Source organism: Lagopus leucura, unplaced genomic scaffold (assembly GCF_019238085.1).
Source record: "Lagopus leucura isolate 7727_CA_CO unplaced genomic scaffold, USGS_WTPT01 Super-Scaffold_100026, whole genome shotgun sequence".
NCBI classification, from domain to species: Eukaryota; Metazoa; Chordata; class Aves; order Galliformes; family Phasianidae; genus Lagopus; species Lagopus leucura.
Genome location: NW_024962277.1, coordinates 3,089,577 through 3,218,494, shown reverse-complemented (window position 1 = coordinate 3,218,494; position 128,918 = coordinate 3,089,577). Strand labels below are relative to the sequence as shown.

General features: G+C 37.9%; 4 protein-coding genes across 10 annotated transcripts in view; 1 reads left to right on the top strand and 3 right to left on the bottom strand.

Annotated features, from left to right (window-relative positions):
* The window catches only part of LOC122185055 (ERC protein 2), a 158,047-nt gene extending 156,890 nt beyond the window's left edge, over positions 1-1,157 (bottom strand). Inside the window, exon 1 of the mRNA XM_042880533.1 lies at positions 1,018-1,157. The gene's annotated coding sequence lies outside the window, so the exon portion shown is untranslated. The remainder of the gene's footprint in view (positions 1-1,017) is intronic.
* A 23,457-nt stretch (positions 1,158-24,614) lies between these two features.
* CCDC66 (coiled-coil domain containing 66) lies at positions 24,615-44,776 on the top strand. Its single transcript, XM_042880449.1, has 19 exons — positions 24,615-24,700; positions 24,995-25,059; positions 26,132-26,154; positions 27,514-27,931; positions 28,990-29,125; positions 29,276-29,379; positions 30,382-30,506; positions 32,169-32,300; positions 34,787-35,040; positions 35,404-35,488; positions 36,132-36,293; positions 36,727-36,874; positions 37,313-37,426; positions 38,026-38,498; positions 39,020-39,057; positions 39,241-39,521; positions 39,936-40,063; positions 40,787-40,873; positions 43,372-44,776. Exons 1-18 carry the CDS (start codon positions 24,690-24,692, stop codon positions 40,868-40,870), a joined length of 2,781 nt encoding a protein of 926 aa, XP_042736383.1. The 5' UTR covers positions 24,615-24,689; the 3' UTR covers positions 40,871-40,873; positions 43,372-44,776.
* TASOR (transcription activation suppressor) lies at positions 42,905-70,641 on the bottom strand. 4 transcript variants are annotated; one of them, XM_042880445.1, is made up of 24 exons: positions 70,199-70,640; positions 64,414-64,559; positions 63,224-63,316; positions 62,340-62,412; positions 61,646-61,737; positions 61,122-61,280; positions 60,507-60,634; positions 59,855-59,886; positions 59,056-59,161; positions 58,530-58,633; positions 58,328-58,431; positions 58,013-58,085; positions 57,746-57,820; positions 56,576-57,289; positions 54,568-55,007; positions 52,020-52,161; positions 50,769-50,825; positions 47,084-48,027; positions 46,224-46,346; positions 45,559-45,718; positions 44,864-44,972; positions 44,526-44,704; positions 44,287-44,442; positions 42,905-43,644 (listed from the first exon to the last, which is right to left on the bottom strand). In XM_042880445.1, exons 1-24 carry the CDS (start codon positions 70,563-70,565, stop codon positions 43,091-43,093), a joined length of 5,130 nt encoding a protein of 1,709 aa, XP_042736379.1. In that variant the 5' UTR covers positions 70,566-70,640; the 3' UTR covers positions 42,905-43,090. The 4 variants fall into 4 exon arrangements, 3 of the variants coding, with proteins under 3 accessions (XP_042736379.1, XP_042736381.1, XP_042736382.1); XR_006180693.1 differs by having other exon boundaries at positions 43,556-43,644; positions 43,722-44,442; XM_042880448.1 differs by having other exon boundaries at positions 43,629-43,914; positions 70,199-70,641.
* A 4,595-nt stretch (positions 70,642-75,236) lies between these two features.
* The window catches only part of ARHGEF3 (Rho guanine nucleotide exchange factor 3), a 115,130-nt gene continuing 61,448 nt past the window's right edge, over positions 75,237-128,918 (bottom strand). For 2 of the 4 annotated variants that reach the window (XM_042880387.1, XM_042880388.1), the window contains 9 exons: positions 92,486-92,593; positions 85,908-86,078; positions 84,107-84,169; positions 83,678-83,774; positions 83,496-83,572; positions 81,469-81,726; positions 80,258-80,428; positions 78,538-78,724; positions 75,237-77,551 (listed from right to left, as the gene is read on the bottom strand). In XM_042880387.1, coding sequence (XP_042736321.1) covers positions 77,205-77,551; positions 78,538-78,724; positions 80,258-80,428; positions 81,469-81,726; positions 83,496-83,572; positions 83,678-83,774; positions 84,107-84,169; positions 85,908-86,078; positions 92,486-92,593 — 1,479 coding nt within the window. In that variant the 3' untranslated portion in view covers positions 75,237-77,204. Of the gene's footprint in view, positions 77,552-77,591; positions 77,723-78,537; positions 78,725-80,257; positions 80,429-81,468; positions 81,727-83,495; positions 83,573-83,677; positions 83,775-84,106; positions 84,170-85,907; positions 86,079-92,485; positions 92,594-107,463; positions 107,689-128,918 lie in introns of those variants that run through there. The other 2 variants (XM_042880389.1, XM_042880390.1) reach the window with 2 other exon arrangements.

The following is a 128,918-nucleotide window of genomic DNA, read 5'->3' as shown; positions in this document are numbered from 1 at the left end:
ACCACAAATCTCGAACAAATAGTTCAGCGAAAGCACTGATTTAAAAAGCCGACCAGAAAACTAACCCTGACAAGTGGGATCTGCCCTCCTCTTGGCTGCAGTTATTGGCTGTGCCAATTTGCAACGAGCTTCTATCTGCCAGCGCAAGTGGCCGGCCTGGCTGTCCATCAAACGGGAAATAATCAATTCGCCGCTAAGGGAGTAGATTCCCATCCATCCATCACGGGCTTAGCAGGTAGCCGCCTAGAAATCAATCACACGCTAATAATATATCCATATGTATATGTGCAGCACCTCTGTCATATCGCTATCCAGTGCTCTCAGCAAAATACATGTGTACCCTCGGTGAATATGTGCGTGGAATGAATCGTTTGCATCGCTCTTGTCCTACCTAAAATGATCTTAGGAAACAAAAATCACACAGCATCACAAAAGATCAACCACTGGAAGTATTCATTAATTATATAACTACAAAATAATATCCTGTTTATTTCTGCTTTCCCTTCACTGAAAGAGAACAGAAATCTCTCTTTTTTTTTTTCCTGACACAATTTTAAATCAAACATTACCCAGCATTCACAGATAAAGCCAGGAATTTCCAAAGCCTAGCAATTATATTCTAGAAAACTTTAATAGCAATAGTATTGTTAAATGGAGAGCAGGCACACACCACCACCACCACCACCACCAACAAATAAATAAAAACAAGCAAGGAAAAAAAAAAAAAAAAAAAAAAAAAAAGCAAGCAAGAAAAAGAGACTCCTATGGTTGCTTTTAGGAAAAATTGCAAGAAGGGTTTCTGGCTGACGATTCTGTAGGGAGAGGCACTTTCTTACCAGAAGATGTGCACTTGGTCCCATTTATTACCGTGTATTTCTGAGGCAATATAAAAAATCTCTGCAATTTCATTTCCAGTTTCAACTATAGACAGTTGCAGAAAGCAATACTAGCAATTGCCTTAATCACAATATATCCACAGCAATGCATTACAGCCATATTCTCCCTCAAGGTTCTCACCTTTCAAATCGTTGCATCTGTCTTTCGTCCTCACATGGATTTTACAACATCACGTTCAGCTGACATCTCTCTCGCGCGGAGGAAGGAGGCAGCAGGGAGAGCCGGGGCCGCCGAGCAGCCACGGGGCGAGGCAGAGGGACCTCGCTGTTGCCTTGGGGGGGCTGCGCGCTCCCGGCCCTCGTCTTTCTGTCCCCCAGCGAGTGTCCCTCAGTCAGCTCCGAGCCTGGCAGGCTGGGCTGCCAGTCCCTGACTCAACATTCCCAGCATTCCCGAGGAGCCGGGCTTCAGCAGCGCCGGGCGGCCTGCCGCCGGGGGCAGCAGCAAGCGAGCTGGGTCGGCAGCGGCACACGTACCGCAGCTTTCTCCGAGCGTTCTTCGTCCATTCACCGCACAGCCCTGGGTTCCAGTCCCCACCCTGTACATGTCTGCTGCAAGGAAAGTGCGTTACTCATTGTGAGATGGCCTAAAAATACACCTCTGTCTGCGTAAAGCTGCAGAGGACAAATTGCTTCCTTGTCACTGTTTGCCGAAGGCCAGAAATGCTCAAAGCCAGGTGCTTGAGAACATGAGATCTAAAGTCCATTTGCTGTGGGTGCATACGTATACAGGAAAAAGAAATCTAAACCCAAATTCTGGCTTATATGCAAAAGTAATTAAGAAGACATCCATATTAGCTTCTATACTAAAAAAGCACGGAGAGATTAGTGCTATATAAAGCTTTTTTAATTAGAAAACCACAAATTACATTAAAAATTATTCCTGAGATTGTGTTTCATTTTTGTATTAAGAGGAGCAAAGGAAACATTTGTAAAGGTTTGAGCTCTCATCATAGGAATTGCTTTATTCCCCCCTCTGTTTTCCCTTTTTCATATTGCATTTTCTGTGAGTTTAGTTGCTCTTGGTGCTATTATAAGTGATCATTCTCAGTCCTGAGTTTCAATGGAACTCCATATCTTTCCCTATGAAGAATGTCAGTGTGTTTTACCTGCCTTTTCTTCACCTCACTGCTGTGACAGTGTTTTTAAAGAGCGAGTCAAAGCCATTATCTTACTATAATCTTACTCCTCTCTTGCCCACGTTACTGAGAAAAAACAACTTTTGTGAAATTTCGGTTTAAAACTTTGTCTAATGAAATTGATTTCAACAGATCACATGTAGAACTAACCATCACTTCATTGCTGTATCTGCATTAACCAAGACTAGTTTAAATGCTTTGCAGTTGTGAATACTTATTCAGAGATGCAACTGTTCAAAACAATGCTAGAATGCAAATCACAGTAAAAGTACAGTAGTTTTGTGTTCGTTTTCTCAAGGAAGAGATGTAGTCTTACTTTATCTACATACTGCTTTAACAACTGCAATCCAGGACAAGTACTTTTTGTGAGCTGAAAGTAAGTTTAAATAAAATGCAAACTTCAGCTGCTTTTCAAAGTGACATATTTACCTGAAGAAAGTTCTGTTAAAGACATGGAAACAGTGGATAGAAGAACAGTCCTTGGAGACACTTGACAAGAAAAAACATGGTTTTGTGTACAAATAATTTAACTTGATCTAAAAAGCAAACAGAAAATGCTTCTTTTTGCTCCTGAACAGCTAGCAAGTCTGTATCTGGAAGAAAATGCATAAACACTATTAAATGTGGCTCATCACACTGAATGCTTCAACACACAAGTGTCCATTTTCAAAATCGATTGCTTAATTTTGATTCCGTGTATGATAAGAGTATCTTACAGAGATGTCTCTGTATTGCTATGCCAGTTCTTTCAGTCCTGTAACGATGAGAGGACTTTTGGTAGAAGTAGTGTCAGTTTCTGGTGGTTTTTTAAATGCCATGTCATTCCATCACTCTCTGTATGAAAAGACAAGAACATCAGGTTCCAATTTCTCTTTTTGTGACTCATTCACTAGCAGAGGCTGCAGGCCTCGTGATAGCCTGCAAGAACCAAAATAATTTTGACAAAAGACCAGTAGCCTTGAATCCCCTTTCCAAGGAATAATCACGGATTTACGTTAGGGCTGCAACAATATTGTAATGATTTCGGCTTGCAATAAAATTTGTAGCAGAATTAATCAAAGCCTGCCTTAGAGTAGTAGACCATCTGCAGGGACCTATTACTAATGCCAAAGAACAGAATATACTCAGCATGGACAACACCATTTGGTGTAGAGCTCTGAAAAGAAATATTTTGCCAAATTATATTGGAAAATATAATGTGCAGTTCAAGTAAAGGAGAAAAAAATAAGCTAAACCATTTATTGTAATAACAAAAGCAAGATCCATACAACATCACAGTCACATAATCCAAACTCTCTGATAATATTAATTCCCTACACCAAGGACAATACTGGAATCCAAACACGAAGTGCAGGATAATAACACAGGATAATATACACTTAAGACAGACTTCTTTGCAGCTGATGAAAGGTATCATTTGAATTTGATTACAGGAACATCTGTGTTGTCTCTGGTGTCATGATACAGGTGGATGTTATTAAGCATAAAAAGAAGCAAGCCAGATCAGGTGAGCTAGCTAGCTAACAGACATAGCATTGTTAGAAGCAACGTGTTGTAAAGTTTAAATAAGAGGTTATGCTACATGTTGCTATAGTTAAGGCTTCAAAAGTTTCTACTTTCAGATATATTTTTGGATGATCTACTTTTGTTTGTTTTATGAAAAGTTTTCTGCCTTTAAAACACAGTATTTGTAAATCTTTGTGAGCATACCATACATCAGGGCCTGTGAAAAGCTCAGGCTTTTTCTTTGTTTCAAGAACAATAAGTTATACCCTAATCAAAGTAAATGCAAAATAGAAATTTTGCAGTCTGCTAGTTTCCTTAGCCAATAAAGTACTGATGTGGAAAACACAAGAAGTAAAACATATGCACTTTTTTGGTGTTATTAAGTTATTCTAAATTTAAGAAATTCAAAATAATATTAGAAAACATATAACATTACTTATTGTCTTTTATTCCAGTGCCTTCCTTTATTCCTTCCAGATCTCTCTTTTCTTAACTGTGGAAATAACACTCCAGCAGCACCTATGTCTCTCATAGTTTGGTGAAAATTCACATTGTTTAGTGCCTCATTTTAAAAAAATCAAAAAAACAAGCAAACGTAAATAGAAATGGAGTTCAGTCACTTCTGCTGCATAACTGGGAGCAAGCACCTCCATGTGTGTGCTTTAAGATTTGAGGAAAATGCATTTTAAAATGCATTTTAGCTGTATTCCACCGAGCCTGGTCCTGATGTATTCATTTGTTCTTCCTCAGTGGCAGACTTGTTTTCAGCTTTCACCTCTTACTACAAAAGCCAAGTCAAGAGCATATTATAACAGTCTACTTATCTAACTAACAACAGTTTTAAAGAATTGAAATTGTGCCAAATACTACCACTATATTCATTTGAAAAACTGGATTATTTTCTCACCAAAAAAAAAAAAAAAAGCAGCATGGATAGAAAAAAAATGGAAGGACATGAGAACAATTAGAAGCATGGAGTTCCTGAAGCAGAAATAAGTGATATTCAGTCATCAGCCTGTATGTTCATATAGTAAAAAATGGGAATACATAACGTAATGCTAGATTAGACACTAGAATAGATTAGATTAGGAAGTGTAAACAGTTCTGTTTACCCTATATTGCATTACAGAAGAGATAAATGGGATAGTAATCAACTTGATAAAATTTAGCCACTCATCAGGGTCACAAGAAACTGTTAAAGTTGCAATTGACCAGTAAAACTTATCATCACAAGATATAACAAAGATATGTTCTTTAAATAACATTCAAACAAAGGGAATTAAGGAATGTATTTATTTGAAGGAAAAGAGAATAAGTCATGAAAGATTTGTTCATATTAAAAGCCAATTCCCTACATTTTTACCTTTGTTATCTTGAGTTACCTTCGTAATGCAAGTACTTCCCAACTGGTAAGAACTAGAGAAAAGAAAATTAACTGAATTAAGCAAGAAAACTACTCTCACATGGGGTAAACTGATAACTCTGGAAGAAAAACAAAATCTGTTCTTCAATTTACAATGAAAGTTACAGGTGTTGCATTTTACCATGATGTGGTAATCAGAGCTGGGGTAAGCACCTGACCAGTTGCCCTGTCCTTCCCCTCCACCCAGCCCAACAACAAACAGAAACGAGTGAAAAAAAGTTAAGGTTTCTGTTGGTTTCAAGATGAGGTCCTCTTACCCAAGAGAGTGTTAGTCAATACTTTAGAGGACTGCTGTTTTAACTTCATCATTTCAGATATCCAGCTATCGATATCTACCAAAATGAATTGTAGTTTTCACCAGTTGTTGATTTCCTTCTATTCTCATGGCAGACCACCAAAGTCTTTTATGTTGGTTTTCAAAATCATTAGTACAGTCTACTTGTTTCTATCTAACAGTGACACATGCTTTACAGAGGATGGAAAATCTAAGGCACATCATCTGATGCTAATTGATGACCCCCTTAATTCCCCATTTGCAGGAAATGGAGAATTCCTTCCCCATATATGATCTTGACTACAATGAAGTTGTACAAACAAAATCAGAGTCGTGGGATTGTCTACTCTCAACACTTCATCTTTTCTCAGCAGAATTACTGGCAAGATCATTTCTTGCAGTTTTAAAGAGCTGGTTTCTGAAGACTGAGACACTGCCTGTATCACATTCTCACGGTGCAAAAACATGGTCAGGAGCCAAATGGCTGAAGTTTGGTAAAGATTAAAACTTTACCAAGGAAACAAGAGTAGCCTCAACATGAGATCAAATTTCTATAGCTTCCCACTAGATCAAGTAAATTAAGGAAAAAAGTGAACAAAAAACAGTAGCCGATATTTTTTAATGTAATTTTATGTGTATTTGTTACACACAGATACCATTTAGCTAACACAAGATTGCAATGTCCTCAGACACTGCAGATATATGAGCAATTGAAATTGACTCAGATACATGAGCAATTGAAATCCTTTATTGCAGGTTCTGACATCCCTTATATACATCTCTAAACTCCCTCCTGTAACTTTCCACCCCCCTAAATGTCAACAGAACACTTAAGTCTCCTTGTCCAGGCACTAACTGCCCAACCAGGCGCTCATCCGATCAGAGCTGTGAGTTGCTTCTATTCTCTCACTTCTCCAGTCAGGGTGGTCATCACGCAGAGATCACATGTTCCATTTGACTTCTGCTCTTGTCTCCTGGGACAGCCTTTGTTCTCAGTTCTCTTCCGCACCTGTCAAAGTTGTTGTACAACCTCTATTCTGCATGTTGCCTTGAGCCCCCACACAGGATTGTAGTTATCTATCTATCCTCCACTTCACTGACTGGACAATTGTAGTTTTCATTGAAGAAGTTGTAAATTCATTGCCCAATTTTCTTATTATTGTAATCAGAACATACAAAAGCATCTCATGTCAGAGTTGTAACACAGAAAAGCTAATGGCCCGTGCCGTTCTGACTACTTCATTTGTGTTCTGCTCTTTGAAAACTCAAGGGAAGTTAGATATCGAATTAAAGGTATCATTTTCGTTGCTATAATTAAATATCTATCTTTATTTCTATGACAATGATTTATTACACTGACTTTATGAAATATGGCCACTACTTGAGGATCTAACTTCAGGTGATTATGTACACTTATCTTACCAATTCTAAACTAAAAATACAGACGCTTTTCTTTTTTTTTTTTTTCCTCACTATTATCTCTTAGAACCAGCTCTGTAATTTACATGTATGCTAACACAGTTAAGTCTATCTAGGACCACTCTGACATCCAGTGGAAATGACTTAGACTGGATTCATGCTGCTAGAATCTCTCAGCTCCCAAAGTAGAGTACTCCCATGTAGATTTGCTCTTGGGATCATGCTAAACTGTGCCAACTTCCTTAACATACCTAGGAAACTGGGAGAAGGGGAGTTTGTCTAATCCAAAACATGATAGGCACTATTTTAAAAGTACAGGTGTATAACCAAGATGCTATAATCACAATATAATTATGTATAATCAATAGATATCAAGATGTTATAATTGCAATATAATCAAGAGAGTAAGGCAAAGCAGACAACGATCACAAAAAGAGAATAAGTGAAAGAGCTTACCCTTGGGTTGAGCTCACCAGAAGATACCAAAAGAGGGGATCTCCAGAAGAGATCCTTCCCCTCTGGTAGCCAGCTCTTAAATAGGTCCAGGAGGGGTGCAGCCTGGCTCCACCCCTTCCGGCAGCACAGGTGAATTGCCTTCAGCTGTGCTCCTCTAGCTGACTCAAGGCTCACCTCAGGTGATTAATCAGAGGTTCAGGCCGTGACTCAGTAGTTCCCATACAACAGGCAATTAAGATCCAGTGCCAAGAAGTGCCTCCGGATCCTGTTTAATTGACTAGCATAGATGTAATTGTCAGTGAAATTTGGTTGATTCTGAAGGCATTCTTTTCTTTTGCCTGAAGATGCATCTAGTGAATAAGTCATCCTCATAATCTTAAATGTGCCTTAAAAAACATTACTTTAATATTGATGATTTCATATGAAGTGCCTTTCTTTATTTAAGAGGGGCTTATAGGTCCATGGTTTCACTCGATATTGTCTGGTTTTGCACTCCTTCTCTAAGAGTTTCTACTTTCTTTATTGCTTTATATCCACACTTTTACATCCTATTCCACTTATTTGATTTGTTAAGTATCGTTTTTTACTAAGAGCAATTTGTGACTTCAGTAATGGAAACACAACCATGTATCATGATAAAAGAATTGGTACATACAACAATGAAGGTCTATGTTAAGTTAAATGCATTGTTATTTCTTTATTAAACTATATCTTGAATTGGTGTAACATGATAGAGGCTGTTTATGTTATTGTAGAATTTTACAGAAGTGTTTTTGACAGCTGTTTTTTGTGATCTATACCAAAATGAAGTTCACACCACAGCACAGCCTGAAGAGAAGAGTCATTGCCTTTCTTAGCTTATGTACAGACTTGGGTGAGCCAGTGCCCAGCTGGTTAATGGTGTTCATTTGGTAAAGTGTTTGCTGTAACTGAACACTTCTGTAGTTGCAGTGCATAAGTTAGCACTGTTAGCAAAGATTAAAATCACATTTTTTGTTCAAAAAAAAAAAAAAAAAAAAAGAGAACAAGTATTTGCAAGTTAAAATAAATAGGGAGAAATGATTTCTAATTGTCAGCTTGGTATTAGATAACATTTCCTTACAAAAAGTACAAAATGGCTGCTTTCTTCTAGTCAGTCTGGCACATCTATTTCTAGTGGATTGCAAATCTAAGCATATGCATTTTTCAAGAATGAATATGTCTGAGGTACCACTGCAGTGACAGAGAACATAGCAAATCTTGCAAATTCAAGGAGTCTGTTCTTTCTGTTGCTGTTACCACTCAATAAGGCATTGTTCAGAGAAAAAAAATCCGTGAGTGTGACTATGCCTCATCTCCATTGCCCATTTTGTAGGCATTCTCACTGTTTAATTGATTCTGCTGGGGGGAGTCAATTTAAAAGCCCAAGAAAAAAGAGGAAAAAAGAAACCAGGAAGAAGTATTAAACTTTAAAGCTTAATGAAATCGCCAATAACTTTGATTTTTCCAAGAAACTTAGGTTGCATATGAAATACACAGTGAAAGTAATTTTAATTTCAACATAGCTTTTCTTTATCTTAGGAACAAAAATTATACAAATCTGCTGAAAAATGACAGAAATCTCAAAACAGAGAGGTCAAACAGTGGAGCCTATAAACAGGTGTTGCTCTACCCTTCCTTCACCTTTAAGAATGAAGGAGCATATGCACTACTGTCAGTCCATTAGCACCAAGTAGAGCAGTACAAGTGTGGGGAAAAAAAAGAAAAAAAAATCCAGGAGAAAACCATGATCAGTACTGAAACTCCACAAAATGTTGAGGAGCAGATTCAGAACACCCAGAAAAATCAGGTGACAGACACAGACAGAAGTACAAACACCTTAGTGAAAATACTAGGTAGGGGAGGAAATGTCTAAACAAAGTTTCTATAGATTTATCAGCCAAAGAAGAGTTAAGAGAACAGCAGTGGTAAACCTTACAAACAATGCTTAATTCAATTGTATTAAAACTACTACTTGCTCCTTTAGAATGTATACAAGTGAAACCATTAACTATAAATCACAAGTGATTTCCTCTTGGGAAAAGGGAGTAGCCTGCCATATAGCGCTGATTTACTCAGAAATCTTCAGGGCAATTGGAAAGCAGATATGTATAGGAAAAAGCTGACATGGAAACCATGTGTTACAGAAGCAGGAACTGCAGTAAAGGAGAAGATAAATGCATTTATCACTGAAGTACGGCTCAATTAAAATATTTTTTATAAGCCATGAAAGCTCAGGCTACAGTACAGAGCACAGCTTCTTGATCCCTCTATAAACTGTACTGCTAGTGCTATATTGCAATAGAATATAGCCATCTTCAATATGAACAGTGGAACTGGAGAGATACTGGGATAAAATGAGGTAGTAGTTATAACAGGAGTATTTTTAATAATGTCTCTGTTCCTTATTTAAATTTACTCAGGATTTTCCAAAATATACTTTTCCTTCCTGCCTTTACCTTTTAATACCTTATTTAAGACTTTTTAATATCTTGATCAGGCAACTATGAAGAGTAGTACGTCTGGAAATGAGTAGAAATATTTTTCAGCTGCAGCAATTTGTCTGAGAGAAAGGATTACCTCCCTGCAAAAAATTATCTCACTGCAAATATTTTTCCTGCTTTCTTTCATGCAGCTAATGGATTCATGCTTTTGGCATTTAAGTGCAGTTGTAGTTTTAGGATTCTAAACAGCACTACAGCCTCTGCTTTACAGACAGAGGAAACTAAGCAAACCTACTTTGATGTCTGTAGGGAGAGAAAAAGACAGGAATGCACACAAAACAAAGAATTCTGGGTGCTGTCAATTATTTGATTTATTATAGTTTACAAAGATTAGTTACAGAAATACCTGGTATCTAAACATTAAAATAATAATAATAGCTTAAAAATATATAGGAGGTAAATTTCTTTTTTTCTAAAAGAATTAAAAATGGCTTTATTAAAATGTCTTGGAAGCCAACATTGTGTAATTTCACTTCTCCTGCATTAGGACAGCACATTCATATAAAAAAATACGAAAGAAGTGTAGTCTCTCTAGCTTTGGAACTGTGTAGCCTGCTGATTTTATTATAGCCACTGAGTTTATTAGTGTTGTACAAACGGTCTCCAGTTTTGCAGATTCAGACAAATGGTCAGAAAAGCTATTATAATATTTGAATCTTTCAATGATATCGAAGGATGAAATATATTTAATCCATCCAATTTTTAAGCACATGAAGCAAATTGATATTTTCCAGATCCCACTGGAAAACAATTTCTTACCTGGTGTTACTGTATCATATTTCCCCTGTCAGGAACTTAGCTTTTCTTTCTTGTAGATTCGTTCATCACCCTTCTTTGTATAGCAAAAGGGCATTTATGTGTATGCACAGAAAAGTGTCCTGTTGGTGTTAGTTTCAGTTCAGCTCTTTTTAGCCTTGTGGGTGCTACTTTTTTGTTTTTGTTTTTCTGCATTTCTCTGCACTGAGTGACATTTAATGAGATATTCTCGAAGGGAGAGCAAATCTACTTTGAATAACAACTACCACAGAGAGTTTTTCTTCCATGCAGGCACTCAAATAAGAACACGGTTTTAGAAGGCAGCAGGATACTGACTGTTCTGAATGTATGTCTCCAATTGTAGAGCATCTCATCCTTTTGATGGGATTTTGTAAGCTGTGTTCAGGTAGCACACTGTGCACTTTGTCAAATTTAATAGCAGAATTTGGCTATCTGGACAAAGAAAAATAAAACTTCTAAAATAAAAGTTCTTTGGGTTTCATAAAGAATTTCAATTCCTTATACGCATTTGTTCAGTACTACTGGAAGTGATTAAATACTGTAATTGAAGCCTATGATTTAATTAGTCCAAATGCTTCACATAAACACTTGGCTAAAGTAGATGATGATGTATATTTTCAAATTCCCTTTCAGAAGGTCGCACATATGGCCTTTAGTTTTACCGTTACTTTAATTATACTCAAATTAGAACACTTCAAATCCAGAACGTTACACTGGATCTGAATGTAGGGAAAAAAACAGTTTTTATACGAAAAGCTATAGATTTTATTAACTTGATCTTAATCCCTGCATAAGAATCCGTGCTAAATATTAATTCCAGTTACACTAGGTCTTCAAGACCTCTAATCTTTGCTCATTTTTTAATTTTCTTATCATAAGCCTACCACTACAAAAAGTAAGAAAAAATGCCTACTAGCAGACATGCTGATTATATTCTTATTTTCAGGGCTCCTATCTGTATTTGATATTTCACAAGTTCTCTGTAAACCAGGACTTCAGGGTACGAAAGGCTATGAATCTTTCTTTCAGGTCCTTTCCAAAAACTGTTCCCATCTCATTGGACATATAAACCATTCTGGTTGCACTATAGTACAGGTTTTCCTTTTGTTGCCAACCTATATTCTTTGCTCTAGAGTAGACATTTTGTGAGGTGATTGTTGGTTAATTTTCTTGAGACGCTGCAGGTAGTTGATTTTTAGTAGTTCTCTTCCTCTTCCCAATTTGTTTGATAAATATAATGCAGCAGCAACAGCAGCCATGGAATCAAATGATGCTATTTGTCAGTTACCTCCTGGTGCGATTAAGTCAGCAGGCGTATAAAAGTATAAAAGAACGCCTTTAAAAGAAGAATAATTTACTTAAATATTGAGTGATTCTCTTATGATAATACTTGCAATCAGCACTCAGCATGTGCAACAGCCACATTCTGGAAGATAAAATTGGCTGCTTCAAAGAGTTCAGCATAAAGCAGACGGTTGGGGTACTGTAGTTCTCCTACACTAAGTTATTAAAAGACAAATCACGTATGCTACTGAAACTCAAACTGAGGTGTTCCAAAATCACAAAGATAGTTTATAGATTGGAAAATAGTGAAGACCTGCATGCTGCAATTTGAGATTTAAGCCATGGTCACATCTGCATCCAGATGTGGGATCTTCAGTACAGGAGAGACATTGATCTGTTGGAGCGTGTCCAGAGAAGGGCCTCAAAAAATGATCCATGGAATGGAGCACCTCTCCTATGAGGACAGGCTAAGAAAGCTGGGGCTGTGCAGCCTGGAGAATAGAAAGCTCCAAGGTGAACAGGTAGCAGCCTTTCAGTATCTGAAGGGGATCTACAGGAAAGAAGGGAACAGACTCTTTAGCAGAGTCTGTGGTGATAGAATAAGGGAAAATGGTTTCAAGCTCAAAAAGGTAAGGTTTAGGTTAGGTGTAAGGAAAGAATCTTTTACAGCGGGGGTGGCAAGGCACTGGAACATGTTGCCTAGTAATGTGATGGATGCCCTGTCCCTGGAGACTTTCAAGGCAAGGCTGGATTAAGGCCTTAGGCAACCTGATCTAGCTGTGGTTTCACTGTTCACAGGGGAGTTAAACTAGATAGACCTCAGAGGTGCCTTCCAACTCTAAGGATTCTATAATTCTATGAAAATCCATCCATATTTCTTAGTTGCATCTTAGGCTTTTTTGGAGATCAACTTGAAAACTAGGGCACTTTCAGCAGCATGAAAAGAAGACACATATGTGTAAGTAGAACAAATTAAAGTAAGGAAGAAATGAATGTACTGCAATAATTAGAATTTTTACTTGTAGAAAAAAAGTACTTATTGCAATGAAATTATAGTAGTGATTATGAAACAGATATTGGAAGAACACGTGAAAGCTATCAGTGATTAAGTACTTCTTTTTAGCCCAATTCCTGCAACGGTCAGCACTTAAAGTACAGAGATGATTCCTACACCTACCACCTCTGGCTGTCAGTTTTTAATAGAATTTAGGGTATAATATGATCCCTGAAATTGCTGTTTACTTCTTAGAATTGAAACCAAAGGCTGCACATTTCCTGTACTCAGAAACAAGATTGACTATTTCTAGCTACTCTCAGTGTTATTTGCTATTGCAGAAACATAAGTTGATTATTCAGTTGTTTAAAATGCTACATTTTCCATTGTTCTTCCCTCCTCTCTTCAAAAAACATTATTTTTGTGTACTAAATTTGAAGGGAAGTTATCCAAAAATTTTTAATTATCTGAAACTTATTTCATTTTTATACTGTTGTACATTTTTGTTACCTAAGAAAAGTGTAAACAAAGTGGATCTCAGCCACTGATGTAATGAAAGATGTTAATTTTGGTGGAATCAATGAGCTGAATGAAGATCGTTGTGGGGAAATAAATGTGCTTCACATCCAGTCCATTAGGAATTAAATTCCATGCCATTCAGATTGGGTGAATAGTGTGGCTAGAGATTGCATATTTTGTCATGGTGAAATTAATATAAAATTTTAAATAAATAAAGATTATGCTCTGGAATTAATATGACAGTTCTATTACTGCTCAAATGAACTGAGCAGTACATTGACACTTCATTTGCTAAACACAAATTGCATTTTTTTTCTAGTAAGTGGAGTTCTTTTTAGAAAATAATCTTCATTGTGTCAGTGAACAGAAATAATTTCATTTATTTATAAATAAATAGATAAGTATGCATCTTTTTTCTAAGTTATTCTCTTTTTTCCATTTATTTATCTTTTTACTGTTCAGACCATATTCTTCTGTTATCTGATGATAGGGGCAACTTCTTCAGATGAAGTGTAGTGTTGCTGCTGCACAGGTTTTGATCTTTTTCCTCTCCTAGAAATGTCATTAGTGGGTATTTGGTCTATAGTTTAAGTCCTGCTTTATAGGGTATTTACCAAGATCATCTCATCTCCCTTTAAAAAAAAAAAATCACAATGACAGAAATGAAGGCATTAATCTGATATGTATTAATTTAGGAGCAGGTTTAGCATTCCTTATTATCAATCTATTCACTATCCTACCAATTCATATATGGTGCTCCATCACAGTTCTTTCCATTATGACAGCACAGCTACTTGTATAGTTCCATGGTGAAAATCAGTGAAGTGATCCTCTGAAAATTACCCCCATTTATCTTCCCTGTTTCTCTCCACAAAAATTTTAGTCAGATCAGTTCTTGGTCCAGTTCATCCTATGACTGCATAAAACACTTGTACTGGCATGTAGAAGAGAATTGCAGTGAATAAAGGTATAAGAGTTCCATTGAATCTTTTTGTCATTGCCAAGGAACTTCTTTCTTTCAGCAAGGTGAAAAATGTGGACTTAGTTGTATAAGAAAGCTTCTCATGACCAATTATAACTGGGTGCAACCCTTTTAATTGAAAGTTCAGATACTGGAACCCAGAATATTTTTTATTTATTTAAAAAAAAAAAAAAGCCATTTCAGGGAGCAGATTCATGTAATAAGCCTGATACCCCCTGCTACTCTACTGGTATAATCGTAGTATTTTCACAAATCCAATAAAGACATTTCTGAGCTATTTTGAAACTGCCTGTTTTCCTTTCCAACCTGTTCATGAGTCACAATTCATGTGAGAATATATCCAAATTATTGTTTATATTAAATATATCTCTCAAGGAAAAAGGAACATTTACAATCTAGGAAGTGTTGTCATACAGTTAATAGGGTAAGTTAACAGTGCACTCTAAAACAACAGTGTTAAATCTAAAGATCAATGAGTAATTATAGTAAAATATTCTTAAATATGCGGAGAAAAAGTCCTCTCTCACAGAAGTAAAACCATTGTTCTTACCTGATATCTGTGATAATATTCAAGATGGTACTGAATAAAAAATTTCAAATGGGAACTTTTAAATCATTTCCACTTTTTTTCTTCCTTCTGTATTATACAACTGTCATTAATTAAAGACTCGGCAAAAACTATAGATCTAGTACATCAAGCAACAAATAGGCATTTGGTTTCATCATCTGAGAAAAAAAAAAAAACAACTTTATTGATAAGCTTAAGGCTTGCATTTTAGGCAATACTGCCAGTCTGTTCGTTCAGATGCCAGTTCCAAGCCATCCTTTGGATGATCCATTATTATTCAGAAGTGCTGCATCCTAAGAGCAGTAGACTGCAATCATGTTTTTTCTTTACCCACAATGTGATGAGCATATGTCAGAATTTAGCGACTCCAATAACAAAAATGGCCCGTAGCAGAGCTCCTACCTATAGCAGGGTTCCTATTGCCAAGTGATTGTATCAGTAGGACTCACAGCTTCTGTTGCATTCACCCTATTGGTTGGTTCATTTCTAAACAAACACTGCCACAAATCCAGAACATTTTCAATCTAAATAAGGATAAATATGACAGATGGATGTAGAACACAGATGGAAGGAGGAAGTAGAAAGCCTCATTTCCAGAATCCATATTGTACTCATTATATGAAGGAAAATAGCTGAATTTCTATAAAACTATTCAATACAATATTTTTTGAGCTCGGAACTCTCATAAATGAGTGGCTGATTTTCTGCTCAGCAGCTTCTGTCTTCTAGACAGCAAACTTTCCTATTGTCCCTATTTTTCTCTTTTTTAATTATCACTCATGTCAACCAGTTCTACGAGTCATGGATATGATTTTCTTATTCACCAAATCAAGATTAAAATGTATAAGCATTTTATGATCACTCCCACCTTTCAAGTGGCTTTAAAAGTTGTTAATTTTTTTAGCATAGAAGAAGAAAACACAATAGTGAGGAAAAATGTAAGTAACTCCCTTTTTTAGGAAAGAAGAAATGGAATTGAAAACTATACTAGGTGTTAATTCCCTCTATATGTAGCTATCAATACTACATGCATAATAGAGATCACCTTTCCAAGATGCCAATTAGTAAACTAATTTATGAAATATATGCTGTATACACAAATAACCATGGAACCTTTCTCACATCATTATTTTCAGTATTTTTGGCTTCCCCGAGAATGAACAGAAATATTTATCTAATTCAATAAAATGAAATGAACAACTCTTCTTCCAACTTTCTAAAAGTCACATTGTGTAAAACCATAGATGAGTTGAGACTGCATTTTTCTATGTAACTGGAAAAAGAGCAACATATATGCTGTGAAAGTGAGATGCCACTTAGAACACAATCTAACATATTTGAAGAAAAATTCAATTAAATGTTTTAGTAACATTGCACTATTCTGCAAATGGAAAACCAAAGTACAGAGGGAAGAGGTATTACACCCATATTATTCTGGGACAGCAATTAATATGTTTCAGCTCCTGGCCATATGGCCGTTTCACAGACTATCTTTGGACAGTCTCTGTGGGCATTTCTGGCAGTGCAATAGTAATACACCATCTATCTAGCTCTGTATTTTAAATCCCGACATCAGAGAAAAAAAGCACATACACATCACTCAGAATAATCACAAAAAATTCGGCAATAATATTTTCAGTTACTGATAAAAACCAGCATGGTTATCACCGTGTTGGTGTTGCAGCCTTTTCCTTTGCAGTTTTACTGATACTCCTTAGAAACTTCCACTGCTCTGAAAATTCCACTAAAATCAAGTTACTTTCTTTCTAGTGTGAATAGGAGTGGCAGAATTTGGCTCATTCTTACTACAGTGATTTAATAATGTATGCTCTTTAATTCACTCTTATTGTAAAAGCATACACATTTGAAAACATTAGGAATGATAATATTGTAGAACATGCTTTCAGAAAGTGACAATTTTTTATAACCCTTAAAGACTTGCACAAGTATGAAGCAATTTCTCATAGACACTGGAATAACTTCCGGCAGATTTCATGTCTTCCAGAATATAATATAACAAAACTCTCAGATATACATTTGCATTGCAGTAGCATAGAAAAAGTGTTGCAGAAAGAAGACTACACTGATCTGAGCCACAGCAAGCAAGCAACATGGTGATTTATTGTCATGCTTGTCATCACAAGTTCAGTCTCATCTTGTAATAGCCAGATAAGTGTATTTTCCTTTGAAGCACCAAACATTTCTGAAAGCTGTGGCACAACATTTTTATCTCCTTTTCTTAATAAAGCTCCTTTGCCTGTTCAAACGAAATATCCAGAATTACTAGTGCCCTAATGTGTCTCTATTCAAGCTTATCTAATTCAACAGAATGAAGCTTTCAGAATCAACTAGAAATAAATACCATGCAAACTTACATATGCTTTTGCATACATATACTACACAATCTCATATGTGTATATTTAATATGAGTGGGTATATTTATACAGACACCCATATATCTAAAACTCTCATGGTAGCAACTGGAAACAAAGCAGCTGGCAATGCTCACTCATGAAGTAGGATTGAATCATAAACCATTCAGGAGATTCAGGCTAGTTTCCCAATTTTTTCCAAAACAACTATTGCCAAATATAATAAACACTCTTCACAGAGGCAATAAGGATTACTTCAAAATGAATTTGCATCTTTAGAAATTCTAAAGCCCATATGAAAATGGCAATGAAGAAAGCAGCAGTTGTTGAGATCTGTTGAAATTATTTTTAAATATAACCAAGTTCAACCTAAACAAGCAACTTATGATTCTCTCTGCTCTGACAACTTGACAAAAGGAGAGACTTATATCAAAGGTGAGAGAAAGCATTGCATCAGCATAGCCCATTATTTTCTTCTTTGTTTAATCTTCTTCCATTTTGCTGCTAGCCATTTTAAGTCTTTTCCTTCATATTCTCCTTGCACTAGGTAGCACAGAACTAAAATTTGCAAACAGTGCATAACTTTCCCTTAAATATAAGCATGAATCCAATCAGGTACAGTTCAAGGGCGAAGGAGAAGAAAATATGCTGCAATTTTGGGAAGGCACAAAATATAAATGAAGGGAAGGACAAGAGAATATGGAAATACCTAAAGAAAATGGCATTGTTACAGCGTGGAAAGAAAAGGGCAGATGAGGGAATTTCTTAGAAAATCCTACTCCCTTATCTTTCAGCTCAAATACATTTATATCGGTCTGTTGATCTACTCAGATTTTCCTAATCAGATTAGCAAAAATACAACAGCATCTTGGAAACGGTTGTAAAGATGCAGCATACTCTGCTTTTTCATACCTGCTTCTGGCCAGGGAATGTGCTTCTCTTCTCTCTTCACACAAAAGCACTGTGATTTAGATTATTCATCTTAAAAAAATTCCAAATGCACAGTAATAGACCACACACTCCCAATATAACACAGTGGTGTATTATGTGTTTCTAAGCCACGTTACAATGAATTGTAACATTTTCATTTATTAACTTCCACATGTGCAGCCACAACACCTCCCACCTCCCAGTCAGTAACAACTGGAAAAAATGTACAAGACCCGAACAGTTTTGAAGATAAAACGAGTTTGTAACATGCTGTCATATTGTAATAACGTCATGTCACAAAAGAAGGCATAGTCTCCTTTACTAACACATCTTAGTGTAAATTAAATAGATATACAGGCCATCCAACTCCATAAATGAATATATTTATATTAAAGCACAACAAATGATGACCGTCTCCTCTGTTGTTTATACTTTAATTTCATTTTAAGGTAAAAAATCATCTCAGAGCTGATTTCTCAAAGAAATGCAGTTTCTAATAATGCTGTTACTCAGGATTTGTTGTATACATTACTGTTTCATTGATTATTTTTCTGATACTACAGAGCTCTGCTTATTTCTGGGAAAAAAATAAGCACCTTGCACCTTCCTTCCACTCCCAAGCTAAGGAAGCTATGCAATCCAGTATTAAGTTTATTCTAAAATCCCTGAAGATCTGTTTAAATACTGAACAAAAGCAGCCCCAGGAGCTTGAAACATACCTTTCACTTTTCAGATATGATCCATTACAACATGCACACATGCTTTTTCTTTCCTTCAAGGATTTTTCTGAAAAGTCCCTGAACAGTCCCTAGAAATCAGAATGGTTAAGATTCTGAGTGAATTAAATCTCATCCTGAGAAGACGAACAATATAATAGAAAGTGAAAAAAATATAATTACTAGATAAATCTGTCATTTTCTTTTGTATTTAAGCAGCTGTTTTAAGTTTGATTGTTTCAATTTTGGGTACAGCTGAACATTTTACTTTCTTCCTTTTTTCTCTACCGGTTTCTTTTGGGTTTGTTTTTGTTTTTGTTTTTTTTTTGCTGCTTCACTGTGAGTTGAAGATGACATTTTGAATTTTTACAATATAATATAAATATAATAAATATAATATAAATTTACTAGTGTTAGATTTACTGTTTTACCTTAGTTTACAAAAATCATTCATTGTTAATAACAAATACAAATAAATAGCACCACTGTTTCAATTATTTGTTTGGTTTTTTTCCTGCTATTTCTTGCTAAGGTTTTGTCTGTTTTTTAACTTAGATTTCATTTCTGTCCGTTCAAATACACGTTGATCAATTTCTTTGGGGGATATTTTCTGTTGTCCTCATATCAGATATTAATTTTATACCTGCCATGAGATTAATTGTAATACACATGACATAAGTAGTAAAACCTAATCAGTTCATGAGTCAGTTACCTTGAATGAAGTTGATGAACACATCCATGCTAAGGTAATGATATCCATACAAGAGAAGGCTTCTTCAAGAAAAATATTCAAAAAAAGATTTGACAGCCTATTGGATTTTTACAAGGGGCAAGAAAGGAAGAGAGAAGAAAAACAAAAAATCAGACTAATTAACTGCAAATATGTTACACCTGGAGCAAAATTTCTTAGCCATCAAGGGAAAATACAGTGATGCTTCCCATATCTTAATTAAACACAACATGGGCTCATACAGTACAAAGAATCAAAGAAATTAGAACCTTCCTTAGAACCTTCCTTTTCTAAGTGAATTTCAGCCTAGACATGGAAGACTATTTTAAATTCTCTGCAGCTTGCAAATTGTGCTGAGCAGTTGTCAGATTTCTGCTTAATGCATTTCAGTCAAGAGTTGAGAAGGGGCTCATTTGTAAGTGTTTTGCAGGAAATGCTTTCCTGACAAGCATGAAATGTTAAGTAGTAATCTTTGCTTTTACGCTGTTTTATTATAAGCCATATCAAAACATACTTTTAGGAAATAAGATGACATAGTTTCAGAAGAAAGACTGGCCCTCACTTAATATACTGATTATTAATGGTTTTACTCTATAAAATATCCAGACCTGATGCTACATATTAACCTTATGTACTAACATTCTAACGCTATTAGAAAATCCTGCTGTTTTGATGCAAGTTTTAGTCTTTCCAGAGAGCTGATGAGAAATATACCTCTGAGAAACAGGACTCATCTCTTTTTTGTGTTTTGACAATCAATGTGTTACAGCAGAATACTCTGAGTTTTTGTTTCTTTGCTACTATGAATTTAGAAAGAAAATCTGGTAAAAGCAGCAGCTTCTCTGGTATAATTATTCTTTTTTCTTTCTTTCTTTTTTTTTTTTAATATTCTTTTGCCTTCTTACACAACATTTTCTGTTTCTACACTTTATCCCAATTCTTTGATAAGTGTAACAGTACACATGGGTCCTTTTTAGTCATATAAACATTGAAATAAAGTTTGCAATGGACCTGAATTTTTTTCAGTTAAGATTGCCATATGAGGAAATAGGGCTGTGATAAGAATCTTGTGTAAGTGATGTACAGTTTTGAAGAACGTGTCCTTTACTGACAATAAGTATCAAGAACAGTTAGCTTTATGAACATTCACTTCAAAAAATATTGGTTTTTTTTTTTCCCCTAGAGAGGCTGTTGTTCAGTTAAAAATGCAATCTCTTAACAATACCTACAATTATGCATGCAAAGTTAAATATTCATAGTTGTCCATGAAGTACCTGAAAACAGTGAATGCTTGACAAATACTTCAGGCAAATGCTGTAAAGACCAGAAACATAACTTAAGAGTCTGTTTCAGTAGAAAAGTAAGGTTCACTGTTGTTCTGTTGTTTGTGTTCTGAAACTGGAGGAACAGCTTTTTTGCTACCAGCGAATTTTGCCACTACCCAATCAAATTGATGGAATTGAAGGTTATAAAAGGTAAAGATTACTGCAGACTGAGGCTTGTATAAATTCAGTTGGTTTGCTCCTGACTCTGTCTGCCCACTTCAGTGTTTTTTAGTTACACATGTCGAATAAAAACATAGTTTCCTTACATTCTTAATATGCTTCCTGGTGGCCTACACTGTGTGTATAAATTTCTTCAAGATCGTACTCATTCCAAGATAACTTATAAGAAGGCAATGCCTACAAAGACCATTTAAAATGTAACTATCATTTAAATACATAAATGTGAACAGAAGATGTGTAACACCCCACATAAAGAAGTATGGTGAGAATGACAATAAAGGTGTGGTGCAGGTTTTGGGAATTGTATTCCTCTGCTACATAGGAACAATTTTTAGAAATATTCCATTGTAAAACTTGTTAGTTCTTTGTACATGCTAAGCCGATTATATTAGGTATCAACAATTAATTTATGGCAGTGATGCACACTCCTGTTAGGACACTGTTTTACAATCAGAACATGCAGTCCTGCTATCAGTTGCTGTACCAGAAAGTAACAGATTTTCTTGAAAGAAATATTTTCTTTGATTTCAGCAACCAGTTTATTCAGCATGCAGTTCATACATTCACATCATTAATTGTCAAGTGTGCTAGCTAAAGATTAACACCATCTGGCATTTGATTGCAGAAAATTGATAGTTACTCTTTATCTTTTTTGGCTTTGCAGGAATCAGTTAAGAGAAGAAGTCTAGAAATGAGCATTTGTGTTCCCTAAACTTCACTGGAATTGAAATCAAAACTGTTGCTATTTTCCACTTAAATTCTAATGACCTGAAAACTCAGCATGAACTCAGACCTGTCCAGTAGCAAGTGAGACATTATGCCTTGAGGGATGCTGTTCTTCAGCAGTGATCTTAGTTTTAATGCTGGGCTGTAAAGAACTTGACAGGGATTTGCTGTTCGCTCACATGTGCATACAGCTTTTAAATAGTTCACAGAATCACAGAATAGAATTCAAATTGCTAGATGTAATGATGAATATTTAAAATGCCTTAAGAACATTTCTAATTTCCTGAATCAGCAACAGCTGACTATCCCAGAGAAACTACATATAAGTATTAAGAAAAAGGATTACAATCTCTATTGGTCACTGTAGAGTAAAAGGACATGCTTGCTCTCTATGAATGTCACAGTTCACATTCTGAGAAGTTTTGAGACTCCCTTCTCCCCAAAGTAAAAAAAAAAAAAACAAAAAAACCCACAGGTTAGTGGATTCAATCCACATTGTAGTATATTTTACTATTTAAAAAGTCTTCTCCCATGCACTAACAATGCCAAATACAAATGTGGCAGCATTCTATATGCAAGTTCTAATGAAATGAATTCTTGGAGCACCATCTCATCTTTATTTGTACTGTAACTGCATTTACTATCCTAATCCAAGGCCAACACTTCATTTTTCTATTTTCCAAAACCTAGCACTAATGATGCTGAATTTAATCATTGTTCCAACCCATTTATCCACCTAGAAAATGAGAGTGGGGTTTTCCTGAGTTTGTAAGTGACTGAAAAACCTCTGGGTCACTTAAGACCAGATATTAATGGTATTTATGTGTAAGGATCAAGACAGACACTTGATGGGATTTCCACAACACCTACCTCCCACTGAAACCTCATCCTCTTACCTTGCTTATACAGGCTATTAGAAAGTTTAATCAACATGTGATTGAAGTACTTTGTGTAGTGTTTTGTCCTTCAGAAAGACACATTTAGCCCAAGAACATTTTTATTCAAACCTCCTGAATGAGTCAAGAAGTTGGGAATGCTGGTGATTAATTTATCAGATATGAAAGAGGCTGGTAACTCTTTTCCCACAAGCATCCCAACAGTCCTTGAATTATACAAACTATATTATCTCCCACATTCTCCTTTCCAAAAACATATGCACCATAAATAATGTTCTGGGACAAGTGGTAATAGGAAACATTATTTATTCTTCAAATATTTCACATCAATTTCTATCATGCCCAGTATGATTGATTCTAATAGTCATGCAATTTTGCAGATAAGGATCAATAAAAAAATACAAAAGTAAATCATACTGTTTTACTTTTTTTTTTTTTTTCCATTTGAGTATTACAGAACAGTGTATGTGCTCAAGTTCCATGAAATAAGGAAAAAAAATTAGAACACAGTTTTTGTCTCATGGTGCACATAGACACATTTGTTAATGAAATGTGTATCCAAGGGCAAAATGTAAACACAAGGGATGTCAGGGATATAGTTTTGGTGATTCAAGAGGCCATTGGGTAAATTTATTTCCCCTAAAATACAACCATATCCATGGTATTTTTCCTTTTAAGCTAGTAAATGGATGATAAGTTTCTTCATTTAGACTAACCAAGGTTTATTATTTTTTGTGCAATATACATACAAACATATATTCAGGCAAGAAAATGGTTTCAAAGAGTTTTGATTTCTCCATGTGTATCAGAAAAAATAAAAATCTCCATCAATAAAAGTAATGCAGATGAACCCATGTATGAAGGCAAGAGTTCTGAAAACCAGGAATATTTTAGCATGCCATCAGAGTAATTGGGAAAGTGGGATGAACTCAGGCAGGGTTCAAAAGTGACTTTGTTCCAGCTTCTGTTTCTCTGTTTCACTTTTTGGTAATGTCAACAAAAATAAGTAAATGAGCTTTTTGCTGAAGGTTAGTATATTATTAACTCTGGACTTTGTATATTTACTGTAAAAGTGATATATCCTAAACAAAAGTCGCTCATATTTACTGTCTTCTGCAGCTACCAGAACTGCAGCTATGCAGTAGTCAGTATTCACACTGCTGTGTTACATTCATCTACTGTACTGTATGAATTCTTTGTAGCAGTTTGTGTACATTCTCTCACAGTCAGCATTAAATACAGAACTTAGAGGAGATGTTTTTTACTTTCAAAGCATTTCCCTGCACCATAACACTGCCACTAAGGGGATCTGAAGAGCTGGGTTTAGAGTAGATTTGTAGCTACGTCATTTAAGAACTAGTTTTAGTTACAGCTTCAAATGGCAGCATTTGATAACTATGTACGGAGGTGTGAACTGCATACTTTTAGAAAGAATTTGTTTTCACGCTTGTCTAGCAAACCACTAATACTTAATTTATAAAATATGATAAAAATCTTAGCAGATCGAAACTCATTGTTTCAGGAGCAAAAATAAAAGCCGTTTTGAACCCTTGGTAAGATGGTTTCTTTAGGGCAGTTAAACTTCTGCAGATATGTTTGAAACTATATTGCCACCTGCTGTCTCGAGCTGAAATCAGGAGGCAATTCTTTTGCCCCCCCAAAAAAAAAGATTAAAAGATTTTCACTGGAGGGTTAGGAACATGAATGTTGACTCTATTGTCCGGAAGAAAGAAAGAAAAAGAGGGCTAGTAATAAAATAAAATAGTAAGTTGCAATGTGGAACGCTTCAGAAATTGCTATGCTACAGCAGTACACAAGCAGACAGCAAGCTCTGCCTCTCTCTCTCTCTCTCTCCCTCCCCAGCCGCTCCCCGCCGCAGACTCCATCCCCCACAAGGCGCCGCTCGGCCCGGCCCCGCAGTGTGCTGGCAGCCCGTTGGCGAAGCGGGGCCCGGCGGAAGCCTATCGCCTCCCGACTCCTTGTGCGGGGCCGGCAACCGCTGTACACACAGCGCGAGCCCGGCGGCCTCTCGGGCTCCGTCGGCGGCTCGGTCGGGCCATGAACCTGGGGTAAGGAGGGAGGGACCCGGCGGCCGGGAGCGCCGCTCTGTGCGGGGCGGGACCCAGTCCCCCCCCCGCCTTAGCTCGGCGCCTCGAGGCCCGCTGGTGCCGGGGGGGGCGTGGAGCCCGTCTGGAGTGGGGGCGGGAAAGGGCCGGAGGAGCGTGAGGTGACCGCAGCGCTGCGGGCGGCGTCGGGGGAGCGCGTGCGGCGTTAGCATGAAGTGCGGGTTGTTGAAGTGCACGGATCGCACCGCTGCCTCTTCTCTGCACGGTTCCAGTCTCTTTCTTTCTCCCATTTTGCAGAGATGGGCTGAAGCTTGAAACTGAAGTGCTGGACGGGAAGCCGAGGCTGATTTTAGCCGCTTCTGGTATTTTTTGATTATTTACCTGAAGTAACCTTTCAAGCTCCGACTGATGTAATGCGAGAATTTCTGCAATTTAGTACATCTTATTGCCAGGGAAAAAGAAGCCCAGTAGCTCCGTGCTTGATTTACACAGAACTGTATTATTTCACACTTAGATATTTACAGTACTTCAGTAGCTGGTGGCTGAGGTTTATCATTTTCACTAAGCAGTTTATTTAGACCAGATCTCAGTGCTGCCACACTAGAAAAGACCATCTCATTAAAGCTTAATGATGAGCCTGTCTGAACTCTAGTTTTTTATTTATGAGGCGTGTTTATGTACAAGCACAGAACCACTTTCCCTAATTGTTCTACAGAGGCCTATGGCACCCTGGCTTGCATCAGCTGTGGTGCAGCCAGCAGGGCAGGGAACTCATTGTCCCCTTTGTCAGCCGTGGTGAGGCTGCAATTTTTTGCATTTAACAGAGGGCTGACCAGTGAGATATTACGGAATGCTTTGAGTCAAGAAGAAATGGCAGACCACTGGAGACAAAGCCTCACAACACCTCTGGAATGGCAGTGCTCTGAAAGTGCTTTCACTTAGTTCAGATGTAGCTGGCATCATTTGTTGGAATGTTCACTGGCCCTATTCATAGCACATATCATTGCCACTCACTGAGCCAGGATTTAACGCCTGCCTTTAAGAGTGACAACTTAGCATACTCTCAAATTTTAATACTTTCATCTGAATTGTAAAATATTATTAATAAGGTGTTTTGCAGACAGTCAGAACTGTTAGCATTTCTGGTGTCTAATAGGTAGTGCAAAGAAGGCATGGTACTTTTCTGTACAACTGGGAATAGGTGTCTCAAATATAGCTAGGTAGCTTTTTATTTGTGTTCCAACATATATTTGAATTTTTTATACCAAAAGAAAAACATACACATATACTGGGTAGATTTACAGGAAGGTACTTCCCCCTTCCTTACAAGATGTCTGATAACTATAATAGCTCATGAGTTTCTTAAGATTTATTTTTCAGGAAGAAGTTGCTATTAAATACTGTTCTCATATGTTTGTGTTTGCTTCCCAAAAGATAAAGCAAAGCCTGCAATGAAGGTAAGTGAAAAGAACTACATTTTATTTAGAGCACACATTATACCATTCAGTTTGTTGGCAGATAATTTTGAGAACGCATTTGAAATGTCTCAATATTTGTAATCAGTCATGTTTATGAAAAAAAAAAAAAAGGGGTATTTCTCAGGTTCATTATAGCTATGAAAAAGAATCACAGAGTATCCTCTGTTGATAGGGACCCATAAGGATCATTGAGTCCAACTCCTAGCTCCACACAGGACTACCTAAAAACCAAGGTCAGTATCTAAGAGCATTGTCCAAATGTTTCTTGGATGTCTGCAGACTTGGGGCTGTGACCACTGCCCTGAGAAGCTTCCAGTACCTGGCCACTCCCTGGTGAACAACCTGCTCCTAATATCCAATCTGAACTTCAAAAAATTCAGTAAAATATTCAACAAGTTTGAATTAAAAGTTCGGTGACAACTTCTGCCATCACAAAGTGGTTTTGTTTAGTTCCCCAGAAAGTTACAACAGTGTAGGAAATCATCTCAGTTGGAACTTTCAGAGATCTTAAAGGGATGCTGGTAAAATTTGTCTGAAATGTGTTTTACTGTCCATATAATCACATGGGCTGTGCCTGTCTGAGTAAACTGGAATGCAGTGAGCTGGAGGGACAAAGTAGATGAAAGTTTCAGTATCTGTGAGATAGTGACAAATGTACAACAAAGACCCTGGAAAGAGTAACTGTTACAGAATGGAAAAAATCAAGACTGAAATATTAGTGACTGTATGATGAACCACACTTGAAGCCATACTTCAGAAATGCCAAAGAAAATAAGAATGTTTATGACTTCTTTTAAATGTTATGCTATATAAAATTATTTTTGTGTCTTCTAAATATTCAGATTTAGGCGTTGTGTTTTCCCTTAAGGTATTTCAGGACAAGGGAAAATGATTTTAAGTTGGAGGGAGGGAAGGAAGAAGGAGGGAAGATTTAGGTTGGATGTCAAGGGGAAGTTCTTTACTGTGAGAGTGGTGAGGTGCTGGAACAGGCTGCCCAGAGAGGTTGTGGTTGCCCTGTCCCTGGAGGAGTTCAAAGCCAGATTGGATGGAGCCCTGGGCACCCTGGTCTAGTAGTAAATGTGGAGGTTGGTGGCCCAGCCTGTGGCAGGGGGGTTGGAGATTCATGATTCAACCAGGGCCATTCTGTGATGTCTAGTGCTGGTGAAGATACGTTACTGTTTTCTTATGGAGTTAGATTGTATTGATGGAAGGAAGAAGAAACGAAACACTGTTACCTGCTGCTCATAGTCCTGTTTTTGTTTGTTACTTACGAGAATTTCTCTCCTTAATGTAATATATACTGAATTTTTTCTTTTTCTTTTTTTTTTTTTTTAACAGATGGGAAATAAAGCCAAAGGGTCTAAACAGACTTTGAGAATAAGGCATACTGAGCATATGCTGAGGTCAACACGAAATGCTTGCATCAATCAGGAAAACTTAGCAAAATCAAGGAGTGGATCGAGCTTATCAGTGTCAAAAGGTGAAAGAGTGCAAGTAACTAAACCTTCCTCACGTGAAGCTACAACTAAAGATCACTCTTTGATTTTCCAAAGAGACACCACAAATAGGAAACCTGATTCTGAGAATCTTAATGTTCGAGAAAGTAAACACGAAGCTCAAAATGCACATATATCAGCTGAAGACCTAAGAAGTTTGGTGTGTTTAACACAAGAACAGCTTCAGCAGATTTTGATGATTGTAAAAGGAGAAACTAGGCACATCTCTGAGACTCCCAGTGAAAAGCAAGAGGAAATAGGTAAGATACAGTGCAGTGAAGTTTTCATACAGTTAACTGATGTTAGTTTCATGGAAACAAAGCAAAACATGAGGCTTAATTTTGAGTTGAATTCATAATTTATGTTTATTTGCAGACAGAGATACTACTCTCTAATGGTCTCAACACCACTGCTTGCTATTACAGATGTGAAATTGCCTGTGTTAGGAACCAAGCAGCTGTTAATTTTAACAGTAAGAACTAGAAATGGTTTGATAATATTCTAGTACTTTGCAGAGTAAAAAAGCAAGCAACTCTTGTCAACGTTTCATACTAAAATTGGGGGAAAAAAAAATAGTGGAAGGGCACTGAACCATTAACATCAGAATTTTGAGAACATAACCAGAATCTGAGCAACCTGCTTGAGCTGTAGATGTCCCTATGCATTGCAGGGGAGTTGGACTAGATGACCTTTAAAAGGCCTGTCCAAATCAAATGATTCCATGATTCTGTGGAAATAACTGTCATCAGCACACTCAAAAAGCCTCAGAAATGCAGGCTTTTCTGGTTGATCAAAGAGTTCAGATATTGCTGTGTATCTCAAGAGCACTCTTCAGATTTCCTTCTGACCTCAAGATGTTCATGCATCTTTCTGCTTAACTGTAATACTACTACTGAGTAGGGTTCATTCTGCAGTTTTTATGCTGACAAACATGACAACTATTATGTATCTTCCTGTATCCTTACTCTTATTTTTGGACCCATGGAAGAGGTCGACTCTGTCACCACAATCATGGCACATTGAAAGTAAGTAGGGTACAAATGTCTGAGCTCCCTGGCAAGCGTTTTTACTGTCAGTCTAGCATTCTAAGAATATCTTTGAAGTTGTAACTTGCATGTCTCAGCTGTACAAGCAGGGCAGAAAACAGGTTTGTTAAATAGTTGTGAGTTTGCAAGTCTCCTCTGTTCCTTAAGTAGTAAGGATTGAAAAATGTTTAGTGGGCACTGATGTTTTGTTTGCTTTTTGTGTGTGTATATGCATATATGTATAAATGTACAAATACGTATACATTTAGGCATGTACATTTATTCTACTACAGGCACTAGTGAGGCATCAGAGGAAACCGTTGTAGCATTGCTCCAAAACACTTGTGAAATTCCATCTGTTCCAGATGAGCCTAACTCTAATTCAAGCAGGAAAGAAGAGTCATATCCACAACCAAGAGAGAAAGTTATGTACGTAAATCTGTTATTGTCCATGAAAATTTTCTCCAATAATGAATTGCAGTTCTTAATCACAGTAAGAATTGATATAAATACTAATCAAAAAGTTATGTTTAAAATCAACAGATTTTCAAGTAATTTTTTTCTCTCCCTCACCTATAGAAAGGAGTCCTGGAAACCCGCTGACATGTTTAGTACCTTGGGTGAAAGAGAAGGAGAGAAAGCCTTATTAGAATCAAGAAAGAGCCAGTGGAAGAAGGAATTAGGTACTTACCATACACACCACTTATATTTTTATGAGTTTATGACACTAAAGACGACAACAAACTTTGCATTACTTATGCTTCTGTAAGTTCACTTATATCAGTGCAATTGCTACAGATTTGGAAGTTATCTGCTGTAAATCTCTAGAACAGATCAATTCCTAAGCCTCAAAAAAAAAAAAAAAAAAAAAAAAAAAAAAAATCTATATAAAGAAAATCTATAACTTCTTGAAAAAATACTGCTAAACAAAAGAAATATTTTCCCAAATAAGGCTGTGGGGTTTTTGTTTTGTTTGGGCTTTTTTTTTTTTTAATGCTTCATACTGTAGGAGTTGTTGGCTCCTGTTGGTTTGGTCACCCCTTCGCTCCTTGATGGCCATTGTCCTTAACAAATCACTTTGTTTCTTCTAAGGGAAAAGTGTCACCTGGTCTACAGGTATGACTGAGTACAAATTGCAGTTTGACTTTGGAACAGTTTGCAGCCCTGTCCCATCACCAGCCACAGGGAATCACTGTAGAAAGTTAAAACTGTTTAAGACAGTGCTAAAGACTCCATGACAAATGAAGCTATTTATGATTGATATACAGGAGTGTTGTTTCTACAACTTGTATGTAGATGATCTGATTACAGGGTTTGATGTTTGCAGTGTCCATTGGTTTGGCAATATTAGCATATTCTAATCTCATTAATCTTAACAAAGTGGAGATAATTGATATGCTGTGTTTCTCATTGATAGTTGTTAAGCCTTCAGGGTTTTGTAGTCTTCTCAGACAGATTACCCTGTTACCCCTACACCTCTGGACAGAGGCTCAGTGGCCATCATCTTAAGAGCAAAGTCACGTTTGAACTGGTAGGTCACACAGTGGTGACTATCGTGTAGTCCATTTGACAATCACAATTGTAGGGATGACAGGCCTATCTTATTTTAATAAATGCATCTACATGTCTGTATTAGGAATTTTTACTAAAGTTTCGTGCATTTTCCCACACTTCCTTTCCTGAAGATGAACAGGTAGCACTGAAGAAGAAACTGAAAGAAACCTTGGAAGGAGATGTGATTTATTTAGGGGCAAAATCTGGCAATGATAAAAACCATACAGAAAAAATGGAAACAGCTGACCCAGATAAGGTAAGGCTATCTATAAACACTGAAAAACAGAGTTTTGACAGCACCGTCACAGAACTCTTGAGCTCTTAATTCATACAAGATTTTCTTTTCTGTACAGATCCAATGTTAACAGGAAGCAGAATCAGATTTCAGTGGTTAGTTTAAGCTCTTTGATGGCATGATGTGATGCAGCTCCCTATATCAAACTTAGCTTTTGCTCCAATTTTAGTTTTATCAGTTATATGAAGTATCACTACCAACCTCTTCCTTTCCTTGCGTGTTGATTACTATGAGGTATGAATCTATTCCAATTATGATTTGAAGCATAATGAAGTGGTTATATAATAATAAATATATAATTATTTACATTGTTCATTAGCTCTCTAGTATACCTAATGGCTTACATAATATTAAGCATAGCATTTTGATTTTAACTTGCCTTTCACGTAGTCAGGTGTAACTGTGAAAATGGCATGTCAGATAAAACATGACTTTGAGGAGGCTGCTGTCAAACAGGTGGTTTTTATCCACTGTCAGTTGTAAAAATAAATGGCATCTTTTGGCATAATTCAGTATTCCTAGAAAAAAAATTATCACCCTTCCCCGATAAGAGTTTGTTTCGTTTTGCACATAAGTAAAAACTACTGCATATGACATGCTTAATTACAGGTGTTGACTGAGGTTCTAATGGGTAGCAGCTTCTAGAAAATTGGTTTATTTGTTTTGCATACATTAAAGGCTATTTAATTCAAAACAAAAAGAAAAGCAACAAAAAAACTAAATAAATCAATAAGTGGTCACTTTGCGGACACTGTTCTCAGCTCACCAGTTGTCAGTTGCGCAGCATTTGTTTTAGGGGTAAGATTTTAACTTGCATGCAGTTACGGGTTGTTGTTTTTTTCCTTATTTATTGATAACAGATGTATAACTGCTGTAGTTCTTTTAGACCAAAATAATTCAGTAGATCATTGTGCTCTAGCTAGAGCATTGTGTCTGAATGCCTATCAAAATATGGGTAGTTCAAAGACTTGAGTATAATTAAAGGCTGAAATGAAGAACACTACTTGGTGTTAACTGAATTTTTATTTAGCTTTTAGGCATATGTTAAAGAAATAGATTAAGTGGGAACGTATCAAAAACAGAACCACAAGAAAAAAAAAAAAAAGTTTTGGTGCAAAAAAGCTTAAGAAATTGGGTTTGAAAAGACAGTGACAGAATGTTTTTTCTCAGATAGCATTGAAAATTCTCAGTGTCACTGGAGTCTCTGATATTATATGGATATCCATTAATAATTGAGAAGACAGAAGGTGCTATGTAGAATTTACTTGAATCAGCTAATGATGTAATGATCATGGGGTGAATCTACCTGAAACACAGGCTGAGAAGTGTCTACAGCAATAAGGAAGAAGGATTTTTGTTCACGTTGTCTGGATCAAGAGGCTGATGGTTCAAGTTAGAATAAGGTTGAATGACTTAGCATCTTTGTAACAATTGAAGCATTTTTATGGAACAGGCAAGCACTTAGTAAAGTTACAAGCTTACATTCATTGCTTGTGCAAGAGAACAGCCTAATTCTGCCTGAAGTAACTGAAGGCACAGTTTCCTGACACGTCTTTGTTATGTGGCTGGACAATGTAGTGAATTTTGGCTACAAGTAATAGACAAGCATATATCTTATTACAGGAAGTTGTGCTACAGGAGCGACCTTTGAGTGCTTTGAAGCATGAGCAACAGAAGAAGTGGCTTGAAGAGCTGGACAAACAGAAGGAAGAAGCTAAGCTACGAAAAATAGAAGAAAAAATGAATTTATCAAAGGTAAGTGGCTTAGAGAGACTTAGAACTGTGGCTTAGAATAAGAAGAACTTGCTGTTTCTATTTTTGTTCTTCTAAGAAATAAAAATTGAAGTCTTAGACTTAAGAACTAGTTGCAAAGATATAATGAAATGTTCTATGTCCAGTTTTTCATCATAAGATCACAGGACAGTCACTGAACGCTCAGGCAGTAGGTGTTGCAGCATTTGCCTGGCAGAGGACAACATGCCTAGTTTGGTGTGTTAAAGTACTTGCTGTGGAGATGAAAATAGTGGTATTATTATAACCCCCATGGTTTGAAAGGAACAGGGGATGTAAGGTCTTGCAGAGACACTAGTGAGACACCTTGTAAAAAATAAACTTCCTGTAAGTTACTGAAGGAGATGAGAAGAAATTGTTAAGAGACACCCACTGTGCATCACAGAGGTATTCAGATCCTGTTTCTGGAAATACTATTTTGATACATGCTTCTGAAGCTTTTTAAACAATTGTTCACCCAGAAGGATTAAAGAAAACAGCCCTACCTTTTGTAACCTTCAGTTTTTCCAGGCTGTTGAATGTAGATCTTTTACACTGGATCTCAAAGGAAACTTGCCCATATGATTTGTTTGAAGTTCAGTTAAGTGAAGAGACTTCTAATACTGTCACTGTTGGCTGATCTGGGCAATGTATCTCATACACCTTCAGGTTCTTATTATGGAAAAGTGAGATACTTCCTTTGTTACTATTTCTACCTTATTTCTGATCTTAAGGTTAGTGAAGTATTCTACATTCTTATACAGACCAACATAGTCTTCCAAAGTCTCTTCATCTATCTCTTGAAATGAAGAAACACACAGCAAGACTGTAGTGTTGTTAGAACCCTGATTTCCAAATTACTGTAAGAAGGTTTAAGCCGGGTCGTATCTGTTACCATGTATGATAAATGTTCACCACGCTCCGTGTTGGCAGCTAACAGGAACCTCTGTTACCACAACTCACCTCATAGGAGTGTTTGTAATCTGTGGCCTTTATCAGTACGCAATAGTTTTTACTCTGAGCTGAAGTATTTATTGCAGCAGTCACACAATTCCTATACAGAAAAGCATTATCTCAATTCTATGGCTCACAATAATAGAAACTTTCTACCCATCCTCTAAAATAAAACAAAAAATAATTAAAAAAAGAAACACCAACAACACAAACCCCAAAAACCAAACCAGCAAAACAAACCAACCCCACCTTGTTGCTAAGGTCAGTTACATACTTACAGCATAAATCTTCTCTTTTCCTGGGCCGCTGAGGGAACTGAATTTCCTTTGCAAATGGGACGTTTTGTAGCTCTGAAGATAACGCAGCTGTAAAAGATTCCTGCCTTGGCTGCCATGTTTTTTAATTTGCTGGGTGTGGCACAAGGAGATGGCTGCAGTTACCAACTTGACAGTAAGCTACTTCCAGCCTCTTGAAAGAAAACTGCACATATTTAATCTTTTTTTTTCTTCATCTTCCTGTTTGCATCTCATGTTACAATCTGAACCTTTCTGTACTGCAGACTCACATAACACAGATATTTAACTTCTCTGATACGTTTGCACATCAACGTGTTTAAAGGGAAGGCAAAATTTACTTTGGAATGGGAGAAAGATTCATTTGGATGCTTATTAAGATTATGTTATTGCTTCTTTTAAAATAGGCATAAAACTTCTCTTCAAGAAGGGATTCTTTCTGGTTTAAAGAATGTAGTCCTGGAAAGCTTTAAATAGAGAATGTTAAGTGCATTCTGCCAAAAAGAAATGTAGAAGTATTCATCTTACAGTCTTCTCAGACAAACAATTATACTGCTCAGAAGAAAAAATGTTCTCAGTACCTATAGCAAAAACAAAGGTGCTTTATGTAAAACGTCCAGCTGCAAAAATGGAGCTGTAAAGACAAGGCCCTGTGATATGGAAGGGAGTCTTAAAAAGTCACCTCTACAGAAGTCTCGGGTGCTTTGTTAGGATTGGATTCTTAAAAGAATGAAAGAGATTCTGGGAGAGTGTTTATTTTATAATAGGCCTGTCAGGAAAACAAGAAGGTGTAAAGTAGTATCTCTACCCAAAGCACAGTAATTCTGCTGCTGTCCATGTTTGAAGTGGTGTGGGTAAATGTGAGTGAGTGTAAAACCGTTCATGTTATCAACTTATTCTTTGACTTTTTTTTTTTTTACTTTTTTTTTTCTTCACTTTCTACTTTCTGGTTTGTTTGTATTTACTGAAAATATATTAGAAGCACTTTACTGCTGACCAGGTGTATTGATCCACAGCATAATTTCTGCTCCGATTTGCATTTTAAGCAACAGAAACACTTTGGTTTTCCATCTAAGGAATGAACTGTTCTGTGTGTTGTAACTCCGTAACAAAGATTTTCAACTGTTGGTGTTGTACAAAATGTGTTGTCTCTTTTGTTAACCGTGCTTTGTAGAAAATGTAATTGAGCACATTTCCGTTTTTTGTTGCTTCATATTTATTTAGGCTGAAGAGCATGACAGATGGGCAATGCATTTTGATTCTTTAAAGAACCACCTTAATACTAACGCACAACACCCCTTAAATGGAATGTACAAAAAGCAGCCTGAAAGTCTTTGCCTGTCACCTGACCCTAAGGAGCTGACTGCTTTTGTTCACCCTTTCTCACCTGCAGCTTTAGGCAACTTCATGCCCTCAAAAGTGGAAAATGCAGAAAGAGGTGCTAAAAACAGTGCTTTGGATCACAGTCAGAAAACCAGGTGAGTGAACTTTGTAAGGACAATCATCTTCCCATCCTGTTCACTTCTGGTACTCCTTAGAAACTAAATAAATATTTGAATAAGATGCCTTAAATCTGATCTTTAGATCTTATTCATTTGGCTTCTGCTTTTTTCAGAATTGCACATGGTTTCACTTTTGAAATATGCATATGCTTCCATTATTCATTAATAAAATTTACTGCGAGTAACCTTATTTATTTCCCTTAATAAATTTAATAATTAATACAATGCAGTTTCATCAATATGAAAAAATTACTTGTAATCTAGGAATTCTAATTAAAGAAGGCATTTGGATTTATTCTTTATGATAAGAAAGCCACATACGTGTTTCTTTCTTTGTAGTTTCCTTCGTTCAATGACAGCTCTCCTGGATCCTGCACAGATTGAAGAGAGAGACAGACGGCGGCAGAAGCAGTTAGAACATCAGGTGGGTTTCTGTTTTAAGGTCTAGAGCTATTTTAGTGAGAAAATGGAAAAAAAAGTGAATAAAGCATGATAATTTAATAACAGACTTCAGATATAGAAATAGACTTCATATTACGTCTACACATGATTAGTAGTGTTCCACTCAGCCTCTATGTTTTTTTAATATTTATATTCGTTGATTGTATTTCTGTTACTGAATTCTTGGCTCAGAATGATGCAGTGTAGCCTTTAGAACTCCAGTAAGATTTGTGTGTTTTTTTTCAGTCTCTGCTACCATCAAGAGGACTGATATTTGCATACACCTGTTCTGTGAACTTTACAATGAAAACATAAAAAGAGACTTTTGTTTATCTCTGAGTATTTTGTCTTCAGACTGCTTTGCTGGGCTGATGGTTCTAAAAAACAGTGGGAAGGCAACTAGCCATATTTTGAGAAATTGTAAGAAAAAAAGCATTTGAAGTACTTTCTAGTTAATAGCATGATCTGTTAGACTGCTATTTTCCCTGCTACTGTCACATATATTAATACATTGTCTTCATTTTTTTATCTTTCCAAATTCAAGTATCATGGCTGTACACAGAAGAATACAAGTAACCTGCTTCTAATGCCTTTACTTTCATTCTACTTTCTTATGATACCACTAGAAAGCAATAATGGCTCAGGTAGAAGAAAAGCGGAAGAAGAAACAACTGGAAGAAGAGAAGAGAAAATTGGAGGAACAAGAGGAAGAACAGCGCCTAGCACGAGAAAAAGAACTGATGCAGAAACAGTTTGAAGAAGATCTGCTTAAACAAAAACAGAAGGAGGTGGGCTTTTGTGTTTTGCTCAGTGCAGAGGGATGGAAATCTTTTACTGACTTGTCTGAATGTAGTGAAGTTAAATATTGCAGGTAGTGGGAAGACCTGTGAGGTAAAAAATGCAGGTGTAATTTCAATTAAAGCAGAAATATGCATTTTAAATGCAGATTTTAAATACAAAAAATACATGTGTAGCTCTTTCAGGCTAGGATTGAACAGCTTCGTTAGTACAGCAGAGCTTCTGACTTTACCATTTAAAAGTTACATGTAAGGTATTGCATCCAACTCAGCTAGTTTTTGGTTTGTTTCTGTTTGTTTAAGACGCTTCACTCAAAGCAAGAAGATATTTTGACATTATTTATGTAAACATTTGGGATGATACGGAGATGACACGATCATATTCTCAAAATAAATTCCCACATTTACTTTTTTTTTTTTTAAGGAACTTGTGGTTCTGAAAACAAATGAGCTCTATCAGACAATGCAGAAAGCTCAAGAATTAGCCCAGAGATTAAAACAGGAACAGCGCATCCAGGATTTGGCTCAGAGGGGACATGACATTTCAAAACTTCAGAAGAGTCTTGGTGGGGGTGAGTTCTGCCATTCTGCTGGTCAGTTTGCCTCTCCCTTTGGTGTGGGTGTGCAAACTGTGAGTGGGTTTTTTTTCCCATTTTTGTAGTAGGCCTGAAATTGCTCCTTTGCTTCAGAAACCAAATTTAATTTTAGCTTATTTAAAGAATCTTTCCAATAATATCAATGTTCTAATGCAGTGAATGCCATATCTTAGTAATCTTCAAATGCTACGTTACATAAAGGAAGAAATACAAGGCTGTTATCAGGAATGCATGTGGAATATTCAGACCTACAAAGGATTGGCTTGATTTTCAGTGAAACAGGCAGTATTTTAGGATCTGAATCACAATTCTCAATCTTTGCTTTGAGCTCTAAGCTAGAATAGTCTGATAACATGATAGCATAGCTTAAATAAAATATATGCTGCTACATGAAAAAAATTTGATTGTTTTCAGGTGGCAGTGAATTTGAAAACTGTAATACTGATGCTTCACATCAAAGTCCTAATTTCTCTGCTGCCATTAACACTGATCAGCAGACATCTCGGAAAGACACTGCTGTACAGACAGGTAAGAAGTCCTTCAGTTTGGTCACCTGATGTACCTTACAGACAGGCAGCAGGACAGCTAATTTGTGTAACTGCAACGGGGCCAAATCGTTGTCATTCAAAATGGAATAAAATTGAAAATACATGCTTGGACAGACTCACGCTCCTGGAAATATAATAATATATCACTGTGTTCTTCTAAATCAATTGTATGTCTTTATTGGTACCTGCCCATTACAAATTCATATCAGCCACTCTGAAGTAGTGTTGGCTTACAGTCATGGCCATAAGCCATGCAGGACTAAATTTATTAAGGAATTGCAGCATGTATAGTTGTAGTCTTCAGGCTTGTATCACGTGCACTGGTATTGAGCTGGAATGTGTTCTTAATGAATCCTTTATTAAGGACAAGAAACATTGTCAGTAATCCTGGAGTAGGAATACTAGACCCATTAGAAAATTAAAGCTTATATTCAGATATTTAGAAAAGCTTTTTACAGTTGTTGCTACTTACCCAAACAGAATCTTCTTCCCACTTGAAAAGTGAAAGCTTTTTTCTTTCTATTTGTTTAGGCCAAATGTTTGAATAGTTTACTCTTAGATCTAATATACTTTTTTTAGATGACTGTACTACTTCAGCATACATTGATGCAGCTGAGGAAAGAACTTCATGTTGTGGGTCACCGGATATTTCCATAGAATATAAAGAAACCTCTAATAGCAAAAAATATCAGAAAGAAATGCAGTATACAGATAAAAACAGAATTTCAGGACAAGAGAATGGTGACATCCACAGTGAGCTGTATGAACAATATGCAAGAAAAGAAAGACAAGTTAAACCTTCAGAAAAACCTGGCAAAAGACCTGACTGGAACATAAACAAGCCTGAGAAAAGATACATTCCAGCATCAGAAAGATACCCCAAACCACTGCAGAAACAGAGGGAAGAAAATAAAGTAAGACGACAAATGGAGCTGCTTCAGTTGGTAGAAAGAAATACGCCTGGGAATCTCTACCAAAAAAGGGGTTGTTGCTCAGATGGGTCTCCTTCACCTCATGAAGAACTGAAGAATAAGGGACATAGAATCAGAAAGGTAACTATTTTTTCTCTAAGAACAGTGATTAATACTTTTTTTTAAGACTTACTTCACTCAGCTCTGGTTGGATATAATTCAATCTCTGAGAGTTTTCCTACCACCTCTCCTTTGTGTGAAGACCAGTATTACAGCAGTTTTGTTCAGCGTGGTTGGAAGAACATTAAATTTTTGTGGCTTAACTTTCAGTATTAGTTCAATCTTCCAAAGTGTATATTCGCTTTATTGATAATCATTATAGATTTATTAAGAAGTGTGTACAACTTCTGCTTGTGCCTTGAGCTCCATAGACGTAGAGAAGCAGACAGAACAAATAGATAGAAGAACTTACTAGTTTAACCGAGTTTGTAGATACTACAAGTCTCTTTAATGCATGTCTTCGATAATATCTGTCTCCTGTGAGAGCTCAGATCATACAGTCCTCTCAGAATTTCAGAACAAACTTTTGTAATATGAGTGTTTAATATATTAAACATCAAGTTTTGTACTCATGGTTTTGACTTTTGTTTTTTTTTTCCCAGGAAGAACAACTCCGTAAGAATCATTTGAATGAAGAAAGGTATGTCAATATTCTGCATTAATGAATTTATAGTGAAATATGTACATTTTTCTTTCCTGATTTTTAATCTTTGTTATGAACTTAGATTCATCCAGTTGGCCACTGTAGTGCATAATGTTTTCTCTCCACTGTTTATCAAGCTTTTGTGGGTGCTTTTACATTAACTGGAATTGTTTCATACAGATCTGACTCACCACCTGTTCCAGCGGTTAAGAATAGATTACAAGTACAACAAAAACAGATATGCACCAGGAAATTGGAAGTATATAACAACAGTAGAAGAGAGAAAAATACCAAGGCAGATGTGCAGCAGAAGAGCTTCCCTCCTGCGCTTCCAGAAGCTGGACGACCTCCTTCTTCACAGTTCATTCCATACGTTCGAACAAACGAAGTGTATTATCTCGATCCAGATGCACCAGTGACCAGACCTTCAACACACGGCCCACAGTATCGACAGTGTAATGGTACTGCAGTGTGTTGTGATCTGATTCGTGTAGAAGAGATGGTGCAGCACCTCGGTTTGAAGTTCTGCGCTTTGTTCCATTTGCTTTTACTGAATTTTGCCATAACCTGTTTTTGTCAGAGCGCTGTACAGAAAGCCTGTGCAACCAAAACACAAAGCACAAATTCATAAAAGAAAAAAACCAACATTTTTAATTCTTTTGTCTTTTTTTGTTTAGCGAAATCTAATTGCACTTCTCTGGTACTGGTACATACAGCTTTTGGTTTCAGGAATCTAAGTGGTATTTGACTTAGTGATCATAATAAAATAGCAACCCAAACTTGATTTCTACAAGTTGTGAAAGTCTACTACTTCAGAATTTGAACAAATTTATAAGTGTGTTGTTTACTAATTTCATATATGTATTTATTTTTAGATTCTTACCAAGTGCCACGACAGATTTTTAGCTCTGATCACACTAGAGATCCTCTTCTAAATCCTGATGTAGTTAAAATAAGAGAGAGACAACAAGCGATTCTAAAAGGACTGTCAGAACTACGGCAGGTAAGTGAGAAGTCATTGCACAAGCACATGTGTGCATACATACTAAGGTCAAAATGAACATTGCAAACTAGTACACAGTCACAAACGTTAGTCTTTAAGCCATTTTTTTCCATCATGTATGATTGGACCCTGACCTCTACCTTTATTTCTCTGTATTAATTTTGCTTTAGTAAATGCATTGCTTCCACCTTTGGACTCTCCATAGTCTCTCTTCAAGGAGTCTTTGGTCATCAGATTAACTATGAAACAGTGGAGAATTTTAGAAAACTTGAAACCAGGGGAATGGCTTTGTTAGCCTAACTGAATACCTGGAGGCATGCTCATACATAGCTGTTATGTGTTACATGCATGTATCATGCAGTTGCAGCTGTTTTTACTTCAGGGTTTCTTCATTTTCTAGTAGCTGTGAAAGCCATTAACAAAGTGGGAACCTTTTAGCTTTTGTGGGTAAACATGCAGCAGCACATCCTAATACTTGTGACACTGTTCTAGGTCAAACAGTAATGCTGCCTTAGAACGTATGTAATGTTAGCACTGTAAGCCAGTACCTGTCAACCCAAATTCCTTCCCTTCTGAGCGTGCTGTGTTGTCCTGCTGGAAGCTGTGCACTTAAAAAGCAATGCATCTTAACAAATTGTTTTAAAGTAAAAAGCAGTGGCATGTTATTAGTTCAGACTGCTTGAAGGAGGCAGAGCATTCACATTCCTATTCCGTTCATTTCAGGGCCTCCTGCAGAAGCAAAAGGAGTTGGAGTCAGGTCTAATTCCTGTTAAAGCTCAAGAAGAGAACTTTATTTCACCATTTTGAAAGGTACTTAAGACTGTACTGAATTATTTGAATGTAGAAGCACAGCATTTTGCTACTGTAATTGTGAACTATCTATATTATTTTTATTAAATAAATTATTATGCAATTTTTGATAGGATTACAGGGTCACTTTACTTTTACTATTACTTTTCAACACGAAAATAAATTTAACTACATTTTCAGAATGGTCCTTGTGCTGCCTGAAGACACGTCCCTTTAGTATAGACACCAAAAGACTGTGAAAAGTTGCTACCTGGATTGTTGTGGTACTGTGCATTTTTTTTTTAATAAATAAGATTCACAATTCATTGTGAATGGCTTTAAGAGAGGGGATAGATATTTTTAAATACAGGAAACAGATTGTACTTTATTATCCATTATATTATCATTATATTCAATATTTACCACTGCAGAAATGCTGTCTCCCACCCCAACTGAAAGAGGATAGTGACACTTAATATGGTAATGGACTGAGTCCACGACAGCAGAATTCAGTTTAAAGAAGTCAGTTTAAAAACAAAGGTCTGAACAGCTCAGCATTCAATGCTTCCTCCTTCCTGGAGTTAAACATTAGATTCATTTCCTTTTGGGCTTCAAGATACAGGATAATTTGAGGTAGAAGAATTTTTCTTCTAGAGGTTCTGCAGAAGGTGCCTAATCAGAATTCATTTTAGTTGAGATACATGATAAAATACTACAAAACACCCAAACTGAGTTTTTTCAGCAGCAACTGTTCTAAAAAATAGAATATGAAAGTATCTTACCAGCAGCAGCTAAGGGAATGAAAGCAGACTCTGTCCTCTCCACTTGCATGCCAAGTCTCGTACAAGGTGAGCCCACAGTTGACGACGGACTTGGTAGAATGGTTTTCCACAAAGTCCATTCAAGTTTGTTGATAAAGAGACAAGAGTACTTACATGTAAGTGGTAAGGGGCAGAGGTATATACCAGTCTTGTCATGGTTTGTCCTTAATTTAAGGAAGTGAGTCAAACAAGCATTCAAGACTGAATGGTGTTTTCTCTGCTTTTACAAAGCCTGTAATTTTTAACCAATTCTATATAGGCCAACTAACTTTGAGTTTACAGTTATGTAGTTTCAAACACTATTACCCATTTCTAAACCACCCGTCATTCAAACACTAAGATCAAATTACAAAACAGCAAAGAAGTACGACGTTAGACAATTTGAAAACAAGTAAACACAGAAGTCAGCACATTAGCATATGTAAAAACACAAATTGTACCACGGGTAGCAGTGAGACAACCCCAGCTGTGTACCTTCAAGTTACTGTTACCCAGCAGCCTTAGTGAGATGATGCATGAGCTGAGTCAAATAAAGACTTGCCTCAGGAAAGTAAGGTTAACTCAGCACATGTGAAATTTGAAAGGTCAAGCTAAAAAAAAAGATAGAACTCTACATGCAGAGTAATACCAAATCTAAGAAGCAGGAAAGCACCAGGAATCACTGTGCAGGAGGAAGTAGGGCAGGAGGCAGGTTGAATTACTGAGGTCACTAAAACATCCCTGCTGTAGTTATAAGGGGAAGATACAAGTTTTAAGATCATTCTGATATTGCTCTAGTAATTACACCAAGTGAACTGCTAGTTATGAAGTAAAGTTTGGCTACGTTTCTTTTGTATTTTGAAGACAGCATAAAAACCACAGACAAGGCAGCATGTTAGCAAGTCCCTTGTGCATTAACAGTTTATTTTGTTTCTGTAATGGAACTGCACCATTTGTTAATCTACTTGAGGTATTTTGCCAAAATCCAGTAAATAAAATAACTACACTGCCTTATAGCTATGTAAAAACATTCGTACAAAATTGTGTCAAATAAATACATACGTTTTGATATTTATGTAAAGAAAAGTGAATTGGATACTTACAGTTAAAAAAACTCGCCATTTCATATATTTTAGGCAAACATTCAATTTTACATTAAAACAGACTTCAAACTGAAACCTATGTACAGGTCAAATACAAATGTAGAAACTTAAAAGTGCCAACAACCAAGATAATTCAAGTACAATAAATGTTAAAAATATATATTTATTTCAATTTTCAGATGCTTCCAACAGGTGCAGGCCATCACGGTTTAAATAAGATCAGAAAAAACTTTGAGATAAAGGACAAGAAATGTTTTGTTCCAGAATAAAATAGAAATTGTTAATCCAACGTTTTAGAAACAGGAAGTCCACAGCAACTTATAAAAAAGACAAGTTTATTTCCGTTTTGAATATGGCCTGGAAGAATCACAGTTTTTATCCCAACCACCAGGCAGTGACGATTTCTCTGTATCCCTGCTCTGACTGTAAGCAGATAGAAAATAACTGCCCCCTTCTTGGTTTTGACTTGTAGAAGGTGGGTATGTTGTTCCCAGGAAAGTCTGATGGGTGAGCACGTTGAAGTGACTGAACTGATGAGACATGTTTAATGGTCTGCTGTAAACCTGGAAATTATTGAAAGGAGCTCGTTCAACTGAACTGTGTTTTTCTCCTTCAGCAGAGCGCGTTGTAGAAACCGGAGTAACTGGCTGTCTCTCTTCCATGTCAATTTTAGAAGACTTTTCCATCAAACTCTTTCGTGATTCAGGAGATAACTCTGACACACAGCTCTTTTTTGCATCTACTCCCTGTGAGCTCTCGGTCTCAGTCTGCAAAGTTTCCAAATGGGTATCGTATTTAGAGGCATCATTGCAGATTTCTATTTGTGATGCTTCATCCCCTGAATCCAGAGACATGTCCTCCTCATCCTTTACATCATTTTCTACATGAACTGCATTAAAAAAAGAAAAAGAAATTCCTATTCTATTGAAATACAAACTTTTGTTAGAAAATTTACACACTACTCACGGAGTGTTATGCTTCAGGTCTGCAAGTCCAGTATCACTTAAGTCTTGGTCTTCTGCCACTCTTGTTCACTTACTCAACATACACACTTAACCCTCTGATTCCAGTTATTCCGATGCTAAAAGCTTCTGAGCATTGTGTTCATGTTTAGTGTTGGGAAACCCCAACTCCAATGGGGTTTATGTCAAAACAGCATCTAAAGTTACACAGGAGGTCAGTATTTGATCAGACAATTACAGGACTACAACTCCCACTACCTCAGGTGTTTGTCTAGTTTCTGAGCCACCTTAACGATGACAGCTTATCCTTCTGAAAACAGACAGCCACACCTTTTTGGCATATGCCTGCTTTCCAGGATAGCTTGTTAGCCTGTAATTCTGTATTTAAGATCTCCTTTGGTGCTCCATCCCTGCTGCTGTTCCCCCTTAATTTAAAGCAGTAGCTTAAGAGCTGGGCTGGGTTTTCTTTACAATCTCTCACATTCATTTACACAAAGACACTAATTCAAGGACCTCCACCCCACACCTCTAATTAGCTGAAGAAACGATGAATGTTTTTAATGTATTACCTGATTGTCTTTCCTGAGCAGAGGGAGATGGGCTGTCTTCTTCATTAACTGAGTTGTGATACCCAACAAGACTTGTAAAATTTTGCATGAAGTCATCGACAGTAGCAACAACTATGCCATTATCAGCATAATTTGAAAGTGGCTTGAGATTCTTTTCTAAATACATAGAAGGACACTTTGTATTACGATTTAGCACTACTACCGTAAGAGGGAGAAAGATAGTCATATTTGTTTGTAACCTGTTAAGAAGACAACGTGTCGCTGTTGTATGTTTTGAGACTGAAGCCTGATAAGACATTCTAATTCTGGTGCATTTCGAGTTTGTGAATCACAGTTATGGTAAGACAGAATTTCAACCAAGTGCTTCTTCTGATAGGTGTTCAGCAGGGTCAGCAGACTCAGGGCGTTAGCATTCAGTCTGTGATGGAAAAAAATATCAGACATTTGATGTAAGGTCACTCTAAACATTAAAATTCAGTTAAAAGATGAACATAACATTAAGTTCAACTTCACTGAGATTTTGAGAGTATAACTAAAGCTGAGGATTTTAGCAACTGTATGAAAGACCACTGCTTACCTCCCCAGCTCTTTAAGTTTTTTTTGCATTTTGCAGTGGACTTTCCAGTGCCATTTTCCATCTGGGGTATTGAGATCCTCCAGAAACTGTAAGAACTGTTTTAGTTTATCTGTTCAGGAGATAAGATAAATTTCACAATCAGCAAACTGAAAAACACTGTTTCAACATATACATAAAAGAGGAGAGATATTTTGGTTTTTTGAGTTTTCACCAAAGCAGTTACACAACTATGAGCACTGCCCCAATACTTTAGGTTTTATTCCTAGATGATTAGCCAACAAAAATATTCCAAAGCAGAGAGGTTTTGCTTTGAAGCCTAGCAGTGGTATCTGCTTTCAAAACAGCTGATTTAGTCAGCATGATCTGCCTTCTTAAAATATCTATGAGATCTGGTAACTAAAGATAAATATTCAATTTCAGATATAGAAAATTCGAAAGAACACAGATTTCCAGTAGCTTTTTTACCACATTATTCATGGTTCTGAGTAAGGAATAAAAGGCCTTGTATACATAGTAGACAAACTTCAAAAGCCAAGATCTCCATGTTCACACATTCTCCAGACAGGCCAGTGAGTAAAAGATTCAGGTTCTCCAAAAAATTCACATCAGCTCTGAGTAAGACAGTTTTCTCATATCTTTAGAGTTCTGCCTTTTCTTGTCTGTGTTTTTATAGCTCCAGAAAGCATCACACTTACCTGTTGTGATGCTCTCTGGATTAAGGACAGATTCATCTGACACAACAAAGCCACCCGACATGAAGAGTTCATTGTAAGTGTGATTTTTCACATCGTCCAAACTATCGACACCCGCAAAGCTGACACAAGAAAGCTTCTTCAAAGTTACTAAGCCTGGTACCTGTTTAAAAATCCAAAGGGGTACACAAGGGAAAAGAAAACAAAGATTGTAGCTAAAAAATAGATGAAGAATCTTCTTGTCAAACTTTAAAACATATCTAAAAATTATTTTTAATCTCTTGCTTTAGGGGGTGCTCCCAAAAACATTACAGGTGTTGGTTCAGGGATACCTAATGTCACTTTAACAGCTGCCTTCGCTTGCTGTCACAGCAGTAGAGAACTAGAAACAGAACTACTGGAGCCTCAACAGAACTTAACAAGGACTAGGAAAAAGTACTAATTGCTAAAATGCACCAGAAGTATTCATCACCAACAATGTGCAGGTACAAGTAGTTATGGGTATGTGATCTAATAGGACTGGACACGACCACAATTTTGTTTCTTTGAAAAGGCAGCTAATCAGACTGTTGTTTAAATATTAAGAGAGTAGCCTTGCTCACAGTGAGTTCTTCTGGCTATGCTTTGACAGTTGTTTTCTGTGGTACACATTTACTTATGTGAAATACCTTATGGATGAGGTTGTCGATGTCTTCATTTTGAATAATTATCAACAGTTTATCTAAAGCAGCTCTTCTTTTTAGGAACTGTTCTGGATGGCACTCTGTATTACCTAACTTAGTAAGATACTCCTGACACCACAGAAGGAGATAGGGGGGGAAAAAAAGAAAGGGAAAAGCTCATTAAGCCAAAGCATTCTCCAGAAGATGACAACATTAATAAGTTTCCCATTCAAATGAATTCCAGAGAGACAACTATTTTTGTCTTTCTGATGCATTAAGCAGAAGAAACGGGCTACTTCAGCAGGTCGGTCAGTCTTACAGAGTAGCACGGATGTGGCCAGCTGACAAGCTGACAGTCTTTTAAGACTGCATGAAGTTTCAAGAAAACATGAATTTTTATAACTTCCATCTTGCACATTTAAATGCAGAATAACAGCAATCTCTAGAGCTACCCGGACAATTAACCAAAGGGGGAAAAGAAAGAAGGAAAAAAAAAACAAACCCACACCACCACACATAACATCTTAGCAAGGATATGTGAAAATATCATCATACTCTTTCCAAAAACGTCCTCCCACAAGCCTAACCCTTCTGGCTGCACCTGCACAAAGACCCAAACTCCAACCAGTTCTGCTTTTCGAACAATAAGAATTAGGTAAATGCCAAATCAAGACAGACTGTCTGACAGCCTCAAACCAGAACTGTGGCAGGGCAGCCTGTTTTCGCCATTCACTGTAACAATTCAAACCTTTGTGAAACAAATTTTAGACTCCCTTTTGTTTCAAGTCCAGTTTTATAAATTCTGGTTTGAAAGCCACACCACTCTATTTAAACACTACAGAGAGGCTGAAATGGAACACATTTACCTTGATTTCTTTGCAGAGAATGCTTTCCTCCTCTTCGTGAATATAAAATTTCACAGTGTTTTTCTGTACATCTTTAATAATTTCAACCAAACTGTTAAAAACTTCAGGTTTTAACTGGCTGATAAAATCAGAAAGAGCTGGTTGGTTTGAAATGTTTAAGTTCTCCGGGGATTTCTGAGTCTTTTCTGGTGACTCCATCCAATTACCACTGGAAGGTGTCTGATCAGACGTCAGCACAGCTTCTGCTTTAGCATTCACGTGTTCTACTTCTTCCTTCACTATGGACAAGCTCGCTGACTGCTGCTCAACAGAATCAACATCTTCCACCACACTGTTACACGACGGCTCTGTTAACAGCGCCGTGTCAGAGTCCCTGCAGACAGGTAACACCTTGGGTGGAGGCTTCGCTGCAGCACCCTGAACTACTTCTGCTGATGCAGAACTACAGTAAATTGATGGAGTACGTCTGGTGCACGAAGAGGACAAAACAACACTCTTCATTTTCTCACTCAGTGTCTCTACATATTCTTGCACAGAAACCTCTGATGTCTGTAAACATACATATTCAGAAAATCTCATTATCCTCTCTTGGCCCAAGATGACTGGTGTGAACATACCACTCACATAAGAAATATTTTTTTCCTGCAAAATTTCCTGAATCTTTTTTACAAAGAGACTGTATTCTTCTAATATTACAGTCTCTACTATTGCACTTATGGAATGCTGTGTTGTAAAAGGGTGATCTGCTAGCTCACATTCATCTTCAAGTTTCTCCACTTGTCTTGTATAAAGTCCATCTTCTGCTGTCCCCTTTTGTGTGTCTGAAAATGGAGAGTATGGAAACTGATAATCGTAACTTCTCTGTCTATTTATTACCCGGGGGTCACTGGGGAAGGCATCCTTTGGTGGTAAACACACCAGCGGTTCTTCTGGTGATTTCAGACCTATACAGGAAGAGTTCATCATCATCATCATCTCATGTTGGAAAGTGACAGCAGATATAGCACAACCTAAAAAATACAGGCTTTTGGTTTTCGTTTCTTCAAATCTAACAAAGTTATAAGCAGAAAACCAGAAGATTTCTGTAGCAGAGGCAGTAACCAAAACAGCATTAGCCATTTTTAAAAGTTAGTGTTCTTCTGGAATTGACTTGGAATCGGATTTAGAAGTTAAATGCACTCCCTAATCTGAAGCCCATCCACATCTCAAAGGAAAACATTTGCCACTAGCAGGATCTCTTTTGCATGGTATCAACATCATCTCACAGTTACTTCATACCTCTACAGAAACCAGAAGTGTTCCATTTTATTTCCTTCATCAATAAAACTACATGTTCTTCCTTCATCCTTCAAAGCTCAACCTTGCAGTCAAAGCAAATTTCTAATTTTCTTTATAAACACTACGAACAGATATAAATCAGGCAATTTCAATTTGAACCTGGTTTTCTGTTGCTCTGTGACTTTAGCATACTTCAGCATATTGCAGCAGAACTGCCAGGTCACAGCCTAAGCCAGTGGTTGAGCACCAGGTGAGAAGGCAGGGCGAACCCAAGCAGGGCACCTGAGTGACCAGAAGGAGCCTGGATCTGCCCCTCCTCACTCTCATTTAAGGGGTAGCTCTCTCTCCAAGAAGTAGACAGAAACTGCACTTCTCTCAAATTGTCAGTGGTTGTTGGAAGGACTGAGCTCATTTTTTCTTCTTCTTCTAACAGTCCACAGCGCTCATGGCTCAGTAGAAGGCACTGTCATCACTTTCCTCTGCCTCACACATGTCAGTTTAGTTTAGAAGAATTAGGGAAATTCAGTATCAGATCATGATGTTAACAGAGTAACTCACTTTGAGCTTGTTAGATGTAAGCTACTATATATGAGGCTATATATATGATACTTGAGCTACTGAACACTTACTAACCTACACTACTGTAATTAAGAAATAGTATTATAAGGAACTCTTAGCAGGAAGATTTGAAATTGTTATAGCTTTAAATTTGATGCTGTTTTCATGTAACATCTTACATTTTGTTACAGGCAGTTACAAACCAATTTTACCAGTGAAAGAAGAAACACATAATTCACTCGTGCTTATTTAAGAATTTCTGTAACAATGGGATTAGGAAAAAGTCTTCACGATACACACTAAGAACACATACTGGACTGATTAGCTTTTTTCAAATGCTATTATTTAGTTTTCTGGAAATAAATATTGCTTTAAAAACAAAAAGGGAGGGAGAGGGGGAGAGGACAGGGGAGAAGGAGAAAGGGAAGAGATTAAGACCTGTAAAAAAACTGCAAAGATCTTCTAACAGAAAGATGCTGCTGGATATAAATACCACTCCAATGTATTTGTGTAAGTTTATTTTGTAATTTAAAATAGAGCTGCCTTGACTGAAATAGAATTTCCTGAAGGCAGTGCCCTTCACAGACATACACCGTTGGGTCACAGGTCTCCATGCACACATGAAAAAAAAATGCATCAGCAGGTAGTAAAACACAAATATAGAATTCAACAGCTTTGAAGCACGAATGACTTCATATTCTTCCTCAGTAATACGGTGTAACCAAATATGTGAAATAAACAAGAAAAAAATCCTGCCAGAAAGCAACCTTAGAAAAAAGAGCGGTTTAAGAGCTTATTACTGTTCTTGCAGACTAAGACTCAGATTTTTCACTGCTTAGAAGAATTCTTTCTACAGCATCTCCACTCTGGAGTCTATTTTGAAATCAAATTCAAAATACACATGACAAAGAAAGTATCCTATTTTTTAGCATCTAAGATGAATGTCATCAAAAGCCTTCACTTTGAGAATATTTATGAAGGTATTAATCTTTTCTTACAAGAGAAGGTACAAGCAAGAGCAAATACCATTTTTTGCTGAGCATCTCAAAAAACAGCCCCCGGTTTGAATCAAGGTCAAGTTAGGATGCATTAGTTCAAACACGCACAAGTTAGCCTTCAAAAATAAGACTGAGGTTTGCTTGCTGTTGTCAGAAGTTTAGATCATGCAGTCATGAAGAAACGTGCAATAACATGATACAGAAGTAGTCAAAATGAGTTGGGAACCCATGAACAACTCTCCTCAACACTTCCTGACGTTGTCAGGGTACATGCGAGACAACCCCCTTCACACCTCAAGTCACAAACTATTAAGAGTTCTTAGAATTAAGTTCAGTTGAACAATGAGCTCTGTATCAAAATATGTTTTTATTTAAAGAGAAAACAGAGAGATCACTAATTTGCTCTTCTGCAGTTGTGCAAGAATGAAAGAGGAAGACTGATGTTCTCTGAATTCCTTTCTACAACTTCCTTTCTATAAAACCAAACCAAAAAAAAGCAACGCATACATCCTCTGGCTTTAGAAAGCCATCAGTTTCAGAAAGAAATGAACCTGCCTTTGAGTTATACTACAGAATATCAATTTTCTAAAATGGGATTTCAAAGCCCTCTTGAAGACACTAAATAGAAATATATGCCCAATTAAAAGTGCTAGTTGTCCGGAACACTAAAGGCTTTTTGACCCTTCTATAGCTTTCTTGATGTACTTCAGTAAAAAGGGACCACTTGCCGAACAGCACATTATTGATCTTGCTTTCTGATGAAAATTCAATCTAAGGTGAGAATAAAAGCTGCTCAGTAGTTCAGGCTGTAATGACATACGGAATCCCCCCAGCACATACTCTTCTCTCACCTGTTTGTTTATCTTCATATTTTTCCAGCTGGTCCTCCTGATCTTTTCCTATCCCTCCTGAAGGAGAGCAGCAGTTAGCATTAGCAGAATTTCTTTGCATACTGCACCTTCTACAAGATCACATTACAGAGCCAGTCAATACTTATTGCAGGGAGAGCTAATTTCAAGAAACTCAAATCCAGTCATGCTCAAGACGACCTCTTTCACCTCTGAAATAGCAGTTCCCCTCTCAGAAGATCTTGAAGAAAATTTCTTCTAGAAGAACCCCTCCAGTATCAAGAACCACATCCTGTATTCACGTGCTAGCTAGCTCAGCAGCCGTAACCACATCTGCCGATATGCACAGTGGCCAAGCCAGTAGCAGGAAAAGAAATAACCGCCTATCCAAACAATTTTACAGTCCTCAAGCCCTTAAAGAAAACACAGAGATCAAGCTATCATTTCTTTAAAAAGCCTAAGCATACTGTAGAAGGAAACCTATTTTCCTTGCCTTCCTCCCTTCTCAGCCAAGCACACGAAGAAACCACAGAGCTACATGACCAGATGAACATCGCAAGTGTCAGAGATCTCCAGGTCCCTCAAATGAGATGAGAAAGAAGTATGTTTTCACTCAGAGAATGCAGTTAACACAGTCTGTGTGGGCTTAATCGTGAGGCCTCAATTCATAGCCCTGAATCTACAACTTCTCGTCTATTCCTACACACCAGTTTCCACACCCTTCAAAATCCATTATTTTATGTTTTCCCAAGACCTGGTATTGTTGAGTCATCAAGAACTAGAACAAGAAGCTTCTTGTATAATCTTAAGTTTTAAATGTTTAGATACAAAGACTTCAAGGCGCCTCTATTAGAAGCATGTGATGCAGTAAGAAGTAGACAGCTTTCTGTAAGGATAACACATTTTTCATGACTTCTGATTACTAGTTGCAATTATTCATCAATCCTATCCTTCAGCAAAACACAGTGAGTTCAAAGGCAGAATTCAAAACAGTTATGTGTACTTCACCACATAAGTACTCAGGCATTCACATTTCTGAACTACATCACTGTACCCAAAGAAGTACTTTTCCACAAGTAGCTGTTCTCATCCAGTAGATTTGTTTATTATTCAAATAGCAGGAACAACTGCATGGAAATCTGCATGCCTGTGTACCAACAGGTGCCCCAAGAATGGGATCTACGAAATGTACAAACCCTCAGAATATGTTATATTTCACTACGTGCAGCAAGGTAACAGTTAAAGCCATCTTACCCGTAATTGGAATAAGTCTCCAGGGCATTGCAACCTCTGTGTTATTTGAGCTGGAGTGATGCCTGCGATAAACATGTTCTACAGGTGTACTGGGACAGGGACTGTAGTCTTCAAAGCTACTTACACTTCCAGTGCTTGCTTCCTAGAAGATACAAATTCTCAGTTTACAGCTGTTTTATTAAGCCTTTATCTACTGAACAGCTAATGATACGACCCATGTTCACCAGCACACTGGAAATGTTGCTGTTGGTCAAATCAAGTCAAAGTTAGAAATGCTGACATCAGGTACTGCTGCATTTCATTTATCTGTCCAATTCTTTCCAAGGCAGTGACAGACCATCAGCAAAGATGCCAAAAGTAAATAAGGCAGTCATAAGCACATGCCATAAAGTACAGAAGTTGTGGGAAGAAGGGGAAAGAAACAAAAAGAGGGGAAGGGAAAAAGAAAAGAAAAAAAGAACATCTGCTCCTTCACCATTTTTAGGCTGTTGTCTTGATAGCTAACTAAAGGAATCTTCAAATAGTATTAAACTCGTAAGTAAACCAAATTCACCTAGCATTCCAGACTGTCAAAGGCAAGAGCACAAACACAGGTAGGACCAACTCTTCCTTGTTCACAATTAAGAAACTGGGCTTTGTGTGGAAGTATCAGTAACAGAGACCACAGAACAACCATTCTGTACAGAAATGTGAACAACTGGGGTACTCTGATCCCTAAGTACAAGGCTTTCTTGAAAGGGTGTCTAACTGAAGTTGCACAGTATTGTGAGAAGTATGCATGGAACACATCTTCTCCACCCAACTGCACCAAGAAGGCACATAAAGAGAACTAGGCGTGCAGAAACTCTACTCTCAACAGAAGACAACTGCCCAACCAACTTCAGTATCTGCAGAACCACGATGGATCCTCCACTGCACACATTTTTGTCTCTGCCAGACACCGCCAGAGAGACAGGAACAAGCACAACTCCTTCTCCAAAGTACAGGACTGAAAGGTAAGGATTGGGGGATTCTCACTCGTGTTCACAAGTGAGTGGTACTCTCCTGTCTGCTCCTATAAAGTAGGAAGTGGAATACACTTCGGAAAAGTTGGGCCAAGACTAACTCCCAAAACTGGAGCAAGGACTAAAATGAAGGGCTGATGGTTATGCAGCAAGACTTACTTCCTGAAGCTCCATCACTAGGAAAGTTCACTACCACAAACCACAGAAACAGTTATCTAAGGTAAGCTGTTACCACTGTGGTGTGGGTTTTTGTTGCTTTATTTTTTGGCTATTTTTAAAAGCACTCCAGAATCTATAAAACACCTTGAGTTTACCAGGACAATTGACTTGATTTTGCCAATTTGTTCTACCAACAGAAGACAGTGCTATTATTAAAATGTAATACAGTTCTCGTTCTACTTCCTTATACAGCTATGCTTGTGTAAGATACATCCACAACCAACTCTAAATATCAGAGTGTGGCTCAACTTCTTTCAGTTTCTTTCCTATAACAAGATACGCCGAAGAAAGTCTTGGAACTATACCGTCTCTGACCAATTTACTTATTTTTTTGGTTTGCATTTGTGGGAGAAGGGAGAAGAGTTCAAAGCATAAGCTTTGAAGGAAAGGATCTCAACTTAGATCCAAAGGAGCCTGGTCAAAAAAAGCTCCTTTAATGCCTGCAAAAGGACTTCATAATCAAAACAAGCTGTCACACTCAAACCACCTGTCACGTCTGCAAGGTTAAGGAAAATACAGGAACATAAGCAAAGGATGGCTATGAACACTGAACAATGTCAGAGCTGCCATCAGTGGATTTTTGAGCCCCACAGCTAAATAGTATGCAATCATTAATGGCCTGCTCAAATTACTACCAGAGTCCATAAGCAAAAGCGACTCCTGATGCTTTACAACCAATTCTCAGGAAAAGCAACATCTAGGCAGTAACTAGAGAAAGAACTCTCAAATGAACCTTTGTTACAGGTTCAGAAAATACCAGTGCCTCAGTCAGATCAATAACCAGCCCGTAGGAGGAGGAAGGTGGAAGCTCTATTTCCACCTATATTTGAGCTCTATTACAGCAACAGTTCACCTGTTCCTTTTGCTAAAAATATATACACACACACAGACACCTCTCTGTCTGCCTCTGCCTCCCTCAAGGTGAGAGCCAGAATAAAACACCTGAGTACTACAGAAGCCAAAATCAACTGCAAGGTTTTAGTCTCAGCAAACATGAAAAAACACTGATGTACAGCAGTCAGCTACAGAACATGAATTTTGCTTCCTACTGCCGAAGCAGCAGCATATTACACCTACTAGGAAATAAGGTGAGGAAGACTGACCATGGCTGCTTTTAACCTCTTAACTATAATCTTATCACAAACAAAGAATGAGGAATAAATATCTTACTTTTTTTTTTTGTATGTTCTACCAAAAAGGAAAGCTTCTCCACAGAAAAGTTAGCTCTTATGTATATAAAAATTAGGTCTTGTTATTCATTCTCATAATACTTAGGAAAATAGTACATTTGTTAACAGCATTAACCTACTGCCAGTTGCACTTACTTTTACAAGTGTGTGTTCAAGGCCTACTTCACTGGCTGGAAACCGCAGGTCAACATCAATAGCAAAGGGTAAGCAAGCAGGATCAGTCTCCAGCATCACAGGGCTCTGAGGGTCCTTAAAGTTAACAGGTTCAGCCTGAGCAGCGTCAGGAAGCTCACGATCATCTTTGTCCTGTGCTGGAATGGATTCATATTCATAGTTTTGTCTCACATCCTCTTCAACTTCATCAGCGTTTAGTCTTAAAGCTTGATTTACAGACCGTGCCAAGGATGAATCCGAGTGTCCTGAATTAGCTATTGTTTCTAAAAGCAGTTTAACAAGGCCATGTGTGTCAGTAACAGCAGGATCAGATGCATCCTGATGTCTCAAGTCAGTATCGTGTCCACCGAGACCAGAAATAATGGAGAAAACCGTCTGTGGTGGCTCTGAGGTTCTGCCCCCTTAGGGAGGGAACAAAGGAGAAAAGCAATCATTACTAAGTCTTGAAACCAGGCACATGCACCCCAAAAACCTACACATACCCTCAGTCTCACTCATTAACAATTCATACAGCAAACACACACTTATTATCTCAATAAAAATTTTTAAACAGGAAGATGTTGATAGAGGTTTCTAAAGCTAACAGCCTCCTCAGGAAAGTAATTTTGTTTTCTCAGGTCATTCAATATGACACTATTTTATGTTTAAACAAAATTCCCAGCACGCAACCTGCGTATTTGATGAAGAATATCACAAGGCTTTCATCACTGATTAGTTTCAACAAAACATTTACTTCATTTCTTCCTACTGCAGTTGCTCCAAAAACAGGTGTTTATCTTTAACCTCACGAGTTATCTTAGATGAAGCATGATTAAAAAGTTTACCATTCCTACCAAACACAGCCTTAGAACAGGGCTACTGTTCTTCTACACCCCCCCTGGAAGGAACATATACCACACGTATTTATTCATCCTTGACAGAGACAAGCTAAAGAACTTTAAGCATCTGATGAACCTCTCGCTCATTTCAGCACATATGGAAATACAAAATTATTTAAACGCTATTCAGCTAATAAAAATCTGATCATGTTTAATCACTTAGCTCTCAGTACTTTTAGGCACTATTTTGGCAAGACAAATTACTTCCATGGATATACAAAAACATGGAAATTCAAACCACTGATGTTTCCATTTGGTACCTCTGACAAATGTTAGGTCAAAACTCAGTTTTAAACAGATACTGTTTTGATTACAGCCAGGTGGAAACGCATTCACTGATGTTACGTAACAATGTGCAAAGACTCAAGTTTCATGTACTTCCAAATTAGAATCCTGTGATTTAGCATTTAGTCCACCCTCTGTCTTCCCCATCTACACACACCTGTCAAAAGGGAAACTGCTCTCTAAACTCAATCCCTTCATCTCCCAAACCAATCCTAACATCACAACAACTGCAGCTTGGTGCACACCCCTCTCTTCTTCATGCTACACTTCTTCCCAACTCTCCCTCTTCTGCAGCAGGCTGTATCACTGCCCAATGGAACAGACAAAGGGCACACCTTACGGGCTGATATAATATTAAAGACAATTATCTGAGGTTTGCATGTAGATAGATGTCATGTGCAAAAGAAATTATGCCTCAAAACTGTAAGGATGTTTCCTTAGTCCCTATTTCAAAACTTAACTATTCTCAAGCTTACAATCAGTCAACATTTACTGATTATTAATACAGAGCATTGGAACCATAAGGAATCAGAGCAAAGCCTGAAGTCAAGCAGAGACATTAGGGTATCAAAGCACGCTTAGCACTCCATATTGCAAAGTCTCAGGCAGTTAAATAGCTAAGCAAACTGGTGAAGTCTGTCAGTTTGTCTTCCTTCCTGTTAAACTGTCTTCTAGGAAGAAGTACCCTACATCTCTATTAGCATCACACATTAAACTATACAAATATTAAATCTACTAAGATTAAATCACAGGTGTTCTGTGCATTACAATAGCTAAAGAGTAACTTCAAACAAAATGTTTCTTACCTTCATATTGACAGTTGTTCTCTGAAGATTCACTCATTTTTAAGTGTTTTGGCAAATTTTCAGGCTGTCTTTCCAGTTTTCTTTTCAGTCCACTTTTATTTCTAAGGTCCTCAGAATCAGAATCTCCACCTACATTTTTTTTCCTACACTGGATTAAGTTAATGAGGTCTTTGAGTCTATCTGGATCATAGTCCCCAAGATGAGGGAACTTTCGCTTGGCAGCAGCTGCCTCATATTTTGCATGGATTCTTCTCCCACTTTTCACATTCCCAAACTCAGAATCTTCTTCTAGAGCTTCATAATCTGAGATGGGACTGAACTGCTGATGCTTTCGATTTCCCTCCATCAGCTCCCTAGCTCTAGAAACAGGTAGCTGATATGCTGCACAACTGAAAATATAGTTTTGCAAGCAGCTGTCGATGTGAGATTTATTTTTTGGAGCGGGATAAAGAAATTTTTTGTCATCCAACCGTGATTCATACCGATATAAGACAAATTCTCTATATTTTCCAGAGCCACTATGGCATCTTCTCAAATACTCATTTATATACTTTTCCACAACAGTATTGAAATCAGCACTAGCATCTTTACGAGACTGGATTAAAGCAAAATGTAGAGACTGAATAAACTTTGTGAATTCTGGAATGATCTGATTTTCGTGCAAGATCACAGTAGTAGAGTTTTTCTGTGTTCCACATGGAACACTTTTTTGTGCTGCCATAAAAGAAAAGGGAATTCACAATTAAAATCAAATCACAAAGCTATAAATAAATGACTACTGGTTAGCAATATTCTGTATTATGCATACTTAATGAAGAACAATTTGGAACGACTGGAGAAATAACCCAAGAGCTCAGAAAGGAAGTCAAGTAACCTACTTTTAAAGCCTGCTTAAAAGTCAACCTGCTCATAATTGTGAACTGATCAATTTCACCAAATCCAGACACTCACCATTTTCACTTTAAATCACTTTATAATCCCTTACAGAAGGTCACTCCAGAAGCTTACCAAGATTTATCACACAACAGCTCCCTGCAAGAAACCACCACCTTGGCCATAACAAATTGCTTTTCCTGGTTTACACTGACACAATGTATCACTAAGTCTTAAGCAGAATATAAACATTTAAATGAGCCCATAGACAACAATCTCAGCAGTGAACAAACTTACCTGAGCCCGTTACACCTCTGGGCTCTGGAAACAAAAACAATGCATTTAACATGCGAGATCGTCCAGTTTGTTGGTCTAGAATGAGAAAAGAAGAGTAGTGGGGAATGAGAAGACCCTCTGTGCTTCCAAAGATAACTCGACCCCTAGGGAACACCATAAAAATGAACAAAACGAGGAACACTGCCCTGCACAAGCAAACACAGAAGAACCAACATTCCCTCACACCCACCCACCCACACCCCAACCACCCAATCTGAAAATGCATACCATAAGGGGATGCCATTTGCCAAGGAGAAAGAAGAAGAAGAAATCCTCTGTCCATAAGTGGTTTTACAAGAACCTGTTTTCAAGGCCAAAAAAAAAAAAAAAAAAAGCACACTGCATCAAACAACCAAAGACATTTTCTCACTACAAATACTCTTACTGCCTGTTAGCTTAACTCCAGTATAGGTGGAGAAGTGCTATAAGCACTGTTTTGGAGAGCGTCAGCTTCATAATACCAACAAGATCATAAATTTTCCAGGATGCCTCTAATTACTGAAATGATTCTCAAAAGGGAAAAGTAAAATCTGCTACACTTACAAGTTTCTCTTTTTCCAGCTTTTGAAGTAATCCCTCCAAGTGACTGCCAGAACGGGACTTCTCCACGATTTCATAAAGGCTACTATACATTCCATTTCTCAACACTGACATGGCACGAGAGGAGAAAGAAGTCAGAAGAAGAAAATAAAATTCAAATTCAGTAAACATTCTGAATTTAAAAGATTCATACAGAACAATTTACCTTCTTTTGCCCCTACATAAGTTTCTTTATAGAACAACAGTGGTGATATTTTCTTCTTCAATTGGTCAATGCTCACAGCTTTTTCCAGGTCGAGTTTCTCGGGTCTAGAGAGAAAGGGTGGGGGATTGGATTGTGGAAAAATAAAACAATTGAAGTCTCCTCTTCTTTGACCTCCACAATCTAATCCTTATTGGCAAAAAAGAAATGATCAAATACACACTTGTAAAAATCAGTTCCTCAGGCTGCCCTGTGAGCCAGTGGTGTTCACTGCTTCAAAAGAGTATGTGTCACTTAAATAACAAAAACACACCAAAGAAAAACCCAAAGGCTGACAAGAGTTGTGAGAACAAACTTAAAAGCAGCTCTGGGCATTCTTGACTCGGGAGTCTATCTAGTTTAACATATTTGAAGTGTCTGGCCACAGTGTATTTTTCATCTGAATACACCTGAAATCTGCTTAGTCTATCAGAATAAGTTTTAATACAGCAATTTTTTAAACTGTTGTTCCTTAAACAATTATACTCACAGCTTGCAGGGAAGGAAAGCACGTACTGCTGACTTCAAGGAAACATGGCATAAAAGTTTGCCTTTATTCCAGAGCTGTCCCCTCCATAACGTATAGTTAAATTTATCTAAATTAAGACGGAAACGAAAAGAAACACTGAGTGAAACCACTTCTTAGGAGGGACTGAAAGGAAATGGCAGTAAAGTGATTGCTGATGCTCCTGAAGCTGTTTTAGGGAAACTTCCTGCTAACACCAGAGCAAACCTTAAATAATGTCAAAAGATAACCAGAAAAGCTTCTGCAATCTTGTTTTGACTGGATCTCAGCAGAGCAAAGCAGGTTGGTATGTTACCTGTATGTGGCCATACAAACACATCCTTGTTACCAGCCTCTGTGCAACGATATCCTCTTTCCTTACCTTAACTGCCAACCACTTTTACACATATGAAAGTTTTGCCTGAATGATGGTAAAAAAAAAAAAAAGCAGTTGAGGATCCTACTATTTGAAGTGCCTTTGAAAAGCAGATCTGTGAACAGAAGATATGTTCCTGCCACACTAAAAGTAGAAAAAGGAAAAAGAAAAAAAAACAAACCAGCTTTGGATTTTGTTCAGTTCTGATTTATTCTGGTAAGAAAAGATACACCAGGAGGTGTCTGTGAGATCATCTGATATTAGGAAGAGATCCCTCCAATCAGTATAGTACAGAATAAAAGCTAGGCACACATTCAACATAACTAAGCAATCATTCTGGCTAGAGAAAAATGGCCATTACCTTCCATGCCTACAATCACAAAGTAATACATTTCAATTCATTCTTACCTGTACTTCTATCTGGATTGAAGCTGTTCGATCTAACAAAAAGAAAGGAGAGTGAATTACTGAGTAGCCTGAGACAGAAGCTTCTGGCTACTAGATTTTATACTAAGGATACCCTACCAGTCTAAAATAGTAAAACTGATAATACAGTCTTCAAACTCAAGCTATAGTTAAAAAAGATTCTCTTCTCTCTGATAACTGAGAATTGCTGTTACACTAAATGCTACAGTCCCCACAACTGGATGCCTTCCTACCAGTACAGGTATTATATTCTATCTGTAATCAACACAGACAGTCACTCCACAAGCAGTAAAGAGTCCAGAGATAAAACATACAGAACATTTTCTTGAATACCAAACAAGATATTGCAGTGAACACCATTACAACTCTACATTTATTCTACTAAACTTCCTTTGTGGATTCCACTTAGTAAAGAAGGTTAGGTAGATGAGAAGAGCAGCAGAACTGCTTCCTAGCCAGCTTGATGTATAAAACCAGTTCATCATCTCTCATTTTCAATTAGAAACAGTATAGTAACTCCTTGGGACACATCCTTTCATTTCAACACTGTTAACAATTTAGGACTGGTTTAGATTACTGCAAGCTATGAATTCATGTTGTATGTAGCCTTACAAAAATTCATTTCCTAGCTTACCTTGATGGGGGCAGAAATTTCGGTGTTTGCACAATTTCATCTTTGTAAGTAAAAGAAACAACAGCATAAGGACAGACATGCCTTGGTCTTCGCCTTATCTCATCAAAGCCATATTCATAAAAATAGTACTAGAAAAAAAACAGAACACAGCACTAAATTAGAAATGTGGTAAACTAGATTCTACACACTGACAGTTCGTGACCCTCCTCCCCTGAAAGATGCATTCTGTTTCACAGGAGTATCATAAAATATACTAATAACTATATGTAAAGAAATGGAAACAGATTAATAGCTTGAAATTCATTATGCCAAATATTAACTTTCACATCTAAAAAGTTGGAAGTTACTCTCAAGGAGACTTCTCCTATCAAGTCTGAGAGCAGGTACGTGCATATAAAGGAAAGAGAAGAGACTGACATACTGTTCTGTAACTGAACACAGGCTGCTGTGGGCTACTAGTGAATACACACAAACCAGATTGTAGTGTTAAAGTATTACATACAACTACTTAGGTGTTCAGCATTAGCTATGCTTCAGGCAATTCACAACCATAATTCTGGGGTTTGTTTGAATCAAGTTTTGAGGCAAGGTAACACATCCTTCAGTTTCTACTACCTGAGTAAGTTCGTACGCTCGATAAGCCAGCAAGGAGGTTACTTTATGTGCATTCTTTGAGACATGACACTCATGCTTTGGTGTTGGATCTAAAGCACTCTTCACTGTTGATTCCATTGCTTTCATACCTATGTGGTCATATATACTCTTCATTTTTCCCTGTAATAAATCAGAAGAATTGTAAACATAAGCTTTTCCCTGAAAATGGCAAAGCATTCCACATGTAACAGGAAGTAAAAGCAAGCAAAAGAAAATAGGTTTTGAAAAAAAATGTTAGTAAGAATACATTCTTTCCATACTTTGATAAAAAAAAAAAAAAACCAACAACATACTTCTTCCCCTTCATAAACATTTCTTATTCTTTATTAAGCTCCATGTACACACTGAATTTTAAGTGTGGTATGTTTCTACATTCTGTGTAAACTGGTAATTGTATGAAGGGAGGTTCAGTAAGTACAGCTAAAACCACCTTTATTGCATCACTGATCACTACAAGCCTTCATGACCAGATAACATAAATTTACCTTTATTACTTTAAAAATAATCACATCTCCAGTTGCTCCAATTTCTAGAGGATTGGGTTGCAATAAATCAGCATACCTGGAGATATATATACCTGAAAGGAGTATCAGAAACAAAAAAAAGCACATTATGCTGAAGTTTAAGCAGCGTTACAAGGCACTAAAGCTTTTCATAATCAGATCAGGAAAAGGAACAAAGGCACATTCCCAACTCACAACTCCTAGACACCGAAAGAAATATTTAATCGCACATGTGTGGTATTAATTATTATGTGCACCGCAGCAGAAAATGGCCATGAAGTCAGTTACAAAGGAATAGAGCCACATCACTACAAGCGTTGTGGTCCGAGGCCATACAGATACATATTAAGAAAGTACTCACAAAGTCAGTCATAAAAGCACTCATGTTTGTGAGCACAGAGAGCCAAAGATTGGATGAATTCTTTGGCCTCACAATTTTACTGGCAATACAGAATGTATACAACGAAAATTAAAATGTACACGACTGAAAATTTCATTTCACCTTTGAGAGAGGATTTTAACCAGAGTTACAAAGCAGTGTTCTGACTCCAGTTTACTTTGCTAAAAATGCCCACATGTGATATTCCTGAAGAGAAGCACTAAACCAGTAACTGCATCACCTTTATCTGCTAAACCATACTGAATGATATCAGCACATACAACAAAAGACAGTTACCCATGGAAGGACTGCCGAGAATTGCTATTTTGGAGTGGCCCACCTGCAGCCCCTTTTCACATATGCTTTGGATCTGAAAAGAACAGACATTTTTTAAACAGGTCTAACAAGAAAGCCAAAACACGAATAGAATAAAGAGTGATAAACTGAACAACAGTAGAATTCCAGCTGGACTAAAAGCAATGACAAAAACAACCCACAGACACAGCACATTCCCTGTATCTTAAACTTTAAACACATATTTTGAACATTACTTGCTTTAAATACACTTCTGATTTACAACGCTAACCTGCCATATGATCGAATACTTACAAATCCTGGCTCTACAGTAGCAGAAAAAGCCTTTTCCATCATTTTCATTAAAAAAAAGTAAGGCTGAACAGAAACTAAATCTTGTGCGTACATAGGAAAGCAGCATGGTCACCTCTGCTCAGTCTGTTTTTCAAAAAGCAGGAAGGAAATTATGCATGTTTCCATTATAAAAATAACTTCTAAGCAAGCTCTTCTTTTATTCAAAAAATAAAAATATTACTAGAAATCCCACACACAGACCAGAAAAATCTATCCATAAATCAGAAAGGAAAATATACTTTTATAAAGACATATAAACATGGCACCACAAATAATAAGACAATAGGACAAACAGACAGTAAGAACAGTAAAAAAGACAAGACAGTAAACAGTAAAAAAGACAGTAAAAACAGACAATAAGAAAGATTTAAACTGTGAAATAATATTGTATCCTTTCCATCCATCTACACCTTCCAGTGCTGAATGTAGCAGGAGTAGCTCAAAGATCAGCAAGTGTGCTGAAAATATCCAGTTAAAGAAAATACTGCTTAATTAAAAATTTAGAAAGGTTACACACAGTTACGTTTTCTTACCTGAGCTCGATCAACCATCAGAAATGCATAGGTTTCAGAAAGCTCTTTATCCTGGCGACCATCAAATTTCAGCTCTCTGCGCTTTTCTGTGAACTACCACAGCAAGTTCTTAAGTTACCTATGGCAGTAAGTTCTTAGCACATACAGACAGCTTACTGCACTATCAGTGCTGTAAGGCTCCATCCACATCAGCAGATCCAAGTGCACAAAACCAATCAAAAGGCGATTTTGAACGAGACAGGGGAAAACATCATCTGGCAAGTCTGTGCATCGCAGTAGGCAACAGTGCATAGTTATGCAACAGTGCATAATATTTTAACGCTACTTGTAACACGCTCGTCAACAAGTGCATGTAGCTCAATGCCTTCCATATCACCTATGAAATTCCAGGATTAACCCTTATTCACTTTTTAGGAGAACAGGATGATACTCTTTTACACAGTGCACGTACTTCAGTAGCTCTGCCTGATACTGAGGTGGTTCCATAGCTGATACACACCTGAGCTGTAACACACAAATGGTGTAACAGCAGAATATACTTCAGAGTTCACAAGATAAAAATTTGAGCAAACCAATTGCACGTTCTGTCACTCCATACATGAAATCTGAAACAGATTTCAGGGGACCAAAAACTCACTAAAGACAGCCAAGACTGGATTTAAGAAACACAAGATAAGGTACAGCAGAAGTGCTTCCACTTTCAAGCTAACCATGCTTCTTCACTTACTGTGCTCAAGGAACCAACTTGTTTAGATTGCACTTCTTGGAAACTGATAAAGATTAAGTAAACTTCATAGCAGGAAAGTACTTTAATCATAAATTTCCACAGAAGAATCAAACCATTCAAAGAAGACTATGTAACTTCTTTACAAGCCCCTACAGCCTCTTTACAGCTTATTAAAAACAAGTAATATCAACAACATTTTAAAAACAAAATATGCACAGAGCAAAAGGATCCCTCACACAATTTTTCTTTTATTCACTGAATATCTCAAGTAAAATTTTATACATTTGTAGCAATAAACTTGCCTGAGGAATTGTTAGTTACATTCCCAGGGATGTTCTTTGCAATTTGATAAGAAGCACATAAGCAGAAAATACTCTTTGGGTCTTTGTTTCTAAACTCAAAAAAAGCATTGAAGTTGATTTGATCTGTACCATAACCATAAAGAAAACAGAAATATACTTACCTCCTTTTCTAGCAGCTCATTGTGAACTAAGCTGGCTCTCTTGTAGTTAAAATTGGACACTGAACTGGGTTCCAAGTAAGATGAATGCAGAATCTTCACAACATCATCAAACTCTCGGGAACCCACAGCTACTGGCTGAAAGAGTGCTATAAAACACAAGGAGGAAAAATAAGCACCAAAAAACACCTTAAAAAATTCTACATCTTCCAGTTTGTTGACAGGAAATGCATGAAGATACAGTCATGGTCCATTTCAGGTATTTTTTTAACACTAAATTACCTTCAAAATGTGGAATTCAGGCTAGAAAGTTGAAGTTAAAAGTCCCAAGAATTACAGCATCTTTAAAAAAAAGTTTCTTTACATGTTATTAATATTAATCCTCAACAGCCAGTTCTCGAGAGGTTTCAAGAGAAGCACCTCAACGTCTCAATTTACATTTGAAAAAAATCTAGTAAAACACTAATCTGCAAAACACTAACTAAATTACAAAACTTTGATTAAATTCATTAGCTCTTAATTAAGAACAAGCAACAAATTGTTCTAATAAAAACATCAAAAACAATTTCACAGCTAAACAAATCTTTAGAACTATTAAGGAATTTTTGTTTGTTGCTTATGGTAATTATGCAAAATCAGAACAAATTTGAATTCTTTTATTATGAGAAGGCTGATAATCTCTTATTACTGGAAAACCACACTGCACACATTCATCCTTTATAGTCCTATCCCTCACAGTATCTAGTTTAAAATTAAATCCCTTCATTTATTGTTGAAATTTACTTTCCAGAAAAACGTGTTGCCCAAGTTTGCACAGCTCTGGCACACACCTGTACTGTCCAGCAAAAGCCGCATTCATGCACACACTTGGTGAGGTAGTATTGTCCATCAAAACACAGCAACCACCCCAACACCAGCAACACCGAACAAGCGGTTTTAAAACAGCTCCAAAAGCTATTAAGAAACCATTCTTATCTAGAAAACCTTTCAGCTACATCTCAGTTCTCAAAAGGCTGACAGCAATACGGGAGGAAAGATAACCAGAAGTGGAAGAACTTCTGAAGTTTCTGTAATACTGTTAAGATTAAGCACGCTTTTAGAGAAAAACCATTAAGACACAAAGCAAACCTATGAAGGAAATACACCCACTGGAAAAGCACTGCCAATGCAATCTTATCTGCATAAGCACAGCACACACACAGCAGGGGAGCTGAAACTAGATGATCATTATGGTTCCTTTTCCACCTATTCCATGGTAAGATAAACACCCCTCAGATCCATCTTAGCATCACACAGCACTGGTTTCACATACCACCAGCTCCTCTTCTAAGACAGCTAGCATTGGTAATCTTCTATTTCCTGAACAAGGATCACCATACACGCCATCCCCACGCACACCTCTTCCTCCCAGAAATGCACACTCCACCAAACCCAGCCCATTTCCTAGTGCTGAACCAGGAGAGCAGAAAGCCTTACAGGACGACTTGGTGACTCATTACCACGTGCCATGCCTCACCAGCACCCGCACAGAACCAGAAGAGCCATGCTATGACTTCAGTTGTGATCCTGCCATAAACTCAAACATTGTCTGCTGCATCCCCACGTGTTCAAATATCCTTCGCTTTGTGTAAAGCTGTAACCGAGACAGATTTCCTAGAAAAGAGCATGTCTCCCTGTTCTACAGCTAGGATGAACTGTGCACTACTATACGAGCAGTGCTCCACAGATTTAAGAAAGGGCTAAATTCCTATAATTATAGAACACAGTACCATTGGAACCTTTTTTCTCTTTATAAACAGAAGTGTTGCTTTTATTCTTCAGTTTCTCAGAAGGGTGAATGCTTTATTGCTATCGTTACTTATCATTCAGCAATATCTGTATTTTCATGTGCATCTCCAAATGCATACACCAAACAAGAATTATCCAATATAACTTCACCTATAATACTACTGAAGCTATAAGTGCAGCTGCTACTTTTGTAACAAAGACAGATTAAAACTGAAATATTTTTAAGTCACTTTGAGATTCCACTTTTTCCTATCTGGGTAGGCAGAAACTAAGACATTAGACTGATTCCATCCACTGATCAAATCAGTCCAAGAACAAGACTTTATATCCACCGTTGTCTTGAGATTGCCTAAGCACTGGTGCTGAAGGGCAGCTATCTTCTAAAGGGTCACGGTCACTACATGAGGGTCCCTACTCACAGAGTTCAGAAGCAAGAAATAAAAACTGAGCAGCACCAGATCGTACACTTACACACAAAGGATGACTTTATCAAGTTTATCTCCAGCTCTACGCTGCTTGAAAGAATGGGAATGCGTGCACTTATTTTTCACCTTACAAACCTCATGTAGGTATGCTTTACTACCTTTGCTGACTTGTGTAAATTAAGCAGCAATTTATAAAAGGTACTGCACACTAGTCATGACAACACATACAAATAAGTTATAATGGTTTTTGCCAGCCTGTATTGCAGAAGTTAGAATAAACAACACTTCCATTTAGTTTCCACTCAGCATACTGGCACATAGGTATGTATTTTTAAGTAGAAACTACATTTACTAAATACAGTACTTTGTCTTGGGACCAATGTTAGACTGTGTGTTTGGATGCATGTAATTCCCTGTAGGCGCTGAGTTTCTCTTTTACAGCTGCTTGATTTTTCAACTTAAGAAAATGGAGTCTGGAGGTAGCAGGTTTTTGTTTTAAGTCAGAATACAAAAAAAAGGAGGACAGTTACAGTCCACTTCAGAAGTCCTGATAAGCGAAGATAAGTCAACTACAGATTGTTAGCACCAACAAACAAGTGTGCCCACTACTAAAAAAAAGTGAAGGACAATTTTTCCAAAATCTTCATTTCTTAAGACTAAAATCGAGAATCAGTGCTGTTAAATGAAGCATAACGTTGGAGTTGTATGATTATTCTCCGCTTCAAATGTCTTTTGCTGCTCTCCTTTTATCACAAGGACTCCTTAATGAAAACTCCAGGTAGAAACAGCAGGTAGCGAATTGCAGATACTCAGCTCAAAGATACAAAAGATTAGAAGGAAAAAAGATAAAGCAGAACGTACCACCAAGTGCTGGTAAGTGGAAAAGGGACTACCTAGACTTCTGACCAAGAACTACTTGGACTTTCAAGGACAAGAGCACGACCTTTTCCTCCCCACTCAGTCTGAGAAACAGCACTCATCTGCTAACCTGGCAAACTACGGCAGTAAGTGCTGAATGTTAACCACTGCGCAATCCCATAAGCCAATGGCAACAGCGCTTTGGTAACAGGACCGGTATCTTGAAGTTCATTCAGCAAAGCAAGAAACACTCTTCCAGTGGCTTATCTTGGAAACAATTTTTTCCTCACACCATTAAAAAAAGATCTTTGAAGTCCCAGACAGATTAGACATCTGAGATCAGATAATTAGAAAAGGCCAGAGAAGCAAGCTCTAAGCACTGCATTAAAAAGCACTAAGAAACTCAAAAGAACCTAACCATCTATTACTGAACTGCACACTCAAGAAAACGGAACAACTTAAGGACAGTTTGCTTTTAAGTAGGCAAACAAACACAAACACACAAAGAAAAATCCCAGTGCCAATCTTTCGTAAGGCTTTGGTTCCATTATTATTCCACTATGAAAGAAAAAAAGAAGGAAGAAGAAAGATTTTGTGACAACTCATCACAGCTAGGTTCAAGAAGTATGTGTCTTCCAGATGCACTTCTCCACAACTGACTCTCAGTTCCTTACTAATTTCCAAATACAGCTGCAGATAAATTCCAGAAAGGTTGAACAAGCAACTATATATCCTGTTTCCTATGATTTTTTTTTTCTTTACAATCAAAAGTTGTTCCAGAAGTACTTGGTCGTGCTTAAAATAAATTTTATCCTGAATAGATTTTATAGTTTGTACGTAACACTCTTACATAATTAACAGCTACCCATCAAGATGATACATCCAAGAATAAAATCAGAGACTTTGAAAGCAAAACAAAAAGAGCTACTCCAAAACAAGACTGGAAGAAGCTTCGAAACCAGCTATTCCAAAAGGGACAGGTGTTACACTTACATTCTTATTTTAAAAGATGTATTTGAGTACTGCTACTCTGCATCTCTTAAGCACATACCACTACAATGAAGAACGTACTGTTAAATCTTCTTCCAAAAGATTCTCAAAGACCAAGCAACCAATTCCCATGTTTGCCCACTTTTAGCATTCTTGCCTCGGAAGCACCACCTCACAGTACTGATATAGTACCGTGTGGGAAAAGACCAATAGAGCCATCATGAGAAATTAAAAGCCTGCAACTGCTGTAGGCAGGATGAAGTCTGTACTCGGGCATCACCAGCATAATGAAAGACAAAGCTTCCAAGAAGCTTCTCGAAGTTGGAAGGCAAAGAAAGTATACTCAGTATACTAAAAAGTGAGACCTCAAGAACTGGTCAGTTAACCTTAAATTTAGGAAGTCAATTTTAGAAGTAAAGCAGGACAGGTCTCCAAGTCTGATGATTGAATTACATTACTTTAAAGCCTTATGCGCACTTAGGAAATGGTGGTGCAGAGAAAAATGATGAATCGTATGATGTACAAACGTATTTCATAGATTTTCATTCACACTGGAACCAAGTGTTAGAAAGGAACTTCAAATGTCTGTGCTCTAGTACTAAACATTTCTGAGTTGCATTTAAAGGTATTCAGATAAAATCAAACTTGGTTTCGAGATAGGGACACCATGTTTTATCCAGACATTTTTCCATCAGATGAGCAATGAATGTTTGGTTCTTTGGGTGTTTTTTTTTCCTCCACATCAACCCAGTCCTCTGCCAGTGGTACGCTCCCTCAAGAAATGGGGATGGTGAAGAAGGGAATAAAAGAAGAAAAGGAAAATTAACACCAAATATGGGAGAGAATGGGATAACGAAATAAACCTACCTTCATCTCTTCCTTAAAGAAGAAAGCATTTCAAGTTACATATTAGATTCTTCTCTGAAGAACTAGAAACCTATGCAAACTTATTTTTTGATACTAAGACACTGACCCCAAGTCGTAACGGGTCAAGGACTGAAACAAGTTTTGGGGAGAAAGACATATCTACAGCAGCACTTAACAACAACCAGATAAGCGGAGGCCAGTGGAGTCTTACGAAAAGCAAGAAATACCACGGGCTTTCAGAGGAAGAGCCACCGGAAAAGAAGAAAACCAACCGAGGACGCCGGGAAACCTCCAACACGAGGCACGTGAACGTGGGAAGGCCGTTTCCTGCCTGCGAAGTGAGGAATCTCACTCGACAAGAGCCACCTTCCGTGCACCCTCACTGAAGCGAAAAGCCTCTCAGCGTGCGGTAGTTGACCCTACCGAGGATCACAGCTCCCTCCTGCCCAGAGGGGGACAGGAGGAAGAGAAGCGAACCACGCGTCCTTTCCCAGAGAACCATCTTCTCTGTGTGCGCCTCCAGAAGCAGAGCCGGGACCAGCGCTCCAGCCCGCCCGGATCGCGTCCGCCTCGTCCGTCTTTTGTAAAGCAGCGGTCTGAGATTCAAGCCGGGATGGGTTGCTCCTCCTCATGGCCAAATACAAACGGAAAAGAGGGAGGGGTGAGGAGACGAAAGAACGCACAAGCCTCTCTGGTGCCACAAAACGTATCCCCAGCAGCCTCGCTGCTCCGAGCCGTGCTACGGCCTCCTCCACACCCGCAGGATTGCATGCAGCTGTGTGAGGTGCACAAAGAGCCTGCCTAACGGATAAGATGAAGAGAGAAGCGAAGGAGAGAAAGGAGGAAAGGGGAGGAACAACCTTTCTTTTCTCTGTTCTTCCTGGGGATCTGAAAGTTCCTCCTAACAGGCACGTCTTCTGGGGGCTTAGGGAGAGGGGGCGGCCCCCCCGGCACGTCGCTGGGCGGCGGCTGTTGGTCGCGTGCCGCTGGGACGCTGCTCCTGCGCTGGCTGCTGCTGGCCGTGATGAGGTTTGGGTGGACCTCGTCCTCTGCAGCGACTGCAGCCACCGGCAGCGCTTCCTCAGACCGTCCGCCATTTTGTGCGGCGTCCTCGGCGGCTCCCGCTCTATTGCTCTCCACCCCGAGGAGGCCCGTGCCGCTCTTCTCCGTCCGCTGATGCTGCTCCGGTTCCGTCTCGCCGCCGCTGGAGATCGCGGCATCCGCCATTCTCTCCTATCGCCGAAAAGCGAGCGCGACAGCCCGCGCCTTCTACTCCTCTCCCACCACGCTACCCCCGCCCGGCTCCATGCAGCGCTCGCTGCGGCTACTGCTCCCCCTCCGTCCGCTCTCTTTATGGCAGCCCCGCCGCCCCCTCCCCGCTCTCTAACATGGCGGCAGCCGACACGGGAAGGAGGCGGAGCCAACGACGATGGCGCCAGTTAGAAGCGGAGGGGCCGCGCGGGCACCGCCGCCTCCTCGGGGCGCTACTGGCGGCGGGCGGGGCGGTGCCGGCGCCCCGCGGGGCCGTTGCTTCTCCTGAGGCCTAAAGCCTGCAGTTGCAGCGTATTTAGACATGTTCAGTCAGTAGGAAATATAAACATTATAAGTGTGTGTCATAGCAAATCCAAAGAATGTCTGAAGAAATCTTCCTCACTGACCAAACAACACAAAAATATTTGTCCAAATTTACTACTTGTTGTATAAACATACTTCTTTGCAATAGTGCAAATTATTAATTAGCATAGCCCTGAGGAGTTTTACCTGAGAGGTTATCACAAAATTACTACCTAAAACTGATGTTAAAATTCTAGATCATTGTGCCACTATGAATCTTCAAGTTCAACGCAAAGTAGGCAGTAAGCATCCCAGTTCACAAAACAAAGCTTCAGTGAAAAATTACCTTAAGAAGAGATTAGTTGAACATTCCGAAGCAAAATAAATAAATAAATAAATAAAGAAAGTTAGAAAATCTGTCACTTGAGGAGTCTTCCTGGTTTCTGTGGTTTCTGGTATTTGCCAAGCATTCAGTGGCTCCCTGGCTTGTAACAAGTGGTTTCCTACCCAATTACAAAGCAGCTGCAGATCCTTTGATTCTGAAATGAGGTGATATGTGGTACATTACTATGCAGATTAAGATCACAGTAATAGCCACAAAATATGAGACTTTTATAAGGAAGGACTGCATAAGACTCCATGCTCAAGGTGCCTGCACGAGAAATTATCCATATATTCTTTTATGAAAGCATATCTACAAATGCAAAATATTACCTAATTTATTTAAAATAACTATAAGTTACTATTTTACTTATCTGACGTTACTCTAATGATGCAAAGGACATAGGATTTCTTCAGTTAAGTGCTAATTTTGAGCAAAGGTATTCATGCTGACTAATTTTAGTTGCCAGGAAATCAAATGTAAGAGAACTGCATCATTAAGTCTCCTTCATAGACCATGCTGACAGAGGCACCTTCAAAAAATTTAGATAAAACCTATTTTAAATGCTTGAAAAGAGCAAATTTTCCAGCTATGGGAAAATCATAGAATCATAGAATCACTAAGGTTGGAAAAGACCTAAAAGATCACCCAGTCCAACCGTTCACCTATTCCCAATAGCTCCCACTAAACCATGTCCCTCAACACAACATCCAGTCTTTCCTTGAACACCCCCAGGGTCGGTGACTCCACCACCTCCCTGGGCAGTCCATTCCAGTGCCTGACCACCCTTTCTGAAAAGTAATACTTCCTCATGTCCAGCCTGAATCTCCCCTGCCGTAGCTTGAAACCATTCCCCCTGGTCCTATCACTAATGACACAAGAGGCCGACCCCCAGCTCACTACAACCTCCCTTCAGGAAGTTATAGAGAGCAATGAGGTCTCCCCTGAGCCTCCTCTTCTCCAGGCTGAACATTCCCAGCTCCTTCAGCCTCTCCTCATATGGCCTGTGTTCCAGACCCCTCACCAGCTTTGTTGCCCTCCTTTGAACACGTTCCAGGGCCTCAATATCTTTCTTGCAGTGAGGGGCCCAAAACTGGACACAGTACTCCAGGTGCGGCCTCACGAGTGCTGAATATAGGGGAACAATCACCTCTCTGCTCCTGCTTGCAACACTGTTTCTGATGCAAGCCAGGATGCCATTGGCCTTCTTGGCCACCTGGGCACACTGTCGGCTCATGTTCAGCCGAGCATCAATCAATACCCCCAGGTCCATTTCCTCTACGCAGTCCTCCAGCCACACCGCCCCAAGCCTGTAGCGTCGCCTGGGGTTGTTGTGGCCGAAGTGCAGGACCCGGCATTTGGCCTTGTTGAAACTCATCCCATTGGCTCCAGCCCAGCTCTCCAGCCTGTGCAGATCCCTCTGTAGGGCCTCGCTACCCCCAGGCAGATCCACACTCCCAGCCAATTTGGTGTCATCTGCGAATTTACTGAGGGTGCACTCGATGCCCTCATCCAGGTCATCAATAAAGATATTGAAGAGGACAGGCCCCAGCACCGACCCCTGGGGAACACCACTCACGACTGGTTGCCAGCTGGATTTGACTCCATTCACCACCACTCTCTGTGCCCGGCCCTCCAGCCACCTCCTTACCCAGCCAAGAGTGTACCCATCCAAGCCTCGGGCTGCCAGCTTCTGCAGGAGAATGCTGTGGGAGACAGTGTCAAAAAAGTATCAGAAAAAAAAAGTATCAGTATCGGTATTTTGACAGTGTCAAAAATACATGACTATGACAGAAAAAAGTGCAACAAACCGAGGAGTATTCACTTGTCTCCTTAAAGTCAGGGATCAGTAATGGAAATTCACCTAGTACATTTTTCTAACAAATATTTGATCATGAGGTAATAGTTTAAAAGATCTACTGACCTTCCTTTTAAGCATTTCAAATTTTTAACAGCTCTAAGAATACTAGTTCCTGTAGGTGGCAGCATCAACCTGCAGAACAGATGACAGTGTTTTAAAAATCAGCATCCATGAGTAAGCAGCAAATATGGGAAAAACTGTCTGTTCTGGAATCTGAACCACATGTTTCAATGCTGCAAATTTTCATATACACAGAACTACATTTCTGGCTCAGTTACAGAATGCAAATTAAGGCTGCCTTCTAAGTGCCAGACAGTGTCACTCTGGTACATCAACTTCCAAAAAGGCCAGTTACACTGATACTGAAAAGCTCTGAAATCAATCTTTCAAACTCTAGAAATTTCTCTGTAACCTCAAGAGAACTAACTAGTCCCCAGTAATTCAGAGCATTCCTAAAGCAGTAATCCCATGGGAGTCACCACTGAGAAGTGTCTTCTCTACCTTAGTATTAAGCTATGGCCCATCTTTTACCAGACTCTGACAATTGATTCCCTGGTACTGAGCTTCACAGCAGTAACTGTTCCTGTTGTCTTGTAGCAGAACTGTGTGTTTCAGGCATGAGTCATCTTAATACTTGCATTGTTTTTTTTCAGTGCTGCAGAACAAATCTGGGAAACCAGAGACCACACGTTACATTTTCTTTTGCAGTCTCAGAGGGCCCATATATATTTCAAAGAATTCCAAGGGCATTTCTTCGCTCACTTTTCTTTCTCAGTCAAGAGAATCTATTCTTTATCCTTTATTGTTTCTATTTCATTAGATCTCTCCTATAAACCAAGACTGCACTGAGTGCGCCCAGCAAGAATAGAGTAGCTTGAGAAGTTGTTACAAAGTTAAGAAACTGCCACATCCTGCTATCAGCCTCCTCTGCCTGAGAGTAAGATGACTTGCCACTCACTGTTCTCAGGATGGTGAGATCTTGAAAACTAATACCTCAGATTTAGAGGAGCTGGAACTCACCCTTCATTCACTTTTCTCTCATCTTGCCATTTCCTCACGATGAACTCAGAAGACTTGGAAACTGGTTCTTCGCTGACTCTTGCCCTTTCAACACACTCCGCTTGTTCTCTTTTCACCTTCTTGCTCTGGAACGTTTCTTCCATCAGAGTCAGGAATTACCTGAGATCCCTTAGAGATCTAATGTTAAAATTACATGGTTTAGAAATATCTCATTAGTGAAAGCAACGTACATACAGCAGTGAGTTTCCTGGGAAATCAGCCAATTCTTCTAAGAATCAAGCATAGGTTTATGCTTGCTGAATGGCTACAGCATGCATGCTGGTTTATTTACTACTTCAACTTCTTAAACCCCATTTTTCTAACATCAGGATTGCTAACTATAATCACTACTGACCTTCTTAATGCATTTACTAATACTTTCTTCCCATACTTTTTTGTACTGTTATTGCATGTCCATCTCAACACAGTCAAAAGTCACTCCTTCAAATACAGTGGCATTTCAAAAGTGTTTGAACCCAAATGAAGAAAACCCTAACTAGAATGATACCATATTCTTCAACTAGAAGTTTACTCTTCTCTTTACAAAAATGCTTTGTTAGATCAAGTCAAAGCTGTAAACCAAAACTGAAACACCTGCACTACAGTGTGTTGTATACAGTTGGGTTGCTAAGCAATGACAAGTACAAAAATGCATGTTCATCTTAGAAGAGTCTTCATCCGGTTGTTCGATTTTTGTGTGTCCCAAAATGTATCATCTCAGAGTTTTAAAAGAACAGACTTAGTAGAGACGTGATCCAGAATGTATCAGGAGACATGAGACATATGGTTGCTCTTAATTTTTTGCTCTACCTACTCACTAAATTGATTAAACAACACAAAACTTTGGGGAATGTGCTGGATTATTCAGTGAAGTGACTTGTTTAGCAGTTATTACTACTGTTTGTAGCAAATTAGACCCAAATATGTAACACTTCCCCTAGAACCAAAACGCAAGTCTTGGTCATTACATGTTAAGACTTACCGTGCTTACTGTTGAAATCTTCTTGCACAAACAACCAAATCAAATAAAAAAAAATCAAAATGTTTTAATGTAATTTATTTGAAATGCTTCCAGAAAAGTTTAAGGCTATTATAAAACAAAAATATATAGAAAAGAAAAAGTCAATACACATTCAATCCTTCCGTATTTGAACCCTTTACTTAATTTTCTCTCTTTTCAAACATTTCACTGAACAATTTTTATGAAAACTGTTTACCATCTAATAAGCTTTCCTACTCCTTTTCTTCTGTAAATCTTTCCTTTCCCTTGCCTTCACTGTCATTCAGCTCTAAAAATGAAGCAGTTGAAATAAATTACAAAGCCTGAAACAGAAAAAAAAAAAAAATACATTTTTTGAAAAAAGTATAAATACAGAAATATGTTCTATCGGGTAAAACAGACTTTTTTGGAAAAATAAAAATACCTTGTTTTATATTGCTTATAATCTTGTCACACTGATTTCTGTAATGCACATCAGTATATATATGTGAGATAATTGACATTTACTATTTTCTATAAACCTGCAGGACAAGAAATAAACATTTTTGGCAATAACTTAGTTTTTCTACTTTTGATGGTATGAGTACTTTGCACAGGTTTTTATATTAAGGATCATATAAATTTCTTATAACTTTCATAGCTTGCCAAACTATCAGCATTGGCATTATTTCTTACACTAAGAAATAAAATATTACCCAGGGATTCCTGAAGAATAACAGGATGTTCAACTGAGTGTTTTAGACTGCATTTTTAAGTGACTCATCTGTTTCTCATCATAATGAGTAGATTAAATCAGCCATCAAAAAACACAGTGTCATTTCCAATTACAGCATGAGAGTAAATGCAACAAAAAAGTTTAAAATTAATTTGACAAAAATATAAAGGATGGAATATATCCTAAAGGAAAATCAATTCCCTTTATGTTTGAACTTTCTCTACATAATCCCACAGGACACTTGTAGAGCACCATTTATATAAAATTGTCACTTACTTTAAGAAAAATATATAAAAACCAGCAATAACTGCATGTAACTGTAAACAGACATTTACAGAAACTTAAATGTTTTTAACATTAGTTTAGTGGTGTTTAAAACCATCAGTGGAGGTCAGTGGAGTGCAAAATGCTGAAGAGGGCTTACACACAAGCAAAAGCTTTTTTCATTCTTACCCTATTTGAGAGTATAGGAACAGATGCATATACATATATATGGCACTGAGAGCAAACTACCAACTTATTTACAAATATCCAGTATTCTCAGCATTTCATTTAATTCAGTGCTGGCTGTGCAGGTCTGGTTTTATTGTTTACTCGATTATTTTTCGCATTATGTGCTTTCATATTTAAACCATAGCATGATGCTGACCACTTCAATTTACCAGGTTTTACTGTTTATCCCATCAATCAACTGATGGATCTTTGTACAGTGCTTCATTTTGAAAAATCAGTCCTTAAAAAGTTACTGATTACATGACCCACTACAGTTTTTGTTGATTTAAAACCACAAGAGTTCAGAAAGGTTACTGCAAGATGTTTTTTTTTGTTTGGTTGGTTTTTTTTTTACACTGAACTGTTTTTAACTTCCAAGACTTTATGCAAACTTAAAATCTCAATACCCATTCCTGAAACTCAATATTAAGTCCACGTCTTCAGCTGCCCCACTAAGGGCAATAAAGTACTTTAAAATTATGGAAGATTCTTTATGTAATGTGCTTATAAGCAGTAGTTTAGAGATTCTGTATACAGCAGGACATTGAGAATAACTGGTCAAGTACCTCTTTCATCCATGTTAGATGTTTGTGAAGCATAATCACGGGGCATGAGTTGCAGGAGATTCCAGCTTACACAAACTGGTAGTTACAGTACTACACATATACAAGTACTATACAAGAAGGACTGCATTGACATTGTCACAAAAAATATTCTAAAAGTGCTTCTCCAAATGGTTCCATGTGTGGAATGCAAATACTGTACAGGTAAGACACAGGTTTTGTTCCATGAATAGGTTTGTGTCAAACATTGGTTTCTACTTGTTTTTCGCTTTCACAAGGGTTTGTCTGTTCCATACGTTCACAGTCAATGCTGATCTCACTGGTGTCCATACTACAGTCTGACTCACTGTCAGATTGGTCCATTTGCTCAATCATGGTTTCTCCCTTGGATACCCTGCTTCCATTTGGTGACAAAATAAAACATGCTTCTGAGCTCAGCACTCCAGCTTTTCCTGCACACGTCACTTTTTCTTTGGCCTGCCGGATGCAATTAAGCCACTGCTGTTTGCTGAAGGAGTCATTGGCTTGCAGTGAGTGAGACTGGCTTTGAGATCCATTTTTGAAGCTGACTCTAAAGAAGTTTTTGACTGAAAGAAACAATACATATCAAAATGTTGAATGCTTTGGCTGAACCAATTTCATAACAAATGAGTATACTAAAATAATGAATCAGCAAAATCTTTGTCTAGTGGTCAAAGTTCGGTTTTCTTGCCAATACCGTATCAGACCAGAGAGAAGAGACCAGGTTTCTCCATGTTCTGTGGGGACGAGAACACAGAACAGTGCTAACATTCCTTATAATTTCTTACTGCTGGATTAAACCATTTTGGTTCTGCCATGAATGAGCTAACTGCACAGCTTTAAGTGTATCAGCAGAACTAAGGATCCTCCCATACTTCAAAGCATTTCCTCCTACTCTCTGCACAGCAGATATCCAGAACCTTCACTAAATACTGTGTCATCTGGAAATTGCCTCATCTCTTCCATTCAGTTCAGCAATAAAATGAATACACAAAACAAACCTCACAAATTTTTACAAGATCGGTGAGATTCAAAGGACTCTTGCAATGAAACAAGTATCTTTATAATAGGCTTACTTAATTCTTAATATTAATTCTTACTTGTTGCCATTAACAACAGTAGCTGCAATCTTTACATTGAGCATCACATTAATTATCTGCCAGTTGAAAGAATTAGTTATGGAGTAGCCATAAATGTCTCCATAATTATAATAGAGAGTTCATAAAGACTAAAGCTTAAAATTTCAAAATTAACTTGTTTATAATTTTTCAGTTTTGCCACTCCATTCAATTTACTTCTCTCCTTCTCTCCTACCCAGTTCTGTACAAAAGCAGGTGTAGGGAGGAATTCCATTATCTATAAAGTGGACTCTGGATTGAGAAACAATCTAAAAGATCCAAGCTACAGCAAAATAACCAGTTTGAAATAAGAACCAAGATATTAGATATAGATAATGTGAACTTTAGAGATAACATTCTTGTGTCTCACTGGCAGATGTCTTAAGGTTACGATGATTCAATATAAGGAAATAAAACGAAAGATGTTTTCATACTTCTCTCATTGTTGCTAAATGCACCACGTATGGATCCACCCAATCGAACCTCGCCATCTTGCAAGTCTTCTAACACAAGATCCATCACTGGAATTGGCTGCCGATATAGCTGATAGCAGAGCTGTTCATTATGGGTGATAGCTCGAGTAATTACTAAGACTTCTTGGAAGAGGAAGACATGCAGTTTCTGGTAAAAATGTATAATTAACAAAACATTATTATTATTAGGATCATCATTAAACCAGATTTATTTAAACTCTACTATGTTAGAACCCTATGTGTTTTCTGAAGTTAAAATCAATAAGGATTCCTCTTTTCCTGTTACTGACCCAGCAAAAAATAAATATATAACTAACAATTTAAAAACTTCTAAGATTATTCTTTTTGCCTCATTTTTCATGGTCCTAATTCATCTTTTAGTACTGAGATCTTGAAATTTTGATGTTTCAGAGCTTTACCTATTGCACTGCTTTCTGTTTCGTTTAAGCACACTCTATTTTCTAACTCCCCAGATCTTATCTTTTCCTTGCTGTCTGCATCAGTAAGAAACAGGCAACCCATTTCACCCATATCTTGAAACTGTCATATTTTCAGTGAGCAATTATGAGGAGTCTTACTGCAGTTCATACACTGCTTACAAACTTCAGCTTGACCACATCTTTCTGAAGTTCAGAAAATCACTTTTGCTTTTAAGTGGCACAAGTCACCTAATATTTTTAAATCATGTTCCTCCTCACGTTTGATAATCTTCAGCATCTTCCAGTAATAAACTGAAATTTTAATGTCATTTTATATCACACACTGAAATTATTTGTTCTCCCCTCCCCTTTCTTTCTACACAATCATTATGAATTATTTGTTTCTAAATCTGTCCATACTCTAGTTCTAAACAGACATATTATTTGAAATTTTAAGAATGCAAGATAGATCCTCAGATCTACTTAGCTTAGTGTTCCATCTTCCAGAAGCTAATGCTTTCAGAAAACTATAATAAGTCATTGTAGCATAAGCCTTTCTCAATATGCCTTGGTAATCTTATATTCACAAAATCCACCTTCATTCTGTTTTGTACACTGATGTACATATGTGAATGTTGTGGCATTTCCAGTTTCCCTCCATTTGTGCCTCTTTAATTGTTTGCAGGACACAAACCTAAGCTTATTGTTGTGAGGTTGTTTGTTTTCTTTTTCCATAGTGCTGTCACCTTTCGCACTCACAGTAACTTTCTGCAGTCTGATAAAAAACAAATCTATTCACTTAGTAGCTGCAAAACTGAAATACAGTAGTTATGCAGGACATGATAAAACTTTGAATAAATTTGTTAAGTGGTAACATTTTCATTAGAATGAAATACCACAGAAAGCAGAATGTGTGTAACATGCCAGATATATGACAACACATAATCCTTCTATTTTGTATGTATAAACATGCTACCTGAGGCAGTCTGAATACATGAATAAATGAATATATAATGAATAAATCCATTTAAACCTGTGCTTCTTTGTTTCTTTTGAGAAACTGTCATGAGCTCAATTAATGAGAAAGAATTTTCTCTTTTTTTTGTTCATTCAGAGTTTCATGTTGTTTCTATTTAAAATATAAAAAATACAGGAATGGCTGGTTTCTGCTTCTATTAATATTTCTACTACACTGCCCATCATGCAACACGAAGACATCTTTAAAAGCTAAAGCTATTTGTAACAACGCATTTTTTCCTTACCACTCCTCTGTTGTTCTTCAGTTCGCCGTGACAACACAGAACACGTGAATTATCAATGAGTGAATCCCTCTGTCCTTCTTCAAGATAAATAAGTCTTTCTTTGTAGTACTGGCATTCAGATTCACCAGTCTTTATGTTGATTTCAGCGACTATACCCTGAATGATGTTAATCTACAAAAAATGGAAACACATGAACTTTAATTAGACAGTCTGATATTCAGAGCTATCTTCACATAACTTGAACTGGAGCTGCAATAACACCATCTTAGTTTACAGCATGTTTTTCATTAATTTTATGCATACCAGTCTGTAAGAGAACTGATAATAGCCACAGATTTAAGCAGACCACAGTGTAAAAATAGTCATTTTTGTTTCTTATTCTAACTTGACAAATACACGATTTATGAAATACATCACTTCAAAGATGAACAGATGTTCTGTTGAAACAGAATACCAAAAACTATATATGGCTATTGAAATATCAAGAAAAGCATCGTGATTATTTTTTATTAGATAACATAGGAAATCAATCAAAATATTATTTAAAAGATCCTGCCAGACATTATGCAGAAAAATAAATCTGAAAAAATATGCTGAAAAATTCTTTATGAACATTTTTTATGCTAAGACTTAAAAGAATATTCACGACAAAAAATAATTAATAAATTGCAGTAAATGTGAATATCAGAGCTTTGAATTCACAACACAGCTGTCTAGTTTTACAACAGAAAGTTGTGCTGAGCAAGAGATGGTGGGAAAAAATAGTAACCCAGCAGCAGTCAGGTACAAGTGTTTTGAAATGTGTTTTCCCAAAAAAAGTAAGGATGTCATTTTGCAGCAGAAATACTACAAACTACAAAATATGCAAGTCCAGGCAAATGTTAAACTCATCTCAGTCACCTAAAATCTAGAACAAAATCTCTGCAATAACCAATTTAGATTAGATGGAAAATGACACTGACAGGTAAATACAAAATTGACAAGGATCAGACGAGCTGTGGACACACCACAGGACCACTACTGCCCTGCTTTCTTGATACTAGTTTGCTACTGAAAGAAGATTCAACTAGGTGAAGGGAACTAGTTCCAGCTATACATACCTTAGCATTTCCATAATTTATATAGTTTTCACTAAATAGTTATAAGCATAATGTGCTGTAAATCTTTTTAAAAGAAAATAAATATGAAAAGAAAAAAATCGAATCACTCACAGCTTCTTCAAGGTGCTGTTGATCTGGATGATCATTTGGTGTGTGTCTCAAAATCTCTCTGAGCAGTAATGGATATTTAACCAAACGGCTTCTTGGGATGTCAAGGAAATTCCAAAGGTCCAGTTTGCGACTAAAAGGTGACTCTAAGCAGCGCTGCAGGAAATCTTGCACTCTGTGATCTTGTTTCTTGTGATCCAATAAGGCTTTGGCTGCTACCTGATTGCTGCAGTAGCTATCATAGGAGTTTAAGCATGGAAGCTGAAAAAAGAAGGAATAAATTAGAATAAATTATTCTGCAGCTGAAGTGAAGCAGTTTGCTCTAAAGAACTTTTCAAGCAATTCAAAATTTGAGAACTCATGCTGAGAGTCTCTTTCCTGGAGATGTATCCACTGTTCATTGATGACCACGTTTCTGAAATTTGTAAGGTCTCCAGGTCTTCTGATCATCTTGTTCATCATTTAAATTATTTGGAAGGATTAGCTCATCCCTCAGTTCCTTGAGATCCCCTACATTATTCCAAAGCATTAAGAATATCTGACCTAACAGTTGTGCACTACCTAATGCAGATATTATTTGAATACAGAGGTCTAATTTTAATTATGATTTGAAACAAAAGCCTAGAAATGAGTACCATCAAACGTGGACTGATTCAGATTAACAATATGCTGACCTGATACAGATGTTCCTGTTTGATTAGAAAATATGAAAATACAAAAGCATATCTGTACCATTAGGTTTACTCTTGAAGAGAACATAAGTTTCTTTTAGCTCTGCAGGACATTTTGTGATCAAAATATAATAACACGGGGTTGTAAACATAATGATGATTTGCACAAGTCCTACAAAATGAGCTTTTTCCTACTATCTTATGCACATTTAATTCGTTAAAGGAATAGAAAATTGAATATCTGATAGCTGATTGAGCTGACCTTGAAATCCTTCCTATACTGCCCTCAAGAATCTTAACCAAATTAAGATGATAGAACTGTGTTTTTAATGTGAAAAAAAGCTTGCTTAAGATTAGTTAAAACAATATATCTCTCTACAAATACTGGTACATTTACAAGCAATTATATATAAAATCTTCTCCAAAGGAAAAGTAGTCTTGTGTATTCAGGTCAAAAGAAGTTCACTGGTGTTCAAAGACACCAGAAAATGTACACAGCTAAAATTAATTTATGCAGGGAAAACCAGAGATCATCTTTGACACTTTATCTTATCACTTATCATTAACTACAGCAGTGACAACATCTCCTGTGTTTAGAATAAAGCACTGTTTCCACACAGAGCAGCTAAATATCTATCATCACTTAATCCCTTAAAAACATCAAGCTCCTTTTCCTGCTACATTTAAGTAGTTAGATATACTTACAAATAAACTTTTCACACATCTAAATCCTTAAATAAGAGCTCCTTTTTTCATATAACGAGCAATTTTATCAACAAAACCAACAAAACCTGTTTTTCAGAGTTTATGGTACTGTACAGTAGTGAACTTTTTCTTCTGCAGGCCAGTGTAAGCGTCTCTCTTGTAACTCTGCCTTTCAACAAACCCCAAGGAATTAGTCTCTCTGACACACTAACAACTATCACTTTGACTGCAATAGAAAGGCATTCAGAAATGACTATAGAGGGGCCTTACACAACGTGACTCCTCAAAGCCTCATTTCTCTCAAAAATCAGAGCACAAATAAGAGGCAGATCCTTAAGCGATCTACATCACATGAATAGACTCTAACTTGGTTTTATTTGAAGCACATTAAGAAGTGCTGGTTTCCTGCATAGCAAGAGTTTTTAAAGTCACAACCCACTCTAAACCTTTCACAGAAAATCCCTCAAAAGAGAAAAAGTTCGGTTATGTCTCTAAACAGTTATATTTACCTTACAAAAATACTTTAAGAATGTATTTTGGAAATGTTATGCTAGGTATGGAAATTGTAAGTACTTCTGTAAATTGCAAATAAATGTTTTTACTATGCTGCAGCTCCAAACTGAGTCCCAGCATTGATTTTAAATAGTGCCTTACCCAGCCCACAAGGATATGGCCAACGTGTTCTGTTGATCCATCAGATTTCCTGACTTCTTGAAGTCGCCTGAGAAGATCTAATCATGATTAAAAAAAAAGGGGCATCACTTAATGAACCAGATGACTATAAAACTAAATGCAATGATATAGCAGAAAAAGATTATTTGAGTTGTGAATTTTACCTTCATGTAAAGGAATTAGAGAGTCCAGTGTTCCAAAAATTTGGTTCAACTCTTGCTCTGTCATGATGGATAGTTTAAGCATTGGGTCATGATAAGCCTGAAGATAAAAAAAGAGAGCTTAAATTCATATATCACTGGTAGCTGAAAAAGTAGTGATAGTATTTAAAGCTCACATAAATAAAAATGAGCCAACTGCTGAGAATATTTTGTTTCATAAGCATATCTATTTTTTTCTTAAATGAATGCATCATATTTTATTTTTTTAGGAAAACAATTTTGAGGTTGGCTTTTTATTTTCCTCTTACAGTTCAAGCAATTGTAAAAAGCAAGGATTATTTTAAAAGAGATAAATTACTGAATATTGTTTTGCTTTTTAACTTGTCCCTATCCGCCCCCACATACATACACTTATTTCTTTTTTAAACAGACCTTTTTCGCTAACTTCAGATCTTCTATTAAGTCTTCTTCTCCCTTGGAAAGTTCAAATATAGCCTATAAAAAAGACACAAATATCATAAATATATACATATATTTAAACTAAAATTGTCAAGAAATAGTTAAGTCACAACTTCATACTGAATACTGAAAAAAGCTCCTCCATTTGGAAACACATCTGTTGGAAAAGAAATTACTCCTATTGCTAACTATATCTTAACTACTATAGTTCAAAAAATACAACCTATATAATCATCTGCGTAAGACAGCCTTGTGTGCTGTATAATATTTGCAGTAATATAAGTTCCAGGCAGCCTAGAAGGTCAGGAGGTAGATCTTATAAAACACTGCTTTGGTTGTGAGCACTTTTATTTTGCTGCCGGTTCACGTTTAGTCATTTGGTTTTTTTGTTACAAATATCAAGTTATACTAAACAGCCTACTGATGTTAGTTACCTTTCTTGAAGAAGATTTGAGACTTTAAACCTGGCAGAGTAAAAATAATCTCTATGCTAATACTCTGATTTACCAGAATAGCTTTGTATTTATTTGTTATACAATTTCAATCTAAACTGGAGTACAATAAAGTTAACACTTTGGTCAGAATTTTTAATATTGCAGTCAAGGCTTTAAACTCTCATAGATCATGGAATAACATCTTCAGCTACTGCAGATTCTCCTAGCTTGATAGTGTGCATACACAGAAGGCTTGCCATAGTGTAAGTTAACTGACTCCTGGAAGTGGTTCAGATAATGTGTTGTGGCATGCAGCCTAAGAACCAACATAAAGCAGAACCCTCATGGAAAGCTCCCAAGGAAAGCTCATTTATCTAAGTTCTCTGAAAGGTCCAGGCTTCTGCTCCAAGACAGTATATTATGCTATGCAAACAGTTTCTACAGTTTATTTTTCAATAAACTGCCTTTGAAGTTTTCAATTCTAGAAGTTATTTCTGAGAATGATTTAGTGTTAAAATCTGAAAAAGAAATGTCTGATGTTGTGGTTTGATTTATGACTTCTAGTCCCTGAAATACTCCAGGAGAGATTGTTACAAACTTTGCTGATACTGCTATAAAATTTAGTTGATCTTATACAAATAAATAAGTGATTGATGCAGAGCAAACAGACCCTGGAGTATGCGTGTGCAAACAGACCTATACAAGCTTATGGTTCCCATTTCTTGGCTATCTCACTTGATCACAGGGTTTGTGTCAAGACAAAGCAACTCAACCCAGTCAGTACACCATACTTCTCCTTTACTGATCTCAGTGGGAACTCTGCTATTGGCATAACATGAACTAAGTAGGATTTTTCATGTGCAACACATTAAAAGCATTGATGTACTCATTTTTGTCTTTGCAAGATACATTTTTGATTAATACAGAGCAAATCATTACACTTTTCTGTGCATACATAACACCTGTACTTGAACTAGCATGCTCAGCCATCGTTATCAGAATAAAGTAAAACATCAGAGTACCAGCCATCCCTGAAGAAACTGTCACACAAAGCACGTAGGTGCACACAGAGTACAATGTATCTTAGTAACTTCACATTTTATTATAGAAATATGATGAGCTGGGTTTTAAGAAAGACTATATCAGTCTAATAAAGGTTAAATTATAATGTATGCAGATGGAATCCTGCTTCTTGCAGAAATGGTGGTCTTCCGTTTAATTTCAAGAAAGCTTCAGGTGCTATCCTAATGTCTACTATCATTTATTACTCCATGATTTAAAGATGACTTCTTCAAACGTAAGACCTACAGTTAAAAACGGTAATAATTAAACAACTGTACCTCTTGACGCTTGATTTCTTTAGATGTAAGCATATGATTGACACAGACATCAAAGGTCTCACTCCACAGCTTGCTGTCTCTCCGCTTTGTGTTAGCAGCAGGTGTATTTCGAGACCATGGCCGTGGACTGAACAGATCTGGGCGACTGTCACTGCGGAAACTGATAGAGCGCTAGAAATACACAGAAGTGTAACTCTTGTTATATCAGATTCACACTGTGGATTTTTGTTCAGATGGATTTACTTATATAATTCAAACATTTCTGAATAGTTTTTAAAGTAACTTAGTAGCAATTTTCTTACTGGGAATGTAAGAAGTTATTTTAAAAATTCTATACCTATGTCCATGTCCTGTTATCAACATGTTTAGAACTGTACAAAACCATACAGTACACTTATGTGCCACGTAACAAGAATGAACTACAGTGGTAATGCCACAACGGTATGACACATCAATATGGCTGACTGAATAAAATGTCAATTCAGTAAACAGGAATTCAGTAGACAGGAATTATTCATACACAGCACAGATCCACCTGATTAGATCCCTAAGTCTGAAAACTATAGAATTTAATACAAATTTTAGAGACAAAAACTACTATGAATACTATTTGCTCAGTTTGGAAGAAAGCTTCATTTGTTACCTAGAAAATTCCAAAACCTATGACAGCAAAATTTTGTATTGTTGTGTTGGCTGGTTTGTTCTCTGAGACATGCTATTGCTCAGATGGCTGTACAGAGATGCTATGGCCCTGGAGGATTTCAGATGGAATTGTGCATTACTTAAACAGTAATTAATGGTTTCAGTAATCTTTTCTCAGCTGGACAGAAGAAAGGTTTATAAAGTGAGGCTGCCCTTCAAAACCTTACTATCTTGCTAATCAACTGTATTTATTTATTTATTAGTAGGCTATCAGAATCAACTATTGCAGATACATAAACACAAGCAGGATGTAAATTTCTTTGTCTTAATGCTCTGACCGAAGTGATTCTCATACATGAAGTAAACCTTTCTACTGGTAACTTCCTGCTTTTGCAGATCATTGGAGCAAGAAACTAATTCACATAGAAAGTCTGAAATGGTATCTGACTAAAAAGAACAAGCATTATCTTTAAGGAAAAAGTAGGCTAACAATCAGGTGTTACTGTTTGTGATGAACAACAATTTAGATTCTGCTCACACCACTCCTTCCTAATTATTCCTTAGAATTTAAAGAAAATGTGTTTAAAAAAATCAGTGCTAGCAGATGGAAGATTATGAAACACTAGAACTGGATCTATCATAGCATAATTATTAATATTTCTGGAGCCTTTAAACTGAGATGAAGTGTTCTAGGATCTCTATTATGTATTAAAGTGCAGTAAAAACGAAGTCAAATTTTAAGCGAGTCTTTTGTGCATTGACACATTTTTTTCTGTAGACTCATAGAAAGAGTTCAGGCTACAGATGAGTACTTTACAATCTCATGTTGTTATTTTCAAAGTATTCCTCTCTCGTTTTATTAAAATTAGAGGCTTCACCCTGAAGTCTTACCTCTAAAATATCTCAAGTATTCTAAGTTGTTCAAATATACTACATTTCTGTTGTTATTTAAAACCAGCCTTATATAACACAGTCATCTTTCAATTGCTGTGGGTAAGAATATTCAAAACAAAATAAATTCCCTTCATTTTCAGGTTGAAAGCAGCATATACAAAGCACAATTCTTGAAATTCTCCTCTGAAGACAGAAGTCCATGAAATGCTAACGATGCCTACAAATACAATGTTTTTAATTTAGAAGACACAATATAAATAAAAACTATGCCTTTTTTTTTTTTTTAATAACAAAAGTCATTCTGAGCCCTACTTGGAGTTGGCAAAACCCCAAAAAAAAACACAACACATACACATGTATACATATACGAACCTCACAGAACTTTGCAAGTCAGGTGCTAGTCTCCCCTCAAGATTTAAGAAGATAAAAGAAACACACATGAAAATTATATGCTTAATTTATACTTATTACAGTGATGAATCACAGAGCCCATTATTTTCACATGCAGATGGAAAGATTAGGGAAAAAGAGCCAGATGTGTTGCAGCCACAAATCACCAGCCACGAGAACAGCCAAGCAGAACAGTTGTCATTCCATGACCCATGGTGGAATGCCCCCTTCCATGCATTCCCATATACATCCTCAAGAATACAGCTCCTTCCTTTGTAGTAGTTTTCTTGTTAAAGGAATGTTTCATGTTGAATGAAGAAAATACTTATGAAGAAAAGAAACAGAGAAGCTGATCTTTACAGTGAAAGTCCTGATCTTGAAATCTTTTAACAAAAGGTCATGTAACGTGTTATAAAACAACACGCACCCCATAATAGCAAACAAACTCCATACATGTTGAGAAAAGTAATTTCTTACATCCACTGACAGTTATGTTTCTCTACACTGCAGTGTACTTGACATTATTCTCTACAGTTCTATATTGCACAGAAGGGGCATAAAAAGGCTGACAGTCAGAAGGAAACCACACATCTTTTACTTCTTCAGATAAGTTGTAGAAATTGACTTGTAAAGCCACAAATAGAAACTAATGCATCACCAGAGAAATACTATTTAATGCTAAAATTAATATGTTGTCACTTGAAAGTCAAACAGACTTGAACTTTCAATGCTGTAACAGACAAGAATAGAAATGAGAAGTGAAGTCAGTAAGTAAGCCTAATTTTTTTTAAAAAGCCAAATGAATAAATGATTTCAATAAAACACTGATTATAGTTCAAGACAGACGTACATCATTCTAACCATCTAAATTCTATTATTTTACCATCTTTTTCTGAAATAAACACATAGTGCTCTAGTGGGGCTGGAGAACTAAATTTAAGTTTAGCTAGCAAATTTTAAAAACAAGTTAAGGTTCTATGCTGGTACCTTGGCAGTTATCATCAAGGGAAAAAAAATTGAACACTGAACTTAAACTGAACACTATGAGGAAACTGCAGAAATGCCAAATCATTATTTCTACATCTTCAGTCTTTTAAAAATGCTTTCTTAGTTTCTGGTCTCCTTAAAACAAAACAAAAAACCTGTCGAGGAACATTGGTTAAAATCCATGCCTATTAAATTCTGAGACAATTTAAATTTTCTTATAAAATCCAAAAATTAGAGGACTTTTGGAAGAATGAGGCCCCAACTCCTGGTTGTGCTCACTGTATTTGTCTGACTGCAATGACATTCACTGACTATTACCAGACAGTTAGTGTGAAGGGTGTATGTGTTACTGATGTTAATTCTGGCAATTACAAACAGTACTCTCAGGTGCAATACAGCAAACAGCTTTACGTATTGAGGGAAGGCAAATATAGATCAAAGTTCCAGCATTCAGACTGATGACAAGAAGAGCTTTCTTCTTAAGAATTTTTAGAAATTTGTGGTGTATCTAAGGAAGATAAAAACAATTTGGATTTTCTATTTAAATTCAAGACACTGATGAAAACTGAAGTGGTGAAGGAAGCTAGCCAGACTTTAATTTTTCTCATCAGCAACAGCTGGAGTTGTTTTTTTTTTGTGCTGTGTTCAGCTTAAGTCCAACAGCACAGCTGTGAATAAGACCAAACAGAAACAAACAGATCATCACAATCATTAGTCGTGCATGATGCAGACTAAAAATACAGCTAAGAAATGAAGTATTTTTATAGGTGGATAGTTAGATAAGAATACCTGCTCAGCATTTGGCATCCTGCAGAAATGCAGATGGAAAGACGCTCTGTTAGTGATGAAGTTAACAGAATTGTTCAGTTAACCTATAGTGTCTATGTGACAGAAACACAGTGACCCAGAAAACTTCATGCATTTTGTTACTCCACATCCCAGCAGGAAGTATTGACAATAATGTGCAACATGATAATGAAGCTGAGAAATAAGATACACAAACTGACCAATTCTATAATTCTATAATAAAAAATATGCAAAACAGCAGAAGTTGTTAAGAATGCATCTTAGAAAACACTGCAGAGCTCTCAGTTCCAGAGGTGTTTCTCTTCAATCAGCACGTAGAAAATCCACTAATACAGAAGTTGTGTGTACAGAAGTAAGGAAAATTACACACAACTTTTTTTTTTCTTAATCAAACATATCTTTACTTCAAAAATAATTATATAAGAAGATTTATTTGAATTTTCAGGAAAGAAATGCAGAATTTTCTGATTGCATGAAAATTGATCCATTGAGAATTTTTTTTTTTTTTAAGTATTATTAAAACAAAACAAAAAAAAGCCACCTTAAGGTTTTAACTTTAGGGACCCACAGTAAGAAACTAAAGCAAAACATCAGCACGGGCTGTACATGCTTCCCAAAATGCTTCCAAGTGATTTCCAATTAGGCACCCAAACACAAAGTCAGCCATTTGTTTCCCCTCTTCTACTGCTGCTGACAAAGTCAGATAAGAAGTCAATTTACAGTCAGATATGAAAGCTTGTTTAGAGACACTGCCAGCATTCACCACCTGGAAATAGATTTGGATCTAGGACTTGGAGAACATGGAAGTCAATTTCTCACTGCAGCTCTTCCAAGCTCAGTTACTTAGAGGAGAAGGTATGAAAAATATCACTGATTATTCCACTTAGAAGCAGAGATTTACTTAAAATACATTCCTTAACCAAGAGGAACAGAGTAAGACAGGAATGCTCACAACAGCAGGACTTACTATTTAAAACTCACATGAGCAGAGCTTACAAACCCACCATTTTAGGGAGCATATAAACAGAAAGGGGAATGGCTGTTTACATGGGTTGTGATAGGCCAAGGAGGAATGGTTTTAAACTGAGACAGGGGACGTTTAGGTTAGATATTAGGAGGAAGTTTTTCCACTCAGAGGGTGGTGAGGCACTGGAACAGGTTGCCCAAGGAGGCTGTGGATGCCCCATCCCTGGAGGCATTCAAGGCCAGGCTGGATGTGGCTCTGGGCAACCTGGTCTGCTGGTTGGTGACCCTGCACATAGCAGGGGGTTGGAACTAGATGATCATTGTGGTCCTTTTCAACCATTCTGTGATTCTATGATTTTCATGCCTATTTCTGTAAAAATTTGTCCTGAAACACATTTATGTAGCTCTCACTAGGTTCTACAGAGGCTGCTAGTACATGCATGAAAGCACAGTTTGTTTCAATAGCTGAAATCAGACTTGATTAAATACTATTTTTTTTCTGGACAAACCAATCTCAAAGGCATTCACTGCAAAATGACAGCGCAGGTACTTAAATGAGGACAACAGCTGTGGAAGGCTGTGAAAAGGGAAGTGCTGTGCTCAGAAGCAGTTTAGCCAAAAATTAATTCACTTTCCACACGCCTCACAACTGGAACTAATGTACTCCTTTCAGAGCCAGGCCAATTTTTTCCTTCAGGCAGACTGTGGAGGAGATTTATACACTCCAGGGAATACAGGCATCTCTGCTCTACTCATGCTATAGTATACATTCTGGATCCAACCCAGACTGAAGGCAGTCAGGCATTTTGCCTCTTCTCCACCTCAATAAATGCAGCTTTTGTATGCAGATGTCTGTGCTTTCAAAATAGGAGGAACTGATCACAGGAAAATCAATGTTATGAGATACTACTGTTTATGAGATACTACCATTACAGAAGTGTTTTTGTTGGTTTTTTTTCCATAACGTTTTATTTAACAGATAACATCAACGTTACTCTAAGATAAATACTTTTGATTAAATAACATTCTAATACACTTGGATATAATTATACTTCCTCTCTTTAGAGAAATCAGCATTTTTTTAATAATTCTATTTGGATTGTACATGTACTTTGTCACGGAAGCTACTTTAAAGAAGAAACACTGCTATTTTCCAAAGTTTTCTAGAGCAGATCCCCACCAGTAATTCAGTTCTTAGCTGTTCCTCACTCATCATAATCATTAGGAGTTGAGCAACCACACGTTTTGAAATCTCTAGGTCTGAAGTCACTAGTACTTCATAAATTCAAGTTCTATTCTTGGCTATGTTAAATATTATGCATCTAACATATAATATGGAAATTGCAACTACAAAATGATTTAATTTCTTAGATGCATTTAAAGTTTGCTTGCGTTTGATTAATTTTTATCAGCAGCTTTGGAAGATTACCTTTTTCCAATTGTTCAGTACATCTTTTCTCTAGGGAAGGTCAAAGTTCATCACACAGAAGGAAACACGTCAATTCTATCTGACTGGCTATACCAAAAATAACATTTTCAAAGAAATCTGTTCAAGTTAACAGGAAGTAGTGTCATAGAAAACTCTGTTCTTCAAAAAATTTGAAAAGCAACTTTGCTCCAAGTGTAACTGCTTTCCTGGTAATTAATAAACATTAATTACCCGGACAGTGAGTGAAGTGGTTCTTGAGGTAGGAGTTCTGAGTTTTTCAACTGAGTGACTTCACAGTCACAAATTACCTAAGCCCATCTATCACATTACGGAGGTGTGTATGCTTGTGTCCACACATGTACATGCATTTCAGACTGCCACAGAAACCCAAAAATGTGTGTCTGTGTGTGCTTTCCCCTTTTAGAAATGCAGCTGGACACAGCAGTGCCTTTACTGTTATTACCTGAAGTGTCTGGCTGAACCGCTTCAATGGAGTGGCTCGTACAGGAGGAATAAGATTTGCTAGTGATGTAACTCTAGAAAGAGGCTTGACCCGCTTGTTACTGGGTTCCTGGATTAGGAAAAAAGGAAAGGGAAAAAAATGGGGGAAATGTGAGCATTATTATATAAACATTGCTGCCAGTTTTGCTGATTTTCCAAAGAAAGTATTTATAAAAAGCAAGTTTGTAAATCTGATATATAATTAGAGTGAGCAGTAAATAAATAGCACTTTCAAATGCTGACAATGACAGATTACTCCTGGCTGGTACATGCAGGTCCTGGACACAGTGGAAAGACGTCATTGTGGAGAAGCTGGCATGGCTGGTGGCAGGGGAAGGATAAAGAGACAAATATTTTATTACGAGAATTTATTCTTAAGAAAAGACATTTCCAGCAGTGCTTTGCAACTAACGTGCTATGATAACCTTGTCACTGAAATGAATATTTTCAAATAAAACCAAATTTGTTTCTTTGCTTTCCGGTGCTGTCAGTATGTGATTTTACTCATTTAACTGTATTTCACTCTAAAAAATATGATTCAGACCAATCTGTAAATGTCTTTTGAGTTCACGTTCATACAGAGATACCCATACATACTGACAAATACATTAATAACATTTTCATGTTGGGTTTTTTTTTCCTTAAAATAAAAAAGTTAAAATCTACCATAAAGCAATATTTTTCTTTTCACATATACTTGTTAACAGCTTTTATGCCCTATACATAATACATAAACACTTCAGTGTAACATGTCTGTTGTCCTGCAGATTTTAAAAGCAAACCAACAACAAAACTGCAAACAGAAATCATAATACAAGAAAAAAATATAGTGTAAATACAAAAATAAAACAATTACCCTTAGCTTTCTAACCTCCATCTGACATTTAATGATCTTGAACAGCACATGCAAAATGCAGCTTTTGACAGAAAAGAAGCAAACCTTCCAAGTGACATTAAAAAAAAACACTCAACATCTTATTTCAAGGGTATCCTAAAGCAGTTCATCTTTCCTTGTCAGCCATGCTTACAGAGTTTGTGTAGGCTTCCTATGCCTCCAATTTCCTAGATAGATCTTTAAAAAAAAATGAGGCATGCCTATTATGCTTTTGTTCAGAAAGGCAAATCTTGCAGATTTACCATCCCTCTTCAGAGGGGGAAAGAAAAAAAAAAAAAGTAGCAATGATCATCATCTGTATTACAAGCAAGAAAAATTTTCTTCCATCACAGCCACAACAGAGGAAAGGTGAGAAGCAGCAGCTATGCATTTAATTTACTTCCCAGCAGGCAGACCTGGAAGTCCATAAGTGCCTGCTGAAATGAGGGACACAGTGTTAAACTCTCAAGCAAAAATAAAGTATTTGTCCAATATGAAACTCAGAATTAAAGCATTTCATCAGCCTAAACCAAGCTTCTTTATCTTCACCAATACACTGCTAGTGATATTCCTTCCTTCCAGCAGTCACATCTTTGACACAGGCTGTCGAAGGAGTATTATTTTGATGTCATTGCAGCACCGCTAGCAGATCTACACAGCTCCGAACCCCTGAAGAAGAAAAATCTTTGAGATTCTACTGCAATTCTTCTCTAACTGGTGGCTCAGCCATCAGCTGCTTCTTTCCGATGACCACTCAGAAAGCCAGTTGTGCGGCACCACTGACATCCCATGGCAGAGCCTGCTTACTGCCAGCTGTGCTGCAGCGCAAGGACACCAAGTCCAAGGCAGGCAGCCAGTGCTACACCAGCAGCACAGCTTTTTCTAGCAGCAAAGCAGCAAGCATTGCTTCCGAGGAAGTACCACACCCCCAAAACAGAATCTGAAAATCATGAGTATGTCAACTTCAGAGACAATAAAACAGGAGCAGGATAAAGACGAAAAGATTTCTCCTCCTTTACTGCTAAGCATATGTTCTTTGGTGCAAAGACAAAACAGACCAAAAAAAAAAAAGTTACACAGCTACATCATAGCTTGAATGTTAAGTGCTCCCCCAAGTCTAGCAGACATGTGCATTGTAAGCTATAATTCATAATTTTGCACAAATGGTCCTTCAGTTTTAACTTGTAACAGAACTAAGTCTAGGAACCCTTGAATACTTTTCTGTGGGATTTACTGACAGCAAAAGAGATAACCAAGGAAGTACAGCAGTACTTCACTGCATCTCCACAGCATCATTTGCATGCAATGCAAAGGCTTGAATCAATCCTTCTGAGCAGTGTTTAAGAAAGAAATGGTTTCTTTGTTCTTACTTGCCTATTTCTGCAACTGTGTGGATGACAACAGCAAAAGTTACTTAATGACAGCAGGGCACACAAACCTCAAGCAGCTGTGAAAATTGAGGCACAGCATCAAATAACTGTGGAGAAAATCAGCTTGAGTAAAAAAAGAAGGGAAATCATCTTTCTCTTGAATAGGGAGAGGAAGTGAAAAGAGGAAATACTATTTCCCCTTCTTCATCTCAGCCAGTCCAAACACTGCCTGAAACCTGCACTGTCTACTAGCCAGTGATGCCAGCAGTCCCAGGGCAAATACACTACAGCCCTTCCTTTAAAACTCCCCCATCCATTTCAAGGAGAAAACTGTCCAGACAGTGACTTACATATATATATATATATATATATATATATAAATACACACATACATACACACACACACACACACCCCAACATACATATAAAACTAATGTTATTAATGTTTATGCATAACCTTATTGGCTACAGAAAATGATGTTAAAGATAAGAAACACGAGTTTAAGTCATTATCGAAAAGCACTACGCTCTTCTATAGCTGCCTGCTTAAAGCCACCAGAGGTCAGCATCTCACCCAGTTGTCAAAGGAAAGCTGCATCATCACTGAGTGAAGGTGCATCCGCAAAGGTCCTATGTCTTATGTCCCAGCCTCACATTTTGTCTTCCTCACTAAAGAGCACCGTATGATCTCACACAGAGAAATCTGATCAGAATTCAAAAGAGCTAAAATTCATCACATTCATCATTCAGCACATATTAGGAATGCAATGTTTCAATCATGAGAGATCAGCATTATTACAGGATTCTAACACAACCATTTAAGATAATGAATCAATAGTTTCTGAATTCTAAGACTTCACGCTTAATAAGATACACTTTCAGACCTGATTTGTAAATCAGGAGTTCCTTGTTATGGGGAAAGCTTCTTTCTGTATACTTCAAGTTTGACTTTCATCCTGCATCAGAAACAGTCTGGTAGGTTCTGATATCCAGCTTCAAGTGAACTCATCCAACCTTCGTGTGTCACATCCCTCAGAGACCTCTAACACTGACAGCAATCAAAACTGAGTGATCGCTTCCACTGTGGAACAATAAAGCTTGTATAGGAAGGTTTTGACAGTGCAATGGAAGCAGAACTCTATCAGAGCAATTCCAAAACTGTAGGACAGTAATACTGAAACCCTTGGTCACTCTTGTCATGGTCGCAGCTTTTCTGTTGCAGGGACTACATCCATTCCTTTACTATCCTCATGTTATCTGCAAGGCCAGTCCAAACCAGTGACTCAGAGAAGATGAACAACTGAGACCAATGATGTGTACAGGGAAAATTCCAGACAGGTGCATAAAAAAGTGGGTTTTAAACAGATGGCAGTTTTCCAATCAAAGGCTCTGCTCTTCCCAACAAACAGATCAAATGGAAAATAGTGTGTGTGAGCTGTTCTGTTCTACTCAGAGATACTGACCAGACTGCATTTGCACATTAGTCCAAGAGCAGGAGGTTGCAACTCCAGATGCTGCTTCCCAAACCACTTCAGCACTGTTTGTTTTGTTGTTTGTTTGTTTTTTTCCTAAGCTGGCTGTGGTTAGGAATTCCTATTACACGTGTTCATTATTTCACTACTATATGGTCTCTGAACTTATCTGTGTTTGTGGTTAACTGTTGGTCCTGCAATACAAATGTTTGGGCTATAAATCAAAGCAGACGGGAACTCAGAATGGTGCGATTCCAGCGTCCACCCAGCAGGAAGCAGCCCCTGTAAGGGCACACTGTCCAGGAAGAACAAACATTAGGTTCTAGATCTGGGTCCTTGACTGTCCTCAAAAGACTCGGAGACCCTCAAAGTCATGAGTCCTCCTACCCACCCTCCCAGGTCAGGGAACTGAGAAGCAGATGGGATTTAGCAGCTGGATCTGCTGGGAACTGGGCCAGGACAAAAAAAATTCAGGAGTAACAATTCTTGCCTGACCTTTTAAAGCCAATATTGATATTTTAAAAAAATAATTTCAGAGCTTTGAAATAAAACGGAATGTTAGATTGCACTGTCAGAGTCACTAAGCCTTGCTGAAACAATATGGCAAGTTAGGAAACAAAAGATCCAGGCCACGCTTTGGAAAAGTTTCCAAAATGTGGGGCTGGTATATGTGATGTTAATCTGACAGTGCTTTAAATTTGATATAAGGCTAAATAAAGCTGAGGGAAACATGAGTGCAGAAACTTCAAAGGCTGCTCAGTCCAAATGAAGCCAAATTAATACCTGACTAGACTAGAACAAAGAGCAGCTGGCTTTCAGAGGGAACTGTATATTTGAACTCAAGATGACTTCAGTAACATCTGAATATTTGAATTCAGAAAGCAAAAAATTAAAACTGGAAATTCCATCTGTATATGTATCCTCAAAAAGAGCTCTTGAAACTGAACAAACTGAAAAATAAGTAAATCTGTGTACGAGGTCTGGATGGTTCTGGAAATCACGAAGTAGACATCTCAAATAACTGCTATGTTCTTCTGAGAGAACATTTTTTATCTATTTTTTTCATGGGAATTGACAGGAAGAAAGACTCATCACAATGGCATAGTCATCATCACAGATTTGTGACAAGAAGGCAGCAGATAAGAAGTTGCAAAGATGCCACGCCTACCATTTGTCTGTTGAAGCATGAAGGACACTGCTTCATTGTTAATTCATTCTGTAGATGATTATATCCTATAAATATGCACACTGTATTTGTAACATCTTTTACATAGTGAACTCTAACCTAATAGACTGCCAAATACGAAAGGAACCCTCCAGCTTTAAACATCCAGCTCTCCAAACATCAGCATGCTGATACAAGGTGCTGCTTTTTAAAATTGTAAGGTGGTAATTTCAAAATGCCACGACTTCAGCAAAGGGAGAAGTTCTCTATCGTTGCTTTTCTCTCCATCTAACAGACACAGACTACAATTCAGAAGTCCAAATCTTTGCATACAGCTCCTGAGGCAAGCAAAACATTCAACAGCCACAGAAGCATATTAAAGCACAAAATCCTTTGAAGAATTAGGCACTTAAACTAGTTGCAGTTAACGACAGCTACATTGATGTTATCATTTCTTCATGAGCAAAATCAGCATCTAATAATTGGATTTCTTGTATATCCAGTAACACAGCAAGCAGATCTGAAAAGCTTTTAGAGGGGGGGAACTTTAGGGAAGAAGCTAGCCCTTCTCATTCTTTTCATCCACAAAGTAAAATTACTCTTCTAGCAGCACAGGTGAAGAACAGAGCTCCTCCAAAGTTCAAAGTAAGTACCTTCCTGTCAGGGTGAGTTAAATCTATTTAATAATACTGACTACTTCTCTATCACTGTCATTTGACAAGGCCACCGACACCTTAATTATCACACTTGGATGGATTTTCATTTTCCAACAAACAGAAGGAAAGGAAACAAAAAGGACTAGGCTAGATTTCCCTTGCATTGTTCTCAGAACAGCAGAGCCAATGACCTGGATATCACATACTGCAGGGCACAGAACAGTAATTTAGTGCTATATAACAGACCTTCATTTGCTTCAGTATCTCATTTCAAAATTCCTACACTCTGTACTCCTGACCAGTGAGCCACCGATTTCCTCCCAGTGAGCAGCAGAAGCAAATGTATGGTCACTGCTAGCATGATTGGTTTTCCACCTGACTCTCTCATCTCTTATCAGCAACTTCAACAACTACCTACAAAGCAGGGAACTACTGCTGGGTTTGACAAACAAGGGAAAATATTTCCCTGAGGGCTCATTACACTTTGTCCTTAGCCCACGTGCAGCTTTAATGTGATTGCACCCTGTTGATTTTTCTGATTATTTTTGAAACAAATAAACTTAACCAAAGGAGCGCGCAGATTTTTTAAGTCAATGTAGAAAACAAGTGGTACGTGGAAACTTGAACAGGAACTTAGCATTTTGAAATAGTAGAACTAACTCCTTCTGCCTTCAAAGGCAAAATAACCTTCTGTCAGCCCACACACAAACCAGCTGATATTGGCAATGCTCACTGAAGGCAGCTTACTAATGTCAATGTCACTGGAGTTCAAGGACTTCCAGAGCCAACAGGCTCTTAGATAAGTACCGCAAGTAGCTGACTTGGGTTTACTGACTTTCCTGACATGTTACCAAAGATATGACAGGCACTTTTTTGCCTTTGAATACACTGCTTGTTTGTGAATCCAGACAAACATGTATGTGAAGTATTAATTCTGTGTTTGGGAGCACTCGTTAGTGCAAAGGTTTTAATTGAAATTAGTCTCAAAGGAATTAATGCTGTTTTAAATGGGAGACTCTATAAATTGAAACAGCACAGCACCCTTTGTTTCAAACATAATTCACAAGTGGTGCCAGCAAACTAAAACAGAACCACTGTTTCAGACTTCATATTACTGGCTGAATTTCCATAGCCCTATACTTTAAAGGTTATTAGTTTTTAGTCAACTTTATAAGGGTAAGTCAACATTTGTCATGGCAGGAAGCCCAACATTATTATTTTTATTAGTCTGCTACTAGTTAAATTGGCCTAACATTAAACGGTTCTAATAAATGCCCCCACAACTTGGAATTCAATTAAAAAAAACACATTCGAACTCTGTTCCACAGGATGTTATCAATATTTAACCTTCAGCAGAATTTAAAAAAATGCAAACAAAGAAGGTTAAAATAGAAAAAGCAGCCTGTGTTACAACAGAGCCTCTTACTACAGCATACAACCTAAAAATAAAGCATGCCATGCAACTCACATTTTTTGTCCCTTCAGACACAGGTAAATCTAAAACATTCTCTGGAGCTATTGAAGCCAACTAGAGGCCGTACTTTTTAATGCATGAAAGCACAGAAAATCTGCCTTAGCTTCATAGTATCTTAGAAATACTCTGATGAGGAAATTCTCGAACATTCATGCTTCTAAAGTTGCATGTGATGGTTAAGAGTAACAAAGTAGGCAATGCCAAAGCAGTTCCAAATAAAGTTACCATCATGCAATATGGAATTATAATCATCTACACAAACCTATCTTAAAACCTGGGAGATGTGTCACACTAATAGAACATCAGCATCACAAAAGGTTTCTAGGTGAGTCCAGTAAATAGATATACGAAGGCAACCTGGCCAGTCAATAAAATCACGTGTAACAGCCCTAAAACTTCCAGTGTTCCCTCACATTCACAAGGCTCCACCACCTGCGCTCTCAGATGGAATCAGAAAAAGCTTTACTCCTCCCCTGCCAGTCCCCACATGAACAGCCAGCAAATGAAGTAAAATCCAGAGACATTTTGTTTTAGTCAGCACTACAGAGAGCACATGAACTTACAGGTCAGGTACAAGGAAAAGCCGTATAGAAAAGTGATGTATTCTCAGCTGCAAGCTACAGTTTGTATCAGCCATCGTGTGCACTATCAAGGACTGGCTCCATCCTACAGACAGGCTGCTATCATTTGCCACCAGCCCTCAGGTTGCGTTTGCCAAATTGTGAGACAGAACCACTGCAGTGTCAGCAGCACAGGGCCAAGTTGTGCCCAGCTATACTGACCGATAATTCATTTGTCTGCAAAATCCAGAAATCAATTCACCTACCAGCATATAGGAAACGAAGGCAAATTAACAGAAAAACTTCACACAGAGGTAAATTAACATAAGTTACAGAAATTCTGGGAAACCCAGTCAACAAACATTGTCTCCATTTAAAGCTGCTCGTACAGACTAAGACCTCACTTCTGGAACAAGCTGGATATGGAGCCAGACTGGCAGTTAAGAAGCAGACATGTTACAAAAGGGTACTGCAAGGAACCATAAAAGCAAGCTGTTGCTTCAAGCTGACGTTGAGCAGAGCAGATCAGCAATTCCACATGTGGTGGTTTGATGTTTCCATGCTTAGCTGACTGCAATTATGCTGCGCACGAACGTGAAATACATCAGAACTACAACTTGCTAATGTATCATTAAAAATGAAAAGAAAACAGTATAGACATTTATGAAGATCAAAGAAAATTTGTGTCCTGCAATTTGTCTCAAGATCTTTTGGCCATTCTGGCTCCATGTCTGTTTCTGATGTTAGCAATGTGCCACAGCCAGGGTTACCTTCCTGCACTCCCCTGTATAGGTTAAACATGGTAATGAGCCCAAGTTGGCCTATTCTGCTGCACGTCCCTGTACTGAGGGTATTCGGGTCCAACAACAGGCAGGCTGCAGGCAGCCCTAAGTCCTAGGGCTTATTTCTGCCATGCAGGAGATGTCAGTGGACAATGGACAAATTAGAACATCCTGGAGATGCAAAAGAATCATGAGCCACTGTTTCAGTGTTTAAAGCCTAAACCTAGGCATTATATTGGGTCCTGAATACACAGACAAGAGACAATCCTTACCCCTAAAGAAATAATTTCTTTGTTTCCATGACTTCAAGACACCTTTTTCTTTGTTTAGTTTTCTGGCTGCTGACGGTTGTACAATTATTACAACTCAAGGTTGAAGAAAGAAGAACAAATTTTCTAACCATGTAGCAGTACTTAGATAGCTAGCACATCTGTCTCCATCCCTTGTTTGTGGTTATGAAAAACATTTGTGTTTAAATGAGAAAACTAATTCCGATCATGAAAGTCTTTTCTCTGCACGCTTACAAGCCTCAAGGGATATGAGATTACTGCAAGTTAAGGAAGTCATTTTTGAGGGATCTCCTTGTCAAAATACTGAAAGTACATCTTGAACTTCTTGAACAGCTCTTGAACCACTTCTGCTTCTCTCTAACTGTGCTTTTTCTGTCCTTAACCGCAAGCAGCATTCACTTTGATGTTGTTCAAGATGCTCAAAAGCTTTCACGGCCCTACTGGGGACATGAAATTTTATCTTAACCAGACTGATCTTTCTGTACATAAACTATGCGATTCCAAGCAAATACAGTACTTCACAACTCTTCCCTGACATCCCCCCCAGTTTAAATAAGTTTGTTAACTATATAAACTTTCTTTTTAAAATCATTTAGAATGCTTAACTACAGATTAGCTTAAGAATTACCGAGAAGGAACAGTATGGTATTTCAAAGACTTCTTGCAACTCATAGAGCTGGCTTCCTTGCGATGAAGAGAAGATTAAATGGAAAGAGTAAAAAATAATGAAATTGAATAATATTACAGATTTAAAATACACAGACACATAGAAGAGGAGTAATTCATTAGACAGACAAAATTCTGCAGCAATCCCAGGAGCAGGTATCTTGCCTTGTTCATTTTGTTTACCTTTTCAAAGCAAAAGATTTTGTTGTTTACAGAAGCAAATACCTTTTAAGATCAAAAAGGATAGAAAAGGAAATACAACATACCAAACATGGTCACTGAAAAACAACACAGACTTCTACTGAGAGACACTTCACTTTTTGTTTTTCCTAGTATTTTATAGACAAATTCAGATATGTATATTTTTGTATATACGTAGAACCATTAAAACAAACATTATTTATTTAGGAACTGTAATTTAACCTTTGTGAAAAACAGCCTCTGATCTTCTGATGATCTTAATCGAAATTACCCACAATAATTCACTCTTTTGGGCATCAACAAGTTATCTTTTCGTGCTGTTACATTCCGGAGTCAGAGTCAGCTACTAAAAACTAATTATTTGAAGACAACAAAGTTACTGACAGTAGTAACTATTCTAATGGTCGTTTTACGGCATACAATTGTATTCCTCACAATTTTGCATTTCCAATCAAGAATCAAGAATCAGACTTCCTCATGTTCCTGATCACACACTAAGTGAGAATTCCAGCACTCAAGGTTAGATTTTCCTGCCTGAATTCTTTAGCCTTACTGGGTTATCACTGTTCCCACTCCTTTAAGAACATCCAAACAGAAACTGAATAATCAGCTACAGCCACTTGATACAACTTCATCATGCAACAGAATGAAACTGTATTTCACAAAGCATCAAGGGAAGACTGTAGAGCAGGCTCTACTCAAGCTTCCTACATTCGTGCCATACCCACATTACAGATGATGTTGGACTGCCCAGTTCTAGAAGAAAATAATTGCAAAATTCAACACTCCCTTGCTGAAGATACTAAAAGAAAGAAACACAAAAATCCATTATCTCATTAACCTGGAAATGATGGCTGTTTTATGTCACACTGTTTACAAGTCTTGACTGATTCTATTCAAAGTTCATTCATATTCTTATTTTGTAGAATCACAGAACCATTAAGGTTGGAAAAGACCATGAAGGTCATCTAAGTGCACGCGCTGACCCACCCCCACCATGCCAACAACCACATCCCTCAGTGCCTCAACCCCACAGTTCTGGGACACCCCCAGGGACGGTGACTCCACCACCCCTGTGCAGCTGTGCCACTGCATCACCACCCTTTCCGAGAATCATGGGTATTTTCCTAATACCCAACCTGAACCTCCCCCAGCACAACATAAGGCCATTACCTCTCCCCTAGCGGCATGGATGATGCGTGCCATGCAATATTACAGGTACTACTAAACACCTCATGCTACTAACTCAATTCTGTTAAATTTGGTAGGCGAGGAATAGTTCAGCTGATTCTATTCAAAGTTCATTCACGTGTGATTAAATCCAACATTCTACCTTTTTTGCCCTTTTTTCTGAAGACTTGTAAAAAGAGATGTAAAACAACTGTGAAAAGCTTCCCTTCATCTCAATTACTGTGTCTATATTTGCTCAGCACATAATTTTTTTTAGTTTTCTCAGAGTACTCAAGATTACCAGCTCATCATTCCCTTAAAACTTAATTAAACTGAATTAGACTCACTGGAGATCTAATTTTGTTTCCAGTAGCATTAGAATTTCATCAGTAGCAGAACGACACGTCAGAAGACACATCAATGAAAACTGTGAAATAACGTAACATTTATCACACTATCTGAAGAGCTCTCCATATTGTTCGGGTATGTTACCTCACACAAACTCAAAGACTTGGTCGTCCAAGTCAGACAAGCATCTAAATCTCCATTTCAAATCAGTTCCTGACTATTATACAACACATTCGTTATATAAACTAGTAGGCTCCAATCTCACCATAGCAAATTCTATCGCTTCAAGGATAAAAGGAAATCAGATAAGATAAACCATACTAAACTATGCTTTACAGGAACTAAAAACTGTGATTAGAAAATTGCACATGCATCTATCTGCAGAACATCGGCTGTACCATCATTATGCTACTGTCATCATCCCAGAAGACTGTGTTTCTATAGGAAGCCATTTGACTTAAATGAATTACCAGTACTACTGTATTGGTGAGCTCCATAACGTGCCTGATTTTGGTCCTACATCTGCACTTAGGCACAGGAATTCCCAAACACGATTCCAGACTTCACATTATGAAGAACGTGCAGTTTTATGTATTTCTTCTTAAGTTCACAGATACTAACTGGGTTGCTTCCAAGCATGACAGACAAAATATCTTTAACGGCATCTCTCTCATTACATTTAGCTAAAATTGAGGCAGTCTGCAGTACTTACTGGCTCTGTGCCTCAGCTTTTTAGAAATATATGCCCAGTTTATCAATTTTGTATAGGAAACTAATTAAAAGTTGTCTTTGAACACCATACTCACCATACAAAGATCTCATATGACCATTCAAAACCACAGTATATTAGGCGCCCAGGTGGTACTGGGAGTCCAATTAACCTTACCAACATCCATGAAACAATAAGCCATGGCACAGTTTGCAGTGTCATTGTGCAGGTGAACAACTAAGCCTTCACTTCTGCCGAACTCCTCTACTTCATTAGGCTGAAACTTTTGAGAGCTGTTATTGGTTTTTATCTTTTTCCACCATTTTTTCTGAATGGATCTATATTCAGCATCTTTCTCTAGTTGTATATTGTCAGAGCTCATGCTTCACCATTAAGTCTCACACATGAATAGGCACTCTGGTGAGCTTATAGAATATTCCTCGTGTGTCACTTCTCTGATATTAAACGGTATGAAATTGTTCAAAAGATATACTGAAAAGCATTAGAAAGGAAACTTCATTCCCAGTTTCATGTAGCTGTTTACCTCACACCCTAAAATACACAATTAGAACTTCCAATCTCACCCTGTAATTGTGTTTGTCACTCCCCTGCTGCCCATTCAGCACTTGGGCTTCACTGTTGCCCTTAAAGGGGCTGATAAGGAAGCTTGCTATAGCTGCTGAAACAGCAGACAGTACATCACAGGAAAGGATGTGGGTTTGATTTTTTATTTATTTTTTTAATATCTTAAAGCAAGCAAATTTCAGTTTTGTCAATTCTTCACTTTTGTCTTATACAAAAAGATGGAAAAACCCAACACCTCTGTACCGTTTGCACTTAAAATTGCACTACAGTATTTTTCTGTGAGGAACGCAATGTTGGCCTTACTCTGCTTTCTGTGTTAACTCATTCCTCAGGCACCGCAGTGTTTTGCTGCCCTTATGCAGTGTTCAGAAAGAAATGTGATAGCAGGTACCAGAGGCTTTTCTCTGATTCCAGATTTTTACTGTTCCCATACATTGCAGACATTTTATTAGTCACTACTTTGCAACAGGGGAACTTCTACAGAATTTATGCTGAAGAAGATGAACTGTGGCTTAAAGAACACTGTAAGCAGGAAACCTCTGTTCTGTTTTCTGCTGCTATGCCATTCCTCAGAAACACCTCAGTTTTCCACTGCTGCTCTACACCCAAAGTCTAACAGAAAAGAAACAATCCATCACCAGTAAGCTTCTGATTGCTACTCAGAGACCTTCAGCTGGAAATGTGACATTTCAACAGTACTGATAAATATGCACATTTTTTGCCAGCCTTCATTAAAAAATAATGGAGTTACATTACATACAAGCTCAAGGTTTTTGCTGAATTTCACAAGAAATATTTAAAAGTCACAAATTCTGACTTAAAACCAAATCACAACAGGCACAGAGCAGAAAATACGTTCTATTCCACGTGACAAAACGTATACGTATTAGGTTATTAATTAATCAACCAACCTCCCATGTTAATAACTAAAATGGTTTTCAAAAGGTAGGTTTCATTGGCCAGAAATTCACAACTTACAGCAAGTTAGCTTCCTGGTGTAGTAACACAGAACTGTGTTAGGAGGCACCCAATAGCTTTCTCTTAATTACTAAAGGGTGCAGGAGAAGCTAAACATTTTATTTGGAGATGAGAATTCTCCCCACAGCAGACAGACTGTGAGGAAACAGACTGCATGCATCTATCCTTACAATTCCTTCCCTGAAGTGCATTTATTTTTGCTTCCTTAGGAAAAAATTTTGAGTGGCTGATACAGACAAACAGAAAAGTGTTTAAAAGTTCATTTCTCAAAAAAGTAGTCCAGGTACTCTCAGAAATCAGCCTGAAAGCACAGGTTGACTTTTCTTAACTATACAAAATGAAAGATTATAAATCCAAAACAACTGTTTGCAGGCTGTAACTTTGATTGAACACATCTGTCACACTCTGTCATGATCTGATTGATCACAATTCCTCATGCTCTAAGTTTTGAGATTTTTTCTATGAAATTTGACTACACTTAAGCTGCCCTTCCAAGCTGTAAAGGAACACTCTGTCTTTCCATCTGACAATTCTATTCATTCACTAAAAGAAAAAAAAAAAAAAAAAAGGCTTTATACACTGAAAGATAAAAACCATATTTCTTAAATAGTACTTAGGAAAACCAGTACCTTAAATGAACTGTTCAGTGCTTACCAACCTGAGCTTTACATGAAAGCACACAAACACGATCAAGGTGCAAAATTCCAAAAGTACAGATGATAAAATTTGAATTTTATTAATAGCATGAATTAAAATCCTTTATGTAGAAGTACACAGAAAAGCAAGAGTGCAGAGTCTTACTAGTTCCTGGCTTAAACGAGGGCACTTGGCTTATGTTACATTCAACTGCTAGAGGTAATTAAATTTTGATGTAGTTGTATTAAATGCACTCAGTGTAGTAGGTTGTCAAGTTACTCAGCAACTAAGACTAATGTAAAAGCTAGATACTTCAGCGACAAAAACTTTCAGAAGGAAGTTTGCTTTCCTCCAGCACAGTTAGACTCACTAAGGTCATTTCTCTTTCCGTAGCAGAGCACAGAGCAAACTAAACACCAACCTAAATACTGAAGTCTTGCACGAGCACTGCTCCTTGAAAGTCTCCACCGTTTATGAAAATTTTGCAAGCAAGCTGAGCATTGGTTAATGAGTAAGTTATTTCATGTCACATTAAAGGACTTCATTTTGAGAGAGTAGAAAACCTGCTGATACAGCAGGGTTTGGTTAGCCATGCAGATGGATTAATCTCTTGCTTTATTTCTGATGGGGAAAAGACAAATGAAGTGCTCTAAAACACTGTTTTCCAGATTCCTCCACTGTCAAAAAAATATAGCTGGTTCTCGTGTACATTTCACGACCTGTAAGTAATGCTTAGTGAAATACATATAACTTACTTCAGGCAATGTATCTAAAATAGACATTTATCAACTAGTCCCCTAAAAGACTGCCTTCACTTTCTTAAAGCGACAGATGAGAAGATCTAGACCCCTTACTCCTTGTCTTATTCCAACGTCTAAAGAAAGCAGCAAGGAAGCCAGCACCACGCACAGCAGCCAGTCCCACGCACACCGGTCTCCCCAAAGCAAGGCAGAGCACGCTGCAAGGCAGAACAAAGTTGCAGCCGTGCCCCAGCAGATCAGTACCTCCGTCTCTTTAGCCGGGCTGCTCGCCGCCTCCACATCCAAGGCGCAATTCGCCCTCTTGACCGAAAGGTAGAACGGGTAATCCTTGGCCACCATCGCGGCGGCGCGAGAAGCTGTTTCGGGTGTCACAGCTGATTCTGTCCGAATCCAAACCGCGAGGACGGGGCCGAGCCGCTCAGGCTGAAGTCCCGTGGCCGGCGAGGAGCGGCAGGCAGCGGACAGCAGACGGGCACGGAAGGCGGCAGGCGGCCGCCCCTCAGCACGGCCCGCCCCGCTGGGCGGGAACGGCCCCGCCGCCTCACGGAGAGGCGGAGCTGGGCGAGCTGCCGCGCGGCGCCCAGGCACCCGCCGGGCCGAGGGGGCAGTGGGCCAGGTTCCTTTTACTCTCGGCTAAGCTGTAGTTCCTTAAGGACGCAGCAGCACTCTTAACACATACCATAAGCTGAAATTTCAACCTGGCCTTGCCGCTTGCTTGTCGCGGAGTAAAGGGAATTTTATTATTGACCCGCTGTTGGGCTTTCTTGACAGCTGAGTACCGGACAGAACTTCACGACAGCTAACAGCTCTCCCGAGTGCCCCTGCACTCAGGTCTCACAGCACAGTTTGCATTCCTGTGGATGGCAGAGGCATCCGCACCCTGCAGATGTTTGCTCCACTCTCTCGGGTCCTGCTGTGCATTTCTTCTGTTTGCCCACATTGTTGCTTCTTCCTGTCTGGCAAGCAGCAGTTTGTTCCCTGTGTTTTTAAAGTTACACTGCTATTGTTCAACCCAGGAGCTCCCATACCCACACCCCTCATCCTAACCAGCTGAGGGAGTGGAAAACACCTCTGCAGAACATGGTACACAGGGCCTTCCCGTGGAGCCAGGTACACTGTGCGTGGGATGGAGACCACAGGACAAAGGTAGTGAAACCTTCCTGAAAGAGAGAGGAAGGGCTGTGGGCCCTGTCTGTAATACAAACAAAAGTAAATGGAAGACAAGGAAAAGGAAACTGTGACGAGGAAGCTGGCTGGAGAAGGAGGGAAGGATATTTTCAGCCAAAAGGAAGCAGCACAGCTGAGAATAACTTTAGAGTCCAAAAGAATTAGCAGTGTTTTTAAAGGTAGAGATATGATGGATCCTGCTTTACAAGCATTTATTTTCCCAAACGTTGTTAATCAGGTAGCAATACCTTTAGAAGCTTATTCAAATATGGCAGACTCACATCGATGCTTCCTTTGACTTCAACATCCCAAGCATACACAATGTTTATCACGACTTTCCCAGACCTTTTCAGGAGCAACCACAATAGAGCCTGAAATGGTCACCTCTTAAGCAGATGTCTCCCTGTTTTGTAGTAATCTGCTCAGAAAAACAAACAAAAGCCCAAAACAACCCACAGCACACACCGGTCTCCCAAGCCTCTACTTCCTGGGAAAAAAAAGTCAGAAGAAAATTAGCACAAATTCAGTATGTCCAAATTTCACTAGAAGGACTGAAGTGATGAGCACTACTGCTCTCCCCATCTCCAAAGTGCTAAGGGAGGACCAGACAAGGCTCACTGGAAGCAGCAGTGTTGATGTAAAACAGGGAATGATTTCTCACTACATTGAACCCAAGAAAAAAAAAAAAAAAAAGGAAGAACAGAATAAACTGCATGGTAGCACATCTGGAGAAAAAAAATGAGCCAATTCTTCACATTATGTACAGTTTTCAAGTTACATGCAGTGCACATATTTGTCACAACATATTGCTGCCAAGAAAGTTTCTCAGCCACAAGTTACTGGTTACTGCAACAGTATTTTAGGAAACAACCTGTCACGGTATTTTCTTTTTCACACTCCTCCCTAAGAAACCACAGTTTACCACCACTGGAGAATTGATACTAGGCTAGACTGATCAAAGTTGTCACCCCATTACTCTTTATTTTTCATAAGATATGAAAAGAATTTTATTTTGGTGAAAATTACTTGTCTCAGCTATATGCTTCTGAAAACACAAATAGTTTTCATCCACATGAATGAAACTCTCATCTTCAGTGTGATATCCAGGGGATATTTCTCCTATGAGCACAATCCATTGGACAGTTTCTCCTTACATTTCAAACACATCAAAACACCAATACACACAGGTTTCTTAAGGTGGCCAGAACCTCCTGAGAACACTGCAGCAGCTGTGCAGCCATTCACACCCAGGAAGTCTTGCTTTCAAATACCATCTGTGTATGCTTGTTTATGCATGTATATGCTAAGGCCATTTTAGAAATCAGCTTCACTTAGATCAGAAAAAAAAGCCTTCAGGGCATTCCCTCAAACCTTTCTAGTCCTGTCATATGCTTCACAGCGTAAAGAGCACTTCACACAGGGCAGGACTCTACTGGCTTGGAGGCTGAAATAACAAACATGCAAAAAAAAGAAAAAAAAAGCAATGCCATCTTACATCTTTTTATGACTAATGAGGCCAGTGCACTTTGTTATAGCTAAGAATTCTTGAGAAACAAGAGAAAAGTCTATTTTAAGAGGAATACAATTAACTGCTAGAAATAGGCAGGTCCAATAAATTCCAGGGTAAGAAGCACCTAAAGGACTATAACTTCCATGAACACCTAAAACAGGATTCATTAGAAAGTTTGCATGCTCTACTAGCAGAGCTGGTTCAGAACTGAAATTTGGACTGAAAGTTCATTGACGCACCTAACTTTGTAAGCATCATAGTGTCTGATGGAATTACCTAACAGGACAATTCAAGCAATCCTCTCATAAAATCATCCAGAAAATGTTTGTTTTTCTTTGCTTATAATCCTTTTATTTTTCTTTTTTTTTCCTCTGTTCAAGTAAGTTACCACCACTGACCTGGTCCAGGACTAAAGCTCACTGCTAAAATTGTTCTGCAATCATGTGGTTCACACCACTGATTTTATTTAGTTTCCTCATACAGTCAAAGCCAAATACTAATGTATATATTGCGAAAGCATCTGTCTGTACAACAAAGTCCTTTGAAACATTTAAGTTTTAAACCCTTAAAAATATCCTCACAATATGCCCACAATTCCTTTTAATCCTACATTAACCTTCAAGATTCATACAGCTTTGATTAGAAAGTTGAAAATTAAAGTACTGTTATTAAAAGATTTCACAAAGGATACAAAATACAATGGCAGAAGAGCAAAAACAAGAAAAGAAATCTTGATTCCTTCTAAGCAATGTTTAAGTCACCATTATGCTCAACAGCAATAAAAGAAACTGAAACATTTAATCTAAACATCTAAGTAGGAGAAAGCCAAATGAGTGAAGCACCTTTATCCAAGGGCTTTAAGGAGTTCAATGGAACATGAAATCATCAGTCAAAGCTGAACTCAGCCCTTGGAAGAAAACACACAAATAGATTGTTGACACTCTGGGGTTGGTGATTTTGTTGTCTTGTTTAGGTTTTGTTTTAACACGATCTTTGCCAACACATTCCAACTGCCTTTGGGCAGAAATGCAGAATCTGTAATTAAACAGAAATATTTTGAAACGTCTACACCTAGATCTTGATTACCTTCTTCCTCCTCGTGCGCTAATGTGACTGCTTCCCGTCAAGAGTCAAAATTTGTTTTGACAAGTTGTTAAAAAAAAATCAGTTACGTGAAGTCAGCTTCTAGTAAAAAACTGTCTGCTTGGCTATCTCTGCTTTTCTTCCCTCACCCAATTTAATATCATCCTTGTTTGTTGTTTTTTTTTTCTTTTTGCCTGCAGTTGACTCTGATACCTGAACTACAGCCTAGCCTCCATTTGCAACAATTCAGTCTTTTTTTTTTTTATTACAACAAGAAAAGATAAAAGAGAAACACAGCTAACTGTGTTTCTCCTCTGATCCATATTTGTGGCAGTTTTCATACATTTTGGATCATTTAGAAATACAGATTATGCACCTAGCCATAAATTTCACAAAGAAAGCATCTTTGTGACAAGTTCCCTGTAATAAGAATTTAATTAAAAGTATAATGCTTTGCAAAGTAAAACTTATCACTATCATCTTCAGACACGACATATCCCCAACTGATTTTTTTTAATAATATTAAAAACAATAAACAGTTCATTTACTTTGTTTTCAAAGCAGATGAATTTCCATATGAATATTAAGTTATCCAGTTATCTCTCAATCACCTGAAATACTACAGCCCGGCTGTCTTGCTTCATTACACTGCGTTTACAATGGCAGTAAAAGTAGGTTGCATCTCTGAACAATTCTGGCTAGGAGTGCAGAACATCTGTGATGTAAAAAAGCTCCCAGTTTGCACTCCATGGATTATTCTTAGAGTACAGGAATCTCATTTAGGTACCCACCAGTAGCACGTGGCTTCATCAAATAGACAAAACAAAACCCACAGCAACGGAAGCCGCTACTTCTAAGAGGAACAATTTCGCTAAGAACATGCAGATAAAATTTGCTACTCTAAAACGACAGGGAAGGCTAGGCAAGCTAATGCTGCTCGTGCACACGCAGTCCTACGCTTACTGAGAAACTCTGACGCTTCTCTTCAATGCTCTCCAACATCTCTTGAGGGTGATCATTAGCAAGCTCTCATTTCAGAAAGGAAACTATGAACACTTCCCACTCCCCTAAAAAACAATTTTGGAAGTGGTTATTTGAACAAAACAGTAAAGATTTGAATCTGCTCAGGAGCTAGAATGCAGAAACTGTGACAATGTAGTAGCTAGAAAGCATACCAAAGAGATAAAGGTTATTTATCAGACAGCTGCACAGCTGTTCACAAAACTGCAATTTCTTCACTGCAAACACAGACTGTACACACAGTAGCAAGAATGACAATTTGCTAGGTAATAAATATTGGAACAAGATCACTTGATTAAACACACTGGTGCTAAGAAATTCCAATAAAAACGGGATTACAGGATAAATGATTACCATTAAAAATCTTCTCTCAAAAACCACAGCTATAATTTTTCCAGGTGGAGTCATAATCCTGCAAAGATCAGTGCAGAACAAAGAAACACATCTCAGAGGAACATCTGACATTACAGAAGTGAAGCCCAATTTTCTATTCTGCCTGGACTCTCCATTTGAAGATTATCTTTCATATGACCCTTATTTGTGGAGCTTATGAAGTAACAAGGGGAGGAAGAAGTTAAACACTTACATTTCCTCACCGTTATCATGCTCTCTGCTTTGGGATTTGCAGCCAAGAAATCCTGCTATTTCCCCTGATTTTTTCAAGTAAAATGAAAAATAGCAGGAGCCTTCTTTGTCTTCCATTCTGGATGATTCCTATTTCCAAGAACCACCTTTATGTCGGAGTGCATTCATGTGGAACTGATGGACAGAGAGACATGATTCTCACACAGATCATCACGAGCACATTACTGTTTAAGCACACATCGTTTATTCAGCAACCTGCAGGCTTTGAAAGTAAAACACACATATGTTGTTGAAGCTTTTTCATGTAAGTGTAGAACAAGTCTGCACTGGACACAAACGTGAAAATCTGCTGATTTCTTTTTGTTTGTTTCCTGTGGTGCTTTTTTTTCCCCCATCACCATGTATGTTTTGATTACTACAGAAAGTACTGTGCAAGGAGTTAAAGGCATCCCTGTTAAAGGATGCTCTCTAACAATTGCCATTTGCACTGAGATAGAGACAAAAACAGAAATTTGCCTTGGGAAGACAGTAAGATGTCAATTTGTAAGCTGCCTCAAATTCATATCTGACTGCTACAGTGTCTGTCTCCTGCAGCTCACGACTAACAAAGGTCCACTGAGAAAATCAGGAAGGATTCATGCTTCCCCACCCCACCACACCCAGCAATGCAAACTAATTACTAAGCACGGTGGTCCCTCTGGAGGGAATGTAGAGGGTGTGGTGAGGCTGGATGAGATGACCCTTCATGATTTATGCTTGTAACAAAGCACTTGCTTGAGCTTCTCTTTCTATGCTTCTCCAGGGAAGAGCAAAAGAGGAGAGGGAGAGCATCGTGCTCATTTATCTGGGTGGATTTTGAAGAGTCACACTGTAGAAGTGAATGTAAATTTGAATGTAAATGTTCTTTCCTTACACTGAAAGAGGCATTCTACATACAGAGAGGAAATTACTAGGAACTATTTGTATGGTATTTAAATGGGATTAAATATAACTAAAATTCTTTTGCATATATTACAGGCATTAATGGAACAGAAATTTCTTGCCCTGCTGACTGGAGAGTTAAAGTAACAAATTTATTCATCAGACACCACTGTTTCTAATAGAAAGTGTTCACCAAGACATCACAGTAGTGGCCTTTTCTTTGTTTTGGTGAGGTTATAATAACATTTATATTACACGAATAACTCTGTAATACTTAGGAAAGAGAGAATTTTACTGTATTTTGCTATTTGCATGTAAGCATATGCTTGGGTATGGACAAGAAGAAAATGAAGTAAGGATTAACTATTAAGAACAACAGGAATTTTCCCTGCTCTATCAATGATTTCACACACAACATTGGCAAAAAACCACTTACTTTGTCCCTCCAACTGCAACACGTAAAGCACTGTTGGGGGTTTATGTGGTTTATTAGGCCAAATTCTATAATGGGGGAGAGGTGGAAGGAAGCAACAGAAGAACTTTCAGTTATATAGGTTCTTCTTCAGGTCAGAAATATAAGCAGCAAACAGACTGTGGCCTTCCCATTTTCCTTCTCATATTCATTTACTCGTCTGGTAGCGCAAACTTTAAACCTTGTTCATCTGTCCATTTTGACATAAATTCTGCCACATTTACATCTTAGTACGATCTTCCCCATTCCTCAGAAGTCATCTAAGAATAGTCACATTCATAAAAATTCTTCACATTTTGGAGTATCATTTTGTTTCAGGCAGTGCAGTACTTAAGATACAAAGTCCAAAAAATTTTGATGACAATGGACAGTTTTTTTATAGTATGGCCGAGATTAATTTGCTAGAAATTTGCACTTGTAAAAGAATAACCCTCACTTCCAACAATGATAACCCTCCACTGCAACACAAAGAAATATTGACTTTTCATTGTGAGGTTTCTTCTGCTGCTTCAGTGAGCTGAATAGGTTACAGTGCCAATGGAAAAATGCTACACACTACAGTAAAGGGAAAGCACATTGGTACAAATAAGGAGAGGACAGGAAAAAAGTTCCAAACAGTGATGCACTGTTAGCTCACCATAAGCTCTTTCACGAAGTCATACCCAAAGAATACTGTCAGCATTTCAGTTTTTGGACTAAAGTTCTGGATAAACATCTTTTTTATCATTATTATTATTATTTTTAAACAGATCCACCTACTAATTTCCATAACAACCATGTACTGTTACTCATCTTCTGGTCAGCTATTTGTGCCAATATAACTATCTTGAAATTAAGAGAACATCTGTGTTTTCTGGATAAAAATTCTGAACACAAGCACTAAGACTGACTTCACGCTCTCCTGAGCACAATGTAACTTCTCTAGACCACAGCCAAGGAGATGCCAGCAGCATTTCTAGACTCAAAATTAGGCAAATTAAAATTCATCGGTACAGATTGCAAGACATGCAAGTCATTAAAGAATAACAGTAATCAAACAAAGCAGTGAGACTGAGTGCTTTACAACCAGTAAAAAAATGTCCACTATCTCAGCTACGATAGAGCAATCTTGAACATGTCTTCTTGTATGATAAAATACTCAATGACAATCCAGTGCAGGAAGCCCCCACATTTGGTCCCAAATAGTTTTGCAGACCCCACAGTGTTTCACAATTGAAATTATCACAGTGACTCACAAAAATAAACAAATAAATACAAACTCAGTCATCCATTTCTCATCCTTTCCTCGCGAGGGAGGAGCAAAAATACGGTATAACTTCAAAAAGAAGTGTCCTTCCAGAACCTGATAAAGCATCAACAAGCGATAGAACCTGCCTACTCCCTGCACCAAGTGCTGTACAGCTGCGTGACCCTACCGACCATGGGCCACTAGCAACAATGTGACTAATGCTTCAAAGACGCTTGAAACGGGGCATACTATCTTCAGACACCAGTAACTCACACCAGGTCAGTTTGCTTTGTTCACGCCCCTTGACAAGAATCAGGGCATCAAGAAGCCCTTGGCAGAAATGTTTTGCTTTGGGTTACAAGCAGGTTTTTCTTAAGGTTACAAAGTACTATCCTCCCAAGGGAAAATAAGATGAAGTAATTCACGCTGTACAAAAGTTACTGCAGCAAGTTTTGGTTGAAACATAAAAATAGAAATAAAACACATAGTTTTCCTGCATATCTCATTCTTGGTTCAAAAATGCTATCTGTAACTTCTGAAGGCCGTCTCCTCCCTGATCAGCTTGCTATAAATTAGTTACCAACTCGTTTTGCAATCTGGCAAAAGATTGAGTGCATCCTACTTTTACGTTACCTCCACTGTCACATCTGCAACCGCGTTCCACCATAAGGTGCATTATTTCCCAACAGATGTGAATTTTAAACAAGTCCCTAACTACCACTGTCAACTTTGTTCCCAAAAGAGCAGGAGAAGCAACTCTTAGAAATGGAAAGGAAATACTGGAAAGTAATTCTAACCACCACCTATGAAATAATAGCTAGCTAAGGATGAGAGCTGGCATTCTAGCCCAGACAGGAACAAGAGAGCTATTTCAGAGGCAGATTGATTTGTGGGATTGTCATAAATAATTCATCTATCTTTTAAAAGCCTTTGTAGTTTCTGTTTTGGTGTGAAAGAGAAGTCCCCACAGCAATGCAAAGGGAAGCACAGAAGGATCAAAGCCATCCCCTAGGATAATGACTTTCATAGTAACATCTAGATGTATAAGTGGAAGGCAAAACTTCCATAAGTGGAAGGTAAACCCAGAAAAATAAATGTTGCAATAATCAGAATGCAACATAGTAAGAACTGGAAGGAGAATTTTAGCTTTGTAAATAACAAAAGCCAAAAACTGATGATACAAATAAAATGCAAGCTTAGGCACGGGGCAGATAAAAGGACCTACTTCTCATTCAGTACACTGCTAGCTCCATTCAAGAATAAAGCAAAAGAAATTTAAAAGAGACTGGGGCATCAGATGAGCTCTTCTATGTGAATTTTGTGTGATAACACTTGTTCAGCAATTGACGGGTTAAACAACACTTATTTGGAAGGCTATGTATTAAGAACATCTCATTAGTAAACTATACATAAAGTGGAATTCCCAGGCACCTTCTTTTTGCTTAAGCTAAATCTTCCATCTTGCACAAAAGCAGCAGTCTAAGACACGTGATCTTGAAATAAGATCTTTTAGGAGGAGCTTATTAAGCCTTCATTGTGTGAGTTTCGGACTACTACAGAATACAAGACCATGTAACATCTCTTGCTAACTTCATTTGCTGCCCTTATCCTGGCTTGTAAGCACACTAACAAAGAAGTGGTTTTGTGCTTTTGTTACCTTGAAGACAGTACAAAGTATTTTTATGTTCAGACAAGAGGAAAAAAAGTGTATTTTGATTGTGTTACATATTTTAGACCTAAAAGAGAATGGCAAACAGTGAAGAGAAATCCCACTCACTGACATCGAAGAGCACTCCCAGAACTCCAAGCAGGTTAAAGATCACCCATACCCGAAAAACACCATATTGGTGTAATTGAAAGTAATTCTGATAGGATCAAATTTTGCTAACTCAGAGATGTTAACAGCATAAGGATGTACCAATGAAAGCTGTTCTACTGAGTTAGGAATGAGCTACATTCCTGTTAGAAAAGAAGAAGAAAAAGAAAAAGAAAAACGTTCTGTATGGCAGGGAAAAAAACACTTTGTAACCACCCAGAAATTCTAATATAGGATAAAGCAAAAATATTCTGTGATGTACAAAATCCGAAAGAGTAAAAGGGAAATTAATACTGGAGAGATCAAAAAACATGTTTTTCCAGACTGCATGATACAGGACCTTTATTTGTATTTCCAATGATTCTAATCAATTAGAAACATGATAATCCAGTATCCACATACTTTCTTATTCCAGATATAATAATAATGAAAAGTTTAATGGAATTACCAAACAATCAGGAGAAGAAACAAAAGCAAACAGTGCTGCCATGCCAACATACTGCAGCTAAGCAGTGGAAAAATGGCAAATCCCGATGCTCAACTTCAAGCACAGTGTCTGGTACAGGTGGTACAGATGTTCTCAGTGTGCTCTGTGAACTATCCTTCACTGCCCCATTCCTTCTTAAAATAGGGAGAGCACAGACGGGGCATTCAGCAGAGTTAGAATGCAAATCCACAACCAAATACTAGAAGTTTAGTCATAAGAAATGTCCAGCCATTGCACTGATGACTCAAAACTGAAAGGCCGGCTTCACAAAAGCATAGCTGTACAACAAAGATTGGAATGCACTTCATATCTGGAATAGAAAAGCAGGTATGTTATTACATACTGTTCTCTGGAATTTGATGTGTTTGTTTTTGCACAAACATTTAGAGACTACCTGCCTCTCTTGTTTCTGTTCCTAATTGCTTCCTCTAAACCTGGAATTTGTATTAAAATAAAGGACATCTATCCTCCCCAAACAACTGCCATTTTACCACAGCAAGAATCTATTTTGTTAGATCAGGAAGTGACATTTCTTTTAGTACGTGCTATCTAACAGCAGATGTGCATTTCAATGTGTCGCTGCAGGATATATTAACCACATCACAGGAAGAAGCCAGCAGCTGAAATAAGAAGCTACAAAGACCTTTCTGAACATGAGCAGTCTCCCTGAGCTCTATGAAACTAAATCACCTATCTGATATTACTTGCACATATGGGAAAGATACAGTAATCAGACAGCACTTCTAGTCTCATGCCTTCTAACAGTACACTTGTTTCACAACTGCTACCTATTCTATTAAGCTTATTCTTTCCCCCCCCCCTCAAAAGAGTTGCACATTTAAAAATCTACAGTATATATACTGAATACAGTTGTGATTCTAACGTATCCTAAGATACAATAGGCTCTAAGGTACACTCAAGACAAGACAGTAAGGAATTTATTTATAGTTATGGGGAGGGTTGTGGCTTTTGTAATCATTGCCTGCTCTCACATTTTTTTTCAGCAACCGCAACATTTGAGCTGCAAAATGCTCTCAGCTAGATAGATTCTCAGCTAGCAGTATAGACAGCATGGCATGTTCCTGTAGCCTCTGAAAGGGGCAATGCAATCAATAGATCACATTTTAGCCTATTTTTACATTTCTATCCAGACAATTAGAAAGCAGTTGATAGTAATATTGCCAGCTCCCCAAAATAATGGTAACAGAGATGCCAAACAAACAAATTGCACTACAAAGAGACCTATTTCTAGCAAAAAGAGAAAGCAAAAAAGAAAGAAATATTTAGCCCTGGTGAATCCTGATTCCATTTCTGGTTGTTATAGATGGGAAGCTTTAGTTAGGATTTTACATTCAACTCAGCAGGAAAACGTTACCAAAAAGCACGTTGAAAAATTACACTGAAAACACTCTCATCTTTCATCTAACCTTACAGGATTACACAGAAAAAATCCAATTCTGCCTTCTGATCGTGACATACCCATGCTTGTACATCTATCTCAAAGTATATTTTACTAGCATCTGGGCTCAAAAATCAGATATTCTTTGGGAAAAAAAAAAGCTACAGATATTTTCCACTGGTAATCTCCAAACTTTAGGTATCATGGACAACAACATTAAGCTAATGAAGTGCTTAACGGCAACTCCAGGCTTGTCAGCTTCGCTTTCATTATTTTCCTACATTTGCTCTGTCCATAGGCAGCATTAAGGCAATCTCAAAGACAATGCTGCTTACCATCCACAATCTCAGGACCACTCTTACAGATATTTTTCCTCTAGTAATGACTAACAGCTGTGCTTCTGAGGTGACCAGTGCTAGCAAAGGTAATTAACTAGTTCATTTGGCATTGGGTGGGAAGGGGGGGGTGGGAGTGAAGGAAAAAAAGAAAAAGATTAACATCAAGCTTAAGAAACTCCTACCCTATTTACCAGTGACTCTGGTGGGAAAAAAAAATGCTGAGAGTTAAGACTGTGATTGGAGTATTTCTTTAAATATTCATATCCATATGTGGAACACTTCTGAGTGTTTAAGAGAACTATTTCTATTTTGCTCTATTCAGTTCTGATAGGATGAGGATCATGTTTTGTTTGTGAAACTAGGTGGAAATTTTTAACGGTGCTTTTCAGGAAGCATGCATCTGTTTTTTAAACTTGTTCCTTCCTAAACTTGCTAAAGTTGGCCCCAAAAATATATCAGGAAATAACTGGAGGATGAGGGGGATGGGGGAAGAAACTTTAAACACACCTTGCCTTAATTAAATCTAAAAGTGTTACTTCTTCCTGTTCAATTGAGTCACGTATGGCTCCAGCATATCACACCTGATGGGGGAAGGGGATGTGTCAGCACAGAAAGGTTCAGTTTTCAGCTGCTGCCTGTAATTGGAAGCCTGGAATTAATTAATGAAGTGGAACCAGCACAAACTTGAATGCAGCATGAAACTGAACATGGCAAGCAGCGCAGAAAATAATTGCTGCTTTCTTAATACTCCCTTTTTGCTACAAAACATACAAAGGTAAATCAGTACAACCAAGTGCAAACCCAACAAACAAAAGAGCAGTGTCTGTGGCATTCATTTTTATCTTTTGGGGCCTTCAATCAGTTACAGTAAAAATAGTCACCCAATCTAATGAAGACTAGCTTTCAAGATTTTTAGTCTTTTTGGTCCTGGAATTGTTTTAAATGAACTGCCAAAAGCCAGGTTCATGTGGCTGCTATAAGCAGTCTCAGCTGGAACGTCTCAGTGCACAGCAGCACATCACAACCACTAACTCAGCTGGAAAGCCAGGGGCAGAAGCCCTGCCATCCCCACGTGCTGACAGGAGCAGCATTTCTGTCAGGGAGAACCTGAGCTCTTAGCACTCAGCACAAGCCACCTTTCCATAGGCAAGGCCAGATATTTACCTGCTGTATTTTGGAGAACAATCTTTGGAGAAGCATAGATTAAAAAAAAAAAATCTATTTTTGGAGCATTTCTTCTGTTTCTGATTGTTCTAAATAACAGCAGATCCTATAAGAATATTTCTAGTATCCTGGAAACAATCTCAGTGCTTCCCCCCTCCCCTAGTTTTTTCTTTCCTCTTAATTCAACAGACATCAGAGAATCTTGCTGTACATTTTAGGCTGTTTCTATGGATTTAACTCCCTTTAGAACAACCCTGCAGGCCCAGTCATCCAGCCAGCGTGGTACCCAGCAAGCAGTACAGCCCTCTGGGCCTTTAGCAACTTTCCTCCTGGAGAAGGCCATGGGAAACAGTATCAAATGCTTAGCTAATATCCCAGAAAACAACACTTCCAGCTTACCCTCATCACTGAGCCACCACCTTACAGCAGATTGGTCAGGCAGGATCAGCATTGGCGAACCGCCCAACTACCACGTGCTGTGTGGTGGCACTGGGGGTGGTCGGCTCCATGGCCCTCCTGGCAATGAGGCCAGGCTGACAGGCCTCCACAGTTCCCCAGATCTTCATCTCAAGTTGTTTAAATAATAATTTGCTTCGGGAAAAGAAGCCATTCAAGTATTTCTCAGGTGATACCACTCAAAAATCACAAGTGCAAGCTTGGCTGGCTCAACCTCCTTTCTCTATTACGAAATAAATGACAGTAAACTGAGTACAATAAATGGCTCCTTCATGAGCTTAACAGTCCCCAAGACCCAGTTTTGCTACACTGAAAATTCCATGTGGAAGAGCTATAACATTTTAGCTTTTCTGACAGACCTTTAACAGTAGAAAGATTAATGTTGTCATTAATGATTTCTTCACATTTACCCAAGGGAAATTTTAACTCACTTTTTTTGAGTTACTTTTAACAACTGTGTAGCTATGCAAGTTACAGTGAGTTTCATTACCTGTGCAGCTACCCACGTGTACACAGGAACTGCTGCACAAAGGCTCTGTCAAGTCTCCCTTTCTCACTTACATAGAGGTTTGCATTCTGGCATGCCCTCACACACCAGATTAAAAGAAAAAACTAAACGCTGCGGAATGCAGCTATTTTTTTTCTTCTCAAACTAAGGTCGCTCTGAGGAAACTGCATGATGAGAGGTTTACCAGCAAATCCACCAGCACTTGTATATTTAAACTTCTGTGGTCTGCTTACTGCTGAGAGCTGCTTCTTAAGGTGTCCTCATTCGCATCTCTCACTTGTAGAAGTGTTTTAGCCTACTTAAAACAGTGAGTATCACAGAGAAGAAGCTATTTTGAAGAAAACGAGAAGTGACAAATGTGAGCAAAAGATACCCCACAGCTTCACTAACAGATGAAAAATTAAAGTATTTCAACTATTTATGTTTTCTATTAATGTAAATAAAGAACACTAAAAGACCGATGATGAGCATAAAACTTTGGAGTGTAGCTATACTATTTGCTAATGAAGAAATTATCTAGGGAACAAGGCATCTAATTTTGTGAGAGAGAACATTCCTTACTATTCCCAGAGACAGAAAAAAAAAAGTCTCCCTCCCAAGAAATATGAGGAATATTATTTTTCCTGAGACACATCGTCTTAACTTATAAGAAGATAGGCAAATGCTGCCAGTTATGCACCTTATTCCACTTGCGACCCAATTTGCAGGTGGTATCCTACTTAATTGGTCTTTTTATTTCTTTTACCACTAGAAAAATTACTCAATTTAAACACTGTACCTGGAAAAGTCTGCATTAAAAAGCAGTTAAAACCTTGGCTATCATTTAAAGAATGTCTTTTAATACCTACAATTAGTAAAACCATACAGATTATGTGAAACTTTCTGGTATTTGAGTTATAACACGTGTATAACTTCTACACATACGGTACACTACCCACAAACTCAAATATGAAGACAGATCTCCAAACCCAACTTCTTGGCTGGCCATTGACATTTTTGCCTCTCCACTTAATAGTCAGTGAGGCAGAAGAACATTTCTCCCTGGGCTGTTTCATGACAATAAACAATAATAGGAAAGGTGGATCTATGGTTGTAAATTAATTGTTGTTAAATACAGTCAGCAAATCACGTCAGAATTAACGAGGTTAACAAGCTGAGATCAATCTTCTGCAAAAATTATCAATATCTTAAAAACAAAATCAAGATTATTTACAGGACAGACAAAGATGTGACAAGCTGAAGGCTCCTGATTTTGTGAGTGCTGGCATTGTGGAGGCCACAACTTGATGCCACTTTTGGAAAAGACTTTCAGCAATTCACCCATCGTTTTCTTTACAGTAAATTTTCTTCACCCAACATTTTCTTTAATTAGTTTCAACTAACTCATACCGCAGTACTTCCTGGCACTGGGTTTAAACACTCGTTTCACAGCAACACATCTTACACCAAAAGACTGTCTCAACCACAGCAGGTCCTCTAATTCTGCAAGCAAAGCAAGCTCAATCCCAATCACACAGTAAGTAATACTTTCCATTTGAATAACATTTTATGCAGTCCATTCCATACAATTAAGGAATTTACTTATATCACTAAGGAAAAGTATCCCCTCCACATTCTTTAACCAATGAAAACAAGACACAGAATGGGTGTGATAAGCCAAGATCATACAAGAAATGTCTCAGTCTCAATTCCAGATAGACACAAACTCATCTCCTAAATCATTCTTTGTCCAACTCCACAAAGATGCGTCAGCAAAGTCATTATTTATAAGCTCTTAGCAACTTCAAGTGAACAGAAAAGAGTATAAAAAGACATTTTTCCTGGTAAGAATGTCTAATCTAGTAACAAAAATGGCTTCAAACATCAAATTACACAAGCTGTCTGAATACAGAGCACGTTTCACACAGCGGACAGGAAGTCATTGCGTTATTCTAAGAAGTCATGGTATCAAAAAAAGAAGTCACCCAAGGAGTGTAGTTAACATGTTTCAGATGTAAGAAACAACAGAATATGAGAACAATAACTCTAACAAAAGTATCACAATGCACACAGTAGGTAACACCATGCATATAGTGCTTAAAAAACTCTCAGCTTTTTGTCCCAGAGTTAACCCATCTGCCTCAATTAAGAAGCAACTATGAAACTTTCCTAAAGGAGATAACAAAACCTCCATCCAACTAATTTGTCTTACTTACAAATACTTTCAAAAATTAACTATACTGAATATTTAATTAGTAACTTATTTGTTACGACAAAAATTACTGCATATTTTCAGAGAATGCTTCCGCCTCCATAAAAATCCTGCCCTTCCCCACATTCCCTCTGTTCACATCCCACCATGAACTCATTGCTGACGACCTTTGAGCACCAACAGACAAAAACAGAACAAAAAAAATGTGATATAGATAGCGACAGATTTGATACCAAGAGATCTGCAAATAATAAGGAGTGTGTGACTAAAACTTGTTCTTGCTGATATTTTCACACAATCAGGGCCCCCACTCTTCAAAAGAAATTAAATATTTCTTAAATAAATTCCATTAAATTCACAGGAAGAAGAAATTTACTGACAGCATTTCCCCCCCAAGCTAAAGGACCTGTACTTTTTTTGTTAATTATTGCACTTCTGGAGTCTGCAAATAATTTAATGTACCTTCAAAGCTCTTCACTAATGTCTACACCAGTGCTATTTAAAGTAACAGCAACTCAAAGATACCAACACCAAGGTTAGACATTTAAGCTACAACCATCACACACTTCCATTTGCATATGTTTGAAGTATTCAAGTAATTATAATTCAAAACTAACAAAGTGAAGTGAATAAACCTTCTGAAACAGAACATAGTCAAAAAAGGCCCAAAAGAACCTAGCCAGTTTTCACATTTCACTGAAGAACTAGTTTATCACACAAGACAAGCAAAATCGTGCAATTAAGTAGAATTTAAATTGTAATTCTAGCAACATTATAGATATTCTCTCTAGTTATGGGGGTACCTACCTACTGCACAGTTACATTTACTTTAGATACAGTTTTATATTTACTTTGCAGCAACACGTTTTGGTCGTAATACCAATTCCTAAAACTTAAAACAGTTACTCACCCAAATAAGAACAGAAATAAATGATTATGAAAGACCTCAACTTTTCAGTCATAGGCAGCTGGAATAGTCAACGTTCAAAACAACACCCTACTGCTTTATTCTACTTAACCACGTAGATAAATTAAGTCACATATACTGTATAACACCTTGAGCCCTATATTTATTAAAATCAATTTCCAAATACATACAAATGATAAATTTACATTGCTTTTAAATACAGTAGAGTACAACAGCGTGAAATTGAAAGTTCAGAAATTATAACAGTTCTACAAGGAAACACTCAAAAATTCATTGAGCATGCTTAAGAAAGAAGTCTAGAGAAATACTGCCTCCCTCCTGAGCAACAGACACAGAATATTATTTTCTGAATTACATTTTTAGAAAATCTAATCAGAATTCAATAACATTCTCACAGCAAGTTAAAACTGAGCAAAACTACAAAGCCTACAGAAACAGATATTTAAATCTATTATGCAATTTACAGTCCCATTTGGAAATCTAATGCTTCAGCACGTCTGCAGATCATATGCAGACGTATGCACCCATTAGTGTCTAAGCATTTTAAAAAACTGGATTGCAATTCTAAACAGTGCCCAGCAACACCTCTGACAGCTAACCTGCCAACAGTTCAGGAAGATTTCCTTCCTTTAAAAAGACTGCAATTCAGTCCCAAATTCTACTGACTGGTCTCTTAAAAAAAACCAGTTTATTGGGATAAATCAGTGAATCTCTCCTTCAGGAAGGGAGTAAGCTGCTAAGTGGTAAACAAATTCTCAAAGAATTAATGGAGTAATTGAAAGTACAGACCTTTAAAGCCTAGAACTGAATGAAAGACCTTTTGAATGAGCCTTGCAGGTTCATATTAAAGTTACTATATTTACTATTGACTTATCATAGAATATCCCGAGTTGAAAGGGGCCAACAGGGATCACCAAGGCCAACCGCTGGCTCCACAAAGGACCATCCAAATGCAAATTGTCTTTCAGCTGCAGCAGCAGGGCCATGCCCACCGCCCTCTGGTGCAAACCTTTCCCTAGTCCTACCCTGACCCTCTCCTAACATTGCTCCATCATGTTCCCTTGAGCCCCGTTGCTGTCACACAGAGCAGAGCCCAGCACTGTGCTCCGCTTCCTATAAGGAGCTGCAGCCCCCATGAAGTCTCTCTCAGCTCCTCTGCTCCGGGCTGAGCAAACACAGGGACCTCAGTCACTCCTCACACACTTTGCCCTCAGATCCTTCCTCATCTCTGTAGCCCTTCTTTGGATGCTCTCCAACAGTGTCTTATGCTGTGGCACCGAAAGTTGCACCCAGTGCTGGAGGTGAGGCTACACAGCAACAGAGGGGGACAAGCTCTTCCTTCATTCTACAGGCAGTGCTGGACCCAACACACCCCAGTGTATGGTTGGCCCTTCCAGCTGCCAGGGCACACTACCAACTCAGATTCAAGTGGCCACCAACCAGAATGTTCAGGTCCCTTTTTGCTGGGCTGCTCTCCAGCTCCTTGCCCCCCATACAGTCAGGGCTGTCCCATTCCAGGTACAGAACCCAGCACTCGCTCTTCTTCATGCAGGTAGTGACCATTCTTGAATATGTTCAGATCTTGATGCAAGGCCTCTCTACCTTCAAAGGAGACAACACTCCTTCCAGCTTAGCATCATCCACAAATTTACTTAATATAACTTCCAGATCTTTATTGCAGTCAACAGTGAAAACATTAAAGAGAACTGGCCCTAAAATGGAGTCCCACAGTATTCCACTGGTTATAAGTAGGCAGCTCTCAGCTCAGTCTCCCCTCACCCAACACAGCCATGTTTTGCTTGTCAGGGGACATTCTTAAGGTCTCATAGCCATGGCCTTACAATGTCACACGCCACCTCTCTCTGCCAACTGTTACAAATACAGGGACCCTGACAACAGAACACCAGTTGCTGACCCACCTGTGTCTGAGAAGCATACACTTATGGCTAAGAGACCCCAGCTAGATCCTTCCCTCCCACTGCAGGTACTTCTGTGGAGGAGGATGGAGGAAACAACTCTTCTCCATGGATCAAAGTACCCTGTGGAACTACTTAAAATCTGATTTTTTTTTAGTCAGACTTTTAAGATCCTAAAATACCACATGCATGACAGGTTCACAGCATGTTAAGTCTAAAAGCAATCCAATATTTCTCTCAGCCTCCTGTACGTCAGTGGTTGTAGTTCAACCATCAAGAGCACTGCCTTGTGTGTGTACAGGTAAGTTTGTACATATGTGCACGGAGTAAGTGCTTTCATTTCTTTCTCATTCATCACTGGAGTTGATACACTAAGATTTGACTGACAAACACGTTCACACACTTGTAAACAACCACCTTAGGTTTTGTTAAACACTCTTGGAGTATTTCAAAATACTTGCTGAGCTGCTACTTGCTGGAAGCTTTTCCCCCTCCTTGGTGCTTCCACCATGAAGCTAAGTAAACATGGTTCAGTTTCATAACGACGTGAGTCAGCAGCTGTGTGCAGATATCTTTCAGCTGTCCAGATTACATAACTAGAATAATAATGGAACGGGAGAAGTAATCAATTTTTTTTTTTTCTAAGAGATAAGGGAACCTAAGGGCTACCAAATTAATTTGGAAATTTCTGCTATGCGGAGATAATATTCTAAGATTACTTGGACACTGAAAAATGCCCCCAGAGAAAAATAACAAAGTTTTATGAAAAAGCACATTAAACTTCAACAATAAACTTTGAGATTCACCTGCTTATCCCTTCTGACATGATTCTGCACTGAAGTGACCTCTGAGTAATAGCGTGCACTGATATATTCCTTTTTCCAACTGGTAAAAAAAGTTCCTGTCTGAGATCTTAAAATTTGTTTGACATTAGTGCTGACAAACGGCTTAAAGGGTTGATATATCATAGAACTGTAGAATAGCTTGGGTTGGAAGGGACATCACAGATCGTTTAGCTCCAACCCCCTGGCCCAGACAGGGCTGTCAGCCACTCAGCGAGGCACCAGCTCAGCTGCCCAGGGCCACATCCAGCCTGGCCTTGAGCACCCCCAGGGATGGGGCACCCACAGCTCTCCAGGCAGCTGTGCCAGCACCTCACTGCCCTCTCAGTGAAAACTTTCTCCCTGTCATCTAATCTAAATCCCCTCTTTTAGTTTAAATCCATTCCGCCTTGTCCAAAAAAAGGAATATAAATGAACACTAGAATGAATATTTCAGCAAATGTTTCAAACTTTTCTTACATTTCAGGCTGTCTTTAACCAGGATCTTTGATTGATCTATTAATCTTAAAGTAATGCTGGCAACACGGATGGTATCACGTAAGCATACCAGAGCTGTTATTAGCAATGCTTATATAGTTCTGCAGTGATTAATCTGGAATTATAAGGGATAAGCTGAATAAACACTAAAAACATTGTGGGGGAAGTGCATTTATCACATCCAATACATACAGAACTACAGCTTAAGTGACATAATTATCCCAATTCTAGGAGCAGTCAGTTTTAACAGAGCATTCAAGTCTGGGCAGCAGAGTTGAGAAAGTCATTGAATGCAGAAACACTCAGCAAGGCTGGGGATGAGGAAGGAAGTGAGGCTGCTGGGCAGCGGATGAGGAACTGAGGCGGGAGCAGGGATTTTCAGTCTTCATGTACAGGAAAGTTTTTCATTCCTAACACTAGATGACGAACAGACACACACAGTGCATTGGTTATACAGAGCCCTCCTTTTTCTTAAAAACTGGTCTGCATGGTCGATATTATATGTCCACTATAAAATACAGTTATCAATGACAATGCACAAAATTAAATGTAAAGATCTTGGGTAATATTTATTACTATGGAAGTAACACTAGTTATAATTTTGACTTCTAAGTAAACCAGCCACCAAAGTACAGGTTTGTTGATTCAATTTTGTTATGAAAACATACAAAAACGTAACTTCATCTCTGCAAATCTGCATCAAGTCAATCAACACACACACAGCGTATGTTGATGCCTAACTTCGTAGCTGTCAACAATATCTGGCTAGTCTCTGCTCACAAATGCTCCTGATTTTACCATGTTGAAAATTATCACACATCAAGTCTGGTCCAGTAATCTGCAAGCAATTTAAATTGAATTCAAACTTCAATTGCCTGTTTTCATTACAGAGGAATATCATAAAAGAAAACAGCATCATTAATGGAAATAACAATCAATTTAACAAATCAGTACACTGCAACAAAATATGAACAATACTGAAAAATACTGGTCTGCTAACCACAATCTGTGTAGTCACCATTCAGAAAACAACATGGGACATAACAGACATTAAAGGCCATTAATCAAAAGCTCACTTTCTGCCTATCATATACAGAACAAATGCTGTAGCTCAGAACTGCTAGGCTGCAGCTTATGTAGGTATGGCCAAAAGGGCTTTTAAGCATTTGCTTAAAATAAATGATACATGA

What these genes read in the sequence shown, in the direction of transcription:
- CCDC66 (XM_042880449.1), top strand. An exon ending in AAAAAATGAATTTATCAAAG is followed by an intron (nt 32,301 to 34,786) that starts GTAAGTGGCTTA and finishes ATATTTATTTAG; the next exon opens with GCTGAAGAGCATGACAGATG. An exon ending in TTAAACAAAAACAGAAGGAG is followed by an intron (nt 36,294 to 36,726) that starts GTGGGCTTTTGT and finishes TTTTTTTTTAAG; the next exon opens with GAACTTGTGGTTCTGAAAAC.
- TASOR (XM_042880445.1), bottom strand. Translation starts at nt 70,565, where the DNA reads ATGGCGGATGCCGCGATCTCCAGCGGCGGCGAGACGGAACCGGAGCAG. An exon ending in TCTCGGCAGTCCTTCCATGG is followed by an intron (nt 61,738 to 62,339) that starts GTAACTGTCTTT and finishes TACTCCTTTCAG; the next exon opens with GTATATATATCTCCAGGTAT. An exon ending in GAGCGTACGAACTTACTCAG is followed by an intron (nt 60,635 to 61,121) that starts GTAGTAGAAACT and finishes TTTTTTTTCTAG; the next exon opens with TACTATTTTTATGAATATGG.